The 144179-nt window shown below is 39.6% G+C and overlaps 6 protein-coding genes across 6 annotated transcripts in view; 3 read left to right on the top strand and 3 right to left on the bottom strand.

The window, feature by feature from the left end:
* Positions 1-12495: 12495 nt before the first annotated feature.
* On the top strand, positions 12496-78180 carry LOC135476969 (uncharacterized). Its single transcript, XM_064757116.1, has 16 exons — positions 12496-12898; positions 59682-59782; positions 60041-60186; positions 62269-62371; positions 63790-63893; positions 64474-64583; positions 65385-65416; positions 66088-66420; positions 67374-67553; positions 68629-68756; positions 70096-70235; positions 71089-71153; positions 71681-71807; positions 72845-73138; positions 75015-75179; positions 76029-78180. The coding sequence occupies exons 1-16, from the start codon at positions 12601-12603 to the stop codon at positions 76112-76114; spliced, it is 2412 nt and encodes an 803-aa protein (XP_064613186.1). The 5' UTR covers positions 12496-12600; the 3' UTR covers positions 76115-78180.
* Positions 78181-89967: 11787 nt separating this feature from the next.
* LOC135476971 (leucine-rich repeat neuronal protein 1-like) lies at positions 89968-91369 on the bottom strand. Its single transcript, XM_064757117.1, has one exon. The coding sequence runs from the start codon at positions 91367-91369 to the stop codon at positions 90341-90343; it is 1029 nt and encodes a 342-aa protein (XP_064613187.1). The 3' UTR covers positions 89968-90340.
* An 11820-nt stretch (positions 91370-103189) lies between these two features.
* On the bottom strand, positions 103190-108506 carry LOC135477205 (indolethylamine N-methyltransferase-like). The gene is made up of 3 exons (XM_064757361.1): positions 108233-108506; positions 105689-105893; positions 103190-103667 (listed from the first exon to the last, which is right to left on the bottom strand). Exons 1-3 carry the CDS (start codon positions 108369-108371, stop codon positions 103226-103228), a joined length of 786 nt encoding a protein of 261 aa, XP_064613431.1. The 5' UTR covers positions 108372-108506; the 3' UTR covers positions 103190-103225.
* A 3513-nt stretch (positions 108507-112019) lies between these two features.
* Positions 112020-115564, bottom strand: LOC135476795 (uncharacterized). The gene is made up of 3 exons (XM_064756925.1): positions 115457-115564; positions 114729-114780; positions 112020-113646 (listed from the first exon to the last, which is right to left on the bottom strand). The coding sequence occupies exons 1-3, from the start codon at positions 115555-115557 to the stop codon at positions 113254-113256; spliced, it is 546 nt and encodes a 181-aa protein (XP_064612995.1). The 5' UTR covers positions 115558-115564; the 3' UTR covers positions 112020-113253.
* Positions 115565-115806: 242 nt separating this feature from the next.
* On the top strand, positions 115807-120548 carry LOC135476815 (uncharacterized). Its single transcript, XM_064756945.1, has 4 exons — positions 115807-115993; positions 118094-118151; positions 118744-118849; positions 119432-120548. The coding sequence occupies exons 1-4, from the start codon at positions 115941-115943 to the stop codon at positions 119722-119724; spliced, it is 510 nt and encodes a 169-aa protein (XP_064613015.1). The 5' UTR covers positions 115807-115940; the 3' UTR covers positions 119725-120548.
* Positions 120549-122318: 1770 nt separating this feature from the next.
* LOC135476972 (trafficking protein particle complex subunit 11-like) overlaps positions 122319-144179 on the top strand; it is a 29204-nt gene continuing 7343 nt past the window's right edge. The window contains exons 1-24 of the mRNA XM_064757118.1: positions 122319-122389; positions 123245-123460; positions 123815-123984; positions 124383-124453; positions 126426-126540; positions 127522-127621; positions 128406-128479; positions 129383-129479; positions 130143-130276; positions 130675-130816; positions 131644-131734; positions 132126-132205; positions 133202-133280; positions 134980-135034; positions 136803-136948; positions 137891-137952; positions 138348-138474; positions 138748-138820; positions 139491-139548; positions 140009-140167; positions 142113-142288; positions 142841-142966; positions 143466-143515; positions 144012-144103. Coding sequence (XP_064613188.1) covers positions 123260-123460; positions 123815-123984; positions 124383-124453; positions 126426-126540; positions 127522-127621; positions 128406-128479; positions 129383-129479; positions 130143-130276; positions 130675-130816; positions 131644-131734; positions 132126-132205; positions 133202-133280; positions 134980-135034; positions 136803-136948; positions 137891-137952; positions 138348-138474; positions 138748-138820; positions 139491-139548; positions 140009-140167; positions 142113-142288; positions 142841-142966; positions 143466-143515; positions 144012-144103 — 2478 coding nt within the window. The 5' untranslated portion in view covers positions 122319-122389; positions 123245-123259. The remainder of the gene's footprint in view (positions 122390-123244; positions 123461-123814; positions 123985-124382; positions 124454-126425; positions 126541-127521; positions 127622-128405; positions 128480-129382; positions 129480-130142; positions 130277-130674; positions 130817-131643; positions 131735-132125; positions 132206-133201; positions 133281-134979; positions 135035-136802; positions 136949-137890; positions 137953-138347; positions 138475-138747; positions 138821-139490; positions 139549-140008; positions 140168-142112; positions 142289-142840; positions 142967-143465; positions 143516-144011; positions 144104-144179) is intronic.

Consider the following 144179-nt stretch of genomic DNA (forward strand, 5'->3'; position numbering starts at 1 on the left):
AAATACGTTCTCATTACTACAAGGCGATATTGTCGTGATACATGTGTAGCCCATGCATGTATAAGTAATGTTGAGTCCGATCCACCTAAAACCTCAAGGAACCAAACAAACTGCTACTATATACGCATATATTTTATATGACATTATTAGCCACCGCTGTTTTCAGTGGAAAAATAAAATAGGTGACTTTGAGAATTAGACCTGTTGATTTTGATGAGGCAGTAAGTCAGGTGACATTATGAATTAGCCAGCACTATTTTCATGAGGCACTAAAAGAGACGACAATATGAATTATCCAGCACCATTTTCACGAGGCACTAAAAGGGGTGACATCATGAATTAACCAGCACTATTTTCACGAGGCATTAAAGGAGGTGACATGAATTATTCAGCACCATTTTCACGAGGCACTAAAAGAGATGACATTATGAATTAGCCAGCACCATTTTCATGAGGCACCAGCACCATTTTCATGAGGCACTAAAAGAGATGACATTATGAATGAGCCAGCTCCATTTTCACGAGGCACTAAAAGAAATGACATTATGAATGAGCCAGCATCATTTTCACGAGGCACTAAAAGAGGTGACATTATAAATTAGCGAGCACCATTTTCATGAGGCACATTTCCATCACAGCGGATTACTTAAAACTAGACAGAAAAGTGTACTCTGTGTTAATCTTGCTCTGGGTCTTGATATGGAATATCTCTGGACTGCAATGTCAGTATGGAAAAGGTCACTCTTCCAGACGAAATCGACATGGTCTACCACTCGAATGAAACGGAATATTCACAGGATACTATCTAAGTGTCAATAAATTCACCTTCAGCTCAACACAACTGTATGTCTTTGTGTTATCGTTAATTACATCAGTGAGTCATTTAGTACAGAGCCCATTCCTTTTTGTTTCTTCTCGTTGTGTTCTGTTGCTATTATTATTCTACCTTCACAAGGTAAGCTGTCCAGTTTTTGTTCACACACAGTTTTATTATCCCACATCACCCAGGTCCTTGGTTCGTTTGATGGAAAGTTGTTTACACCAAGTGACAGCTTCGCACGAGAGTCGTTTCACGGCATGGAACTGTACACATGACATAAGTCTGAAATCTGCTTCTCGTGAATCGCCAATTCAGTCAAAAGTTCAACATTCCAACCTAGTCACGGCACCAAAGGTTCACCCTCCCTTGAGTCTTGATAGGGAATAACATCCCACGTTTTCAAACTGTAACGAGAGGTTTATTCAAATAAACAGTGTGTAGACATCCACATGCATCAGCTGTCGGCACTACCCGTGACGTCACAACTGCGGGTTACAACAGGTTCAGCTACATTTCAATGTATGCGTTACATTACTCTTGTGTGCACCTAGCCATCTGAAATTTCAACAAAACCAAAGTTAAATGCATCTCAGCTTAATGTAGTTTAACACAAATTAAAGACGTTCAACTGCTCAGCTATGAAATTATATTCGTACATAAACCACATAAACGTGTAGTACGTGAACTCATATGACCTCGTTACGACATACCCGGTCGTGTCTATTGATACGATAAATTCACATAGCGTCAAAATACTCTATTAATCCTGAGGTGATCGTTTAACAGCAATGAAAGTAACATTTCCTCTGCATATTTAACTCATCAAATCATAGCTGACATACCTGTAACGAGAGGTTTACTCAAATAAACAATGTGTACACATCGCCATGCATCGGCTGTCTGCACAAGCCGTGACGTCACAACTGCGGGCTACATCTAAAACCTGCGGCGTCACACGACTCATTAATAAACCACAAAACGAACACGGACGTTACAGCGAAATACTGGTGCTTGTATGTTAACTTCTACAAAAATACGCTCTATACGATAGAGGTCATTATTATGCGTCTATTTCATACTAACACTGTCCTTCACTTCTGCAGAGCAGTGGATTTGGTCTTTGTAGCTCACATTCACTTGTCTAGATAGAACAGAGAAGGGGAAGAAAACCACCATAAATCTTTCAGGAATTGAACGGGTGAAGGTAAGTATACATTGCCGGGATTTGGCCGAAGTTCTAGGTCAAAACATGACGTGTGTTGGTTTCGCTTGATCGACATTGGTATATGTGCATTTCGGATAACTTAGTGAATTAGTGCATGCCAAAGTGGAAGGACGGTTTCGAGGTAGCTGTTATTTTAAGTGAAATCATCCCCGCTGAAGTGAGTTAGTCCCGGTATGGACTATTTACCTGGGGTCTGGGGTCGGTTTCATGAAGCTTACTTAGCTAAGTTTGCCCGTAACTATCATGGCAATGTATGTTGTAGAGAAATGAAGTGCACTTAACACTAAGTATGCTTCATGAAATCGAACCCAGATTACACCGAAACTGGATGTCACGTTATAGCAGAGTCCCGGTTAGCTGTGGTTTTTATCGCCAACCTCCCACATCCAAGGTGAACTGACTGCAAACTCTAGCTGGTTTGACTGCAGCTGTAAGGTATAAGGTCAGGTGCCTGGTCAGGAAGGTACATGCATGGTTAACCAAGGGGTGTACGGTTTATTCTAGTTATTGATATACTTGACCGTTACAGGTTGAATCCAAGTCCGGGACAGGGAATTCCCAACTAGGTTTCTACGATCTGTGGCTTGTTAGACGTTGGTGACTGACGTTAACAGCGCTTGACGGACAGCTTGGGAAGTTTTTAGTTGTATTCTAAAATATTGATGTACATACTGCCTCCGTTGAGATTACATCTCTATCAGACTCGGGGAGTCATACTTTATACAACAGTGACGCCGAAAGGGAGGCTTGCGCATTTACGTCACCTGATCTGACATGACTATTTTCGCCTTAGGTAAACAACTGCACGTGATGTCGAACGTATCGAACTGTTTAACAGTGCTCTATTTACTGGGCTCGTGGGTATTATTGTTGTCTCCTTCCGTACTCAAGCTGAATCATGGCGATATAAATATATTTACACACTTACCACTTGGTTTTGCATAACAGAATTCACAGGCAATACAACAATAATTATGGTGAGTTCTTTACTGTGTTCTCGACGCTGAATGACACAAGGTATAAGCTGATATACAAGACTTTAACCATACTCAGTCGATTACACTGCAATGACATTTCTTTTCTCACATGCCACACGAAGAGCGGTGATCTGCTTTGCCTTTAGCTCTACAGAAAAGCCACCGCTTGCCTTAGCATACGCGATTAGTTCTCCGAACTCGCTTTTCATGCCGTCTTTCGAGGGCGCCGCCATTTTGAATAACTTAATATTCATTAGCTAATACGTGAGTAAATAGCTCATTTTTATTTTGGATGTTTTTGATTAATTCTGATTCAGATAGTTGCTTGATTTTATACCACTTATATAGATTTAGATTTATGGAATCTGAAAATACTTATTAAATATCTGATATTCCTCTATTCAACAATTATTCCGAAATTTGGGGGGAAATCACTGCGTTGATGACGTCCATCTATAGGCCTACACGAGCCTTGTTTCGATACCGTAGGAAAGGCGCGTGATCTCGAATGTAAGATGCTATGAAACTAACATTGCAATGAGAGTTAGCCTACAGCCCTTGATTCTAGTATTCCGACAAAAGTAGTCGCGTGTGTTGTATAGTACACCAACACGAGTACTGTTCCTTGTTTAAAACGATTCAGGCTATCGCACTACGGAAAACTTCCGACTATGAAATATATACCAAAATAACACTATACGCCGCTGACGCTTGCTCACTTAGTCTACAACAGTATACTTTCAAAAACTACATGCATATACAGGGAACTTTAGTTGGCTACAGCATGGTGATTAGCAGAGCGATCATCAGTGCGCCATCCCACAATGCTCTGCGCGCGTAGTGTCGCTGTCCAACACTCGTATCCTTACTACCAGGCTATGATGGTGATCAGCAGAGCGATCGTCAGTGCGCGATCCCACAATGCTCTGTGCGCGTTGTGCCGCTGTCCAACGCTAGTACCCTTACTATCAGGCTATGACAACAAAATAACAAGAAAATTCCACCCCCAATGTTAGCTACGAGAACAAATAAAATGGTTTATGTGGCACATGTACAATTGTTTAGGGGCCTCACAGGTAGCGGGCCACAGACCCCCATTAGTTTTCCATAAGCGACAATGTTAACGTTTAGCGCTGTAGCTCAGTCCCAAACATTCCGAGGCCAATAAGCTTTGGTGCATACCTGGCCCAGCCTGTGAGAAAGAAGCCATAAAAATCTTGACGTAGGTTGACCGTCAAAATCTGGACCTTTCCATGCCGGCAGCTGGGAGGGGTGCCTAGCAACGCCAAGGGGAAGTCACTCGCAGCCTCATCACCACCTGTCACCTTGTGTCCTCTCGCCCAGAATTCTAAACTTTCACCATTAAAACTCATACCTGCCCAAAGCTTAGACAATTTCCATCATTTTGATACCAAGCATGCACCTGTACACCAAAAACGGCAGGCTGGCAGCAAAAAAAGACTTTACACCCTAAAATACACAGAACTACAATCGTCCCTACTGAAAAACGCAAGTTGTAATGGGGGTCTGTGTCCAGCGGAGAGCTTTCCCGAGGCTGCCTTCCTTGTGGGCCCATCTTGTGAGCAGAGCTATGGTCTTGTGATGATGACCTTCGCTGTCAAGGAGCTGGTCGATGGGTTCGTCTCTATGACACCTGAACTCATGCCTCTCTGCTTTCAGGACGAGGGTTTGTGCTTTAAGAGGCTCCGTCTTGGTCTTATATTCCACGAGGGAATTCATAATGGATGTAGCAAAATGAAAATTATCTGACAACCATAATTTTTTTTAGTAATTAGTAATTTTTAAATTATTTAGACAAGCTGCTAAATTCAAATTTAAACCAATATGGCTTTTGTATATGCTACCCCATACGGGTGAAAATGAAATTTTTGGCAGGGCCGTCGATCCCGCTGTGACCGTCTGGCTTGTTCCTGGCTGGAGGCTTCTTCATCCTCAAGAGAGTTCACATCTTCCTTATTTATCGTCACGATAAATTTGACTGCTGTTGTTGCAATACAGGGGATGAATCTTCTGGCTTCTCGTCAACACAAATAGTGTGCCCAGTCTCTTCATGAACTCTATTAGTCCCCAGTGAAGCATCCAGAAGAGATGAAGAGAGTAGCGGCTGGGAAGATGAGTATAAGACCTCTGGTGTGTGTGCCTCAGAAAGGAGATGCTGATAACATCCACCATCATCCTCTGAATCCTCAAATGTAACCCTTTCTTTGACCCGTGTCCTTGATTTTGTATTAGACCAACGAGGCAATAATACATTGTCAGGCTATTCTGATGAGGTATCCAATTGTAATGAAACAATTGGCATCAGGAGGTTGCGATGTTATATCTTAATGGGTACATTCTCCTTTTTCGGGTTTGGCCACATAGATACGGGGATCGGATTGTTGTCTGAAACAACATCCCTGGCCTCCATCTATCAGCCAACTTGTGCTTACCACGTACTCCTACATTCTTGATCAAAATCCTGTCACCTGGCTCAAGCTGTGAGGCATGAGCTTTCTTGTCATAGTAATCCACAGACATGAAAGCATTCTCTTGAGCAATAGATAATACAAAACGCTACTTTATACGCAGGTCTGCTACATACTTCTGAGGAGAAGACGGGTTACGCTTGTCAGAGCCCGTACTAAAGAGGAGATCAATAGGCAGGCGGGCATGACGTCCAAAAATGAGGTAATATGGGGAGTAACCTGAAGTGTCATGCACAATACACTTGTATGCATGAGCAAGTGGACCAAACAACTTACGCCAGTCTGTTTTTTGGCCATTTGTTAGTGTTTCCAGCATGTCTGATAGTGTCCGATGTAACCTCCCTGGTTACATCGGGGATTATATGGTGAGGTTATGATCTTCCTTATCCTATCGGTATTGACCAAAATTTTGATGGCTTTGAATTCAAAGTCCTGACCCTCATCAATCAATAGATATTTGGGGTAACCATAATGGCGAATAAGGTCTCCCTATAGAGCCTTGGCAACTGCGTTGGCCTTCTGGTCTTTCTGGGACAGCGGTTGAATATTTGGTGAAATGATCTGTGATGACCAAAATGTGTTGAATACCACCCTGATCTGGTTCCACAGAAAAATAATCCATTTAGACCAGCTCGAGTGGTGCAGATGGCAAAATGGATTCCAGAGGAGCCTTTTTTGCCTTTGACTTTCAACGTATCCCGGCCTTGGGTCATCAGTGAGGCCATAATGGATTTCTTGGTTGGTTTTCCCTGCTGTTGTGGGGAGAACCTTCTGGCCATGGGCATAATCCCATGACTTTGCTTCACAGCACCAACTGTCTGGCCATGGGTATGATCCCATGACTTTGCATCACAGCACCAACTGTCTGGCCATGGGCATGATCCCATGACTTTGTATCACAGCACCAACTGTCTGGTCATGGGCATGATCCCATGACTTTGCATCACAGCACCAACTGTCTGGCCATGGGCATGATCCCATGACTTTGTATCACAGCCCCAACTGTCTGGTCATGGGCATGATCCCATGACTTTGTATCACAGCCCCAACTGTCTGGTCATGGGCATGATCCCATGACTTTGCATCACAGCACCAACTGTCTGGCCATGGGCATGATCCCATGACTTTGTATCACAGCACCAACTGTCTGGTCATGGGCATGATCCCATGACTTTGCATCACAGCACCAACTGTCTGGCCATGGGCATGATCCCATGACTTTGTATCTCAGCCCCAACTGTCTGGTCATGGGCATGATCCCATGACTTTGTATCACAGCCCCAACTGTCTGGTCATGGGCATGATCCCATGACTTTGCATCACAGCACCAACTGTCTGGCCATGGGCATGATCCCATGACTTTGCATCACAGCACCAACTGTTTCAACCGTCGCTACCTGTTCAGAACTCCCACCATCGTGGGGTCTGCTCCGATCAAGTTGCTAGTCAATGCGTTCCATGTCGCATCTGTACTCTCTGGCATCGAATCCCTTGGTAACCGGCTTAGTGCTTTAGCATCAGTCATGTTCACACTGTACTTCACGCTAAATCTATGCGTCGAAATATTCGTATAAAAGTTCCCAATAATATTAACATGCAATAATCGCAAGGTCAGTTCCCCCCAAAAGGCGCATAACACAAACCACCAAAGACCTAATAAAGTACATAAAGTAAGAAAATAGGACAGAATCATACAAAGAGAAGCAGCCAACAGCTTTCATTGATGTTGGAAAGACACAAGGTGTGTTCTTGGCGACTGAGTGAAATCAGTATTCAAATCGCTGAAATCCTTCACCAAGCGTCTGTAATACCCGGCAAATCCCAGGAAGCTCTTGAGGTCACCCAAATTCACAGGGACTCACCATTACAGCATTAATTTTGTTTGGATCGGTTGGTATGCCGTCTTTCGCGCACACATGGACCTAAATGGGTGACAGTCGTTTGAAAGAACTTGAATTTGGTGGGATCCAGCTTCATTCCAAACTCACGCAGTCTTTGCAAACATCGAAACAGTCTCTCTTTATGTTGTTCAATTGACGATAAACAAAACATCAGGTTTTCACTTCCTCCACATTGACGAAGCCTTTGAAAAAAGTGCCACAGGCATATTGTGAACACTTAGCCATTTATTTGGCCCACGAACTGGTGTAAACGAGTCTTGTGCACATCACTCTGGAGTATTCCATTTCTCTAACTCACCTTACACAGTTCCAACTCAAATCTGATTAGACTGATTACTCCAATGGCTTTACTTTCGACTGGGGTGTATTCAGAAAGAAGTCATGGAGGGAGACAACTCCGTCACTAGCTGCTAAGTCATGTCAAAAGTTTTGGCTTAGGTGTTCTATCATGGTCTCTGCAGATGCTTCAGGACCAAGGCACAGTGCCATGTTAAGAGCTGAGAAATCAAGACTCCCCAGCAATCTCTGACGTTTGCCAAGAGAAGAGAGAGATTTGTCTTATAGCCAACTGCATCTGCGTAGACCATTCGGCAAAACTAGCTTCCCCTATTTAACAGGGAATCCTACAGAAAATGGCTTGTTTATCAAAAAGAGGATCAAAGAATTTCGGTTCGTCGTTCAAGAAGCTTATAATCACTTTTACCAACTGACTGCAAAAGCTCGAGCATCATCTCTTGCATCATCTGCATCATTTGATCAAGTCGCCTCTGCGCTGACTCCTCGTGATTCTGTTGTCGTTCAGCAATTCCCTCTTTGCTGCGCTGAAACTTTTCTAGGTGATATTTAGCCGTTCCCTCAGTCATCTCCAACACTTCGATGTTCATAGAACTAGAAGCCACGGTAAATGCAGAATAGAGATATGTAGAGAATAGAGAACAGCAAAGTGCACAGAGGAAAGAATAAATAAGAAGCCGATGAGAGCTGGAGGAAAAGATAACAGCGTGCAGAATTCAGAGCCCAGCGAGGGTTCTGGAGACTTTACGATCAGTATAGGGAGACCAAGAGAGACCACCTTACAGGTGAACTATAAATCAAAATGAGCCAACACAAACGCACCACGTTCGGCACCAATGTAAGACGTGCTTGTTCCTCGCTTTAATATCATTTGAGACAGTCTCACAGTAAGGAGTGGGCAAGTGGGCAGGGATCTATAGATCTGATAATTCGTCACCAGGTCAAAATGAGTAGACACAAATACTTGGCATAAGGTCCACAGATATAGTAGTAACAAGGGTTTAATGGAACATCAAGAGAAAACAGAATAGTATTAGAGAGAAAGAAATAACATCAACTGCCGTATGGCTTGTCTTCTTCAAGTGTATGACTCCGGCGAGCATGTCACTTAACTGTAATGTAGCCTGGGATGGCATACTTGTAAACGCAAGCTACCTGTAGGTACACTGTACAACCAACCGCTTGAGAAGCAGGAAACAACAGAGGCCCGCCACTGGCTTTGGCCATCTCTATGTCCTCCTCAGGTCATATAACCTTGGGGACTCAACTGGGTGCCAGCACCATCTTGGCAGCCCCCTGTGTAAAGCCAGCGAGGCTCCATAGGGGCTACTCAAGGGGTTTACATGTGCATATTAAGTACTGAAAATGACTGACTTCCTGGCTTAGTGTATTCATTTCAAAATCAATATTGAACAAAGTGTTAGGGGTGGTTTCTCAATAAGTACTGTATGCATTGAGCTGAGAGTTTGCACACATGTAGAGCAGAATAGCACGGGGGGTGGGGATGGAATGTTCCATCGTTGATTCCGTGAGTACATATTAAGCACCGTAGATTACTGAATTCTTGACTTAGTCTATTGTGTATTAAAGTCAATGTTAAAGTGTTAGGGGTGGTGTCTTCAAAAAAAGAAAACTGCATGTATTTAGCCCAGATTTGCCCACATGTAGAGCAGAATAGCACGAGGTTCGGTTTGTATATATTAAGTTCAGTAAATGACTGAATTCCTGGCATAATGTATTATGTGTTACTGTCAATGTTGAACAAAATGTTAGGGGTGGTATCTCAAAAAAAACAAACAGTATGTATTGAGCTCAGGGTTTGCTCACATGTAGAGCACAGTAGCTCCAGGGAGATATTCCATCGTTGATATTTTGTGTGCATATTAAATACTGTAAATTATTGATTCCCGACTTAGTGTATTGTGTATTAAAATCAATATTAGACAAAATGTTAGGGGTGGTATCGTAAAAAAGTATTGTATGTACTGACGTGAAGTTTTACATGCATATAAAGCACATTGACGCAATGGGGTCGGGGTGAGTGTTCCATCGTTGATGCTCTGTGAGTATATTAATTACCGTAAATTACCAAATTCACTATTTCAGTTATTTATGCATTAAGCTGAAGTTTTGCACTCATACTTTTCATACAGACGAGCCCTTTGGTAGCCATGCTACCAATTCTAAGTTTTCCCTATACCACTTTAATCATTTTCCTCCTTTACCCTTTCAAGCAGTTTCTCCCTACACCCTTCGATCAGGTTCTCCCTATACTCTTCAATCAGTTTCTCCCCATACCCATTCAATCAGTTTCTCCTTACCCTTTAATCTTTTCCTCCATATATATTTTTGATCACTTTCTCCCTATACCCCTTCACTCAGTTCCTCCCTAGCTACAGCTAGGGAGGAACCCTTCAATCATTTTCTCCCTATACCCTTCAGTCATTTTCTCTCTATACCCTTCACTCAGTTTCTCCCTCGCTGTAACCCTTCAATCATTTTCGCCCTATACCCTTCAGTCATTTTCTCCCTATACCCTTCACTCAGTTTCTCCCTAGCTGTAACCCTTCAATCATTTTCGCCCTATACCCTTCAGTCATTTTCTCTCTATACCCTTCACTCAGTTTCTCCCTCGCTGTAACCCTTCAATCAGTTTCTCCCGATACCCATTCACTCAGTTTCTCCTTACCCGTTAATTTTTTCTCCATATACATCTTCGATCACTTTCTCCCTATACCCCTTCAGTAAGTTTTTCCCTGTAACCCTTTAGTCATTTTCTCCCTAAACTCCTTCAGTCAGTTCCTCCCTATAACCTTTAGCCTTTTTCTCCCTATACATCTGCAACCATATTCTCTCTGTAAACATTTTAATTATTTCTCCCTATACATCTTCAGTCAAGTTCTCTCTGTACACCTTTTAATGATTTCTCCCTATATATCTTCAGTCAAGTTCTCTCTGTACACCTTTTAATGATTTCTTCCTATATATCTTCAGTCAAGTTCTCTCTGTACACCTTTTAATGATTTCTTCCTATATATCTTCAGTCAAGTTCTCTCTGTACACCTTTTAATGATTTCTCCCTATATATCTTCAGTTAAGTTCTCTCTGTACACCTTTTAATGATTTCTCCCTATATATCTTAAGTAATTTTCTCCCTTTGTTCGTTCAACCTTTTTTTGTTTTGTACATTTTTCAATCATTTTCTTTTTATACTCCTTTATATTTTGTTGTACAGCTACTTGGTCCTGGCTCTGCTAATTTGCACCTATTTAGAACCTCTGCCCCTTGAAATGCTTATATAAGAAATATATAGAAAAATCTAACAGAGAGTAGCAGTCAACAATACTATATAGGCCTGGTGAAGCTACTTCTTGTTATTTTAAATGACGTTAGCGCATCATATTGTGTGTCACACAGTATTCAGAAAAAGCGGATCCAGTAATCCACACCTATAGTTTAACTGGGGCAGATTCAGACTCGACACTGTCTAGTACAGCTAGCTGTGTAAACAGTACATGACTAAGACAGCTCGTATATAAGTGAATAAAAGCAAAAGGGCTGGACACTGCTAAGCAGTTTATCGGAAACCCCTCTCGTATATCTCTGACGGAGGACGATATTCTTCTCCTATCTAAAGGACTTCATTTTGTCCCAACCCCATATATTGGTCCTCTAGATCTTATGTCGGATTTTAGGACAGATTGAAAAACACATGAGAACTAGATTCCACTTATACAGTGCTAAGAGAGATATTAAGCAAAGGGACACTCCTTTTAAATGCAAATATCCAGTTGCCCTGTCTCTAGCTAATGACTGTGGCGAACTATCTGCACCTAACCAAACTACTCATATCCAATGTGAGCCCTGCACTCAACGGCATGAACAATCTTTCGAAGGGTAAAAAGAAGTCTTTAATTTTTAAAAAAAGTTTTTTTTAATTCTGTAATACAGAATGTCTCATCTAATGATCTAATGATTACATTAAGGAAGTAAATAGGCAGGTCTTTGATGGTATTGACTACCAGGAAATTGGAATGATCGACCTCAATAACACGAAAGCCAAAATACATCAGGTTGTATGTGAAATATTCAACACAAAACAAATTGATAAATGGTGTCAGGAATACTCTCTGATAATTCCTGCCGCATGCCAATACTATATTTCCTACCCAAAATCCACAAAATCAAAGAGGTGCTTGTTGAACTTGACCCTACTAGCCCGATGCTCCATACGGAGCTTAGTATCCCTGGCCGACCTATCATTTCCCAGTGTGACGCACCAACGGAAAGACTTGGGCGTTTTCTTGACTGTTTCCTCTTATTTATCGTTCGGAAACAGGACACATACCTATCGGATACGAGTGATCTTATCAATCTAATTGAAGGACTCTGCGTCCCGGATAACGCGCTTCTAATTGCGTAGAAGTCCCAGGGTGCAGTCCCCTCCCCTGAGCTTTGTGACATTGCCATTTTCAGGCTCATCAATTGCGGCTGAACATCTCTTTGTACTTGCGAACCACAAACACTCACTCTTTAAATTGATTTACTAGATTTCAAATTCAGAGATGAACTTTCTGGACATTTCTATTTTTAAGGGAGAGAGATCCGTTTCGACTAAATGCCAGTAATAAGAAAACAAACCGTTGTAGTTTCATTTTCGATCTGAGCAACGCGTTACCATATAGGGAGCGGACTACTGCTTTACTCGTCCAATAGAGCATGCCAGGTAGCCTATGTATACGCCCCACATATGATCTACATAACTGATAAGTTTGGTGTTAGTCGGAAATCTCAATACACAAGGCCTAAAGAAAAGACGGTATTGGGTAAACGTGGTTTCAGGTCATTGCCACAGCAAGTCTGAGTTTTGCCGACTTTTTGACTGACGAACAAGATGTCCATACGCGTGAACATAATCATGCTGGGATCACAGAGTATTAAGGTGACTTTCCTCGTCTTAGTCAGCTTAGCTGGCGGTCTTGGTCAGTTCACGAACGAAGTAGTCCCACCGACCAGCGGCAAGATCAAAGAATATACGTTTACCATCCAGCACCGTCTTGGGATGGTGTTATACAACGATGAAAGAGAAACAGGCACCCCCGTGATAATCAACTCCGAGGGAGCCTTTAAGAGAAATGGCACTTCAACTGTACTCCAGGAGTGCGATAAAACTGAGAGATTGACAGATGAAGGTAAGTTCATTGAGCAGAAAAAGAGTGGTATAAAAAAAAGTATAATGAGTGGTAGCTAACTGGCTAGGTTTAGTAAGAGTGCCGTCTATTTATGGGTCTATTGGTAAGAATCGCACGAGGGCCAAAATAAAAGCCTGAAAAAATGTGAAGAAATTCCCGGATGTTGTTTCACATAAATACACAGTGTCAGTGTGCTTAACGAAATACACCGTATGTTTTGGTAAAATTATTAGCTTCCTTTCCCGATGTTTTCTTGTTTGTTTTGTTGGGATTTACATGTTATGATTATGTATTAAATTAAAAATGTTAATTATGTTTGGAGTCGTACTTTTATTTATTATCCTTCTCGAAAGATTATCAAATGCGCATGCGCTGTTTTGAGGGTCGTGAGGGTAAATGTGAAATACTAGTCGGTACCGTCATTACCTAAGGTAGCGTATGTAGAGAAAAGGCTTGCGTTAGGTAATGTAACTGCGTCCTTGTATCATTTGATGAACATTTCAAAATAGTGATGTGCAAATTGCCATAGCCACATGTGACAGCCACTATTGCCTCAATTCGCAAAATACATCATAGCAGCCAGCATGTAGCCTTGTGGTACACAAACAAATGAACATTTCAAAGTAGAGATGTACAAATTGCCATAGCCACATGTGACAGCCACTATAGCCTCAATTCGCAAAATACACCATAGCAGCCAGCATGTAGCCTTGTGGTACACAAACAAATGAACATTTCAAAGTAGTGATGTACAAATTGCCATAGCCACATGTGACAGCCACTATTGCCTCAATTCCCAAAATACACCATAGCGGCCTGCATGTAGCCTTGTGGTACACAAACAAATGAACATTTCAAAGTAGTGATGTACAAATTGCCACAGCCACATGTGACAGCCACTATTGCCTCAATTCGCAAAATACACCATAGCAGCCAGCATGTAGCCTTGTGGTACACAAACAAATGAACATTTCAAAGTAGTGATGTACAAATTGCCACAGCCACATGTGACAGCCACTATTGCCTCAATTCGCAAAATACACCATAGCAGCCAGCATGTAGCCTTGTGGTACACAAACAAATGAACATTTCAAAGTAGAGATGTACAAATTGCCATAGCCACATGTGACAGCCACTATAGCCTCAATTCGCAAAATACACCATAGCAGCCAGCATGTAGCCTTGTGGTACACAAACAAATGAACATTTCAAAGTAGAGATGTACAAATTGCCATAGCCACATGTGACAGCCACTATTGCCTCAATTCGCAAAATACACCATAGCAGCCAGCATGTAGCCTAGTGGTACACAAACAAATGAACATTTCAAAGTAGAGATGTACAAATTGCCATAGCCACATGTGACAGCCACTATTGCCTCAATTCCCAAAATACATCATAGCAGCCAGCATGTAGCCTTGTGGTACACAAACAAATGAACATTTCAAAGTAGAGATGTACAAATTGCCATAGCCACATGTGACAGCCACTATAGCCTCAATTCGCAAAATACACCATAGCAGCCAGCATGTAGCCTTGTGGTACACAAACAAATGAACATTTCAAAGTAGTGAAGTACAAGTTGCCACAGCCACATGTGACAACCACTATTGCCTCAATTCCCAAAATACACCATAACAGCCAGCATGTAGCCTTGTGGTACACAAACAAATGAACATTTCAAAGTAGTGATGTACAAATTGCCACAGCCACATGTGACAACCACTATAGCCTCAATTCGCAAAATACACCATAGCAGACAGCATGTAGCCTTGTGGTACACAAACAAGTAAGCAATTTAAAGTCGTCAAGTATAAAGTGCCATAGCCACATGTGATAGCCCCTGTAGCCTCGATTCGCAAAATACACCATAGCAGCCAGCATGTAGCCTTGTGGTACACAAACATATAAACATTTCAAAGTAGTCAAGCACAAAATGCCATAGCCACATGTGACAGCCACTATTGCCTCATTTTGCAAAATACACCATAGCAGCCAGCATGTAGCCCTGTGGTACACAAACATATAAACATTTCAAAGTAGTGATGTACAAATTGCCATAGCCACATAAGACAGCAACTATTGCCTCAATTCCCAAAATACACCATAGCAGCCTGTATTTAGCCGTAGAAATTGTAGAAATGGTATTAACTATTTTTGAAACATGGTTTTGTTTTACTTTTTGTCCGAGCCATTGTCCAAAATATATTTGTGTTGCATTTGTTTTTGTAAATAACTTTATTTGTAATCTATATATATATAATTGAGTTTGTGGCAGCTATTTTGAAACAGTTAAGTTTCTGTCGGTGTTTTTCCTCGTTTTTATATACCTGTACACTGTAGTATGAGTCTATTTGTTGGACAGTTGTCTTTTTTTGTCGTGATTAATTTTGTTATCACAGCAATAAATCTGCATATGGCTCATTTAAATATTGAAGTCGGTGTCAACTACATATTTGACCGATTATTTTTATACCATGAAATAGTTTTCTTATCACAGTAATAAATGTTCTGCACGCTTTATTGATTGATTGATTGATTGATTGATTGATTGATTGATTGATTGATTGATTGATTGATTGATTGATTGATTATTTATTCATTTATTTATTTATTTATTTATTTATTTATTTATTTGATTGGTGTTTTACGCAGTACTCAAGAATATTTCACTTATATGACGGTGGCCAGCATTATGGTTGGAGGAAACCGGGCAGCGCCCAGGGGAAACTCACGACCATCCGCAGGTTGCTGGCAAACCTTCCCACGTACGGCTTCCCACTTCCCACGTAACAACATACAGTTAAACTGGCGTTAATGTTAACCAGTTAATAGATTCATGAAGGTAGAATAGAAGGACGCATTACTTGGCCTGGTCACGGTTGACTGACCCGCCTACTGCATGCTGGCCTATTGAGTTACGGAAAGGCTCCATGCAGTCTTGTTCCGCTTTGATGCACACTGTACGTTACCGACGATCATATAGGGCTGCCCAGAACAGGAGCTTCTCCAAAGAACACATAAATTGCCCCTTTGTGTAGCATTTTTCCCTGTAAGTATAGTAACAAGTGGATCACATGTTATTTATTTCTTACGATGGCTGCTAACTGTGCCGTTGAGCCGAAAAGCATGTTATGCAAAATATATATTCGACCTAGCAATTATACTCTAAGTCGAGCATTTTAGGCACGTTAAATTAGGATAGCCCCCACATTGTCCCGTCCACGTCTGCCTGAACTGGCGAGATTCCTGAATTCCTGACTCGACTTCCAGCGCGAACTTCAGAGTATATACATTACATGGCTCCATGCACCAGCGACTTTTTATATCTGGTATATGGGAGGTTATTACGTTGAACACAATGTGAAAAAACGACACATAAGTTCAAGCCATTGTAGTATTTATACACGTATGTTCTTGGGTACTATTCTTGTCTTTCTAACTTGACCCAAAATGTGACAAACTATTTAAAACGTAAGTATAGTTCAATATAATATATAGCTCACCGTTGGTATGTTCTTGGTAACTGCTCTTATCTTTATTGTTTGGCCCAAAATGTGACAAGTAATTGAAAAAAGGAAAGTGTATGGTAGCAATGACCGTTAGTAAATTCGTATTGATGGTAGCCATGACTGTTTCTAGGGTATTTAGGGCAAAAGTTAATGTTAATATATTCCAGATTAGAGTACAAATGACTCTGGTAGAGAGTTGATGACAAAGATGACGTGTACAGAAGTGTGTGTAAAAAATAAAGTCACTGTACCATAAAAAGGCAATAATCTGGTGTGAGGAAAACGTAATGTGTCCAATCAGCTAATATTTGGAACAAGCCGTTTTAAGAAACAAGATAATATTCAGAACAATTGGCATCAGAGCCGAATTATCGCTGACGCGTGGAACAAGCGTACAGTAATCTTATCAGCACAAACATATATGCCGAATTGGCTGACGCGTGGAACAAGCGGGAATAATCTTATCAGCACAAACATATGTGCCGAATTAGCTGACGCGTGGAACAAGCGTGGAATAATCTTATCAGCACAAACATATGTGCCGAATTAGCTGACGCGTGGAACAAGGGTGGAATAATCATATCAGCACAAACATATGTGCCGAATTAGCTGACGCGTGGAACAAGGGTGGAATAATCTTATCAGCACAAACATATGTGCCGAATTAGCTGACGCGTGGAACAAGCGGGAATAACCTTATCAGCACAAACATATATGCCGAATTAGCTGACGCGTGGAACAAGCGGGAATAATTTTAACAGCACAAACATATGTGCTGAATTAGCTGACGCGTGAAATTACGCGGGAATAATCTTATCAGCACAAACATATATGCCGAATTAGCTGACGCGTGGAACAAGCGGGAATAATCGTAACAGCACAAACATATGTGCTGAATTAGCTGACGCGTGGAACAAGGGTGGAATAATCTTAACAGTACAAACATATGTGCTGAATTAGCTGACGCGTGGAACAAGGGTGGAATAATCTTATCAGCACAAACATATGTGCCGAATTAGGTGACGCGTGGAATAAGCTAATGTTCCCAAAAATGTTTTAAGCACAAACAGAAGTGCCGATTTAGCTGACGTGTGGAGCAAGCTGACATTCCAAAACTCTTATGAGCACAAACATATGTCGAATTCGCTGACGATTGGAAAAAGCTAATGTTTCTAAAAAGTTTCTGTCACATTAAGTATAAGTTCCAAATTAGCTGACGTGTGAATTTTCTTTCGGCGCATTGATAAATTCGGGTGCTCAAAAAGTTTTATTGCATGACAGGACGTTCTAATTTTATTGCGTGACGAGACGTTCTAATCATATTGCATGACGGGACGTTCTGATCGTTTAGCACGACGGGACGATGTAATCGTATTGTATGACGGGACGTTGTAATCGTATTGCATAACAGGATGTTGTAATCGTATTTTATGACGGGACAATCCATTCGTATTGCATGACGGGACTTGCATAACGCGACGTTCTAATCCTATTGCATGACGGGACTTGCATGACGGGACATGCTAATCGTATTGCATGACAGGACTTTTTGCATGACGAGACGTTCTAACAATATTGCTTGACGGGACGTTCTGATCTTTTAGCATGAGGGGACGTTGTAATCACATTGCATAACAGGACGTTGTAATCGTACTGCATGACGTGACATTCCAATCGTGATTTTCAATTGCATGACGGGACTTGCATGACGGGACTTGCATGACGGGACGTTCTAATCCTTTTGCATGAAGGGACTTGCATGACGGGACATTCTAATCATATTGCATGACAGGAGTTGCATAAAGGGGCTCGCATGACGGGACGTTCTCATCTTATTGCATGACGGGACATTCTAATCGTATACATTCTATTGCATGCCGGGGCGTTCTAATCGTACACATTCTATTGCACGACGGTGCGTTCTAATCGTATACATTCTATTGCACGACGGGGCGTTCTAATCGTATACATTCTATTGCATGACGGGACGTCTAAACAAATTCATTCTATTGCATTACAGGACGTTCTAATCGTATACAATCTATTGCATGATGGGACGTTCTAATCGTATCCACTCTGTTGCATGACGGGACGTTCTAATCGTATATATTGTCTTGCATGACAGGACGCTCTAATAGTATACATTGTGTTGCACGACGGGGAGTTCTTATAGTTTACATTCTATCGCATGACGTGACGTTCTAATCGTATACATTCTATTGATTGACGGTGCGTTTTAATTGTCCACACTCCATTGCATGGCGGGACGTTCTAATCGCATAAATTCTATTGCATGCCGGGACGTTCTAATGGTATACATTCTCTTACATGAAGGGACGATCTAATCGTATCCATTCTCTTGCATGACGGGACATTCTAATCGTATACAATCTATTGCATGACGGGACGTTCTAATCGCATTCATTCTATTGCATGACGGGACGTTCTAATCGTTTACATTGTAATACATTACGGGATATTCTAATGGTATACATTGTTTTGCATATCGGGAAGTTCTAATCGTATACATTCTCTTGCATGACAGGACGTTCTAATCATAAACATTCTATCGCATGACAGGGCATTTTAATCGTGTACATTCTATACATTGTATTGCATGACGAGACGTTCTAATCGTATATATTCTATTGCATGACGGGACGTTGTAATCGTATACATTATATTGCATGACGAAGCGTTCTAATCGTATACAATCCATTGCATGACGGGACGTTCTAATCTTTTTGCATGACGAGACGTTCTAATAATATTGCTTGACGGGACGTTCTGATCGTTTAGCATGAGGGGACGTTGTAATCACATTGCATAACAGGACGTTGTAATCCTACTGGATGACGTGACATTCCAATCGTATTCCATGACGGGACTTGCATGACGGGACTTGCATGACGGGATGTTCTAATCCTTTTGCATGACGGGATTTGCATGACGGGACAATCTAATCAGATTGCATGACGGGACTTGCAAAACGGGGCTCGCATGACGGGACGTTCTCATCTTATTGCATGACTTGGCATTCTAATCGTATACATTGTATTACATGACGCGGAGTTCTGATAACACACATTCTATTGCATAATGGGGCTTTCTAATCGTAAATATTCTATTGCATGACGGCACGTTCTAATCGTATACATTCTATTGCATAATAAGGCGTTCTAATCGTATACATTCTATTACATGACGGAACGTTCTTATCGTATACGTTCTATTGCATCAAGGGACCTTCTTATCGTATACAATCTATAGCATGACGGGACGTTCTAATTGTATCTATTCTGTTGCACGACGAGAGGTTCTAATCGTGTACATTCTATAGCATGATGTGACGTTCTGATCGTATACATTCTATTGCATGATGGGACGTTGTAATCGTATACATTCTATTGAATGACGGGCCGTTCTAATCGTATTTATTCTATTCCACGAAGGGACGTTCTAATCGTATACATTCTATTGCGAGACGGCACGTTCTAATCTTATTTCATCACATGACATTCTAATCGTATACATTTTATTACATGACGGGACGCTCTAATCGCACACATTCTATTGCATAATGGGGCTTTCTACTCGTATACATTCTTTTGCATAATAAGACGTTCTAATCGTATACATTCTACTGCATGACGGAACGTTCTTATCGTATACATTCTATTGCATGACGGGTCGTTCTAATCGTATACATTCTATTGCATGACGGAATGTTCTAATCGTATACAATCTATTGCATGACGGGACGTTCTAATTGTATCTATTCTGTTGCACGACGAGAGGTTCTAATCGTATACATTCTATTGCATGATGGGACGTTGTAATCGTATACATTCTATTGCATGACGGGACGTTCTAATTGTATTCATTCTATTCCACAAAGGGACGTTCTAATCGTATACATTCTATTGCATGACGGGACGTTCTAATTGTATTCATTCTATTCCACAAAGGGACGTTCTAATCGTATACATTCTATTGCAAGACGGCACGTTCTACTCTTATTTCATCACATGACAATCTAATCGTATACATTTTATTACATGACGGGACACTCTAATCGCATACATTCTATTTCATAATGGGGCTTTCTACTCGTATACATTCTATATCATGACGAGACGTTCTAATCGAATACATTTTATTCCACGACGTGACGTTCAAATCGTATACATTTTATTGCATAATGGGACGTTCTAATCGTATACATTCTATTGCATGATGGAACGTTCTAATCGTATACGTTCTCTTCCATGACGGGACGTTCTTATCGTATACATTCTATTGCATGACGGGTCGTTGTAATCGTATACATTCTATTCCATGACGGAATGTTCTAATCGTATACAATCTATTGCATGAGGGGACGTTCTAATTGTATCTATTCTGTTACACGATGAGAGGTTCTAATCTTGTACATTCTATTGCATGATGGGACGTTCTAATCGTATACATTCTATTGCATAATGGGACGCTCTAATCGTATTCATTGTATTCCATGACAAGATGTTCTAATCATATACATTCTATGGCATGACAAGGCGTTTTAATCGTGTAGACTATGTTGCATGGCGGGACGTTCTAATCGCACATACATTCTATTGTATAACGGGACGTTCTAATCGTATACATTCTATTGCATGACGGGACATTCTAAATGTATCCATTCTATTGCATGACGGGACGTTCTAATCGTATACATTCTTTTGCAGGACTGGACGTTCTAATCGAATACATTGTATTACATTACGGGACGTTCTAATCGTACGCAATCTATTGCATGACGGGACGTTCTAATCGTATACATTCTCTTGCATGACAGGACGTTCTAATTGTATACATTGTATTGCACGACGGGGCGTTCTAATAGTTTACACTCTGTCGCATGACGGGACGTTCTAATCGTATACATTCTATTGATTGATGGTGCGTTTTAATCGTCCACACTCTATTGCATGACAAGACGTTCTAATCACATACATTCTATTCCATGACGGAATGTTCTAATCGTATACAATCTATTGCATGAGGGGACGTTCTAATTGTATCTATTCTGTTGCACGATGAGAGGTTCTAATCTTGTACATTCTATTCCATGATGGGACGTTCTAATCGTATACATTCTATTGCATAATGGGACGCTCTAATCGTATTCATTGTATTCCATGACAAGATGTTCTAATCATATACATTCTATGGCATGACAAGGCGTTTTAATCGTGTACACTATGTTGCATGGCGGGACGTTCTAATCGCACATACATTCTATTGTATAACGGGACGTTCTAATCGTATACATTCTATTGCATGACGGGACATTCTAATTGTATCCATTCTGTTGCACGACGGGACGTTCTAATCGTATACATTCTTTTGCAGGACTGGACGTTCTAATCGAATACATTGTATTACATTACGGGACGTTCTAATCGTACGCAATCTATTGCATGACGGGACGTTCTAATCGTATACATTCTCTTGCATGACAGGACGTTCTAATTGTATACATTGTATTGCACGACGGGGCGTTCTAATAGTTTACACTCTCTCGCATGACGGGACGTTCTAATCGTATACATTCTATTGATTGATGGTGCGTTTTAATCGTCCACACTCTATTGCATGACAAGACGTTCTAATCACATACATTCTATTCCATGACGACATGTTCTAATCGTATACATTCTCTTGCATGACGGGACGTTCTAATCATATACATTGTATTACACTACGGAACATTCTAATCGTATACAATGTCTTGCATGACGGGACGTTCTAATCGTATACATCGTATTACATTACAGGACGTTCTAATCGTATACATTCTTTTGCATGACAGGACGTTCTAATCCTTTACGTTGTATTGCCTAACGGGACGTTCTAATCATAATCATTCTATCGCATGACAGGGCGTTTTAATCGTGTACATTCTATACATTGTATTGCATGACGAGACGTTCTAATCGTATATATTGTATTGCATGAAGGGACGTTGTAATCGTATACATTATATTGCATGACAAAGCGTTCTAATCGTATACAATCCATTGCATGACAGGGCGTTCTAATCTTTTTGCACGACGAAACGTTCTAATAATATTGCTTGACGGGACGTTCTAATCGTTTAGCATGAGGGGACGTTGTAATCACATTGCATAACAGGACGTTGCAATCGTACTGCATGGCGTGACATTCCAATCGTATTGCATGACGGGACTTGCATGACGAGACTTGCATGGCGGAACGTTCTAATCCTTTTGAATGAAGGGAGTTGTATGACGGGACATTCTAATCATATTGCATGATGGGACTTGCATAACGGGGCTTGCATGACGGGGCGTTGTAATCTTATTGTATGACGGGACATTCTAATCGTATACATTCTATTGCACGACGGGGCGTTCCAATCGTATACATTCTATTGCACGACGGGGCGTTCTAATCGTATACATTGTATTTCATGACGGGGCGTTCTAATGGTATACATTGTATTGTATTACAGGACGTTCTAATCGTATACAATCTATTGCATGACGGGACGTTCTAATCGTATCCACTCTGTTGTATAACGGGACGTTCTAAACGTATACATTCTATTTCATGACGGGACGTTCTAATCGTATATATTGTCTTGCATGACAGGACGCTCTAATAGTATACATTGTGTTGCACGACGGGGAGTTCTAATAGTTTACATTCTATCGCATGACGGGACGTTCTAACCATATACATTCTATTGGTTGACGGTGCGTTTTGATTGTCCACATTCCATTGCATGGCGGGACGTTCTAATCGCATACATTATATTGCATGCCGGTACCTTCTAATCGTACACATTCTATTGCACGATGGAGCGTTCTAATCGTATACATTCTATTGCACGATGGGGCGTTCTAATCGTATACATTCTATTGCATGATGGGACGTTCTAATCGTATATATTGTCTTGCATGACAGGACGCTCTAATAGTATACATTGTGTTGCACGACGGGGAGTTCTTATAGTTTACATTCTATCGCATGACGTGACGTTCTAATCGTATACATTCTATTGATTGACAGTGCGTTTTAATTGTCCACACTCCATTGCATGGCGGGACGTTCTAATCGCATACATTCTATTGCATGACGGCACGTTCTAATGGTATACATTCTCTTGCATGACGGGACGTTCTTATCGTAACCATTCTTTTGCATGACGGGACGTTCTAATCGTTTACAATCTGTTGAATGACGGGACGTTCTAATCGCATTCATTCTATTGCATGACGGGACGTTCTAATCGTATACATTGTAATACATTACGGGATATTGTAATGGTATACATTGTTTTGCATATCGGGAAGTTCTAATCGTATGCATTCTATTGCATGACAGGACGTTCTAAGGATAAACATTCCATCGCATGACAGGGCATTTTAATAGTGTACATTCTATACATTGTATTGCATGACGAGACGTTCTAATCGTACATATTGCATTGCATGACGGAACGTATTAATCGCTTACATTCTATTGCATGAAGGAACGTTGTAATGGTATAAATTATATGGCATGACGAAGCGTTCTAATCGTATATAATCCATTGCATGACGGGACGTTCTAATCTTTTTGCATGACGAGACGTTCTAATAATATTGCTTGACCGGACGTTCTGATCGTTTAGCATGAGGGGACGTTGTAATCACATTGCATAACAGGACGTTGTAATCGTACTGCATGACGTGACATTCCAATCGTATTGCATGACGGAACTTGCATGACGGGACTTGCATGACGGGACGTTCTAATCCTTTTGCATGACAGGACTTGCATGACGGGACAATCTAATCATATTGCATGACGGGAGTTGCAAAACGGGGCTCGCATGACGGGAAGTTCTCATCTTATTGCATGACTTGGCATTCTAATCGTATACATTGTATTACATGACGCGGAGTTCTGATCGCACACATTCTATTGCATAATGAGGCTATCTAATCGTATATATTCTATTGCATGACGGAACGTTTTTATCGTATACGTTCTATTGCATCACGGTACCTTCTTATCGTATACATTCTATGCCACGACGTTCAAATCTTATACATTCTATTGCATAATGAGACGTTCTAATCGTATACATTCTATTGCATGACGGAACGTTTTTATCGTATACGTTCTATTGCATCACGGTACCTTCTTATCGTATACATTCTATTGCATGACGGGACGTTCTAATTGTATCTATTCTGTTGCACGACGAGAGGTTCTAATCGTGTACATTCTATAGCATGAAAGGACATTGTAATCGTATACATTCTATTGCATGATGGGACGTTGTAATCGTATACATTCTATTGCATGACGGGACGTTCTAATCGTATTCATTCTATTCCACGAAGGGACGTTCTAATCGTATACATTCTATTGCGAGACGGCACGTTCTAATCTTATTTCATGACATGACATTCTAATTGTATACATTTTATTACATGACGGGACGCTCTAATCGCACACATTCTATAGCATAATGGGGCTTTCTACTCGTATACATTCTATTGCATAATAAGACGTTCTAATCGTATACATTATGTGGCATGACGGAACGTTCTTATCGTATACGTTCTATTGCATCACGGTACCTTCTTACCGTATACAATCTGTTGCATGACGGGACGTTCTAATTGTATCTATTCTGTTGCACGACGAGAGGTTCTAATCGTGTACATTTTATAGCATGATGGGACGTTCTAATCGTATACATTCTATTGCATGATGGGACGTTGTAATCGTATACATTCTATTGCATGACGGGCCGTTCTAATCGTATACATTCTATTGCGAGACGGCACGTTCTAAACTTATTGCATGCCATGACATTCTAATAGTATACATTTTATTACATGACGGGACGCTCTAATCGCACACATTCTATAGCATAATGGGGCTTTCTACTCGTATACATTCTATTGCATAATAAGACGTTCTAATCGTATACATTATGTTGCATGACGGGACGTTCTGATCGTATTCATTTTATTCCACGAAGGGACGTTCTAATTGTATACATTCTATTGCCATACGGCACGTTCTAATCTTATTTCATCACATGACATTCTAATCGTATACATTTTATTACATGACGGGACCCTCTAATCGCACACATTCTATTCCATAATGGGGCTTTCTACTGGTATACATTCTATTGCATGACGTGACGTTCAAATCGTATACATTTTATTGCATAATGGGACGTTCTAATCGTATACATTCTATTGCATGACGGGACGTTCTAATCGTATACGTTCTCTTGCATGCCGAAATGTTCTAATCGTATACATTATATTGCAAGACGGCACGTTCTATTCTTATTTCATCACATGACATTCTAATCGTATACATTTTATTACATGACGGGACGCTCTAATCGCACACATTCTATTCCATAATGGGGCTTTCTACTCGTATACATTCTATTGCATGACGAGACGTTCTAATCGAGTACATTTTATTGCATAATGGGACGTTCTAATCGTATACATTCTATTGCATGATGGAACGTTCTAATCGTATACGTTCTCTTGCATGAAGGTACGTTCTTATTGTATACATTCTATTGCATGACGGGTCGTTCTAATCGTATACATTCTATTGCATGACGAAATGTTCTAATCGTATACAATCTATTGCATGACAGGACGTTCTAATTGTTTCTATTCTGTTACACGATGAGAGGATCTAATCGTGGACATTCTATTGCATGATGGAACGTTCTAATCGTATACGTTCTCTTGCATGAAGGTACGTTCTTATTGTATACATTCTATTGCATGACGGGTCGTTCTAATCGTATACATTCTATTCCATGACGAAATGTTCTAATCGTATACAATCTATTGCATGACAGGACGTTCTAATTGTTTCCATTCTGTTACACGATGAGAGGATCTAATCGTGGACATTCTATTGCATGATCGGACGTTCTAATCGTATACATTCTATTGCATAATGGGACGTTCTAATCGTATACATTGTATTCCATGACAATACGTTCTAATCATATACATTCTATGGCATGACAAGGCGTTTTCATCGTGTACACTAGGTTGCATGGCGCGAAGTTCTAATCGCGCATACATTCTATTGTATAACGGGACGTTCTAATTGTATACATTCTATTGCCTGACGGGACATTCTAATTGTATTCATTCTGTTGCATGACGGGACGTTCTAATCGTATACATTCTTTTGCAGGACGGGACGTTGTAATTGAATACATTGTATTACATTACGGGACATTCTAATCGTACGCAATCTATTGCATGACGGGACGTTTTAATCCTATACATTATCTTGCATGACAGGACGTTCTAATCGTATACATTGTATTGCTCGACGGGGCGTTCTAATAGTTTACATTCTGTCGCATGACGGGACGTTCTAATCGTATGCATTCTATTGACTGACGGTACGTTTTAATCGTCCACACTCTATTGCATGACGGGATGTTCTAATCACATACATTCTATTCCATGACGACATGTTCTAATCGTATACATTGTTTTGCATGACGGGCCGTTCTAATCATATACATTGTATCACATTACGGGACATTCTCATCGTATACAATGTCTTGCATGACGGGACGTTCTAATCGTATACATCGTATTACATTACGGGACATTCTAATCGTATACATTGTTTTGCATGACGGGACGTTCTAATCGTATACATTCTCTTGCATGACAGGGCGTTCTAATCCTTTACGTTGTATTGCCTGACGTGACGTTCTAATTATAAACATTCTATCGCATGACAGGGCGTTTTAATCGTGTACATTCTATACATTGTATTGCACGACGAGACGTTCTAATCGTATATATTGTATTGCATGACGGAACGTTCTAATCGCTTACATCCTATTGCATGAAGGGACGTTGTAATCGTATACATTATATTGCATGACAAAGCGTTCTAATCGTATACAATCAATTGCACGACGGGACGTTCTAATCTTTTTGCATGACGAGACTTTCTAATAATATTGCTTGACGGGACGTTCTGATCGTTTAGCATGAGGGGACGTTGTAATCACATTGCATAACAGGACGTTGTAATCGTACTGCATGGCGTGACATTCCAATCGTATTGCATAACGGGACTTGCATAACGGGATTTGCATGGCGGAACGTTCTAATCCTTTTGAATAAAGGGACTTGTACGACGGGACATTCTAATCATATTGCATGATGGGACTTGCATAACGGGGCTTGCATGACGGGACGTTCTAATCTTATTGCATGAATGGACATTCTAATCGTATACATTCTATTGCATGACCGGGCGTTCTAATCGTATACATTCTATTGCACGACGGGGCGTTCTAATCGTATACATTCTATTGCACGACGGAACGTTCTCATCGCATACATTCTATTGCATGACGGGACGTTTTAATGGTATCCATTCTCTTGCATGACGGGACGTTCTCATCGCATACAATCTATTGCATGACGGGACGTTCTAATGGTATTCATTCTATTTCATGACGGGACGTTCTAATCGTATACATTGTATTACATTACGGGACATTCTAATCCTATACATTTTTTTGCATTACGGGACGTTCTACTCGTATACATTCTCTTGCATGACAGGAAGTTCTAATCTTATACATTGCGTTGCAGGACGGGGCGTTCTAATCGTATACATTGTATTTCATGACAAGACGTTCTAATCACATACACTCTATCGCATGACAAGGCGTTTTAATCGTGTACACTCTATTTCATGGCGGGACATTCTTATCGTATACGTTCTTTTGCATGACGGGACGTTTTTATCGTATACATTCTATTGCATAACGGCACGTTCTAATCGCATACATTCTATTCCACGAAGGGACGTTCTTATCGTACACATTCTATTGCATAATGGGATGTTCTAATCGTTTTCTTTCTATTGCATGAGGGAACGCTCTAATCGTATACATTCTATTGCATGACGGGACGTTCTAATTGTATTTATTCTATTCCACGACGGGACGTTCTAATCGTATACATTCTATTGCATAATGGGACGTTCTAATCCTATGCATTTTACTGCATGACGGAACAATCTAATCGTATACATTGTATTGCATGACGCGACGTTCTAATCCTATGCATTTTATTGCATGAAGGAGATTCTAATTGTATACATTCTATTGCATGACGGGTCTTTCTAATCATATACATTCTACTGCATGACGGGACGTTCTTATCGTATACATTCTTTTGCATAATGGGATGTTCTAATCGTTTAATTTCTATTGCATCACGGAACGTTCTAATCGTATAAAATCTATTGCATGACAGGACGTTCTAATTGTATCTATTTTGTTGCACGACGAGAGATTCTAATCGTATACATTCTTTTGCATGATTGGACGTTCTTATCGTATACATTCTATTGCATAATTGGATGTTCTAATCGTTCATTTTCTATTGCATGACGGAACGTTCTAATCGTATACATTCTAATGCTGGACGGGACATTCTAATTATATTCATTCTATTCCACTACGGGACGTTCTTATCGTATACATTCTTTTGCATAATGGGAAGTTCTAATCCTATTCATTTTATTGCATGACGGAACATTCTAATCGTATACATTGTATTGCTTGACGGGACGTTCTAATCGTATTTATTCCATTGCATTACATGACATTCTAATCGTATACAATTTATTGAGGGACGGGACGTGTTTATCATATCTATTCTGTTGCATGACGGGACGTTCTAATCGTAAGCATTCTATTGACTGACGGTGCCTTTTAACCGTTAACATTCTATTGCATTACGGGACATTCCAATCGTATACATTCTATTGCATTAGGGGATATTCTAATAGTATACATTCCATTGCATGACGTGGCGTTCTAATCATAGACGTTCTATTGCATGACGGGGTGTTCTAATCGTATACAGTCCACTGCATGACGGGAAGATCTAATCGTATACATTCTATTTTATGACAGGACGTTCTAATGGTATACATTCCCTTAATTCTACTGAATGAGGGTACGTTCTAATCGTGTGCGTTCTATTGCATGACGAGACGTTCTAATCGTCTACATTCTATTGTATGGTGGGGCCTTCTAATGGTATACATTCTTTTGCATGACGGGGCGTTCTATTCGCACACAGTCTAATGACAAACGGGGCGTTCTAATCGTATAAATTTTATTGCTTGACGGGACGTTCTAATTATATGCATTCCAATGCATGACGGTACGTTCTAATCGTATACTTTCTATTGCATGACAGGGGGTTCTAATGGTATACGTTCTACTGTATGACGGGGCGTTCTAATCAAATATATTTTACGGCATGACGGGGCGTTCTAATCGTTTACATTCTATTGCATGACGGGGCGTTATAACTGTTTACATCCTACTAAATGACGGAACGTTCTAATCGTTTATATTCTGTTGCATGACGGGACATTCTAATCGTATACATTCTGTTGCATGACTGGTGGTTCTAATCGTGTATATTCTATTGCATGACGGAACTATCTTATTGTATACATTCTATTGCATGACGGGACGTTGAAATCGTATGCATTCTATCGCATGACAGGACGTTCTAATGGTAGACAGTCTTTTGCATGACGGGGCCTACTAATCGTATAGAATCTATTGCATGACGGGGCGGTCTGTTCGTATACATTTAATTGCCTTACTGGGCACTCTAATCGTATAAATTCGCTTGCTCGACGGGACGTTCTAATTATATGCATTTTATTGAATGACTTGACGTTCTAATCGTATAAATTGTATGGCATGACAGGACGATCTAATCGTATACATTCTATTGCATGACGGGACATTCTAATCGTATCCATTCTCTTGCATGACAGGATGTTCTAATCCTATTCATTATATTGCATGACGGGACATTCTAATCGTATACATTGTATTACATTACGGGACATTCTAATGGCATACATTGTTTTGAATTACGGGACGTTCCAATCGTATACATTCTCTTGCATGACAGGACGTTCTAATCGTATACATTGCATTGCAGGACTGGGCGTTCTTATCGTATACATTGTATTCCATGACAAGACCTTCTAATCATATACATTCTATCGCATGACAAGGCGTTTTAATCGTGTGCACTGTATTGCATGGCGGGACGTTCTAATCGCGCATACATTCTATTGCATAACGGGACGTTCTAATCGTATACATTCTTTTGCAGGACGGGACGTTATAATCGAATACATTGTATTACATTACGGGACATTCTAATCGTACGCAATCTATTGCATGACGGGACGTTCTAATCGTATACATTCTCTTGCATGACAGGACGTTCTAATCGTATACATTGTATTGCACGACGGGGCGTTCTAATACTTTACATTCTGTCACATGACGGGACATTCTAATCGTATACATTGTATTGATTGACGGTGCGTTTTAATCGTCCACACTCTGTTGGATGACAGGACGTTCCAATCACATACATTCTATTCCATGACGAGATGTTCTAATCGTATACATTCTCTTGCATGACGGGACGTTCTAATAATATACATTGTATTACATTACGGGACATTCTAATCGTATACAATGTCTTGCATGACGGGACGTTCTAATCGTATACATTGTATTACATTACGGGACATTCTAATCGTATACATTGTTTTGCATGACAGGACGTTCTAATCGTATACATTCTCTTGCATGACAGGACGTTCTAATCCTTTACTTTGTATTGCCTGACGGGACGTTCTGATCGCACACATTCTATTAGATATTGGGGCTTTCTAATCGTATACATTCTATTGCATGTCGGCACGTTCTGATCGTATACATTCTATTGCATGACGGAACGTTCTAATTATATCTATTCTGATGCACGACGAGAGGTTCTAATCGTGTACATTCTATTGCATAATGGGACGTTCTAATCGTATACATTCTATTCCATGATGGGACGTTATAATCTTATACATCCTATTGCATGACGGGACGTTCTAATCGTATTCATTCTATTCCACGACGGGACGTTCTAATCATATACATTCTATTGCATGACGGCACGTTCTAATCTTATTTCATGAGATGACATTTTAATCGTATACATTTTATTACATGATGGGACGTTCTAATCGTATGCATTCTATTGCATGACGGGACCTTCTAATCGTATTCTTTCTATTCCACGACGAGACGTTCTAATTGTATACACTACATTGCATGACAACACGTTCTAAACTTATTGCATGCCATGACATTCTAATAGTATACATTTTATTACATGACGGGAAGCTCTAATTGCACATGTTCTATTGCATAATGGGGCTTTCTACTCGTATACATTCTATTGCATGACGACACGTTCTAATCGTATACATTCTATTCCACGACGGGGCGTTCAAATCCTATACATTCTATTGCATAATGGGACGTTCTAATTGTATACATTCTATTGCATGACGAAATGTTGTAATCGTATACGTTCTCTTGCATGACGGGACGTTCTTATCGTATACATTCTTTTGCATGACGGGACGTTCTAATCGTATACATTCTATTGCATGACGGAATCTTCTAATCGTATACAATCTATTGCACAACGGGACGTTCTAATTGTATCTATTCTGCTACACGACGAGAGGTTCTAATGGTGTATATTTTATTGCCTGAAGGGACGTTCTAATCGCATACATTCTATTGCATAAAGGGACATTCTAATCGTATACTTTCCATTGCATGACGGAACGTTCTAATCGTATACATTCTATCGCATGACGGCACCTTCTAATCGTATTCATTCAATTCCACGACGGGACGTTGTAATCGTATACATTCTATTGCATAATGGGACGTTCTAATCGTATGCATTCTATTGCATGACGGGACGTTCTAATCGTATACATTCCATTGCATGACAGCACGTTCTAATCTTATTGCATGATTTGACATTTTAATCGTATTCCTTTTTTTATACATGAAGGGACGTTCTAATCGCACACATTCTATTGCATAATGATGCTTTTTACTCTTATATATTCTATTGCATGACAGCACGTTCTAATCGTATTCATTTTATTCCACGACGGGACGTTCAAATCGTATACATTCTATTACATAATTTGACGTTCTAATCGTATACATCCTATTGCATGACGGCACGTTCTAATCGTATACATTCTATTTTACGACGGGAAGCTCAAATCGTATACATTCTATTGCCTAATGGGACGTTCCAATCGTTTACATTCTATTGCATAACTGAACGTTCTAATCGTATACGTTCTATTGCATGACGGGACTTTCTTATCGTATACATTCTATTGCATGACGGAATGTTCTAATCGTATACAATCTATGGCGTGATGGGACGTTCTAATTGTATTCATTCTATTCCACGACGGGACGTTCTGATCGTATACAAACTATTTGCATAATGGGACGTTCTAATCGTATGCATTTTATTCCGTTACGGGAAACATTCTAATCGTATACAATCTATTGTATGACGGACGTTGTAATCGTATTGCATAACAGGACGTTGTAATCGTAATGTATGACGGGACAATCCATTCGTATTGCATGACTGGACTTGCATGACGGGACATTCTAATTGTATTGCATGACAAGACTTTTTGCATAACGAGACGTTCTAATCGTTTAGCATGAGGGGACGTTGTAATCACATTGAATAACAGGACGTTGTAATCGTACTGCATAACGTGACCATTCCAATCGTATTGCATGACGGGACTTGCATGACGGGACTTGCATGACGGGACATTCTAATCATATTGCATGACGGGACTTGCATAACGGGGCTCGCATGACGGGACGTTCTAATCTTATTGCATGACGGGACATTTTAATCGTATACATTCTAATGCATGACGGGGCCTTCTAATCGGATACATTATATTGCCCGACGGGGCGTTCTAATAGTACAACATTCTATTGCACGACGGGACGTTTTAATCGTATACATTGTATTGCATGACGGGACGTTCTAATCATATCCATTCTATTGCATAATTGGACGTTTCTAATAGTACACCATTCTATTGCATGACGGAATGTTCTAATCGTATGCATTCCATTGCATGGACGGGACATCTAATTGTATTCATTCTATTGCATTACAGGACGTTCTAATCGTATACATTGTATTGCTTGACGGGACGTTCTAATCGTATTTATTCCATTGCATTACATGACATTCTAATCGTATACAATTTATTGAGGGACGGGACGTGTTTATCATATCTATTCTGTTGCATGACGGGACGTTCTAATAGTAAGCATTCTATTGACTGACGGTGCCTTTTAACCGTTAACATTCTATTGCATTACGGGACATTCCAATCGTATACATTCTATTGCATTAGGGGATATTCTAATAGTATACATTCCATTGCATGACGTGGCGTTCTAATCATAGACGTTCTATTGCATGACGGGGTGTTCTAATCGTATACAGTCCACTGCATGACGGGAAGATCTAATCGTATACATTCTATTTTATGACAGGACGTTCTAATGGTATACATTCCCTTAATTCTACTGAATGAGGGTACGTTTCTAATCGTGTGCGTTCTATTTGCATGACGAGACGTTCTAATCGTCTACATTCTATTGTATGGTGGGGCCTTCTAATGGGTATACATTCTTTTGCATGACGGGGCGTTCTATTCGCACACAGTCTAATGACAAACGGGGGCGTTCTAATCGTATAAATTTTATATTGCTTGACGGGACGTTCTAATTATATGCATTCCAATGCATGACGGTACGTTTCTAATCGTATACTTTCTATTGCATGACAGGGGGTTCTAATGGTATACGTTCTACTGTATGACGGGGCGTTCTAATCAAATATATTGTACGGCATGACGGGGCGTTCTAATCGTTTACATTCTATTGCATGACGGGGCGTTATAACTGTTTACATCCTACTAAATGACGGAACGTTCTAATCGTTTATATTCTGTTGCATGACGGGACATTCTAATCGTATACATTCTGTTGCATGACTGGTGGTTCTAATCGTGTATATTCTATTGCATGACGGGACTATCTTATTGTAGTATACATTCTATTGCATGACGGGACGTTGAAATCGTATGCATTCTATCGCATGACAGGACGTTCTAATGGTAGACAGTCTTTTGCATGACGGGGCCTACTAATCGTATAGAATCTATTGCATGACGGGGCGGTCTGTTCGTATACATTTAATTGCCTTACTGGGCACTCTAATCGTATAAATTCGCTTGCTCGACGGGACGTTCTAATTATATGCATTTTATTGAATGACTTGACGTTCTAATCGTATAAATTGTATGGCATGACAGGACGATCTAATCGTATACATTCTATTGCATGACGGGACATTCTAATCGTATCCATTCTCTTGCATGACAGGATGTTCTAATCCTATTCATTATATTGCATGACGGGACATTCTAATCGGTATACATTGTATTACATTACGGGACATTCTAATGGCATACATTGTTTTGAATTACGGGACGTTCCAATCGTATACATTCTCTTGCATGACAGGACGTTCTAATCGTTATACATTGCATTGCAGGACTGGGCGGTTCTTATCGTATACATTGTATTCCATGACAAGACCTTCTAATCATATACATTCTATCGCATGACAAGGCGTTTTAATCGTGTGCACTGTATTGCATGGCGGGACGTTCTAATCGCGCATACATTCTATTGCATAACGGGACGTTCTAATCGTATACATTCTTTTGCAGGACGGGACGTTATAATCGAATACATTGTATTACATTACGGGACATTCTAATCGTACGCAATCTATTGCATGACGGGACGTTCTAATCGTATACATTCTCTTGCATGACAGGACGTTCTAATCGTATACATTGTATTGCACGACGGGGCGTTCTAATACTTTACATTCTGTCACATGACGGGACATTCTAATCGTATACATTGTATTGATTGACGGTGCGTTTTAATCGTCCACACTCTGTTGGATGACAGGGACGTTCCAATCACATACATTCTATTCCATGACGAGATGTTCTAATCGTATACATTCTCTGCAATGACGGGACGTTCTAATAATATACATTGTATTACATTACGGGACATTCTAATCGTATACATTGTTTTGCATGACGGGACGTTCTAATCGTATACATTGTATTACATTACGGGACATTCTAATCGTATACATGTTTTGCATGACAGGACGTTCTAATCGTATACATTCTCTTGCATGACAGGGACGTTCTAATCCTTTACTTTGTATTGCCTGACGGGACGTTCTGATCGCACACATTCTATTAGATATTGGGGCTTTCTAATCGTATACATTCTATTGCATGTCGGCACGTTCTGATCGTATACATTCTATTGCATGACGGAACGTTCTAATTATATCTATTCTGATGCACGACGAGAGGTTCTAATCGTGTACATTCTATTGCATAATGGGACGTTCTAATCGTATACATTCTATTCCATGATGGGACGTTATAATCTTATACATCCTATTGCATGACGGGACGTTCTAATCGTATTCATTCTATTCCACGACGGGACGTTCTAATCATATACATTCTATTGCATGACGGCACGTTCTAATCTTATTTCATGAGATGACATTTTAATCGTATACATTTTATTACATGATGGGACGTTCTAATCGTATGCATTCTATTGCATGACGGGACCTTCTAATCGTATTCTTTCTATTCCACGACGAGACGTTCTAATTGTATACACTACATTGCATGACAACACGTTTCTAAACTTATTGCATGCCATGACATTCTAATAGTATACATTTTATTACATGACGGGAAGCTCTAATTGCACATGTTCTATTGCATAATGGGGCTTTCTACTCGTATACATTCTATTGCATGACGACACGTTCTAATCGTATACATTCTATTCCACGACGGGGCGTTCAAATCCTATACATTCTATTGCATAATGGGACGTTCTAATTGTATACATTCTATTGCATGACGGAAATGTTGTAATCGTATACGTTCTCTTGCATGACGGGACGTTCTTATCGTATACATTCTTTTGCATGACGGGACGTTCTAATCGTATACATTCTATTGCATGACGGAATCTTCTAATCGTATACAATCTATTGCACGACGGGACGTTCTAATTGTATCTATTCTGCTACACGACGAGAGGTTCTAATGGTGTATATTTTTATTGCCTGAAGGGACGTTCTAATCGCATACATTCTATTGCATAAAGGGACATTCTAATCGTATACTTTCCATTGCATGACGGAACGTTCTAATCGTATACATTCTATCGCATGACGGCCACCTTCTAATCGTATTCATTCAATTCCACGACGGGACGTTGTAATCGTATACATTCTATTGCATAATGGGACGTTCTAATCGTATGCATTCTATTGCATGACGGGACGTTCTAATCGTATACATTCCATTGCATGACAGCACGTTCTAATCTTATTGCATGACTTGACATTTTAATCGTATTCCTTTTTTATACATGAAGGGGACGTTCTAATCGCACACATTCTATTGCATAATGATGCTTTTTACTCTTATATATTCTATTGCATGACAGCACGTTCTAATCGTATTCATTTTATTCCACGACGGGACGTTTCAAATCGTATACATTCTATTACATAATTTGACGTTCTAATCGTATACATCCTATTGCATGACGGCACGTTCTAATCGTATACATTCTATTTTACGACGGGAAGCTCAAATCGTATACATTCTATTGCCTAATGGGACGTTCCAATCGTTTACATTCTATTGCATAACTGAACGTTCTAATCGTATACGTTCTATTGCATGACGGGACTTTCTTATCGTATACATTCTATTGCATGACGGAATGTTCTAATCGTATACAATCTATGGCGTGATGGGACGTTCTAATTGTATTCATTCTATTCCACGACGGGACGTTCTGATCGTATACAAACTATTGCATAATGGGACGTTCTAATCGTATGCATTTTATTCCGTTACGGAACATTCTAATCGTATACAATCTATTGTATGACGGGACGTTGTAATCGTATTGCATAACAGGACGTTGTAATCGTAATGTATGACGGGACAATCCATTCGTATTGCATGACTGGACTTGCATGACGGGACATTCTAATTGTATTGCATGACAAGACTTTTTGCATAACGAGACGTTCTAATCGTTTAGCATGAGGGGACGTTGTAATCACATTGAATAACAGGACGTTGTAATCGTACTGCATAACGTGACATTCCAATCGTATTGCATGACGGGACTTGCATGACGGGACTTGCATGACGGGACATTCTAATCATATTGCATGACGGGACTTGCATAACGGGGGCTCGCATGACGGGACGTTCTAATATTATTGCATGACGGGACATTTTAATCGTATACATTCTAATGCATGACGGGGCCTTCTAATCGGATACATGATATTGCCGACGGGGCGTTCTAATAGTACACATTCTATTGCACGACGGGACGTTTTAATCGTATACATTGTATTGCATGACGGGACGTTCTAATCATATCCATTCTATTGCATAATTGGACGTTCTAAGAGTATATATTCTATTGCATGACGGAATGTTCTAATCGTATGCATTCCATTGCATGACGGGACATCTAATTGTATTCATTCTATTGCATTACAGGACGTTCTAATCGTATACATTGTATTGCTTGACGGGACGTTCTAATCGTATTTATTCCATTGCATTACATGACATTCTAATCGTATACAATTTATTGAGGGACGGACGTGTTTATCATATCTATTCTGTTGCATGACGGGACGTTCTAATCGTAAGCATTCTATTGACTGACGGTGCCTTTTAACCGTTAACATTCTATTGCATTACGGGACATTCCAATCGTATACATTCTATTGCATTAGGGGATATTCTAATAGTATACATTCCATTGCATGACGTGGCGTTTCTAATCATAGACGTTCTATTGCATGACGGGGTGTTCTAATCGTATACAGTCCACTGCATGACGGGAAGATCTAATCGTATACATTCTATTTTATGACAGGACGTTCTAATGGTATACATTCCCTTAATTCTACTGAATGAGGGTACGTTCTAATCGTGTGCGTTCTATTGCATGACGAGACGTTCTAATCGTCTACATTCTATTGTATGGTGGGGCCTTCTAATGGTATACATTCTTTTGCATGACGGGGCGTTCTATTCGCACACAGTCTAATGGACAAACGGGGCGTTCTAATCGTATAAATTTTATTGCTTGACGGGACGTTCTAATTATATGCATTCCAATGCATGACGGTACGTTCTAATCGTATACTTTCTATTGCATGACAGGGGGTTCTAATGGTATACGTTCTACTGTATGACGGGGCGTTCTAATCAAATATATTGTACGGCATGACGGGGCCGTTCTAATCGTTTACATTCTATTGCATGACGGGGCGTTATAACTGTTTACATCCTACTAAATGACGGAACGTTCTAATCGTTTATATTCTGTTGCATGACGGGACATTCTAATCGTATACATTCTGTTGCATGACTGGTGGTTCTAATCGTGTATATTCTATTGCATGACGGAACTATCTTATTGTATACATTCTATTGCATGACGGGACGTTGAAATCGTATGCATTCTATCGCATGACAGGACGTTCTAATGGTAGACAGTCTTTTGCATGACGGGGCCTACTAATCGTATAGAATCTATTGCATGACGGGGCGGTCTGTTCGTATACATTTAATTGCCTTACTGGGCACTCTAATCGTATAAATTCGCTTGCTCGACGGACGTTCTAATTATATGCATTTTTATTGAATGACTTGACGTTCTAATCGTATAAATTGTATGGCATGACAGGACGATCTAATCGTATACATTCTATTGCATGACGGGACATTTCTAATCGTATCCATTCTCTTGCATGACAGGATGTTCTAATCCTATTCATTATATTGCATGACGGGACATTCTAATCGTATACATTGTATTACATTACGGGACATTCTAATGGCATACATTGTTTTGAATTACGGGGACGTTCCAATCGTATACATTCTCTTGCATGACAGGACGTTCTAATCGTATACATTGCATTGCAGGACTGGGCGTTCTTATCGTATACATTGTATTCCATGACAAGACCTTCTAATCATATACATTCTATCGCATGACAAGGCGTTTTAATCGTGTGCACTGTATTGCATGGCGGGACGTTCTAATCGCGCATACATTCTATTGCATAACGGGACGTTCTAATCGTATACATTCTTTTGCAGGACGGGACGTTATAATCGAATACATTGTATTACATTACGGGACATTCTAATCGTACGCAATCTATTGCATGACGGGACGTTCTAATCGTATACATTCTCTTGCATGACAGGACGTTCTAATCGTATACATTGTATTGCACGACGGGGCGTTCTAATACTTTACATTCTGTCACATGACGGGACATTCTAATCGTATACATTGTATTGATTGACGGTGCGTTTTAATCGTCCACACTCTGTTGGATGACAGGACGTTCCAATCACATACATTCTATTCCATGACGAGATGTTCTAATCGTATACATTCTCTTGCATGACGGGACGTTCTAATAATATACATTGTATTACATTACGGGACATTCTAATCGTATACAATGTCTTGCATGACGGGACGTTCTAATCGTATACATTGTATTACATTACGGGACATTCTAATCGTATACATTGTTTTGCATGACAGGACGTTCTAATCGTATACATTCTCTTGCATGACAGGACGTTCTAATCCTTTACTTTGTATTGCCTGACGGGACGTTCTGATCGCACACATTCTATTAGATATTGGGGCTTTCTAATCGTATACATTCTATTGCATGTCGGCACGTTCTGATCGTATACATTCTATTGCATGACGGAACGTTCTAATTATATCTATTCTGATGCACGACGAGAGGTTCTAATCGTGTACATTCTATTGCATAATGGGACGTTCTAATCGTATACATTCTATTCCATGATGGGACGTTATAATCTTATACATCCTATTGCATGACGGGACGTTCTAATCGTATTCATTCTATTCCACGACGGGACGTTCTAATCATATACATTCTATTGCATGACGGCACGTTCTAATCTTATTTCATGAGATGACATTTTAATCGTATACATTTTATTACATGATGGGACGTTCTAATCGTATGCATTCTATTGCATGACGGGACCTTCTAATCGTATTCTTTCTATTCCACGACGAGACGTTCTAATTGTATACACTACATTGCATGACAACACGTTCTAAACTTATTGCATGCCATGACATTCTAATAGTATACATTTTATTACATGACGGGAAGCTCTAATTGCACATGTTCTATTGCATAATGGGGCTTTCTACTCGTATACATTCTATTGCATGACGACACGTTCTAATCGTATACATTCTATTCCACGACGGGGCGTTCAAATCCTATACATTCTATTGCATAATGGGACGTTCTAATTGTATACATTCTATTGCATGACGAAATGTTGTAATCGTATACGTTCTCTTGCATGACGGGACGTTCTTATCGTATACATTCTTTTGCATGACGGGACGTTCTAATCGTATACATTCTATTGCATGACGGAATCTTCTAATCGTATACAATCTATTGCACGACGGGACGTTCTAATTGTATCTATTCTGCTACACGACGAGAGGTTCTAATGGTGTATATTTTATTGCCTGAAGGGACGTTCTAATCGCATACATTCTATTGCATAAAGGGACATTCTAATCGTATACTTTCCATTGCATGACGGAACGTTCTAATCGTATACATTCTATCGCATGACGGCACCTTCTAATCGTATTCATTCAATTCCACGACGGGACGTTGTAATCGTATACATTCTATTGCATAATGGGACGTTCTAATCGTATGCATTCTATTGCATGACGGGACGTTCTAATCGTATACATTCCATTGCATGACAGCACGTTCTAGTCTTATTGCATGACTTGACATTTTAATCGTATTCCTTTTTTATACATGAAGGGACGTTCTAATCGCACACATTCTATTGCATAATGATGCTTTTTACTCTTATATATTCTATTGCATGACAGCACGTTCTAATCGTATTCATTTTATTCCACGACGGGACGTTCAAATCGTATACATTCTATTACATAATTTGACGTTCTAATCGTATACATCCTATTGCATGACGGCACGTTCTAATCGTATACATTCTATTTTACGACGGGAAGTTCAAATCGTATACATTCTATTGCCTAATGGGACGTTCCAATTGTTTACATTCTATTGCATAACTGAACGTTCTAATCGTATACGTTCTATTGCATGACGGGACTTTCTTATCGTATACATTCTATTGCATGACGGAATGTTCTAATCGTATACAATCTATGGCGTGATGGGACGTTCTAATTGTATTCATTCTATTCCACGACGGGACGTTCTGATCGTATACAAACTATTGCATAATGGGACGTTCTAATCGTATGCATTTTATTCCGTTACGGAACATTCTAATCGTATACAATCTATTGTATGACGGGACGTTGTAATCGTATTGCATAACAGGACGTTGTAATCGTAATGTATGACGGGACAATCCATTCGTATTGCATGACTGGACTTGCATGACGGGACATTCTAATTGTATTGCATGACAAGACTTTTTGCATAACGAGACGTTCTAATCGTTTAGCATGAGGGGACGTTGTAATCACATTGAATAACAGGACGTTGTAATTGTACTGCATAACGTGACATTCCAATCGTATTGCATGACGGGACTTGCATGACGGGACTTGCATGACGGGACATTCTAATCATATTGCATGACGGGACTTGAATAACGGGGCTCGCATGACGGGACGTTCTAATCTTATTGCATGACGGGACATTTTAATCGTATACATTCTAATGCATGACGGGGCCTTCTAATCGGATACATTATATTGCCCGACGGGGCGTTCTAATAGTACACATTCTATTGCACGACGGGACGTTTTAATCGTATACATTGTATTGCATGACGGGACGTTCTAATCATATCCATTCTATTGCATAATTGGACGTTCTAAGAGTATATATTCTATTGCATGACGGAATGTTCTAATTGTATGCATTCCATTGCATGACGGGACATCTAATTGTATTCATTCTATTGCATTACAGGACGTTCTAATCGTATACAATCTATTGCATAACGGGACGTTCTAATCGTATCCACTCTGTTGTATGACGGGACGTTCTAATCCTATACATTTTAATGCATGACGGGACGTTCTACTCGTATATATTCTCTTGCATGACAGGTCGCTGTAATAGTATACATTGTGTTGCACGACGGGGCGTTGTAATAGTTTACATTCTATCGCAGGAAGGGACGTTCTAATCGTATACATTCTATTGACTGACGGTGCGTTTGAATTGTCTACACTCCATTGCATGGCGGGACGTTCTAAACGTATACATTCTATTGCATGACGGGACGTTCTAATCGCATTCATTCTCTTGCATGACGGAACGTTCTAATCGTATGCATTCTTTTGCATGACGGCACGTTCTAATCGTATACATTGTATTACATTACGGAACATTCTAATCGTATACAATGTCTTGCATGACAGGGCGATCTAATCTTATACATCGTATTACATTACGGGACATTCAAATCGTATACATTGTTTTCCAAGACGGAAATTTCTAATCGTATACATTCTCTTGCATGATAGGACGTTCTAATCATTTACATTGTATTGCATGACGGGACGTTCTGATCGCACACATTCAATTGCATCATGGGGATTTCTAATCGTATAAATTCTATTGCATGACGGCACGTTCTAATCGTATACATTCTATTCCACGACGTTCAAATCTTATACATTCTATTGCATAATTGGACGTTCTAATCGAGTACATTCTATTGCATGACGGAACGTTCTTATCGTATACGTTCTTTTGCATCATGGGACCTTCTTATCGTATACAATCTAATGCATGACGGGACGTTCTAATTATATCTATTCTGTTTCACGACAAGAGGTTCTAATCGAGTCCATTCTATTGCATGATGGGACGTTCTAATCGTATACATTCTATTGCATGATGGGATTTTCTAATTGTATACATTCTATTGCATTACGGGACATTCCAATCGTATTCATTCTATTCCAAGAAGGGACGTTCTAATCGTATACATTCTATTGCATGACGGCACGTTCTAATCTTATTTCATGACATGACATTCTAATCGTATACATTTTATTACATGACGGGACGCTTTAATCGCATACATCCATTTGCATAATGGGACGTTCTATTTGAATACATTCTATTCCATTACGGAACGTTCTAATCGTATACGTTCTAGTGCATGACGGGACGTTCTAATCGTATACATTCTTTTCCATGACGGGATGTTCTAATTGTATACATTCTATTGCATAATGAAACATTCTTATCGGATACATTCAATCGCATGACGGCACGTTCTAATGATCTTCATTCTTTTCCACAACGGAACGTTCTAACCGTATACATTCTATTCCATAATGGGACGTTCTAATCGTATGCATTTTAATCCATGACGGAACATTCTATTCTTATACATTCCATTGCATGATGGGACGTTCTAGTCGTATACATTATATTGCATGACGGTACGTTCTAATCTTATATCATGACATGACATTCAAATCGTATACATTTTTTTAGATGACGGAACGTTCTCATCGCACACATTCTATTGCATAATGGGGCTTTCTAATCGTATATATTCTAATGCATGACGGCACGTTCTAATCGTATACATTCTATGCCACGACGGGATGTTCAATCGTATACATTCTGTTGCATAATGGGACGTTCTAATCGTATACATTCTATGGCATGACGGGACGTTCTAATCGTAAACGTTCTACTGCATGAGGGGACGTTCTTATCGTGTACATTGTGTTGCATGACTTAATGTTCTAATTGTATATAATCTATTGCATGACGGGACGTTCTAATTGTATCTATTCTGTTGCACGACAAGAGGTTCCAATCGAGTACATTTTTTTGCATAATTGGATGTTCTAATCGTTTACTTTCTATTGCATGACGGAACGTTCTAATCGTATACATTATAATGCATGACGGGACGTTCTAATCGTATACATTCTATTGCAAAATATGACGTTCTAATTTTATGCATTTTATTGCATGACGGAACATTTTAATCGTATACATTTTATTGCATGACGGGACGTTCTAATCGTATGCATTTTAGTGCATGATGGAACATTCTAATCGTATACATTCTACTGCATGACGGGTCTTTCTAATCGTAATCATTCCATTGCATGACAGGACGTTCTAATCGTATACAATTTATTGAGGGACGGGACGTGCTAATCATATCTATTCTGTTGCATGATGGGACGTTCTAATCGTAAGCATTCTATTGACTGACGGTGCCTTTTAATCGTTTACATTCTACTGCATGACGACACGTTCTAATCGTATACATTCCATTCCACGACGGGACGTTCAAATCGTATACATTCTATTGCATAATGGGACGTTCTAATCGTATACATTCTATTGCATGACGGAATGTTGTAATCGTGTAGGTTCTCTTGCATGACGTGACATTCTTATCGTATACATTCTTTTGCATGACGGGAATTTCTTATCGTATACATTCTATTGCATGACGAAATGTTCTAATAGTATACATTCTATTGCATGACGGGACGTTCGAATTGTATCTATTCTGTTGCACGACTAGAGGTTCTAATCGTGTACATTCTTTTGCATGATGGGACGTTCTTATCGCATACATTCTATGGCATAATGGGACGTTCTAATCGTATACATTCCATTAAATGACGAAACGTTTTAATCGTATACATTCTATCGCATGACGGCACGTTCTAATCGTATTCATTCAATTCCACGACGGGGCGTTCTAATCGTATACATTCTATTGCATAATGGGATTTTCTAATCGTATGCATTTTATTCCATGACGGAACATTCTAATCGTATACATTCCATTTCATGACGGCTCGTTCTTATCTTATTGCATGACATGACATTCTAATCGTATACATTTTTTTACATGAAGGGAGGTTCTAATCGCACACATTCTATTGCATACTGGGGCTTTCTACTCATATACATTCTATTGCATGACAGCACGTTCTAATCGTATACATTTTATTCCACGACGGGACGTTCAAATCGCATACATTCTATTGCATAATGGGACGTTCTAATCGTATACATTCTTTTGCATGACGGTACGTTCTAATCGTATACATTCTATTCCACGACGGGACGTTCAAATCGTATACATTCTATTGCATAATGGGACGTTCTAATCGTTTACATTCTATTGCATAACGGGACTTTCTTATCGTATACATTCTATTGCATGACGGAATGTTCTAATCGTATACAATCTATGGCACGACAGGGCCTCCGTGGCCCAGTCGGTTAGCGCGCTAGCGCAACGTAATGACCCAGGAGCCTCTCACCAATGCGGTCGCTATGAGTTCAAGTCCAGCTCATGCTGGCTTCCTCTCCGGCCGTAAGTGGGAATTTCTGCCAGCAACCTGCGGATGGTCGTGGGTTTCCCCCGGACTCTGCCTGGTTTCCACCCACCATAATGCTGGCCGCCGTCGTATAAGTGAAATATTCTTGAGTACGGCGTAAAACACCAATCAAAAAAAAAAAAATAATAATCTATGGCATGACTGGACGTTGTGATCGTATACAATCTATTGCATAATGGGACGTTCTAATCGTATGCATTTTATTCCATTACGGAACATTCTAATCGTATACATTCTATTCTATGACGGGACGTTGTAATCGTATTGTATGACGGGACAGTCCATTCGTTATGCATGACGGGACTTGCATAACGGGACGTTCTAATCCTTTTGCATGACGGGACTTGCATGACGGGACATTCTAAACGTATTGCATGACAGGACTTTTTGCATAACGACACGTTCTAATAATATTGCTTGACGGTACGTTCTGATCGTTTAGCTTGAAGGGACGTTGTAATCACATTGCATAACAGAATGTTGTAATCGTACTGCATGACGTGACAGTCCAGTCGTATTGCATGACGGGACTTGCATGACGGGACTTGCATGACGGGACATTCTAATCATATTGCATGACGGGCCTTCCATAACGGGGCTCGCATGACGGGACGTTCTAATCTTATTGCATGACGGGACATTCTAATCGTATACATTCTGTTGCATGACGGGGCCTTCTAATCGTATACATTCTATTGCCCGACGGGGCGTTCTAATCGTATACATTCTATTGCACGACGGGGCGTTCTAATCGTATACATTGTATTGCATGACGGGACGTTCTAATCGTATATATTATCATGCATGACAGGACTCTCTAATAGTATACATTGTGTTGCACGACGGGACGTTCTAATAGTTTACATTCTATCGCATGACGTGACGTTCTAATCGTATACATTCTATTGATTGACGGTGCTTTTTAATTGTCCACACTCCATTAAATGGCGGGACGTTCTAATCGCATACATTCTATTGCATGACGGGACGTTCTAATGGTATATATTCTCTTGCATGAGAGGACGGTCTAATCGTATACAATCTATTGCATGATGGGACGTTCTAATCGCATTCATTCTATTGCATGATGGGACGTTCTAATTGTATACATTGTATTACATTACGGGATATTCTAATGATATACATTGTTTTGCATATCTGGAAGTTCTAATCGTATACATTCTCTTGGATGAGAGGACGTTCTAATCATAAACATTCTATCGCATGACAGGGCATTTTAATCGTGTACATTCTATACATTGTATTGCATGACGGAACGTTCTAATCGTATGCATTCTATTGCATGACGGCACGTTCTAATCGTATACATTGTATTACATTACGGGACATTCTAATCGTATACAATGTCTTGCATGACAGGGCGTTCTAACCGTATACATCGTATTACATTACGGGACATTCTAATCGTACACATTGTTTTGCATGACTGAACGTTCTAATCTTATACATTCTATTGCATGACGGGACGTTCTAATCGTATACATTCTATTGTATGACGGGACGTTTTAATCGTATTGTATGACGGGACAATCCATTCGTTAAGCATGACGGGACTTGCATAACGGGACGTTCTAATCCTATTGCATGACGGGACTTGCATGACGGGACATTCTAATCGTATTGCATGACAGGATCTTTTGCATAACGACACGTTCTAATAATATTGCTTGACGGTACGTTCTGATCGTTTAGCATGAAGGGACGTTGTAATCACATTGAATAACAGAACGTTGTAATCGTACTGCATGACGTGACAGTCCAATCGTATTGCATGACGGGACTTGCATGACGGGACTTGTATGACGGGACATTCTAATCATATTGCATGACGGGACTTGCCTATCGTCGCTCGCATGGCGGGACGTTCTAATCTTACTGCATGACGGGACATTCTAATCGTATACATTCTATTGCATGACGGGGCCTTCTAATCGTATACATTCTATTGCCCGACGGGGCGATCTAATCGTATACATTCTATTGCACGACGGGGCGTTCTAATCGTATACATTGTATTGCATGACGGGACGTTCTTATCGTATATATTGTCATGCATGACAGGACGCTCTAATAGTATACATTGTGTTGCACGCCGGGGCGTTCTAATAGTTTACATTCTATCGCATGACGTGACGTTCTAATCGTATACATTTTATTGATTGACGGTGCTTTTTACTTGTCCACACTCCATTAAATGGCGGGACGTTCTAATTGCATACATTCTATTGCATGACGGAACGTTCTAATGGTATATATTCTCTTCCATGACGGGACGTTCTAATCGTATGCAATCTATTGAGTGATTGGACGTTCTAATCGCATTCATTCTATTGCATGACGGGACGTTCTAATCGTATACATTGTATTACATTACGGGATATTCTAATGATATGCATTGTTTTGCATATCGGGAAGTTCTAATCGTATACATTTTCTTGCATGAGAGGACGTTCTAATCATAAACATTCTATCGCATGACAGGGCATTTTAATCGTGTACATTCTATACATTGTATTGCATGACGGAACGTTCTAATCGTATGCATTCTATTGCATGACGGCACGTTCTAATCGTATACATTGTATTACATTACGGGACATTCTAATCGTATACAATGTCTTGCATAACGGGGCGTTCTAATCGTATACATCGTATTACATTACGGGACATTCTAATCGTCTACATTGTTTTGCATGACGGGACGTTCTAATCGTATACAATCTATTGCATGACGGGACGTTCTAATCGTATACATTCTCTTGCATGACGGAACGCTCTAATCGTATGCACTCTTTTGCATGACGGCACGTTCTTATCGTAAACATTGTATTACATTACGGGACATTCTAATCGTATACAATGTCTTGCATGACAGGGCGTTGTAATCGTATACATCGTATTACATTACGGGACATTCTAATCGTTTACATTGTTTTGCATGACGGGACGTTCTAATCTTATACATTCTCTTGCTTGACAGGACGTTCTAATCATTTACATTGTATTACCTGACGGGACGTTCTGATCGCTCACAGTCTATTGCATCATGGGGCTTTCTAATCGTATACATTCTACTGCATGACAGCACGTTCTAATCGTATACATTCTATTCCACGACGTTCAAATCTTATACATTCTATTGCATAATTGGACGTTCTAATCGAGTACATTCTATTGCATGACGGAACGTTCTTATCGTATACGTTCTATTACCTCACGGGACCTTCTTATCGTATACAATCTATTGCATCACGGGACGTTCTAATTATATCTATTCTGTTTCACGAAGAGAGGTTCTAATCGAGTAAATTCTATTCCATGAAGGGACGTTCTAATCGTATACATTCTATTGCATTATGGGATTTTCTAATCGTATACATTCTATTGCATGACGGGAAATTCCAATCGTATTCATTCTATTCCACGAAGGGACGTTCTAATCGTATACATTCTATTGCATGACGCCACGTTCTAATCTTATTTCATGACATGACATTCTAATCGTATAGATTTTATTACATGACGGGACGCTCTAATCGCATACATCCACTTGCATAATGGGACGTTCTATTTGTATACATTCTATTGCATTACAAAACGTTCTAATCGTATACGTTCTAGTGCATGACGGGACGTTCTAATCATATACATTCTTTTGCATGACGAGACGTTCCAATTGCATCTATTCTGTTGCACAACGAAAGGTTCTAATCGTGTACATTATATTGCATTATGGGACGTTCTAATTGTATACATTCTATAGCATAATTGGACATTCTAATCGTATACATTCCTTCGCATGACTGCACGTTCTAATCATCTTCATTCTACTCCACAACTGAATTCTAATCGCATACATTCTATTGCATAATGGGACGTTCTATTCGTATACAATCTATTGCATGACCGAACGTTCTAATCGTATACATTCTATCCCATGACGGCACGTTATAATCGTATTCATTCAATTCCACGACGGGGCGTTCTAATCGTATACATTCTATTGCATAATGGGATTTTCTAATCGTATGCATTTTATTCCTTGACGGAACATTCTAATCGTATACATTCCATTTCATGACGGCACGTTCTAATCTTATTGCATGACATGACATTCTAATCATATACATTTTTTTACATGAAGGGACGTTCTAATCGCACACATTCTATTGCATACTGGGGCTTTCTACTCGTATACATTCTATTGCATGACAGCACGTTCTAATCGTATACATTTTTTTCCTCGACGGGACGTTCAAATTGTATACATTCTATTGCATAATGGGACGTTCTAATCGTATACATTCTTTTGCATGACGGCACGTTCTAATCGTATACATTCTATTCCACGACGAGACGTTCAAATCGTATACATTCCATTGCATAATGGGACGTTCTAATCGTTTACATTCTATTGCATGACTGAACGTTTTAATCGTATACGTTCTATTGCATAGCGGGACTTTCTTATCGTATACATTCTATTGCATGACGGAATGTTCTAATCGTATACAATCTATGGCATGACAGGACGTTCTAATTGTATTAACTCTATGCCACGACGGGACGTTGTCATCGTATACATTCTATTGCATAATGGGACGTCCTAATCGTATGCATTTTATTTCATTACCGAACATTCTAATCGTATACATTCTATTGTATGACAGGACGTTGTAATCGTATTGTATGACGGGACAATCCATTCGTTATGCATGACGGGACTTGCATAACGGGACGTTCTAATCTTATTGCATGACGGGACATTCTAATCGTATACATTCTATTGCATGACGGGACGTTCTAATCGTATATATTGTCATGCATGACAGGACTCTCTAATAGTATACATTGTGTTGCACGACGGGGCGTTCTAATAGTTTACATTCTATCGCATGACGTGACGTTCTAATCATATACATTCTATTGATTGACGGTGCGTTTTAAATGTCCACACTCCATTAAATGGTGGGACGTTTTAATAGCATACATTCTGTTGCATGACGGGACGTTCTAATGGTATATATTCTCTTGCATGACGGGACGTTCTAATCGTATACAATCTATTGCATAATGGGACGTTCTAATCGCATTCATTCTATTGCATGCCGGGACGTTCTAATCGTATACATTGTATTACATTACGGGATATTCTAATGGTATACATTGTTTTGCATATCGGGAAGTTCTAATCGTATACATTCTCTTGCAGGAGAGGACGTTCTAATCATAAACTATTCTATTCTATTGCATAACGGCACGTTCTAATCGTATACATTGTATTACATTACGGGACATTCTAATCGTATACAATGTCTTGCATGACGGGGCGTTCTAATCGTATACATCGTATTACATAACGGGATATTCTAATCGTATACATTGTTTTGCATGACGGGACGTTCTAATCGTATACATTCTCTTGCATGACAGGACGTTTTAATCCTATGCTTTCTATTGCATGACGGGACCTTCTAATCGTATACATTCCATTTCATGACGGCACGTTCTAATCTTATTTGCATGACATGACATTCTAATCGTATACATTTTTTTACACAAAGGGACGTTCTAATCGCACACATTCTATTGCATACTGGGGCTTTCTTCTCGTATACATTTTATTGCATGACAGCACGTTCTATTCGTATACATTCTTTTGCAGGACGGGACGTTCTAATCGAATACATTGTATTACATTACGGGATATTCTAACCGTACGCAATCTATTGCATGACGGGACGTTCTAATCGTATACATTCTCTTGCATGACAGGACGTTCTAATCATAAACATTCTATCGCATGACAAGGCATTATAATCATGCACATTCTATACATTGTATTGCATGACGAGACGTTCTAATCGTATATATTGTATTGCATGACGGAACGTTCTAATCGCTTACATTCTATTGCATGACGGGACGTTGTAATCGTATACATTATATTCCATGACGAAGCGTTCTAATCCTATACAATCCATTGCATGACGGGACGTTCTAATCTTTTTGAATGACGAGACGTTCTAATAATATTGCTTGACGGGTCGTTCTGATCGTTTAGCATAAGAGGACGTTGTAATCACATTGCATAACAGGACGTTGTAATCGTACTGGATGACGTGACATTCTAATCGTATTGCATGACGGGACGTTCTAATCCTATGCATTTTATTGCATGACGGAACATTCTAATCATATACATTCTATTGCATGACGGGACGTTCTAATCGTAATCATTCCAATGCATGACAGGACCTTCTAATCGTATACAATTTATTGAGGGACGGGACGTGTTAATCATATCTATTCTGTTGCATGACAGGACGTTCTAATCGTAAGCATTCTATTGACTGACGGTGCCTTTTAATCGTTTACATTCTATTGCATGACTACACGTTGTAATCGTTTACATTCTATTCCTCGACGGGACGTTCAAATCTTATACATTCTATTGCATAATGGGACGTTCTAATCGTATACATTCTTTTGCATGACAGAACGTTCTAATCGTATACGTTGTATTGCATGACAGGACGTTCTTATCGTATACATTCTATTGCATGACGGGACGTTCTAATCGTATACATTCTATTGCATAATGGGACGTTCTAATCTTATACATTCTTTTGCATGAAGGGACGTTCTAATCGTATACATTCTATTGCATGACGGGGCGTTCTAATCGTATACAATGTATTGCATGACGGGACCTTCTAATCGTATACATCGTATTACGTTACGGGACATTCTAATCGTATACATTTTATTACATGACGTGACGTTCTAATCGTATACATTCTCTTGCATGACAGGACGTTCTAATCCTTTACATTGTATTGCCCGACGGGACCTTCTGATCGCACACATTCTATTGCATCATGGGGATTTCTAATCGTATACATTCTTTTGCATGACGGGACGTTCTAATCGTATACATTCTATTGCATGACAGGACGTTCTAATCGTATACATTCCATTTCATGACGGCACGTTCTTATCTTTTTGCATGACATGACATTCTAATCGTGTACATTTTTTTACATAAAGGGACGTTTTAATCGCACAAATTCTATTGCATAATGGGGCTTTCTAATCGTATATATTCTATTGGGGGACGGCACGTTCAAATCGTATACAATCTATTGCATAATGGGACGTTCTAATCGTTTACATTCTATTGCATGACTGAACGTTCTAATCGTATACGTTCTATTGCATGACGGCACGTTCTAATCGTATACGTTCTCGTGCATGACGGGACGTTCTTATCGTATACATTCTATTGCATAATGGGATGTTCTAATCGTATGCATTTTATTTCATGACGGAACATTCTAATCGTATACATTCTACTGCATGACGGGACGTTCTAATCGTATACATTCTATTCCACGAGGTGACGTTCAAATCGTATACATTCTATTACATAATGGGACGTTCTAATCGTTTACATTCTATTGCATGACTGAACGTTCTAATCGTATACGTTCCATTGCATGACGGGACTTTCTTATCGTATACATTTTATTGCATGACGGAATGTTCTAATCGTATACAATCTATGGCATGACGGCACGTTCTAATTGTATTCATTCTATTCCACGACGGGACGTTGTAATCGTATACAATCTATTGCATAATGAGACGTTCTAATCGTATGCATTTTATTCCATTACGCAACATTCTAATCGTATACATTCTATTGTATGACGAGACGTTGTAATCGTATTGCATAACTGGACGTTGTAATCGTATTGTATGACGGGACAATCCATTCGTTATGCATGACGGGACTTGCATAACGGGATGTTCAAATCCTATTGCATGACGGGATTTGCATGACGGGACATTCTAATCGTATTGCATGACAGGACTTTTTGCTTAACGAGACGTTCTAAAAATATTGCTTGACGGGACGTTCTGATCGTTTAGCATGAGGGGACGTTGTAATCACATTGCATAACAGAACGTTGTAATCGTACTGCATGAGGTGACATTCCAGTCGTATTGCATGACGGGACTTGCATGACGGGACTTCCATGACGGGACAATCTAATCATATTGCATGACGGGACTTGCATAACGGGGCTCGCATGACTGGACGTTCTAATCTTATTGCATGACGGGACATTCTAATCGTATACATTCTATTGCATGACGGGGCCTTCTAATCGTACACAGTCTATTGCCCGACGGCGCGTTCTAATCGTATACATTCTATTGTACGACGGGGCGTTCTAATCGTATACATTGTATTCCACGACGGGACGTTCAAATCGTATACATTCTATTGCATAATGGCACGTTCTAATCGTATACATTCTTTTCCATGACGGAACGTTCTACTCGTATACGTTCTATTTCATGACAGGACGTTCTAATTGTATACATTCTATTGCATGACGGGACGTTCTAATCGTATACTTTCTATTGCATGAAGGGACGTTCTAATCGTATACATTCTATTGCATGATGGGACGTTCTAATGGTATACATTCTATTGCATGCCGGGGCGTTCTAATCGTATACATTGTATTGCAAGACGGGACCTTCTAATCGTATTCATTCTATTCCACCACGGGACATTCTAATCGTATACATTCTATTGCATGACGGCACGTTCTAATCGTATACATTGTATTACATTACGGGACATTCAAATCGTATACAATGTCTTGCATGACGGGGCGTTCTAATCTTATACATCGTATTACATTACGGGACATTCTAATCGTATACATTGTTTTGCATGACGGGACGTTCTAATCGTATTTATTCTATTCCACCACGGGACGTTCTAATCGTATACATTCTGTTGCATGACGGCACGTTCTAATCGTATACATTGTATTACATTACGGGACATTCAAATCGTATACAATGTCTTGCATAACGGGGCGTTCTAATCCTATACATCGTATTACATTACGGGACATTCTCATCGTATACATTGTTTTGCATGACGGGACGTTCTAATCGTATACATCGTATTACATTACGGGACATTCTAATCGTTTACATTGTTTTGCATGACGGGACGTTCTAATCTTATACATTCTCTTGCATGACAGGACGTTCTAATCATTTACATTGTATTGCCTGACGGGACGTTCTGATCGCACACATTCTATTGCATCATGGGGACTTCTAATCGTATACATTCCAGTGCATGACGGCACGTTCTAATCGTATATATTCTATTCCACCACGGGACGTTCTAATCGTATACATTCTGTTGCATGACGGCACGTTCTAATCGTATACATTGTATTACATTACGGGACATTCAAATCGTATACAATGTCTTGCATAACGGGGCGTTCTAATCGTATACATCGTATTACATTACGGGACATTCTCATCGTATACATTGTTTTGCATGACGGGACGTTCTAATCGTATACATCGTATTACATTACGGGACATTCTAATCGTTTACATTGTTTTGCATGACGGGACGTTCTAATCTTATACATTCTCTTGCATGACAGGACGTTCTAATCATTTACATTGTATTGCCTGACGGGACGTTCTGATCGCACACATTCTGTTGCATCATGGGGACGTTCTAATCGTATACATTCCATTGCATGACGGCACGTTCTAATCGTATATATTCTATTCCACGACGTTCAAATCTTATACATTCTATTGCATAATAGGACGTTCTAATCGAGTACATTCTATTGCATGACGGAACCTCCTCATCGTATACGTTCTGTTGCATCACGGGACCTTCTTATCGTATACAATCTATTGCATGACGGGACGTTCTAATTATATCTATTCTGTTGCACGACGAGAGGTTCTAATCGAGTACATTCTATTGCATGATGGGACGTTCTAATCGAGTACATTCTATTGCATGATGGGATTTTCTAATCGAATACATTCTATTGCATGACGGGACATTCCAATCGTATACATTTTATTCCACGAAGGAATGTTCTAATCGTATACATTCTATTGCATGACGGGCCGTTCTAATCGTATTCATTTTATTCCACGAAGGGACGTTCTAATTCTATACATTCTATTGCATGACGGCACGTTCTAATCTTATTTCATGACATGACATTCTAATCGTATGCATTTTATTACATGACGGGACGCTCTAATCGCACACATTCTATTGCATAATTGGATTTTCTACTCGTATACATTCTATTGCCTGACGGGACGTTCTAATCGTATACATTTTATTCTACGACGTTCAAATCTTATACATTCTATTGCATAAAGGGGCGTTCTAGTCGTGTACATTCTCTTGCATGACGGAACGTTCTTATCGTAAACAATCTATTGCATGACGGGACGTTCTAATTGTATCTATTCTGTTGCACGACGAGAGGTTCTAATCGAGTACATTCTATTGCATGATGGGACGTTCTAATCGTATACATTCTATTGCATGATGGGACGTTCTAATCGTATACATTCTATTGCATTACGGGACGTTCTAATGGTATTCAGTCTATTCCACGAAAGGACGTTCTAATCGTATACATTCTATTGCATGAGGACACGTTCTAATCTTATTTCATGACATGACATTCTAAACGTATACATTTTATTACATGACAAGACGCTCAAATCGCACACATTCTATTGCATAACGGGACTTTCTACTCGTATACATTCTATTGCATGACGGGACGTTCTAATCGTATACATTCTATTCCACGACGGGACGTTCAAATCGTATACATTCTATTGCATTATGGGACGTTCTAATCGTATACATTCTTTTGCATGACGGGACGTTCTACTCGTATACGTTCTATTTCATGACAGGACGTACTAATTGTATATTTTCTATTGCATGACGGGACGTTCTAATCGTATACATTGTATTACATTACGGGACATTCTAATCGTATACAGTGTTTTGCATGACGGGACGTTTTAATCGTATACATTCTCTTGCATGACAGGACGTTCTAATCATTTACATTGTATTAACTGACGGGACGTTCTGATCGCACACATTCTATTGCATCATGGGGCTTTCTAATCGTATACATTCTATTGCATGACGGCACGTTCTAATCGTATATATTCTATTCCACGACGTTCCAATCTTATACATTCTATTGCATAATGGGAGGTTCTAATCGAGTACATTCTATTGCATGATGGGATTTTCTAATCGTATACTTTCTATTGCATGACGGGGCATTCTAATCGTATACATTCTATTCCACGAAGGAACGTTCTAATCGTATACATTCTATTGCATGATGGGACGTTCTAATTGTATGTATTCTATTGCATAATGGTACGTTCAAATTGGATACATTCTATTGCAAAATGGGACATTCTAATCGTATACATTCATTTGCATGACGGCACGTTCTAATGGTCTTCATTCTATTCCACAACGGAACGTTCTAATCGTATACATTCTATTGCATATATGGACGTTCTAATCGTATACATTCTCTTGCATGACAGGACGTTCTAATCCTTTACATTGTATTGCCTGACGGGACGTTCTGATCGCACACATTCTATTGCATGATGGGGCTTTCTAATCGTATACATTTTATTGCATGACGGCACATTCTAATCGTATACATTCTATTCCACGACGTTCAAATTGTATACATTCTATTGCATAATGGGACGTTCTAATCGTTTACATTTTATTGCATGACGGGGCATTATAACTGTTTACCTTCTATTGAATGACGGAACGTTCTAATCGTTTACATTCTGTTGCATGACGGGACATTCTAATCGTATACATTCTATTACATGACTGGGGGTTCTAATCGTGTATATTCTATAGCATGACGGGACTATCTAATTGTATACATTCTATTGCATGACGGGACGTTGAAATCGTATGCATTCTATCGCCTGACAGGACGTTCTAATGGTAGACAGTCTATTGCCTAACGGGGCCTACTAATCGTATACAATCTATTGCATGACGGGGCGGTCTGTTCGTATACATTTAATTGCTTAACGGGGAGCTCTAATTGTATAAATTTTATTGCTCGACGGGACGTTATAATTATATGCCTTTTATTGCATGACGGAACGTTCTAATCGTATAGATTGTATGGCATGACAGGACAATCTAATCGTATACATTCTATTGCATGACGGGATGTTCTAATCGTATATATTGTATGGCATAACGGGGCGTTCTAATTGCTTACACTGTATTGCATGACGGGTCGTTCTAATTGTTTACATTCTATTTCATGACGGAACGTTCTGATCGTTTACATTCTATCGCATAACGGGGCGTTCTAATCTTATACATTCTTTTGCATGACTGGGCGTTCTAATCGTGTATATTCTATTGCAAGACGGGACGTCCTAATCGTATACATTCTATTGCATGACGGGACGTTCTAATCGTATACATTCTAATGCATGACGGGACGTTCTAAACTTATACATTCTCTTGCATGACGGGACGACTAATCGTACACGTTCTGTTGCATGACGGGACGTTCTAATGGTATTCATTTTATTGCATGACGGAATGTTGTAATTGGATACATTCTGTTGCATGACGGGGCGTTCTAATCGTATACATTTTATTGCATGAAAGGAAGTACTAATCGCATGCAGTTTATTGCATGTCAGGGCGTTCTAATCGTATACATTGCACTGTATGTCAGGCGTTTTAATTGTATACATTCTTTTGCATGGCAGTACGTTCTAACTGTATAAATTCTATTGCATGACAGGGCGTTCTAATCGCACACATTCTATTGCATGACAGGGCGTTCTAATCGTGTACATACTAACCTACGACTGGTTTCATTTCGTTGATCGTTACATATTGACAGCGAAGGTTTGGCAAAAACCCGTAATCCCCCCCAAAAAATAAAGTTTTATGTATTTACCAAAAAACGAAAAATAACTATTGCCTTTTAATAAATATGAGACTCGTGCCGGTACAATCAAAACATGAATGTGTTAATTTTAACAGAAAACCTGTTGTCTGAGAGATGCTAGAATGTATTTTGTTTTTGCAACGGATTATTCTGTTAAATATAACACCAATATTCTAGCAACTGAGCATAAAAATTTCATTAAACTAACATAATGTTATGTTGAATATGACACAGTATTATGTTATATTAACAGAACACTGTCCAGTATCACCCAGACAACTGATTTATGTTAAAATTAACGGCTTAAGTGTACTATAAAGAGTTTCAACAGAGTAGGCCGATTTTCGGTGAAATGTAATTATGTAATGAAAATTCGATTCCGTTTGCGCTGAAACGACACCCGGGTTGTCGTTCGGAAGTGAAGGAAGTTTCCAGCCAAGTTTTTCAAATGAGGGACAGTTCTTGAAAAATGACACAATTTGAGAGTCAAAACAGACATTCGTATACCAGCCGTCAACCATAATGGACGCTCCAGGTCAATAATCATAAGGCTACTCTCTAAAACAGCGTTCAATCCAAACGACTAAAAATGATATAAACTACGAAATTAAGACGGGTTTATACAAAGTAATAGCCATTTAAGAACTTCATTTCGTCAGTTAAAGGCTCATGTAACCTTTCTGTATTTCTTTTTCTTTCAGAAAAGAAGAAGGTCATCACTGGCGACGGATCCTACAAAAAACTTTTCACAATCAACCGTCGAATACCAGGACCGTCCATTGTTGTCAATGAAGGAACACAGGTTTGTTTCAAACGTGCATTTCATTTTATGCGACTCCACCTTAAAATACGTGTATAAATCGATTCGTATCATATGACCATATTTATTTTTATTGTCTGCCCATCCGCATACTCTGCTTACTAAAGTTCACAGCTATACACTTATATACACATATACTTTCCTAATAAGCACCCTAGCCACCAGGCCAGGGATGCCCCGAGACAATGCCCTGGCGTTGAGGAAAAATTATATTAAACGTCGGTGTTATTGTGAAAACAGGTTGTGGTTAAAGTGGAGAACAGGTTAATCCAAGAGGCGGTAACTCTGCACTGGCATGGCATGGTCCAGCAGAAAACCCCCTACATGGACGGAGTCGGCTCTGTATCTCAGTGTCCAATCACCCCAGGGGAAACGTTCACATACAGGTAAGGCAATACTTCATTAAAGAATAAATGAAAGTAACTCTGAAACAAGGATTACGGTTTTAAGGGGAAATAAAAAAGTTTAATTTATCACTCGAGATCACGCGCCTTTCTACGTGATCTTACGGTACCGAGACAAGGCTCGTGTATAGATGGGCGCCATCAGAGCAGGGATTTTCCCTAAAATTTGTGGATAATTGTTGATAGCGGAGCATCAGATATTTAATAAGTGTTTTCAGATTCTTTGAGTCTAAATCTGTATCAGTGGTATAAAATCAAGTAACTACCTGCATCTGAATTAATCAAAAACATACAAAATAAAATGAACTATTTACTCGCGTATTAGCTAATGAATATTAAGTTACTCAACATGGCGGCGCCCACGAAAGACGGCGTGAAAAGAGCGTTCGAAGAAGTACTCACGTATGCCAAGGCAAGCGGTGGCGTCTCTGTAGAGTTAAAGGCAAAGCAGGTCACCGCTCTCCGTGTGGCATGTAAGAAATAAGACGTCACAGCAGGCTAATCCACTGGGTATGGTAAAAGTCTTGTATATCGGCTTATGCCTTGGGTCATCCAGCGTCGAGAACACAGCGAAGAACTCACGATAACTATTGTTGTATCCCCTGTTAAATTCTGTTATGCAAACTAGTAAGTGGGTAAATATATTTAAATTGCCATGGTTCAGATTGAGCACGGACGAAGACGATAATAGTACTCTCCAACGCCTGTAACTAGCGCACTGCTCAACAGTTCGGTACGTTCTCATCGCGTGTAGTTGTTTCCATAAGGTGAAAATAGTCATCTCAGATCAGGTGACGTAATGAGTGAGCCTTGCTTTCGACATCGCTGTTGTAAAAAATATGGCGCGAAAGTCTATTTAAGATGTAATTTCAACGGAGGCAGTAGGTAATGTCTATTTTAGAATGTAAATTTCAAAACCTGCATATTTGAGGTGTGTACTATATCTCGTAATTTAGCCTCTATTATATGCATAGTTTCCGTCAATGGCGGGTAATGTCCGAAAATGACGTCATTGATGTAGTTACTGGCGCAGCACATCGAACTTAGTTCTCGCCGTTGACGTAATGACTGTATAAGCTACTTCGGAAGACTATTTCCCGATAGTCCGCTCGGACCTGTAAAAAACTGTAGATTAAAGCCATTTTATGCTTTTTTGTATCTTTATGTAGGGCACATCCTAAAATGCACATTAAGAAATGAAAACCAAACGTTTTATTCTTCCGTTAAACGTTCTCCTCTGACCTCAAGCCACTTGACACTGCTATCTGCTCCATAGACACAGTGAAGTTTTAACATCTCTGCAGTGTGTATCATACGAGTAGTCGTAATAAAAGCTGAAGTAAGATACTTCAGATTTGTTTTCCCTTGCTTCACAACTCGAAATTACAACCTTGCTATGTTTACATAAATACTGTCCTGGCCCATGAAACGGACTGTGACACACTAAAAGTTTCTGGTACTTCTATATAGCTAACTTTTCGTTCAAATAAAATGTGCATGTTCTAGAAAGTTGTGACACTATTGATGTTAATCAAAGAAATATTCATAAAATTTTTACCTTGATAGTTGACAGCAAGGAATAGCGGCCAGCAAATATATTAAAGGCGAAAACATAGAAGATCAGATGGACCATGAACATTCTTTCCAAGGCTCTTTTTTAACCGAGAAAATCGCAGGCAGATGTTTAAAGTGTGAGGTTAGCTTTAGGGGCCATAGATTGGTATAATGATATCATGGTATTTTTTAACAAAAAATTACATTTTCTGAATTCAGTTAATGTAGTATTATACATATACAGTTCGTAACTAAACTTACTACCAAGTTATCTGATATTACACACAGATCAGAAGAGGAAATGAAAACTCGTTGTACAAAAATATGTCCCACAAACTTAACATTTCACTGCATATTTTTAGTAAAACAAATCTGAAAAAAATGAATCTACAGATAGATACAGTTTTGATATTTTTTTGTGGTGATCATCATTTTTGTTTTCTCCTCCTGCATACTGACTCCCGCTTTCCAGGCACACCTGGTTTACAACGCGTCGTTTTCTCGCCTCAGGTTTATGGCGTATCCAGCTGGTACGCACTGGTATCACTCCCACCTGGGTACCACTCGGTCAGATGGGCTGTTCGGGGCACTCATAGTTCTTCCAACTGAAGAGGTAACAGACACATTAATTGTGGTTGCCTGGGCTCTTATTTGTCAAGCAACTTGAGACGTTTAATCTTAAGAGGTTTGATAAATACGGACCCTGGTATTGTTGTGGTATCCTGTTAACAAATATGGCGTCCCTCACTCAGAATATAAATCGATTATTATAATTGTAATCTGGTGCAGAACCATATTTATTTATTTATTTGATTGGTGTTTTACGCCGTACTCAAGAATATTTCACTTATACGACGGCGGCCAGAATTATGGTGGGAAGAAACCGGACAGAGCCCGGGGGAAACCCACGACCATCCGCAGCTTGCTGTCAGACCTTCCCACATACGGCCGGAGAGGAAGCCAGCATGAGCTGGACTTGAACTCACAGCGACCGCATTGGTGAGGGACTCCTGGGTCATTACGCTGCGCTAGCGCGCTAACAAACAGCAGAACTATAGCAAGCCGTTTTGATGTGCCGGTCCCAGCATGAATGCGCTGATTGATCCTACTCGTATTGCTCTCATGAGGAGACAACCTTAGTCTTGATTCAGATAGCGGTCATTCAACATATGTACAATTCTTTAATAATAAATAAACAAATAGAATTGCACATATTTTTCAGTCATATGACGACGAGGGGTCATATATATTCCATGCCTTGTTGTAACAGGGCGAGACCATGCCGCGAAAGTTCTGCCGCCACTGAAGTATCATGTCAAAGACACCAGACACAACACCAAGCCCCTTCATATTATACGGACACCCGGCCAACCAGTCCTTTTTCAGCGCCAATCGAGGCAGCAACAAGCGTAACATTTTAAAGTCTTTGGTATGATTTGACCCGGGTTTGATCCCTGGTTTCCCGGCTTCGATGCGAACTCTTTAACTATTTGGGCACCGAAGCGGTCATGATGATACAGTAAACAGAACCCTCATTCATGACTCCGTAATGGGACAGTCTTTAAGCTTCATAGTTCATTGAATATATAGCCCTTTTTGATACAATAAGTATAGTCATCTTTCCTGATACAGTAAACAGAACCTTGTCTTCTGGTACACTGATATTGAATGACAGTCAGTAACAGTGATTACATCAATGATTTTGTCCACAACCTGCGGATGGTCGTGAGTTTTCCCGGGCTCTTCAGGCTCTCCTCCCACCATAATGCTGGTCGCCGTCGTATAAGTGAAATATTCTTGAATGCGGCGTAAAACATCAGTCAAATAAATAAATAAATAAATCGATGATCTTTTCTACCAATGTTAATCATTGCCGTTATCTTTACAGCCATTTAAATGATCGCGGCAGTCACTGTCATTGCCTTCACCGCCATTTCCATCATTATTATCATCAGTGCCATGTGACTTCACATTCATTCCCAATGAGATCGTTGATTGTTGATCGCTTCATTGTTTTATGCGTTACTGTAGACAACCAGTGGCGAATTTGACAAAGAATTCATCATGACTGTACAAGACTGGACGAGAGAAGATTCCAAAGATGTGGTCAACGAGGTTTATTGGGAATTAGAAAGGTCTGCGCTTTGGTTGTCTTTGATGTCATTTTAATTAAGAGTCACATTGCTGAAAATGAGTTTAATATACCACACGCAACAATCGAAAAAATGGTTTGCTTTGTTACACACATCAAAAAGTTTGCCGTCTAACTGCAACTTTTGGAAGTTCTCTTATGAAAACACTGCTGTATAAGGATGCAACGTAAACGTTACGTTTGTTTGTTGAACACTTATCTCTCATCTATATGACGCTATAGTCACGTAACGCACGTAAAAGTTCGTCAGTAGCTTGTGAAAGGTCAGTGGTTTACGCCTGGTACTGCGGTCTCCCCACCAATTAATCCGATCACGGTGATATGATTAAAAAAATTACGTAGTCTAACAATCAAATAAATAAACAAACAAAAAATGGATTAATAATGGCAGTTTAACATCTAACAGCCGTGAACGTTATATTCAGTTTAGCAGAGATGTTTACAGTGTACTAAATATTTTCTTTCACTAACTGAATAATGTGCCACGTAAGTGAGCCAAATTGACTGATGTCAGGAGCGTCATTCATGAATCGATCAACAAAACCTCTCGGGACTGTTGTCAGGTATAACCCAGGCTATGGAGACGTTAAAAAGTGCTACTACCAGAGCAAGCAGTTTGATGGGACTGAGGTTGGTCCCTCTCCATCCGTGTCTTTACTGTGTGAACGTAAAGGTAAGACTTGACCCTAGAAACAGCCCTATCTTCTTTATATCTAATATTAGTGATAACCTCCAGGCCAGATTTACATTAAAAATAGTGACATTTTCAATAACATAGCGCGTAGGAAATTAGGTTTTGATGTCTCTCGATTCACCAAGCCCATTCAAGCCACATTTTGGACGTGATAAATCTAAGCATGGTATGCATTCGGATACCTGCATAACACCGTAAACATAAATAAAGGCTCCAGGTCAGTAAATATCAACACTAATTTCCAAACAACGTTCAACACAAACAACTATAAAAAAAGAATTTAATAAAAATATGGCGGTATAGCGAGTAAAACTTGGAAAGCGACGACATGGAGGTAGTTGTCAAATGGTCTCACGAAAACCCCTGAATTACGGCCTATGTCAATTTACCTCCGTCAGGATTATATTTGAAATGTCAGTGTACATTCTTAAAAAATATTTGTCAATCTTTCCTCGTAGAGTATTTTACTTTTTATTGGTCCATCTTTCCACTTACATGATTCCACTTTTTATGTATCCATCTTTCCACTTGCAGGATTCCACTTTTATTTGTCCATCTTTCCACATACAGGATTCCACTTTTTATTTGTCTATCTTTCCACTTACATGATTCCACTTTTTATTTGTCCATCTTTCCACTTACAGGATTCCACTTTTCATTCCACTTGCATTCTCTTATTCCTTTTGGTCAGTCATTCCACTTACAGGATTCCACTTTTTATTTGTCAATCTTTCCACTTACAGTATTCTACTTTTTATTTGTCAATCATTCCACTTACAGGATTTGGTTTTCTGACTGGTCGAAATTTGCACGTAGAGTCTTCTACTTTTAATTGGTCAATCATTCCACTTACAGGTTTCCACTTTCCATTGGTCCATCTTTCCACTTACAGTATTCTACTTCTTATTGGTCTATCATTCCACTTACAAGATTCAGCTTTCTTATTGGTCGATCTTTCCACTTACAGTACTTTACTTTTTATTGGTCAATCATTCCACTTACAGGATTAAGCTTTCTTATTATTCCGTTTTTCCACTTACAGATTCTACTTTTTATTGGTCCCTCTTTCCACTTACAGTATTCTACTTTTATTGGTCAATCATTCCATTTACAGTATTCTACTTTTTATTGGTCCGTCTTTCCACTTACAGTATTCTACTTTTATTGGTCCCTCTTCCCACTTACAGTATTCTACTTTTTATTGGTCCCTCTTTCCACTTACAATATTCTACTTTTTATTGGTCCCTCTTTCCACTTACAGTATTCTACTTTTTATTGGTCCCTCTTTCCACTTACAGTATTCTACGTTTTATTGGTCAATCTTTCCACTTACAGTATTCTACTTTTTATTGGTCCCTCTTTCCACTTACAGTATTCTACTTTTTATTGGTCCGTCTTTCCACTTATAGTATTCTACTTTTTATTGGTCCCTCTTTCCACTTACAGTATTCTACTTTTTATTGGTCAATCATTCCATTTACAGTATTCTACTTTTTATTGGTCCCCCTTTCCACTTACAGGTTTCCACTTTTTATTGGTCCATCTTTCCACTTACAGTATTCCACTATTTATTGGTCCCTCTTTCCACTTACAGTATTTTACTTTTTATTGGTCAATCATTCCACTTACAGGATTCCACTTTCCTCGAAACGCAGATTTTTTACCAATTTCTGTGTATAACCTGACGAGTCCGCAAGTATTTGCGGAGAATCCCAATGTTCCATTAGAGCGCTTCATCGTGAAACCCCAAGGAAATTACCGATTTAGAGTGATCGGTACGGCCATGCTGTACGCCATCAAGATATCCATAGATCAGGTAAGGACGGCCATGCTGTACCACATCAAGATATTTATAAATCAGACAATAATGGCCATGCTATACATCATGAAAATATCCATAAATCAGGAAACGATGGTCATGGTGTACTCTATCAGGATGTTCATAGGTCAGTTAAGGACGGCCATGCTGTACCGCATCAAGATATCCATAGATCATGCAATGATGGCCATGGTTTACACCATTAAAATATCCATAAATCAGGTTTTGATGGCCATGGTGCACGCTATCAAGTCATCCATAGGTCAGTTAGGGACGGCCATGCTGTACTGCATCAAGATATCTAGATATCCATAGATCAGGTAATAATGGCCAAGATGTACTGTATTAAGATAGCCATAGATCAGTTAAGGGCGGCCAGGCTGTACGTCATCAAGATATCCATAGATCAGGTAAGGATGAATATCAAGATATCCGTGAGGACGGCTATCGAGGTATCCAGAGGTCAGGTAAGGGCTAGCTGTCGGCTGAAATTAGGCAAGGAGCTCTGGAAGAGGTGGGTGGGTTAGGCCTTGTTGTTATTAGGAAACTGGGGTGCTATTCGTTTTGATCATTTGCCGCATTTATAAACTGCGCGGGGGTGGCAGCTTGTACATAAATCATTGTTCCCCCTGTACTGGTGTTTTAATGTCATCAGCTAAGAATGAATATCAAGATATCCAGACGTCTGATGAGGACAGCCGTTAAGATATCCAGAGGTCAGGGAAGGACTAGCTGTCTGCTGAGATTAGACAAGCAACTCTGGAAGCGGGTGGGTGGGTTAGGTCTTGTTGTTATCGGGGACCGAGGAAGATAGTCGTCTTCATCATTTGCTGCATTTCTAACTTGCTCGTGACAGGCAGCTTGCACATCTGTCATTGTTTCCCATGCACTGGTGTTTTCTCACAAAAGCACCACAAAGTTCCTTTTTGCGTTTCCTTTAACTATACCAGCACAACCTGGTGGTCATCTCTACGGACGGAAATGACGTCAAGGAAAGGCGGGTTTCCCAATTGATAATTAACACCGGAGAGCGGTATGACTTCAGCCTGGATACTTTCGGCGACATCGGGAACTACTGGATACGGCTGGAGACTCTGGAAACGTCTGACGTCAGAATGCCCTCGGTTGCGGTAAGTACCGATGTTCTCATTTGTTCTGTCATTTGTTCTCTTTGTTTTCTATGTTGGTGTATATACGTTGATGTTATATTGAGGAGATCCCTTCGTGGCTATAGAGCTGTGGGAAATCCTCAATAAACAAATAAAGAATTACAATTACCGATATGTGTGCAAAGTACAACTCATTCCAACACTGGAATTCCTTTACCATTACCAGTAAAAACAACTTGTAGGATTTTGGGGGTTTGGGAGTGAAGTGGTAAGAGTTCTATTAGGGCATTTCTGAGGTGGTGAAAATTTTCACCAGTTACCGGAGTACTTCCAGTTTTAGAGTGTACTGTTATCACCTGCGTAAGGTTTTCTTTTATTTAGGTAAGTAAACCGACATAGAGCATATGAAGCACAATTCTTAGTTCATAAAAATATCGATCAAAACATGTTTTTTTACAATAAAAAGATTGTGTTGTCTGTTCGCACTCTTTAGCTGCAAGATATAAAATGGTCGCATTTCCAGTGATTCGCTTAGGCCATGAAAAAAATGTTTATTACGAGTAAAGTGACCGAGTCGCCAAATACGGGCCAACTCCTTTTTTTTTCGGGAAATGTGAGAACTTCTTTCTTCAGGAGACAAACATTGTCATACACCAACCACTGCACTGCTACAATTTATCGATATTTAGGTGTCGGTATTGCCGTTTGGCATCGTTTAACAGTTAATGTTTTGAAGGCCATAGTCATAGATCCGTTGGACCTACTGTTTACTCAGTAGGGCTCAATAGACCTAGCTACTGGTCGGTTCGTCAGTGCATCGTCAGATCAGTTTACCTACATTCGTGCTGCTAATATCTTATAATCGCACAATTGTATTGTACCATATGAATCCCCCTTTAAAACCCATGATCCCATGAATCTCCCTAAATCCAAATCCTTCTAATTTTTTTTCCACTTCATGGCATTGTGTTTGTTACATTACGATATCCACAAACGGACGCGATTTACGAAAAAAAGGTACCTAAAAGGAAGTATTGTAAACGTGATCCCATGTCGTATTCGAAACTCTCTTTCTTTCTTTGCTCCCATGTGACAGGGTACGTATTCGCCGACGCTCGGGTTTGCTGTGTTGCACTATGAGGGAGCAGATGACAAATTTCCGAATTCCTCACCAACTCCGTGCACCAAATCCAAAATTTGCACAGTCATGAACTGCCCCTACAGGTAATTCTTATTTCCTTTGAATGTAACTGTCACAGTCATTGTCAGAACAGGTTAAAATATTAGGCACTGTTTACCTCCGATCTGGTGCGACAGTCGGTTTAAAGCTAAGTCGCTCTAGAGCTACGACTACCTAAGTCCTCTGCGATTCGTCACCAATTTTTTTGATTTTGGTCAGTCGTAACCCAGAATTACGACTGAAACGCAAAACCTTCCCTGCAGTCACACCTAAACTTGCCATCCGGTCCATGGAGTACACCTAAATCGAAGGCACATGTGACAAAATCGTGCAAACGAGTTCACACGACAAAGCCCGATCGATTAAGATTAGCTTGGGTAGCTTATATCGGCGGCCATGATGCTTTGGGGAATTCTGTGTATGTTTGACTTGCCTTTGTTCAGAAATCCCGAGGACGTGACTTGATGTGAAAGTTGAGCGTAAAAGTAACAGGGTTAAATATAAACACTATCTATCACTAGTCTAGAGTTGAAGGCGTGGGCTAGAAATCCGGATATTGCAAGTTCAAATCCCCAGCAGTGCTATGCTGTGTTAAGTGATAGTAATTGCCATACGCATCAGTGTATAATGTAGGGTTTATATGAAATGCGTTTTTGCCAGTTTGAACATGCGCATTGAGTAGTGTTTGCCATGCTCGGGACATGTAATACATGGACGGTGAACCTGACATGTCAAGATGTTTTGTTATCCAGATACGAAGTTACTGCCCATCCACTAAGTCCTCTAACATAACCGCGTGGTTCAAACTTTTTAGTTGAGTCCATCCGACTTCTTCCAAAGATATGAAAACAACAACAATCTGTTCCGGCTTACAGTTAGTAGGTTCGTTTACATTAGTTAATCTGGATTAGCGGTTCGTACTGTATCCTCATACAAGGATTTGCAGGATGTTCCGGCAGAGGTTGGTAGACTATATGGTATATAAATGAATATGGATCATTTGGAAAGTGTACGACTGGAGAGCAGTTATACAAGCTGTGAAATCACTATGATTTATTTTATTTATTTATTTGATTAGTGTTTTAAGCCGTACTGTATCGTATGATTTTGTAACGGCATCGTATATTTCTGTTCAGCAATTCACATGATCGCTCAACATTTCTCCACCTGCACAAACCGGTTACAAGCTGTGTAAAAATACATCATTGTCCGCTGTTAAGCTGGAGTACTTGTGATCAATCCTACCTCGTTTCAACCGTCTTGTTCCAGGTGTGCAGTTCCTTAATTTACAGGTGATGGCTTCCAAACCCAAACGTTAATGCTTTATTTATAATTTACACAATTACGTACAAACAACAACTTACTATATACTATTAACTCCAGGTATCTTGGCGAGGAAATTTACAAGTGTATTCACGTGACCAATCTGACAGGGGACCCCATCCTCCTCAGGCGATTCCCGGTTCCAGAGATTGGAAAAGACGGAGATCTATATGAGCAGTTTATCAACTTTCATTTCTCAGGTGATCCTTTGTTTGATTTTGCATGTCTGTAATTCAAGACTTATTTTCCCATTTGCTCGCTTCGACTGAGGGCACGTGTGCGAATTCAGCTCTGGCTGTTGTAGCTGCCGCTTAAATAAATAAATGTATTTTTATTTCAAAAATGCTATATCACTAGTTCAATTACTCCTGTTCAATTAAAAACCAAACCATTGACGAATTATACCTTGACGATAATAAATAAATAAACAAAGAAGTCAAGGTATAATTCGTCGTTGCTCGGGTTTATAAATGACCAGGACTGTCAGCTAGAATAGCGATATGGCATCTCGAATAAAAATACATTTATTTATTTATTTATTTATTTATTTATTTATTTATTTATTTATTTGCTTGGTGTTTTACGCCGAACTCAAGAATATTTCACATACGACGGTGGTCAGCTTTATGGTGGGAAGAAATCGGCCAGGGCTCATGGGAGATCCACCTACCTTGATTAACAAAGCCAATCTGACTGTCAGTCCTATTCTGGTCGACTCTGATTTATAATCCTACATTGGCTGATTGAGCTTTACTGACCTTCTTTGGCTTACTATCAACTTTTTATGAATGACCTTTTTAGTCTAACTGTCTGACTTACCTACTTTGATTCCTCTACCCTGACCTACTCAGTCACTAAACAGATTGACCTGTTGTATACAACACATATGACGCAGCTTTTTGGATTTATTTGCTTTATTTATTTGATTGATGTTTTTCGCTGTACTCAAGAATATTTCATCTATACGATGGCGGCCAGCCTTATGGCGGGAGAAAACCATAGCACATTTGACTTAGGAGTAGTTTCTGTAACCCGCGATGTAACTGTTTGCAGGCACAGTTGCTCAGAGATCGTCAGTGAATGGTCACCAAATGGTCCTACCCTCAGCTCCCCCTCAGGTAAATAACTATATGGTCACAGTTCACAATTAATTTTCCATTTAATTACATGCTAACGTTTGTCTTCACAGCACTCTCAGTAAATCTCCCAGCCCAGAAAGCTCCAGGCTTCCTGAGACAAGTCCAATCAAATTGCCCATAGGGCTTGACCGATGAGAAACAGCTGTTTTGGCTGAAAGCTACCGAGTTTTTTCCACAAATCAGAAAACAAATTTTCTTTCTGTCAGGAAAAAAACAGACGTTTGCCTGCTTATCATCATCTCAATTAACTATTGTATGGTACTGTAAATGACACCAACTGTAAATCCCGTCTCCGGTGACGTCTGATTTATTTTTATGAAAAGTGTGAGACTATGTTCATTAAATATATATATGCATTGCACACTATATCCATAGTTCTACATATACTATAGTCATTGAGCAGTATGTTATGTTCATTTATTTATTTTATAATTATATAATTATATATTTATGTTAAGCCTGCATATAAAGTAATATAATAGAGAAAGGGAAATTCTTTTTTTCAGATCTATCCATCGTATGACCCGTTGACTAAATGTCCGACAAACTGCAGACAACATTGTGTATGTACCTATATTGTGGATCTCCCTTTAGGCAGAGTAGTACAGATGACCCTCCTCAACATGGGTGTGGGTAAGTGTGTGTGTACCTTCATTGTGATGTGGTTGTCTTGTAAGCTGCGGGAGTTGTGACGTGCTGTGTTTGTTTGGCGATGTGATGTTGTTGTCTGGCACGCGCTGTGGTTATCTGGCACCTGCGGTAGTTGTTTTGACGACGTGCTGTGGATGTCTGACGACGTTCTGTGGATGCCTGGCAACGTTCGGCGGATGTCTGGCGACATTCGGCGGGTGTCTGGTGACGTACTGTGGATCTCTGACGACGTGCTGTGGTTGTTTGGCGATGTACTGTAAATGTTTGACGACGTATTGTGGTTGTTTGGCAATGTGCTGTTGTTTGTCTGGCAACCTGTTGTAATTGTCTGACGACGTCCTGCTGAAATTTCTCGCCGTGCTGTGATTGTATAACAACGTGCTGTGTTGTCTGGCGACGTGATGTGGTTGTGTGGCGGCGTGCTGTGGTTGTCTGGTGGTGTGCTGTGTTTGTCTTTACCACTTGCCTGCTACCAATTTGACATGTGTCACGGATGATACATTTTTCCAGTAACTCGCCAAAAGTCATTAATGGACTCAGGCACTCCAGCTTCGCCCCCCAAAGAAAATGGACTCCAGTGTACAAGTGAAAATGTTTGAAAGGCGTTAAGCAATTATGAAAAGACCAAATAGATATGATAAATGCTAGAAAAGTCAATTATTCTTTTGAAATTCATTTGTATAGGAACTAATCAATAAATGATTCATAAATTCAAATAAATTATTCATTTGATGTTTGAAGTGTTCAACAATGAGAAATGTTAAAGCTGTTTTTAATTTGACTGTGTATGGTTTGATCTCACCCTTTAATTGTTATACATTGAAGGATAAAAACAGCAACTTGAGATGCCATTAAGGAACTTCAGTAAGTCTGTTTTAGATATTTTGTAAAAATAACGCATACATTCCGCGTGAAACAAAGGTTGTGGCTGAGTCTTCCGGTTGACGGCTGGTATACGCATGTCTGTTTCGACGCATAGATTCCACATTTGTGTCCAATCCTGTAGTTTGCATTTCCAGGCGCCGGCATCACCGGAACAGCCCACCCTGTTCATCTTCATGGTCACCATTTTTACGTACTGAAGACCGGCTTTCCAACCTACGACGAAAATGGCACTTACCTAAGAGACAACGAAGACATTATGTGCGCTAATACCGAAATGGGGATCAACAGGTGCAACATCGTTAGGTGGAACGACGCCACCTGGAAGGGAGACACAGTTCCAGGGTTATCCACAAAGCCAGTAATAAAAGACACAGTTATCGTTCCTGTTGGTGGTTACGTCGTTCTCCGATTCAAGGCCGATAACCCAGGTTAGTACAGGTACATGTTAGGCATACTTCCTATAGCGCATGCACCGCTCTCTAGCGCTCGCTTTACAATGACTGGTGTCAAGATGATTGGTGAGACAGAAAGTGATGTCAGCAAAACATTATCAATCTTTGTTTTCATTAATGCTTGATAGGTAACCTTTCTTTCCATCTAAGATATATACAACATCATTTCAGTGGATACCTAAGACAGATCTGGGGGCCTCCGTGGCTCAGTTGGTTAGCGCGCTAGCACGGCATAATGACCCAGGAGTCTCTCACCAATGCGGTCGCTGTTAGTTCACGTCCAGCTCATGCTGGCTTCCTCTCCGGCCGTAAGTGGGAAGGTCTGGCATCAACCTGCGGATGGTCGTGGGTTTCCCCCGGGCTGTGGCCGGTTTCTTCCCACCATAATGTTGGCCTCCGTCGTATAAGTGAAATATTCTTGAGTACGACGTAAAACGCCAATCAAATAAATAAATAAAACAGATTTATTGACAAATATTGATTATGGATCCACACAAAGACATCAGTAGTGAGACTAATCCCAGACAAGTCGCTCATGTTCCAAAGGTCAAGCTTATCTAATTGTGGCAGTGATGTAAAGAGAGCGGTAAATGTAGATGTATAGGCATTGTAAGGAAAATGTCCCGCAGGGAGAGAATGGTAGGAGGTTGGGTGTGAGAGTAGAATGCTAACCAATCCAGAAACTTTATGCAGACAAGAGTCGATTAACAGTTTATCAGGCCCTGTTCACGATATTTGCGCATTTCTACTAACCTGCAGCTTCCTTCTGTTGAGTTAAAACAGGTGTCATTTTCATGAAGAATATGTGTACCTAGTGTTAACAGAAAAGACAACAAATAATATAACTTGTGAGTTATTCTGGAAGAGGTCGAAGACAGGCCTAAACGACCACAGCCATTTTCTTCTGATATGCTGGGTAACTCAGTAAACTAATTTCTAATCTGGAATTCTTGCAAGGCCATGGGATGCGCCATGTTATAGCAACTGGAACACGATGTTGCTCTACTTGTCCCTCTCGTACATACGATTAAGAGGAATGTCGGGGACTGGGTGACGTAATCAGAAAAAGCAGCATTCTTGAGTTATAGAGATAAATCGCACCTGCTTGATTAAAACTGATAAGATGTCGGCGCTTTTGATTTTCTCAAAGTGTACGATTTTGCTCTCTTTGAACTTCGATATATCAGCTTTGTAAAATGTTATGCTTTATAAACTGCATTTGAAATAGTTTATCGGCGCATATATACATTTAGTCTGGTGTTGTCTTTCATTTTAGACAGCCCACTTCTTACACTACAGGGGCCTCCGTGGCTCAGTCGGTTAAAGCGCTAGCGCAGCGTAATGACCCAGGAGTCTCTCACCAATGCGGTCGCTGTGAGTTCAAGTCCAGCTCATGCTGGCTTCCTCTCCGGCCGTACGTGAGAAGGTCTGCCAGCAACCTGCGGATGGTCGTGGGTTTCCTCCGGGCTCTGCCCGGTTTCCACCCACCATAATGCTGGCCGCCGTCGTATAAGTGAAATATTCTTGAGTACGGCGTAAAACACCAATCAAAAAAAAAAAAAAAATCTTACACTACAAGAGCCATGGTAGTTAGCGGCTTACTTAGCTAAGGGCGTTTCGTGAAACCACGGATAAAAGCAGGGAGTGAAATAGAACAAATTCCTAGCGTGCCAGTGCCTTGTGTGAGACAGAAAGATGATCAACACGGTTATTTGATGTATTGCCTTAAGTGATTTGTTTACACGCGACTGAAAATGAAGCTTATTGAATCTTGAGTGTTAGCGATCTGTACAAAGAAAAACCTTCACCTTTCGACAAAAGCCAATCAATAATTCTTGACCTTGTTGGCTAGGATACTGGTTCGCTCACTGCCACATCGAGATCCATCAGGTGGAAGGAATGTCATTTATCATGAAGGAGGGCAAGGACAGCGAGATGCCACCATTACCCGAAGGGTTCCCAACTTGTGGAAATTTCGACTGGAGCGCTGAAGACTTTGACAAAGCCATAAATGCTGGTAAGCTAGTCCGCCCGATATGCAGTGATCATTTCACGGTAAACTGTTTCTAGGCAAGCATAAGTAAAGCCGTGATTTGAATTGAAATGCTGAGTGGTGGTCCGCATATTTATAAATAATTTTAATCATCACTCGGATTTGAATTCCGGTTTCCATGGTAATTTTTTCCTGATCTCACGATAAGCATCACCATAACGCGGTCATTTTACACACTTCCAAGCAGGCTTTGTTGTTAAGATCTAGACGAAATGGCACTGAATCGGGAATATTAGCCATCTGAAACAAGTTATTCCAAGCGGTGCACTCTTTTGTTCCATAATAGGTCGCTGTTTTTGTGTGCTCATAAAACAAAGAGTACTAAAGCGTGTGTAAGAGCAAGAATAAGCCACATTTGCATTTCCGGTGTCCGCCATATTTTTTTACTCGAAGTGTCGCGGGATCTCGCAGTGTACTCTGCTTTAACCTAGACTGAACTTCTAAATTGGCAATCGTACTATTCCCAGTAACTTGTAGAAAAATAATGGAGAAACTGAAAATGTCACGTAGAAAGTGTTACTTTGAAATGTTGCCGTTTTATTGGCCGTGGACAACAACGTCAGCCTTAAACTTCAAAGACCACTGTGCGTGACTGGGCGCTAATTTGACCGCGTCTGCTCTGTTGTGGCGAGTGTAGTAGTGCGCACCTTGGGATACGAATGTGGCTTCAGATGAGTTTTTACAAAATAGAACAGACTTGTTTAGGGTGATCACCATTGTGTGAGCGTAAAGGCATTTGATGTTTGATGTGGATTTGACTGTTTATTCTGCAAAATGAATAATTGTTTTTGTATGTTGTGTTCTTGTTCACAGGTTCATCCACCGGACGTTTTACTCGCACGTGGTTTGCTTTTTTTGTGTTTCCCCTATTGACTTTCTGCTGGACATTTCTGATATAATCCTCTTGGGGTTTTTGTTAAGTGCTGATAGTATTTAAGTTTTGTGAACTATATAAGTTTTTGTAACGACTTTGCTATGTTGGATAGTTTGGGTCTAAAGTGAGCTTTAAAAACTTGTTATATTCACTGACACGTTATATCAATTTGAAATGAAACTGAGTGTAAAGGAATTTGTTTATACGATCTTAAAAGTTGTATGTGAGACGTTTAACCCTGACCTCCGGTATCGTTGTAAGTTGTATGTTTGACGTTATTTTTCTCCGAATGTTTGTGCCACGTCTGCAGCAAAAAGGACAATAACACAACTCCTGAAACAGTGACAGTAACATGTGATCTAATTTTCAGCCGAAAATTGCATACTTCTTGTACGAAGTTCAAACCTTATAACAGTTCAGAATCTGAAAAATGGCACATTTCTTTTGAGCTTTATACAGTGTTTAATGTGCATATAACCGTCCTGGTGTGAAACAGAATTAATTTAGCTTTCTACAATACTGCTCAGTGGCCACATAATATTGCAGTGGTTAGAGTGATATGGTTCCAACTCTTGGTATATAACCGTGGTTTTGGAGAAATATACTTTTACCAACTCCAAACAAATGTCATCCAGCAGGCTGCTGTCATACAGTCATTTGTCTGGATCGGACGTCTGTTTCATTCTTCCCAACTTAGCTTTCGGAAATACAGATCTGTACTTTTCCATACACTGACCTGTAACTCGGCCTTTTCGAGTGTTCATTCTTCCATATGTTTTAAGCTGTATGCTACCAAAACAGATTCGGTTCATCTTACAGTCATTTTTACTTTATAAAATCGATTCATTCGTGAATAATAAAGACCATAACGTCACAATCAACGCGAATTTACCTGGCGCATGGACAGCAACCCAAACTTCACTAAGTCGGCCGAACTCAGCATCTTCCGGAGACAGATAAAGATGTGGAACGACTGGAATGAAACCAAAAAGATGTACACCAGTAAAAGAGCGGCTGACAACTTGTTTGAGTGTTAACTTTAACTTGTGTTTTAATAAGGAACTATAAGTAACTATTGTGAAAAAGAAGATCTTAAATTTTGGGAAAATCGACCATGCCTACCCAACCATCGTACTCATGTGATTCAAAAACGACGGTTTAGGAAGCCCTGCCTCTGTCCAAGTGGAAGGGTCTGTTACACTAGTGTTCATGGTCTTTCCTATTCCCGCAAAATTAGGTGATATAAATTCAGAATTACTTTAAGGTCACGAAAAACCTGTTTTGGTGGCGCACAGCTTTGACACTTTGAGCAGAGACGACAATACCGACTTCCAGTTTGGTTAATGAATTGAACGTTTTAGAGCGGTTTATGTTGAGATGAGAACATGGCAATGCGATCTCAACGCTGCTTTCTGTCACCCCAACAAAGCTGGAACCATGACTGTTACGTTGTCAAGTTCGGAAACAAATTTATTCCGAAGGAGATGCTAACATCCGTGTGTGCAGACCGCTTGGAAGATATACGCATTGATGCACACGATTTGTAATATGCAAACAAACCTTTTACACTGTGTACATAGAAACAGTTTTGAGAGTTGCATAACGTTTTTTGCATTTTATAATGAATTTTTTTAATGAATTGTATCCTTAAAATATATCTGTGTAGCAGCATTCACTATTGTCCGGACCACGATCTGCTGCCAACGGCGTTCATGTGGCGGTTTTAGATGGCATGTCTTTCATGACATTGCGATTTTATAGATCACGTGTTCTTCAGCACTAGGCCTATGGCATACATCTTCAACTCGCATGTGGGAGAGTTTATCAAATGTCACTTGTTTTACTTCAAGCATTCCGGTTTGATCGCCCCATAAAACACATTCCTGAGTATGCCATTATGCAATAAATATAACGCTGTTGAATTATAGTATTTATTTATATGCTTGAAAATGCTGATATATATATCATCCAACATAGTTAAATCTGTTTGCATACGTATTCAAGTAGACTTGCATTAAGTTTTCAGATTGTACTGTAATGTATAATGAGAGATTGACCATCATATTCTCTGCCTCGGCAATGATAATTGTTTGGAAATGTAACTGTGTTTACCTATCTCAAAGATAAATGTACGAAATCTCACACTCACTAATACTTGCTCTACGGCACCTAAATGTAATATGGACCCTATATGTAAACACCCATGAACCCTGTATGTAAACACCAACGTTAAAAGGAAATTCATCCAAGGCTAGATGTAAATGCTAAAACTAAAATCTTGAACCCATGATGTAAAAGTGTCCTTCTTATGACAAAAGTAAATCCGTTAACGGTAAACGTACAGCAAAACTTTAATGCTGCATGATGATGTCAGATTTGTAAGTTTGTAACAGAAAATTTCAATGTTTCTACCAGGAAGTATTTTATCATCTTAATATCTTGGTGGGGCCTCCGTGGCTCAGTTGGTTAGAGCGCTAGCATAGCGTAATGACCCAGGAGTCCCTCACCAATGCGGTTGCTGTGAGTTCAAGTCCAGCTCATGCTGGCTTCCTCTCCGGCCGTATGTGGGAAGGTCTGGCATCAACCTGCGGATGGTCGTGGGTTTCCCCCGGGCTGTGCCCGGTTTCCACCCACCATAATGCTGTCCGCCATCGTATAAGTGAAATATTCTTGAGTACGATGTAAAACACCAATCAAATAAATAAATAAATAAATATCTTGGTTTCACTTTATTATATTATGCTTTTTATCATTCTTTATTATCGTCCAGAGTAGCATGTAATAAAAGATCAACATTCGATTTTGCTGATTTTTAAAGAAAGATGAAAAAAATTAGAAAGGCTCACCAGAGAGACAGCTTAAAAGTGTGCATACAAATACTTTCATTTATATTTTAGTTTTTTTTTTTAAAAACAGTTAAGTGCATTGAAATGTTTGAATTCTATGGTGGGTTTTGTGAACCACATAGTTGGTCTTTAGGTATTCTGAGTGCCACTGACAGTAGGGTCCATAAACCATACAATTTGAACATTTAATTCGGTGAAAAAAATTGAAAAATTGAGTGGAGCATATATTCAGAGACAGTTTCAAATGGCCTTTCTACTGATAATTCACTTCATTTTTCATGCGGTCTTTTCCTGTAAAAATTTACATTTCCTTTAAAAATTTGACATTTAGCGTTAACGTTTTATTTTATGTTTACGATTCTTTCAAACGTTCATGTTTTTCCTCAAGTGCCTGATTTCAGACTCTTTTTATCAAGAAGAAATACGGGGATTTCCTTCACTGACTTTTTTTTACCATCTGAAATATACATGTAACATTTGAAAAACACTTTTGGTATTACTGTTTGTACTACACTTCTGGTATTACTGTTTGTACTACACTTCTGGTATTACTGTTTGTACTACACTTCTGGTGTTACTGTTTGTACTACAACTCTGGTGTTACTGTTTGTACTACACTTCTGGTATTACTGTTTGTACTACACTTCTGATATTGCTATTTGTACTACACTTCACGTATTACTGTTTGTACTACACTTGTAGTATTATATTTCTGGTGTTACATTTTTGAGGGAAACTAGCAGTTTATGTTTCAATATTATAAACTTATTTTATATTTAAATTTGTATTAAGACAAATATGTGGGGTCCTCTTTTGTGGATATTGTGTGATTTGTGTATACTGATGTAGTGGATTATATTTTTTCTCATTTCTCTTATCTGTTTTTGTGTTTTGTTTTGTTTTGTTTTGTTTTCATTTTTGTTGTCCAGATGCTTTACAATGTACATAAAGTCTTTTTTGAGTACAAAAACTGTATGTGAGGATCCACGAAGCCAAAAAATACAAGCTTTCAACACAACTAAATTCTATTTCCTGGAAGTGGGATTATTTCTGGAACTTTCCACAGCTCTTGGACAAGCCAAATCAAGATGGTGTCGAGGTCTGTCGAAAATCAGAAAGCTGTCTGTCTCTCGAAATATAATTCTAAGCGTTGAATATTCCATTCTAACACTATGGGGATATTAGTGTTTATTTGTATCATTAAACAGTTCTAAAGCGATACAGAGTCTATAAACAATAAATCAATAAACAAATAAATAAGTAGACTTTGTTCCACTAAAGAATTTGATTAACGGATAGGAATGGGTTTGTCGGAAAAATCCAGCCGTCAAGATTGGTATTCATCATTTCATTGCTTAAATGATAACAACGAATATTCTACAATGAAAAGTTACGTTAATGGTGTTTGTCGGCTGTTGATCGCACACTAATGGTGAATCAAACTGGTGTTTTGTCGGGTGTTTGTTGCCCGCTAAAGGAGAATAGGTGCTTGCCGAGTGTTGATTGCACAATGGAGAGGAACCTTCTGCTTGTCGGGTGTTGCTTGAATGTACACTGAAGAACAGCTAACCGCTTCGATTTCTTATTAGAAGAGATACAGTTGCCCTCACTTGGGTAGGCCTACACTAAGATCGTACAGTTTCCGATTGCCAGGTGCGAACCTTGAACATTAAATGCGGAATTCCGGGAGCGCCATGGAGTTCCAACTCTCCCCAAAACTATCTTTGTGGCTGGGATTTATCTTGAGTCTCGTCTGTGTTCTCATCTGTGGCCTGGACCTCTCGTTTAACGTCTACGCTTTGCCCCTGAAGGAGACTTTTAATTACACACAGACACAAGGTTGATCTAAGTTTCTCTGTCAGTTGAAGACAAGCGATATGTTATGTGTATTTCGATTCATAGGATGTTCAGTAATTGCTGGCTCAGTTGGTTAGCGCGCCAGCGCATCGTAATGACCCAGGAGTCTCTCTCCAGTGCGGTCGCTGTGAGTTCAAGTCCAGCTCATGCTGGCTTCCTCTCCGGCTGTACGTGGCAAGGTCTGTCAGCAACCTGCGGATGGTCGTGGGTTTCCCCGTACTGTGCCCGGTTTCCTCTCACCATAATGCTGGCCGTCGTCGTATAAGTGAGATATTCCTGAGTACGGCGTAAAACACCAATCAAATAAATAAATAAATAAGTAATTGCTGATGCTATGATGGATAACACAACACCTTAACATATCAGGTTCAGCAATAATGCGATACTTTCTAGCATAACACTACTCAATTTGCTTATGTAAACTACATTTACCACATTGGTAATAAATCTTAAAAAGACTATACCGAAGACTTTTTGCAAAAATCGATCAGAACAAATCCCATCGAAATTTTGTTATTACTTCGGAATGACCCAAACAGTTAATTTTTACAAAACAATCATGGTACAACTTACTTTGCACACCTCCGATTCTGGCCACCTGGGTCAAGCATCGCCTGATTCATTTGATGGAGGGCGGTACGGGATACAACATAGAAAGACTACTGTGTTTTAACGTAAATTCAAAGCAGCGACGATAGTGTGATAGCTGGCAAATGCTCGCTCGTATCCGGTGAAATACGGCCACTTGTCAATTTACCGCGGTTAGTGCTTTTCAAACTGTTCATGTAGATGCTTATATAGTAGCAGTTTATAAAAAGCGCCCTCCAAAACATGGTTGGGAAAAAAACATGCAAGTATATATAACCATGCTCTTGTTTACCCTCTACCCTTTATATATACCAAACTTTTAATGTGAGTTCTCCGTACTACATTCATATGTATATTTTGTTTTTCTTGACAGTGGAAGTAGTTGCGTGTATGGCTACATTGGGAATGGCACTGACATTCCTGGAACCACTCTGCACCTAGCTCTTTGGATTCAAAGCCACCTGCCTGGTCATCACTCTCGGTGTGCCCATTTTAAGTGGTCTCTTCTCTCTAGCGGCCTACTACAACCAGTTCTTCCACTCTTGGCCAAGTTTGATATGTTTCATTCAGCTAATACTCGGTATGCTCCTACACTTTGTCGGAGAACTCTGCTTACATTGTGAAAACAAATGTGGTAAATTTAACATAATATTAAATGTTTTCTAAGTGCCGGTAGAATAGATCACGTTACTGCAACATAATAACGCTGTACAACATAATTAGCCTCTTATAAAATATTAGAGGTATTCTGATGAAATGACAGTAAGTCTGTCAAATATAACATAATCGTTTGTAGCAATAACACGATCTATCCTCCCATCACTCAGACTACAGCACATGGTATCCATTCAATCAACACTCTAGTTATCGTACCATATTATCGTATTCATATCGCCTTATCGGCTCAAAATAGGATGTATATAAAAATATTAAAGTGAATATGAACAGCGGGACAAAATCAGTTCCGTTCAAGGAGCTATTGCCCAAACTACATGTGTTTTCATTTACTTTTTCAGAACTTTTGGTCAGCCAAAAACAGCCAAAAATGTGACCTCCCTCTCTGCATACCTTGAAGAAGGGTTATTTCTGTCAAACATTTCTTTCCTCTTTGACAACGGGCATTGAACTTATCGTCAGTCACAAATAAGGCACAAACGCTTTTCTAAATTTATTTATTTATTTGATTGGTGGTTTTACGACGTACTCAAAATTATTTCACTTATACGACGGGAACCAGCATGGCAGGAAACGAGGCAGAGCCCAGGGGAAACCCATGACCATCCGTAGGTTGCTGGAAACCTTCCCATTTACTGCTGGAGAGGAAGACTTGAACTCACAGCGATCGCATTTGTGAGATCGTGAAAACAACTGTGATGATAACGTGGCTCCTGGCTCATTGCGCTTTGTTAGCGTGCTACTCCATTCCCCCCCCCCTCCCCCCAGCCCATCAACTTTTTTTATTTTTTATTTCTTTTTTTTTATTATACCTCCTGCAAGAATTATTGAGCGGAAAAAGTTATGGACGTATCTAGATGAAACTCTGCGAAAAAACAGTCATCCCTTTAATTTTGGTTGTGATCTGTTTGCAGGATTTTATTTTCAGCGATTCTTTACTATAGCGACATACGATATACAAATGCAAGGACATGTTCCTTCATCTGCAATGTTATGTTTATACATTTTGTTCCTTTTCTTTCTTTTTGGTCGTTTTTAGGCACTATCAACTGCAATGCTTACATAGCTTTCACCAGGGTTTGTGTGGAGTTGCTCCCAAAACATTACACCGGGACGCTGGTGTCTTCATACATGGCCGTGGAGTGTTGCGGCAAAATTTATTTCGGTGCTCATGGAACTTGTCGTTCACAACGACTTGGTGGTATTCTTCTTGTTCGCGTCTGTCGTGTCCATGGTATTTTACAGCGCATGCTTCACCTTCCTGTATCCCTTAGAGACTGACCAGGAACTGCGAGGCGAGCTGGAACCTGAGACTCGAGACAAAAACAGCGGTGCAGCAAATGACCCGGTTACAACATCAAGTAAAGACATATTACGTTCGCCATTTTTTCACATCATGTTTTGCTGCTCGACGATAAATTACGGCGGCAGCTACACCTATTTGAACAACATCACAGGGATTGCCCAGTCTGTAGGCCTGACGAATCCCATATTATCTACATTCTGTGGGTTCACTGGCGCCTATCAAGTTCTGTTACAGGTTCTTCTAGGTTTCTTCTACGACTCAGAGATCAGCACGCGTGGAGACACCGGTACAATCTGTTACGGCAGGGAATGTTTCTTCTGGAGCAGCTCTATCATGTTGACGATCTCGCTAACTGTCTCAGTTTTACGAATCATCAACTTCGCCATCTTCGGCCGCTCGAATAAAACATAATGGTGACGACAAACTCGACTCCTTAAACTCCTGACTCACATTTGTTGTTTCTTGTCATGATGACGTTTTGCGGTGAAATACCATAACATTTCTCGTGAAGTGTTTGTCTTCCTCCACAATAATAACTTCTGAGTGCAAAACACATTTCCATTATTTGCATTGAATGAATTTAAATTGAGTTCAACGTAAAGGCTTCGTCGATATCAGCTACTCGGCGTTGATCAGTCAGAGATCCGGGACCTGTTTTACGAAGCAGTGGCAAAATGCGCCAGGCGTAATTTCCACGACAACATACAGTGAAGGGATACACCACCATGGTAAATGTGCTTGGCGTATTGTTGCGACAGCTGGGTGAAACGAGCTCCAGGGGCTTGCTTTAACTGACGTATTATTGCGACAGCTAGGTGAAACGAGCTCTAGGAGGCTTGGTGATATCGGTACCGTCTATTAATATAGTTCAACCAGAAACGGATGAACCTTTGAGCGAAATTTATAACTGAGTAGTACACTGTATTGGATACATTGATTCGAGAGTTTAATTTTAGGCCAGTGATGCCGAAGGATTTAAACCCGCGTTGGAGCAGACCATATATCGATATGTACAAAGTAGATATGTTAAGGTAAGCGTAGAACCGACGGCAACGAAAGCCATATTGATGTGAATTTCTAGAAAGTTCGTTATATAATTTCTCAAGTGGAAGTGGCAGAGATTGATCAATGTCGGATGACGTTGTGGCCGCTGATTGGTTCGAATTATAGCCAACTGAGGCGTAGATTTGAACATGTGAGACCGGTGAACGTTCAGGTCATTGCTTATTTTAGCTATTTGGACAACCTATGTTAGAGTTATAAAGTCTTTTTGTGCGTTTTTCAAATTCTAAAGATGTGAAGATTTTCTAACTGATTACTCTTCAACCCTTGTAGACAAAATTCTATGAGTATAACTCCAACAGGAACAGTAAAAACAGTGGCCATCACGCTGTGTTGAGTTTTTACTTTGTTGTAGGCAAAAATGCACAGTTCACGTGGTTGAAAATGACACGTATTTTTTTTTTTAGTTGAAGTTGACAAAAGTACTGTATGTACTGTATGTAAATAGTAACGAACAGTTTTCGCTCTGTCAACCTTCCGTTACGACGAAGACATGAGCACTCAACTAAAACGACCAATAAACGCTCCTGATGATACTGAGATGCTGTTCCAACATGTTGACAGTGCAAATTGTAAACTCTTCAGCTCACCCTTAACATCATAACTAGAATCAGACGAATTCTTTAAACTTCTTATGATGTTTTGATGTTGTCTCCTTTACTTGAGAATATTTTACATAATAGACGATTTAGGTCATCTGGATTCGAATAAGGAGGAAATCAATAAATGTACTTATCTGGTTGTTGTTTTATCCCATACTCAAGAATTTTTTACTTATACATTGGCGATTGACTGAATGTGTATAGAAATCCAGTGTATAAGGCGTAAAACACCGATCACAAGTTAACGACGAACTTTCCGACGTGTAACATACAGGTATGCGCTCCATACCAGTATAACTATAGACAGAGAACTAAGAAATAAGACGTAGTTTGCCATCTTCAAATCACCTATATGCTCAGCAGACAGGAGATGTTCACTGTTTGAGAAGAAGGGTCTGTAGATTCAGTTAAGCTGAAATGGAAGGTACCTCCTGAGTTAGTAACATTGCCGAGAATTCAGTTACCATGTGAAGCCGATTTCGGCAGTCATGACATACGTCCCAATGCGGCACTATCGTTCAAACAAAGATCCAGTGAAATAGCCGCTTCCATTCAATGTACCGATTTAAGCTTACGGTTTCCCTCTGTACCTCATTTTCCGCCATGGAATTTGGCCTCCCTGCATGTATCCACCGATTTCCAAGTCTGATAACAAGTCTGATAATCCTGCTATATCCTTACTATGTGCTAAAGACCTTATCCAGTTTCATTGGTCGGAATATTTGTAAATCTATACTGATGCATCTAAATGCCCTGGCACTTGTGTAGTGGGAGCGTCATTTTGTGTGCCAGAAATTAAGTGGAGTACAATTAGCGGCCTTGGTTTCGTGGCATGTTTTAGGAATAATTGCGTTGCCAGGAAAGCAGTCTAAAAGCACGCAATATTGTTCCACATTCAACATAATATCCTGTTAGTCTAACAGCATGGTTATGTTGAATTAATAGAATATATTATAATATATTATATCATGTTATATATTTAGAATAATCTTCTCAATAACGGAATACATTCGGGCATCACAGGAATGAGGTCACGTGACGGCGAACACTGGTTCATGAGTTCAGTCCAGTTTATCAAAATGCGTGCATTTTCCGCAGCTCGAGGAATCAGTATTGACGTAATGTGAATGAAAGGCTCATCAGTCCGCTTGATTTATTTTTATTTGATTGGTGTTTTACATCGTACTCAAGAATATTTCACTTATACAACGGCGGCCAGGAGGAAACCGGGCACAGCCCGGAAACCCACGACCATCCGCAGGTTGCTGAAAGACTTTCCCTCGTATGCCGGGAGAGGGCCAGCATGAGCTCACAGTGAGAGCTCCTGGGTCATTACGCTGCGCTGGCACGCTAACCAACAGAGACACAGAGGCCCCTCAGTATGTTTGAGATTAGACAGGTAATGTTATACTGTTCACAGGCTGTGCAGGTTCACATCGGCAATGAAAACACGGGATCGGGGTTTTCTCAATCACTCTCATGACCCATCAGCGCAGTCTTGGTTCTCAAGTAACTTTTGAGTAATGTCGAACGGAAAACAATTAACAGTGGTCCTTTAACAAGACAAGACCTGCTGGTATCTCCTGTCGGCTTTACCGAGGGAGTTCAGCTCCCTTTACAGAAGCAACTACGCTGAGCTGTCACACTATTCTTTCGTCCTATTACCGACAAAACTCTTACGGCCTGCAAACTATCTCCGCCGTTTATTTTTTTGTCTGTCTCTGTGTTAGCAAATGAATGTGAGAAAGGACGCGTCTGTTGTTTCAGGTTGATAAGGGCCAATTTACTATGAATTGATGATAATCCGGCGTTTACCTGTCTGTCTGTCCGTCTGTCAAGATTTCTTCCCGTTTGTCAGCAACTGTATTGAAAAATTTAAGGGCAGATTTCGAAGAAACTTGGACAGTTTGGCCATAAGCCAAACTCCTTTAAATTTGGCCGATAATCAAGCCTTTGTCGTTCCGTTTACCTGTCAGCAACGTTACTCAGTTTAAGGCTGATATTTCGTTTACCTGTCAGCAACGTTACTCAGTTTAAGGCTGATATTTCGTTTACCTGTCAGCAACGTTACTCATTTCAAGGCTGATATTTCGTTTACCTGTCAGCAACGTTGCTCAGTTTCAGGCTGATATTTTATTAAATCGTGGGAAAATGTTGGCCTTGGGCATTAGGTCTTTTGGACTTTGGGTGATGTTCTGAACTTTTTTGCTTGTCTGCTTTTCTGCTCCGCCGTTAGTCAGCAATTTTTACGGGAAAGGTTTGCGCGGAAGTCGGCGAAATCTTGTGTTGGCCTTGGTCCAAGGACTAATCCATTAGATTTCAGGGAAGGGGTGGGGGGGGGGGGCAGTGTGGCATTTACTTGTCTGTGGTTATTCGGTTTTCTATCAGGAAACGCAAGACGTTTTCGGACAGACGCCTTTTCACTTGTCAACAAATACAATTGTTGGCAAGGTATCTAGACAAGATACATGCATATGTCCAGATGTCCACAAACTTTGTGTAGTGATAGCTGTGAGTAAAAGAACAAGCCACCCTCCTTTCCGGAAGTCTCCACTCTCTGAGTGCCTTCTATTTTTTTTGTAACGTAGTGTCTTAGTATCCATCCTGGACACATTAAAGCGTGAAGTCGACCGTATAGGTGTCGACACTGCGATCCGACAAGCCGACAAGGCGACCAAAAAAGGGAATTGTTATTTTTTCTCGCATTGCAATCTAACTCTGTTTTGAGATGTGCTAATTATCCTGTGATATATTTACCTAATAGAAACTTTTACATATAGTAATACTTTGCCAGGCTTTTGTTGTGGAATACAAGTGTTCGCTGAAAATATTTAGCACATTATTAACTATGTAAACATCTCTTTAATTCATCTCTTTCAAAGTGCGTATGAATAAACACGAGAATGTAAATGTGTTCTGCACTCGATACACTCTCCATCTGGCATTCTCAGTCCTCAAACTCCCCCGGAGGGGTTGTATCTCATTTTGAATCACGTGATTGGATCAAACGAGCTTCAAATTCATTGGACGAGTGCCCGAAAATGTTCGGTACTGAACAATTCCGATAATACTCTAATGAACATTTATAGTATTCGCCAGGTCCAGTAACAAAGGTTGTGTTAAAGAAATATTGAATGTGAAACCATTTACAGTCGTACTACCATTTAGCCTAAAATACCACAAATATTTTTTAATTCCCCCCATTGTGCCTATTGTTTATGTTTGCCTCATATTAAATACACGTCGCACGACGCTCAACGCTTCTTCTACTAAATAAAGAAGCTATATACGGTAAAATTCATATTAAAGGATCAATGCACGGTGTGCCTTAAATCTGTATTTTACGGTACTAACTTTCTCACTGTACACAGCACCTTTGCCACCTTGGTATCAAGCCAAAGTATCGACAAAATAACCATTAGCCGACAGGTTTCACTTAATTAGCTACGAAGACAACAACTTCCTTGCACGACAGTGGTTTTGTCGCATAAGTATTCGGTACAGACCTCAATAATACGACACAGCTGTTCTATGGCTTATTTGGAAGTAAGTTTGAATTCTAGTAAACGTGACTCAGTTCTGACTTATTGTCGGGATACCGAGTCATCTGAAAGACTATAAATGCAATTTTTGATGGAAGATAAACAAATTATATCTGCGGTTGCTTAAAAGGAGCACATATGAATTATATGGTGCTACAAAACACAATTCAGTAGGGTTTACGTTATTACCATTAGGAAATGCATATAAAACCATTTTACTGGAATGAATAAATCCACAGGCTTTGAGAATAATACGCAACTAATTGGCTAAAACATGAAAAATCCACTAGGTTTTTTTTTTTAATGCTGTAACAAAAAACAATAAAAAATATGTTGGGACGCGAAATTTGCTAATATATGAGCAATAAAACTAAACGAAGCTAAACGGGAAAAGACGGAATGAACCATTATTCTCATACCTCATGGCAGACCAACAACTTTAAACTCAACTGTCTGATGAATATGCACATCCATTTTGCCTTTGTAATGGGAAAATGTAAGTTGTTAAGTTTTTAAGCTTTTGAAGAAAACAGACGTTCTGACGGCAAAATCCAACATCCCCCTATTTTATTAGCGAAATGGAAACGTCCCAGCGTCCATGACGTGCACTGCAACTGTGTATTGATTATAGTTTGAGCACGCTTCGCTCACAATTGCGTTAAATGTTAAGGGTTTTGGAGATATGTTAGAACTATACAAAACTTTAAATTCTTATGATATATTCATGTCTGCTGTACTTACCATTATTTTACTTATATGACATGTATGAACTGGATTCAAAAACACCACCAAAACACCGAAGCAAATTAATTAATTAATCATTTAATCTGCCTTCTGACAGACAATTTCCGTGACTCCATTGTCTCCACTGTTTTCACATCTTTAGCAAACAGTGGTCTCACAGCGCTTGCATGGCGCTTTTGATGGAGATCACTTACCGTTCTCCAATATCAAATAGACAGTGAGATTGTCAAGCGGGAGAAAGTTGTTGCGCCGTATGTGGCAAAGTTTGTCAGTACCTTGCCAACGGACGACGGTTTACTCGGGAACTCTGAATGTCGTCGTCTGAAGGACAACTTTTGAGTACGACGTCAAACACCAATTTTTGGTCAGTCTGACAAATGACATAGGACAAACACTTAAACCATGAGATTTTGTTCGATTGCATATATGTATAACGCTTTCCCAAACTGAAAGTTAATACTAAGTCGACAAAAGATGAATTGTGCAACAGATAATAGCGTATAAATATCTGCCTGTTTGATAACAGAATTTGAAGCATATTTTCATGAATACATACATATCCTACTTTTTTCACAACGAAGTCTCAGTCATTCCTAGGAACGCATTTATTTTTTAAAAGAAGAACTAAAGAATATTTTTCGAAATTATAGCCCTTGACAATGGACAAATTCTCTTTTATCTAGGCATGCCATTTTCGTCAACCCGTATATATAGCAACATCCAGTCATTTTCGTGTGGGTTTTGATGTCTTCTGTTACATGTATGTAGCTTTATTCTATAAAGTAAATATAATCCTTATAATTTATTTTAATCTTCTCACATTTTTCAACAGAATCACACCAAAACAATTTCAGTTAAAATTCCATACATTAAATTAATGCAAATTAAAATTAAGTAAAGATCCAGATTTGGCTTTGTAAAACGGAGATTCGGTATACGCATATTAAATGTTCGCTTTAGAACAGAATTCGTTCCAGAAGACGGGAGATAATTTTAATCTGCATGTCTGCGCATGTAGAAACATGAATATTAGCCAATAGCTGGGTTTTCTCCGCAAGATACGATGCTGCGATGGAAAAAGTCTGATATTTTGTCCGAGGAATTAGGACAGTTTCCCCGAATTCCTGGACGCTGCTTTAAAATCCAGACGATACGGCAGTCACACTTGACAGGCGCACCGGAGAAGTCCAGCAGATTGAGTTTCGGCAGATACGTCATGGCCTCCGGCACGTTTACCAGCATGGTAGAGGCCAGGCTCAGCTTCTGTACACGAGGGCAGTTCTGGAAGGCCGCCCTAGCGATAAACGTGATAGGGTTGTAGTCTAAGAAAACCGTGTTCAGCTCTAACAAGTTCTGGAAGTCGCCGTCTTTAAGAGCAATGATCTGATTGTGGGACATGTCTAAGTACCGCAGCAGTTTCATCTTCTTTAAGGCGTCTGGAACCGCTATAAGGCTATTTCCGGACATGCGTAGTTCTTCCACCTCGTTGTTGGCAGGCACCATGGAGGAGTCGATGTCTGTGATGTTATTCTGGTTCAGACTTAAGTCATGCAGATTGGGGAACGTGAGTAAAGCCGCAGGGAAGCTCTCTAACTGGCTCTGAGTGACATCGAGGCGTTCAGAAGAGTAGACCGGTGTAGGACATATAGGGACAGGAGGGATATCTGGAGCAAATTCAACGTGAGATACGTAGATCCTTTTCAAAGACTTTAAGTCACAGAGCAGCGTAAAGTTACCAAGAATAACGTTCTGGCTAAGATGAAGGTAGTGTAATGTCTTGGCTATTGAACTGAACGCTCTGTCTGGTATTTCCTCCAGCCTTACTTTCATAATGGACAGGTCTTCCAAATGGCTCAGATACTGCATTGCCGCCAGAGATGTGGACTCGTCTAACGTTGTTCCGTAAAGAGTGAAGCCACGTAACGTGCGATTCACATGCTGCATGACGTCACTGTCCTCGTCACTCAGTCCGTCAACGGTCAGAGTTGTGACGTCATTCAGATGCAATAGTGCTTTAGGCAGTGACGTCAGCTGGTTTCCATCCAGGGTTATGGACATGGCGGTGTTTTTTGAAAGGATCGAAGGCATTTTCAGAAATGAAGTCGATCTTGTTTTCAGCAAACGACAAAAACATCGACCCACCAATGTTTAAGTTGGCAAATGTGTTGTTTTCTATCCGGGTGATGTTGTTTCTTTCCAGTCTTATGGAAGCGTATACTTTGGACGAAGGATGAAATTTCGGTACTTCTGTTAGACCTTTATTGTCGCAGTGGATCGTGGGATCTAATGCATGTACAGGGTGGGTCTACAGGGCATGCTGAGAAAGCCCCTGAAACCATCAGGGTGATGATGGAGAGAGAGAAAACCATCTGCAAAACCAAGAAAATACGGAATATGAAGAGCACCAGGAGCATGTAGGGAGAACTGACAAATACAGGGAACTTTTTTTGCGTAAAGTAATTCGGGTCTACACACAAAAAATACTTGTATTAAAATCTAACACAAAGGTGTGTGTGGTTATCATTCAACACAGAAATATGTTACCATATTACCAACTTGTGTTAAGCAAATATGTACATGTTTGTGTAACAAAATAATAAAACACAAACTTGTGTTGAACCAAAATGAGGTAATTTATGCATATCAGCCAAACTTGTGTTTGTTAAATTCTTTCAACACAAGACCCTGTGTTAATTCAACACAAGACAAAGTTGTTCAAATACAACCAAAGGCCTTTATCGAAAAGAACACAAATTTGTGTCCTTGCAACACCAGTGCTTCTTGTGTGTAAGCTGTGTCGTCTATCATACATTTTTTGCATGTCGCAAGATGAAACATCGCGATACGACTGTCCCGAAAGATGTCCTTATTACAAAGTTGATTTATAGACTTACCTCTTCCGAAATAACTCAAATTATATTATTTCTTGTCTTTTATTTTAACATAAATCAGTGTGTGATTTATAAATTATCGTCGTGGTATAAGTGAAATGTTCTTAAGTACGGAGTAAAACACCAATCAAATAAATAATTTGGGCCCTAATTAATGTATGACTCCAGGGAAGGTTTCCTAAATGACTTCGCTCGCTTAACTGTTTGCGGTTATATGTCGAATTCAACGTTAGTACCCTAGTAGATTCAGGGTCAATCCTGGGTCGGGTTACGCCTATGACCTTAAAAGAGGAAACTGTGGTTTCCTCGGTTAGTGTTCAGTATAAGCGGATAGTGCCACGACTGGCTGACCCGTATCAGTATAGCGGTTTGGAGTGAGTGAGTGAGTGCTTGGGGTTTAACTTGCCTTCGGTAAGTTGTGTCAGTGAAGCAGCACTAGATAAAAGAGCTATGGAAATCCGTCCTGCAACAGGGCGGCACCTTACATGCACTCTAAGGATTCCTTCGTCGTCATATGACTGAGAAATTGTTCAGTACGACGTTAAACCCCATAAGCACTCACTCACTAACTCATGGAATATATGTTTAAAGTGCCATTCAAAAATACTCTGCCATTAATAATTTTCGCCAAAGCAAAACACGCCAAAACAAAACACCATTCATTCGTTGAACGGACGGATTGCGTCAGTCGAAGAGCATGACTTACCTTGATGTGACGTCTCGGACAAATGGTTGAAATTTGGTCATTATTTAACAAATTATAACAAATATAATCTAATCTAGATGACAACAGCTGTTGGATGTCTCATACATAGACGTGGGTCCATTATCTCGGCTACACAGGTAGCTGCACAGGTAGGTACACACAAACCGCAAACATGTGAATCATATATGTGCCACATGAAATATACGTATGTGCCACATGAATTTCTTACCTATCATCAGTTACACATTGAGTGGTACTTAATACATTTACACAGGTAATAATTTTTTTCAAACATTTGTAATAATATTTTGGATAAAGTTATCCTCTAGTGTTATATTATCAGAATATAATCGAGCAAGGCATGAACGGTGAAGGAATACTGAGACGCGGTTTGTTCGCTGTTTTTAGGCACTCGCTGTTCTTGAAATGTCGGATACATAGGCTACATTACTTGAATAAGCCTATCTAAATTTACAGGCTTGTGCATGCGGCTAACGAGCCTTCTAATGTGGGCCAATGTACTTCGAGCCGACACATTTTTCTGTTATAAAACAAACGGTTTTGAGTTTCAAAAACTAAAACCTGCCAGAGTTTTTCATCATCGGATATACCTAGACTTGTTCAGAAAATTCACAAAATCAAACTGCGCATTTGTTAATTTATTTATTTACTTTATTTTATTTTTTTCCGCTTCCCCAATGTCGACAACAATTATATTTTGTGTTTTACGTGCATGTCGACATTCCCCCCACCCACCCACCCCCAAAAAACAATACAAAAGCGGAATAAAATATAAAACTGTAAATCCACCCTTTTAAAGTTTTCCTGTTTTCAAGACTCTCCTATCATGTAGCCTAAACATGTCTTCTGAAATAATTCACTAATTAGATAATTTTCAAGTTTCATTTTATTTTCATACCGTCCTCTAACAGCGAGAAAAGTCACAGGCTACATCAAAATATGTGTATAATAAATTCAACCTAAATATAAGCCTTCATTTATATACACGCTTTTATATAATGTGTGAAGTACAGACAAATTACTCTGGAAGAAATTTCTACACCTGTGTTACGTGTGTGAATTACACATGTATCACGTACACTGCAATGAGCGTGCGTTTTACATAAGTGAAATACATGTGTATCACATATATGGTTATTTTCACAAATGTCACGTATGTGAAAACCCACACATGATAATCTTGCGCTAACCACGTGCGTGACACATGCGCGAATCACATACCATTCACGTGCGAGGACAGCTCATGTACGTGACATATACATGAATCACATACCATTCACGTACGTTGACAGTTTACATGCGTTACACAGACGTGAATCACATACCATTCACGTACGTTGACAGCTCACATGCGTGACACAGACGTGAATCACATACCATTCACGTACGTGGACAGTTCACGTACTTGTCACGTATGAAACACGTATGTGTCAATTTATGATTAACATAAATTGCAATTTTGCCTGTGTAGTAGTGACATCTATAGATTTTGACACCGCATAAACTCGCCTCACCGCATGAGGGTTGCCAGTTTCTATATGTTTTACACTAGGGTTTAAATAAAAACTTTCTTGCTATACTCTTGCTACGTGCTGAAGACCATATCCAGTCTAATTGGTAGAAATATCTGCACTTGTGTAGTGGCAGCGTCATTTTGTGTTCCAGAAATTAAGTATAGCAAGTCCTATAGACTGACAAACCTGCTGTCTGTGTTCACTGACGAACTCACTGCAATTTTTACCCCCCCCCCCCCCACTCCCCCAGTTTTTATGGAACTGAGACCAATCCATGCTATTATTTTCATGGACTCTCTTGTCTTCTTTACAAGCTCTTTTAATATTTTGTGGAACAAGTCACAGGCACTAATATTCGAAATAATTTGTCGATGTACCACACATACTTACCGTGGAATGTCAGTGGTCGTTTGACAGGGTGCCAGTTCATGTCGGTATACCTGGCACTGAGTTGGCTGACAAGTTGGCCAAACAAGTTCTTCTGTTACATGGTGTAACCCTCACTGTCCCCTATCGTTGAAACATTCAATTAATTCAACAAAGCAGAAGTTCACAGATATCTGGCAAAACGAATGGGATAATGTCGGCAAAGGTTTTTTTTTTCCATGAACGTAACGCAGTGGTGACTTAATGTTATGACCCGTCTCTTAATCGACTTCTATGTGGTCATCTACCGACCAACCTATATTTATTCAAATTTGATCTCCACGACACAGGGCTTTGAGAGGAGTCTTTTGTAGAGGACACTATCCCCTATCTTATTGTTCGTTGCCTACGTCACAGTACCCTCGGCATTTGTTGTACACAGAATTACACCCACTCGGCATCCGTCGTTTTAATGAAGTTACAGTATTGAGCCCTTTGAAATATCATAATGAGGTGTTTCAGGCTGTTGCCAAGTTTCTAACTCGATGCCATAGATTGTAACTGACACCTATAGATTTTGTTTGTTTGTTTGGGTTTTTTTATGTATATATTTGAATTGAAGGTAAAGAAATCCAAGCGCTGCACGGCTGACGTGCATTGGCGGAAGGAGGGGGGGGGGAGGTGTTGGAAAACGCCATTACAAATCAACAAGGACCCTAACACTACCCTTCGTGACGGTGTTACATGAACTTTTAGTGCAACAACGTCAGAGCTTTTAGCCAGTGTCAGTCCAGTCGGTTTCACTGTATATGGCTTATTACATGAGCGTACACTGGGTGTGTAAGATGATCTTGGTCTATGATTGGTTATGCGGGAAAGTAAATCTGAGTTGATTGAGGCTTACATATAATTTGGGGAAGTCTAATAGCAGATTATACAATTTCTGTCACATTGATGAAACCAGGCCTCCAGATATACAAGATGGTCGTAATCAGAATGCCACAAATTAGACCCACCAGTTCTCCTTAATACAATATTGTTCGTATTTGTAAGTAATGACATCACCCTGCTTTTCTCACACTGGCAACATTTAGTGTATCTGAAACGAAGGCGAAAAACGAAACCGTTAGAAAATAATTTCACAGACAAAAGGATTGGCGTCACAATAAACGTTTAAAGTCGTCTAAAAGGAAAAGGTTGTATGGCGTTCCCGGATAGATCAGTGGGTTTTAGAGCCTTGTGTCCGTGGGTTCGAATGCCGCTCAACCTTGCACCAAATGAAGGCGCACTCCAAGTTGTCACCCTTCACCACTCAAACCAATAACTCCCAAGTGTGGATTCTTGACACATAATCAACTGCGTAGACAGTGATGTGGCGTCACGGCAAACTTTTAAAGTAAACAGAATAATTTTTTGCAATAGCAGAATACATTCTAGCATCATTCAGACAACAGACTTTCTGTTTAAAATTTAAAAAAAAAATTTTTGAGTGTAGCAGAGTTACACAATTACGCAGAGCTGAACGTTTGAGATGCCAGTTTTAGTGAGAAAGAAAATTTCATTTAGTTCAATTCTCGTGTCAATTCAAGCTGTATTTTGTATATTTTATTTTTTTTAAATGCAGTAAAATTATACCTGTGGGGTATACAGCTAGACGGAGCCTATGGTACCTTTTAGCAGGTCATTTGAGGAAGACAGTGACTGGTTCATACCGGTACTTCGATTTCGGGAGGGTACATTTCTTTTCCAAACAGGCTGAAATAACCCGGAGGAGAATTGCACAATCACCGTAAAAGGCTTTAATTGAGTCCATATACGTTATTGAATAGGCATAGGGTCGCATAACTACTTCCGTGCAATACTGATGTGGTCGCCTGCAAGGCATCGACAAAATCTGTGAATAACTTCGCATTTTTCTTATGTGTGAGCCCGGCCTTGTGTGTGATGGATACCAGTGTGCGGTAGACCAATTTCAAACCAGTGGGCTCAGTTTTGAAAAACTATTTTACTCCGTCGTTTTTATTATTTTTTTTTCCCGGCACGTATCTACATGTCCTGCACTGTTCTGGGCTTTGGGGCAAAGACCACAAACTGACAGAAAACAGTTTAAAAAAAAACGCCCAGAACATCCACTTCACGTTGAAAACCGTATGTCTCACCTTCATTTATAATAACATTTAAATTTCCAGGGAGTATAGGATAGTAAAGCTTTCCTCTCACCTCGTCCGACAGGTCTGTAGTTAACTCGAGGCTAGGATTCGTGTAGGTATCCATGTTTAGTACATCATCATGATGCTTTTATTACTACTTCCAATCAAATCTTGACTGGGATATCAATGTTGTATTCACTCGGTGAGCGACGTTCCGATATAGGTACTAATACCGTTATCAAACATAATTATGTTTGATTCAGGGAGCGACGTTTCGGTATAGGTACTAATATAGTACCTATACCGAAACCTATTATTTCGTACCTATACCGAAACGTCGGTAGTACCTATTAGTACCTATACCGAAACGTCGCTCACTGAATAAATAGACGTTATTCATTCGTTTTGTTGTCCAACTCAGCTTCTAAATGACATTGCAAGAGTGTTTGTATTCCACCTGGAAATTATCCACGAACTAAACGAGTCTGAAACTGGAATTCGAAGTGGTGCCTGGAATATTGACTGTCTTTCATACATCGCTGAAAACTGATGACTGCTTTTCTTTCGCGTGTTTCCTGCTTTATTTACATATTCCTTTGGGAACTGGTGTTTTATGTTGTTTGAGAAATTGGCAAATTAACAAAAGATCGGATTTCATCAATTACGTTTACTTTTCAATGTGTAGTGTTATCTATTGGCACTATCGCAATCAGGTTGCTGTGAGTTCAAGTCCAGCTCATGCTGACTTCCATTCCGGCCGTATGTATAAATATCTGCAGCAACCTGCGGATGGTCGTGGGTTTCCCCCGGGCTCTACCCAGTTTCCTCCCACCATAATGCTGGCCGCATTATAAATGAAATATTCTTGAGTACGGCGTAAAACACCAATGAAATAAATAAATTAATAGGATTTGTCGACATGGAACGTCTTTTCATGGTTTACGAGTGGTATAACAAAGTTGGACATCGCGCTTTAGCCTAACCAGTGAGGTCACAGGCTGCATGTTTTATGCGTGGGGGTTTGTCAGGTACATTTCTGGTGAAGGGTGGCTGCTTAAGTCATCAAAGTAAAAAATATCGTTTGAGGGTCTACATACGAAACAAATAAATAAATAATTCTAACTTATATTTTCTCATGAACATGTGTAACGAGGTAGGCCAATACATAAGTATACTGAGCCGTAAAGGGACAAGCATAAACTAGCTCAACTAAAAATTAAACTTCAGCAATATCATAATACACTCGGGGTTTATCTCACGGTGAGTAACAGTTACGTAGCAATCCGACCTGAATCTCCACCTGTTTTCCCTTCACCTACCGTGCCTAGTGGACTAGTGACAAAGCGGTTTGGTTCTTGTAAACCAACATTTGTTAAATATGACGGGATTGATGACTGTATAACACAGCCACTGGTTGGCTGATTATGAGAAAGTATGGGATACCTCCACCAACAGAAAGCTCGCACACATCTGCTTTATTCTGCAGCTTGAAAGCAAACCCCTTTGCCATTCACAGATATATGTTCAGAATTGGTCTCGCATAGTTCACATGTGCAGAGTTATGTTTATATTAAACCTGCAAATCGTGTATTGACACCGATAATGACGTTTAGCGTTCTTCGTATAAATAAAAACAGGAAACCGAATTAAGACTGTACATCATTATTTACAATTAAACACGTTCATTAAACTGTGGCTTACCTAAATGTTTTCTCTGGAAGAAGTAGACCTCTGTGATGCATGCAAAAATTGCGTTTTTCATTTCAGAACAACAGTTGCAGAAGACACATCCTTGTTTAGTGAATACAAAAGACATGGAGCGAGAAAGGTAAAACGTTTCACATCAGTTAGGGGTTTATTCTAAATGTCCATGATAAGTGAAATATTCTTGAGTACGTCGTAAAACACCAATCAAATAAATAAATAAATGTCCATGTAAATGCTTAAATAGTAAGAGCCTACAAACCCCATAGAATTATGGCTTGAATTAGGCTTATGGATGAGATGTACAAAACTTGCATGTTTTACAGGAAGTAATGCTTTTCTTGATATATTTGTAGTTTCCTTTGCTGACGTCGAGTCGAAAAATTTTTAGTAACAAAGATGCGCATTTGCATGATTGTTTGGGTTGTGAAAAACTAGGGAAAATAGGTATCCTGAACAGATTCTACATTTGCCCGGTGTGTTGTACAGTGCAGCTGTAGTGGACTTAAGCCAGCAAACTCCGCCAGAGAAAATCCTGTTTCTGAAGTGAAAATTGAATTAAATTTCACAGATGTTTATTGTAAACACTGGCATAGTAGCCCATACAATGTCTTTAGTCCATTGGAGGCAAATAAATTCATATGATATTATATTTGGTGCTGAAACTTACATTTTTCCAGTAGGACATCACCATACGTACTACATAAACCTAAAAGCACCTCTTTAAGATGAACAGAACGCTCATTATCAGGCAAAATTGTAACTTCGACATAGAGAAAAATTTTAAATCATATGCAACATGTTACACTCCCTCTCGTTGGACTCTGCTCATCCAAAAGACTTACTTACACCCATGAGGTCTCCCAGAAGTTTTCTACAATATATTCTCGCTGATTGGTGTTTTTGACAACATTCCGTTTTACTTTTATGGGCACACTAAAATCAATTGAAGTACAGTAGAGTAAAATGTCCAGGGCGCATGCAAGACCAGATTTCTTTTATTTTCGTCACACCCTGCTGGGATTAACGTCTTATTAAACTGTATATTGTTAAACCTCATAACTATAATAAACACTGGGAAATGTTTTACATGCAGCAATGCCAAATCGTAGCGGCACACAATGCTCTATGTAACATACCGATACTGAGGCTTACAACATTTGCATAAACCATAATAAATTTTAATACTATATGTGTACATAATACTTTATATGTATAAGTATATATGTACTTTGACGTGTGTGCGTTCTATCCCGTGTCCATATGGCACATATATTTGCATTGATGGTAATATAGATATTTAAGATGTGAACCGTGAAAAACAATTGGGCGATTGCAGTCATTATCGAATGCAAATATAGTAGTTGTTCCCTAGAATATGTCTATCTGTATTTGATAATCGAGCATTCGACATGTATGGTTATAAAAAAATAGACAATACATATATAATGATATTTATATTTTCGCTGGTCACGGGTAGGTTGAAACACTGAAATTAAATACAAAGCGTATCAAAAAGATTTGTTGGTGGACCCACATATCTGGAAGCACCTTCTCCCACTCCCCCACTCCCCACCAACTATGTAAAAGCCATCAGCTTCATGGTGTTGACACTCATGCCGAGGCAGTAAACGGAAGCAGCCGAGGACGTATGGATGTCGGCCTCAGTAGCGCACGCCGCGTACGGCTAGGGCCGTGTTCACATAACAAGCCGTGAACACATGCACGCCGATTCCTACGGAGGATAAGTGCTTTTAGGGCCTACAAGTAATACAGTGCTGGTATACCTTTATATTTTATGAATACCTGTATACAATGGGGCATGACCGTCCCAAATGGTCCTTCACGCTTTAGTATATTTCAAGACGCACTCTTTCAGAAAACGCTAATCACCGACCAAACATCACAGGTTTTTTTTTTCCTTTTTTTTTCATTTTCTTCAGTATTTAATCAGTCAAGCGCACTGATGGCCGTTTTATTAGTAAACATACCGCGAATGATTTAGTGGGGCGAAGAATAGGATCTATCAAAGTAATCACCGTAGCGTGGTATTCGACCCTGTTTGTTCACCAGAGACAGAGGTATTCTCAATGAGACCTGTTTACCGTATCGTGAAACGCCACCTCAAGTAGCTCCCTTTGCATTGTTTTAACGTATTTGTGTTTTAAATGTAATGGCAATATTGTATTCTGAGTAATTCTAGACCGGTGACGTCCGATATATTGCAATTAACATCACTGTATATTTCTATTTTTACCTAATCCTGCTTAAACCATGGTGCTAGGGGCGTGTAATTTGTATTTATATGAACAGTTATAATAAAGCTCTGATCTGAGGTAAAAGGACAATTTGTATATGCTTTAATAGTTCTTTGGTGGTTTGGTAGTTTTTATACGTCGTTTTGGGAATTGGCCTTGCGATTGTTGACCTAGAACGTCCATATTGGTTGATGGCTGGTATACGAATGTCTGTTTAGACGAACAGTTGCAGGATACGTGTAACCATTTGCCAAACGTCGCACTGTTATCGCTGGTCAGGTTGTACAGGTGCTTTTTATTCCTTAGTATTTTTATGTCACATTTGTATTATGTGATTGAAAGTTGCAAAGTTGCCGAACCTTTGTATTCTTATACTTTTAGTATAAAACCGTAACTGCCAAACTGTTTAAGTGAATTGTTTAGGTGTTTAAAAGACTTACAGAACAGAGAGTACATTGTAAAACCAGACCAACGACCACAATGTGACATCACACGTACTCGGTGAAATTCTGCCTTTTTTGTTTATCTCGTTTAGGGTCTTGCTTTTACTGTTCATGTAAATGCTAAAATGGTGACAAACAACTTATGTCACATTTTGCATAAGAACAGTTATAGAAGAAGCTGGACAATTATGATCCCAGTACAAAAGTATGTCATCATGCATTTATTTATTTATTTAACTGGTGCTTTACGCCGTACTCAAGAATATTTCACTTATACGACTGCGACCAGTATTATGGTGGGAGGAAACCGGTCAGACCCCACAGGAAACCCACCACCACCCGTAGGTTGCTGAAAGACCATCATCATGCATAAAACTCCGCAAAACTTCAAAAATGACTTTTAGGAAAGTAACTACTCCTGACATCAGACAAAAAAGCACTCAGATGAACTTCAGAAAGTAACTGCTCCTGACATCAGACAGAAAAGCACTCAAATGAACTTCAGGAAGTAACTGCTCCTGACATCAGACAAAAAAGCATTTAAATGAATTTCGGAAAGTTACTGCTCCTGACATCAGACAAAAAAAGCACTCAAATGAACTTCAGAAAGTAAATGCTCCTGACATCAGACAGAAAAGCACTTAAATGAACTTCAGAAAGTAACTGCTCCTGACATCAGACAGAAAAGCACTTAAATGAACTTCAGAAAGTAACTGCTCCTGACATCAGACAAAAAAGCACTCAAATGAACTTCAGGAAGTAAATGCTCCTGACATCAGACAGAAAAGCACTCAAATGAACTTCAGAAAGTAACTGCTCCTGACATCAGACAAAAAAGCACTCAAATGAACTTCAGGAAGTAAATGCTCCTGACATCAGACAGAAAAGCACTCAAATGAACTTCAGAAAGTAACTGCTCCTGACATCAGACAGAAAAGCACTTAAATGAACTTCAGGAAGTAAATGCTCCTGACATCAGACAGAAAAGCACTTAAATGAACTTCAAAAAGTAACTGCTCCTGACATCAGACAAAAAAGCACTCAAATGAACTTCAGGAAGTAACTGCTCCTGACATCAGACAGAAAAGCACTTAAATGAACTTCAGAAAGTAACTGGTTCTAACATCAGATAAAATTAACCACACCTAATAAATTAAATTTATTTATTGCCGTTCTCAAGAATATTTTGCTAATGTGAGAGCGGTCAGGTTTATGGTTGGAAGAAACTAGAGAGAGCCAAGAGGAACCACGCCTTTCAAAAGGCGAAACCCCTCCTGACTTTAACAGTTTAACCAACTTGAGCTGGATTTGAGCCCGACTGGTACACGGTGAATCGGCTGCGAACGAGACAGATACTTCATACCACTGAGCCAGCGATTCATTTGTTTCGTCGTGTCCAGAATTTGAGGTATCCTGCCTCATAATTGTGATTATTTTCGCTTTACCCGTATAGTTACACATTGTTGCTTACGGAAAACTTATAAATTAGTCGTGGGTAGGTTTCTTAGCAACCTGCTGATGGTCGTGGATTTCCCATGGGCTCTGTTGGGTTTCTCAAAAAATTATAAACTATACAACTAGCAAGGTACGCGACTTGGATATGGGTTAATTTCTTGTAGTCCTCTAACACACTTCGAATCTCAGGCCTCATTGAAAACTGTTGATTGTTTCTCTTTAGCCTACACGATTCGGTCAAAATTTCTTACTCTCTTTATTCCTTGGGAGTTTCTTTTGAACGGCATTTGGGAATTGAACCAAACAGACGGAGCATGATTATTATATGATGTCTGTTTTGACACTTTGCTGTCTAGTCCAGAATGTGTACTTTTATTCAGAAAATGATATATTTATTTATTACATGTTATTTTTCTGACGGATTCTTTTTCTTAGCCACCATACAGAATATACTCTTCCAGTCGGTGTATGTCTTTCTCTCTTGAGACACGGGTGTGTATTCCTTCCAGTTGTGAATGGTAAAGCCTTCCTCGGTCCAGATCTTGCACACGTCTTTCTTGTTCATGTAGAGCACGTTGTAGCGGGTATCCTTGACGGTGTAGTAAGTCTCCTCCAAGTGTCCCATTTCTACCATCCACCCCCCGGGCTTCAGCAGGCTAGAGACGTTCCTCACGATCGCCCGGTACTCGCCCAGCGTCTCCGGAACGGCGTGAAGGCAGAACGTCGACGTCACGGCATCAAACTGAGGGAAGAAACTAGGCTTCAGCGGACTGGCCGAGCGCACGTCACAGAACAGAATTCCACTCAGCTTTTGGGCCACCTCGTCACGAATGTCTTCCCATGTCCGTCTGAAATGAACCGACAAATTCGTAGAATTATGAAAATTGCACAAAATGGTGGAGCAGTTATTGTTTGGTAACCATCGACCAAGAAGAATCCCGGAATTCAATGCAAAATGTGCAAAAATTGTGCATGGGTAAGGCATGTTTTTTAAAACTTGATTTAAAGTTCCTATGCATAACCTGCACGCAAAACGTCAAAAAAAATTAGACATTATTTGGAGCAGTTTAAGTACATGTACGACAACCAATTCGTGGTGGACGGAAACATAGATGGAATAGATAGAAGGGGGGACCCAACTTGGTAGCCCTTGCTTTTCGCGCAATCGTAGAACAGACAAAAGACGTTCATTCATTCGCATCATCAGCCCTAAAAGCATCTGATATCTTATTTAGAATCTCACACACACCTAACACCTGGACAAAAACATTGGTTTCATTATTAAATGGTTAACGAAATCCCTACAAAATCTGTGGAAGCCAATAGCGTCACTTCTATTTATGGGATTTCAATCTCCAATGCGATCGACGTGAGTTCAAGTCCAGCTCCTGATCACTTCCACTCTGGTCGTAAGTGGAAAGGTCTGTCAGCAAACGACGGATGGTCGATCGAGGGTTTCCTCAGGGTTCTGTCAGGTTTCCGCCTACAATAATGCTGGTTGCCATAGTATTAGTGAAATATACTTGAGTACGGGGTAAAACTCTAATCAAATAAATAAATAAGTAAATAATCAACTACATGTATAAGACAGAAAGATGGCACGTGAACTCTACATCAAAAGCTGTGTACTGAACAAGAAAACGAAGTGCCAAAACTATACAACGTTACTTGGAATCACTACGTCCTTCTACCATGATCTTTCGAACGATGTAAATGGTTACTGACATCACATTCAATTTTTTTTGGGATTGGATGCGATTACAGCACACCTGCTGCATTTTTTTTCCACATCAGTGGAAACTACGGAATACCCCTACTTCCAGGTAACTATCTTCCGTAAGAATTTCATGTAGTTTTTTTTTCATTCTAAATGTAAATTCATTAATGAAACTGGTTCCTCGGTATTTGACTTTGGACAAATTGTTTAACCATCTAAAGGCTTGAACTGTGATTTGAATACTTCGCTTGGTAATGCGTTCAACTCGCGGTTCACAATATTATCTACCCATCTGGTACGAAAGAAATTTTACATTAAGATACAGCCAACAGAACAACATATCGCAAATCGGAAATATTAGTGCTATGTCACTGAAACAAATATAAAAGTTCATACGGTTCTTGTACTATGACTATCTAAAGCCACGTTCACAGAGTACGGTTGTGGAGTCGACCCGTTGAATTCGACTGGGCTAATGAAAGCAGGACATGCGCTATTTCGTGTGATAGTAGCATTCGACAAGTCCCATAGTTTGAACACAGATTATGAAATAGGCTCGTCCTGATTTGACAAGTCGCATCGTGCAAAGGCGACTGTATGCAGAAAAAAAGCAAATCAGGAAGCAAACGATAATGGCAGCGCAGAAACTTGTGGAAATCATTGCAAAATTTTGAAGCATCCATCGTTGCATATGTATAGGGATCGAGAAGGGGACGTCTCTCCATAACCAGTTAATAGCCTGGCAAAAACTGTCCCTCTTTGTCCGAAGAAGAAACACAGTGGGGTGTAACGCATTTCATTGGGTAATGGCGATTCTGGTCCAAGCTGGACTGACCACTGCTCTCTTACAATGCATGAGTAATACATTATCAGTTTTCCCACACAACACTATCCCACTGGCTGGGATGATCAACTTAGGCTCGAATTATTTTAGGCAGGAAAGGCTGCTCTCGACTGTATTGTATGTGTCAAAAGGCTAGTGTGAGTTGACAAAGAACGAATGCCGATAAAATTGTTGATGAAATGTTAATGTGTGATGACAAAGAACGAATGCCAGTAAAATAGTTGACGAAATCTTAATGTGTTGCATAAAGAACCAAAGCCAATAAAACTGCTCATCTTCCAAAAAAGCCTAAAAAAACAGAAGCTTACTCGTCTGAGAATTTCTTGGCTAAGTGCTTGAAGAAGGGGCTGTAATCGTGGAAGTTGTGGTTGGAGAGCCACTGGTGTAAGGCCCGGCGGTTCGACTCGGGGAAGTCGCTCAGGTACACCTGATCAAACCTCAGGCATTGCTCTATGACGTAACAGATGGCTGGGCCCGTCCCGATGTCCAGTAACCTCTTCCCGGTTATCTCCCCTGAAAAGTATAGTTAGTTTCATTCTAAAAGAATTTTTAGCTGCGACAAGCCGATATATAAGTCACCGTGTCTCTCTGGAGGTCGGTCGGTTTGTTTGTCTGTCTGTCGGTCTGTCAAAGGTTTACCATCTTAACGTTTTGCATGGGGAATTCACATTAGCAGGGTCTCAAAGTAGGGATTTTCTATGAAAGCAAAAACTGAACTTTTGCCGCAAGTCACCACCGCTCATTGCCAAGGTACCGTGATGACAGCCAGGTGTGTTGTCGCTCCTTATTAATTGTGCTCTACCGTTTCGTTGGGTTTATGGTTAGAGCGTCCGCCTAAAAGCCGGAAGACCTTGGATCAAACTTGGATTGGGTCATACCAAACGTTTTAAATATGGTATGAGCAGGTTAGGGCAAGGAAACAGCACTAGTCACCCGGTGTCAGTATAATGGGGGCGTGTCATGTCTGCTGTCTTCGGGACTTTGGTTACATGGATTCGCCAAAAAGTACACACATCTTATGACTCATGATCCCCATTTGACTTAGCAATTGTTACGTACTATATAAAAACCGAAGCACACATACATACCTATGGTGTTCAGAGTGTAATGTACATATGTGACAATTTCTACTCACTCAGCCACTCAACCATGACAAAGGCTTTGTGAACCCCAAATGTCATCGATTTTTCCTATCGAATACATCTGACTTCCCAGCATCGTAGTTTCAATCTTGCTGATTGCTTCATACAGATTTCAGATTAAGCCGCGTTGACACAATGGGATTTGGTGGACAGATTATAGACCTAAGCGTATTTCTATAAGCCGCGTTCAGACGATTTGATTTGTTGAATTCTACAATCACCTGAAATAGTGATATATATCCTATTTTTACTTGTCCAGTCCAATTCGTCGGACCCATTCAACAATCGCGCCATTTAAAACCGACTTTTTCTAGATTCTTTGCAAAGAACATATATTTTGAAGAATCGTTTATTTTATTTCAATAATGTATAACGCGGCACTCAAAAACTGTTTTCACTGATACAAATTTTGTTTTGGAAATTCATCTTGCGATAACTGACCCTTAACGCCTACTATGGCCGTGGTCTGGTATACGATATCTGACGCTTAAAGTCCATTATGGCTGTTGTCTGGTATACCATAACATAAGATAACATATTATATTTATTTATTTATTTGATTGGTGTTTTCGGCTGTGCTCAAGAATATTTCACTTATACGACGACGGCCACCATTATGGTTAGAGGAAACCGGGCAGAGCCCGGAGGAAACCCACGACCATCTGCAGGCTGCTGGCAGACCTTCCCACTTACGGCTGGAGAGGAAGCCAGCATGAACTGGACTTGAACTCACAGCGACCGCATTGATGAGAGGCTCCTGGGTCATTACGCTGCGCTGGCGCGGTAAACTGAGCCGCGGAGGCCCCTGACATTTTATAATGCATGTATATACAACAAGGTTGCAGGTTTAACAACAAGCACAGATTGATGATATAAGATCCATCGACACATAGTCCTCGTAAGATTTTTGCCTAACTTACGTTGTTCCACAATATAATTTGATTGGTGTTTTATGCAGTACTCAAGAATATTTCACTTATACGACGGCGGCCAGCATTATGGTGGTAGGAAACCGGGCAGAGCCAGGGGGAAACCCACGACCATCCGCAGGCTGCTGCAGACCTTCCCAGCTACCGCACTGGTGAGAGGCTCCTGTTCAACAATATAAAAATGTACTCTTACAGTAAGGAATATGTAGATATGTACTTGATGTCTGTTTTGCACGGTCCTTCGAGATAGCACTGACATAACAGTATAATGCACGAACTACTCGGTGACGACCAATAAACAATCACCTGACCAAAGCCATATTTTAACAGAAACAATTTGGTCAACAGAAAATGTAATATGATGAAAAGTTAATGACACACCATGCAATATTCATTCTAAAGATAACAGACAAGATATCTCGTAACAGGCCACCACTCGATCTTCATCAAAAAATAATGTACCTTAAACTTACCCACAACTCACAACACGACAGTGACAATTCGCTCACGATGATTTGCTGAAGGCGACAAAATGCGTTAGGTGGAATTTTCTTAGGCCTTAGAGCCTCACCCCACCTTCAAAATGCAATTTTTTTTCATGCTGATATCTGATAATTATAGCTTCTGCTGTAAAAAAAAAAAAACAATGCCAAAGGTCGGTGGTTCTGACCGCCATCGTATAAGTAAAATATTCGGCGAGTATGGCGTTGTGGGAATCAGGTAAATTCATAAATAAAAATGGTGACGATATACTGTTACATCGACGCTCCAGCGGAAATACCTGTTTGAAAGATGTCATGATAGTGACTCAGCATAAACTCGGTCGTTCCATCCACGGACTTCACGCTGCTGTAGTAAGTCTTCAGGTAGAATTCGGCATCAAAAGAATCTTTGTAATCGTCCTCTTTGGACGCCGCCATGACATATATCTCTGTATACACTACTGCAAACGAGTGCTGAAAAATACTACCAATACCCTACGACTCAATGTTATTAGCCGATTATTACAATCCCGTTAAATCTGTGCACTATATATGAATTATCTCGGACTTCGATCTGGTATTGACAGCTTTGAAACCGACTCTGATTTAAAATCTTTTAAACTATTTAGCATGCATGTGATATATCTTGTGAGAGGTCCTCACGAGTTTGCCTTCACCTACGAGACGGTTACATAAGATTGTGATACTAAAGGCCACTCACGTGCAAGGTAATTTTATGTAACTTTGATATGATGTATGCGCTCACCGGTGTATATGAGGAACTAATCCGACTGCTCTAAGCGTGTTTAATTAATTACTTTATTTATCTGATTGGTTTATTTATTTGTTTATTTGATTAGCGTTTTACAACGTGCTCAAGAATATTTCACGTATTCGACGGTGGTCAGCATTATGGTGGGAGGAAACCGAACAGCGCCCGAGGGAAACCCCAAAGGTGTGCTTAACCCTGCAAAATTCATTTATTAAGGGTACCGTATAACGGCAAAACCGATGTGGATTTTGACCTATCACGACACTACAGGCTATCTTACCAAATGACGACTATACCGATATTTAAAAAAAGCCAGGAAACTATATTTCCAATGTGTATATACTTCACAACCCAGAAAAGATTGGCCTACCGCCATGGTTGCCTGGCACTAACACAGAAGTACATGTATGGACTCATCTGTATTACTTCAGTTGAAGGCACCCTCGTCACATTTGTTTCTTCTTCACATCTATATCAATATTTCCTTTCAACTAGATATGAACAGGCCTGCGCGTGCTAGCCTGTTACGAATTAATGTCACGCGGATTTACCAAGTATTTTGGGTCAAAGGACACCTCCCCACTCCCGATCACACACCCCTGCAAAAGAATGAATGGAAGTGAGACATCATACACCACGTGGTTTAAGTCTCACCAACCCCGTGATCTCTCACAATCTTTGGCCACCTGATAAATTAGCGACCCGATATCACCATAGACATTTGATAACCCCGTTGATCCTCGATCATTACCTGTAAAAACTCTCAATAACTCGAAGTCATCGTTCAAGGCCATAAATACTTAGATATATAGCTTCCCATTTTCTTAACTTGCATCGGCGCCTTTCAAGTGAGAGATATCCAGCGCTTGCTGTTTTTACTTGCACACCTCACCACACCTCTCGGGATTGCACATAAAACCGTTCTTGAACCATTAAAACTAATAGGTCTACCTTACTTGAACCATTAAAACCTCCTAACTTGGCTTGCACCTAATAGGCCTACTTTACCTGAACCATTAAAAACCTCCTCACCTGGGATGCACCTACCACCTTCCTTGAACCATTAAAACCTCTTCACTCGCGGGGTGTACCTAAACCTTCATTGAACAGTAAAATCCTCCTAGCTCGGGATGGACCTAAATTCTTCCTTGAACCATTAAAACATCCTCACACGGTTTGCACGTAAAATATTCCTTGAACCATTAAAAACCTCCTCGCCTGGGATGCACCTAACACCTTCATTGAACCATTAAAAACCCCTCCCTCGGCTTGCACCTAACACCTTCGATGAACCATTGAAACTTCCTCATTCGTGTTTCACGTAAAAGTTTCCTGGAATAATTAAAACCTCATCATTCTGACTGAGCACACAAAACACTCCTTTACCCCGGAATCATTAATTCGTCTTAAGATTTAAGCCATACTCATATAGTCTTAGCTTAAAAACAGCTCTTTGTGACTTTAAGTCATAATCAAAACATGTTTTTACCAACATTGTGACTAACCATAGAAATTTTTGTTTGATCTTGGGTTTTCATGACAAAACTGAAAATTAAATTAAAATCAAAGTTCAGGGCTAATATTTCAATACGTCTTGTAAGGCAGGTTTGTAAACAATGAAGTGGCAAAATATAAAACCCTAAACAGGTCATCACCAAAAGATGTGTCATATCGCCGTTAAATAACAGGTCATCCCTTGAAAAGGAAACCAGGTCCATACTATCACGAAACAATAGGTCGCCTCAAGGGGGTGGGGGGGGGAAGGCTCTGTGCAGATGGAAACCTATTCGCCCAGGTGGAAACCTGACAACCCAGGTGGAAACCTATTCCCTCAGGTGAAAATCTTTTCACCCAGGCGGAAACTCACGCGATAAAAGAGGACCCAGCTTGAATGTTGTTTGCATTTATCAATAAAATAAACAAATCAGCAGCATCGGTCGGTTTTAGGACCGTAGTTAAGGAGATACTCTATTGGTAAACATAGATCTTTTCTTCCTCACACCTCCCTCTGTCATCTTCAGTCAAAACTTCCCCACCCCTCTGTGGAAACATTTTACTTAGGTGCACATCTTTTCATCACCCAGTTGGGAAACGTGACATGAAAACGTAATAAGAACTTATACAAAAATTGAGTATCCGGCCGTACGTGGGAAGGTCTTCCAGCAAGGTGCAGATGGTCGTGGGTTTCCCTCGGGCTCTGCGCGGTTTTCTCCCACCATAATGCTGGCCGCCGCCGTATAAATGAAATATTCTTGAGTACGGCGTAAAACACCAAAGAAATAAATAAAAATTGAGTAAATATGAAATAACTTACATGGGAGACCGCACAGTTGTAATATTTTTCAGTTTAGTTAACGCCTGACCTGGAGTTTGGTTTGGTTTATTTATTTATTTATTTATTTACTTTTTGTTACATTGATTTCCTGTGATGGTAAAATAAATAGTGGATATATTACATATTACATCTGCTAACAAGCAACACACGAGCACTACGCTACCCGTAGCAGTTGGCCCACATGACTCCATCGCAAAGGCCGGATGATGACTACACAGCTTGGACCCATATTACTTTAAATGTATAGGCGAGAAATTCTCCGCTGCTGAGACAGCATGGTAGACTTATCCTGGCAGAGTCGTTGGTAGGCCATACCTTCGGGTGACGATTTGGGCATCACGTCAGGGTAAGTTCACCAGAGACTTGCCAGTGAACCGTGGTTTACTCCAGCCTGTTCAATTTCCTCCACCCCTGACATAATTGAATCTATGGCATAGATGTATATCCAGTGCAATATAAAACCGTAAGTTAGATTTCTTTTGCGGTATGGTCTTCGAAGAGGGTTTTTCCAGCCTGTTACTTCCAGTATTCGAAAACCTGATAGAAAGCTCCTCAGTTCAAATTGGAACTAATGTCAGCGCAATATGAACCGACAACGCGAAATCTGTCTGAAGTGGTTTTAGTAACGTTGCATTGACATCATCCAGATGGACAAATGGACGCACATAAATGTTTGGTAAAATAGCCTGAGTGTTGCTTAATGCCCTACTCAAAAAAATAGTTCATTCATACAACGGGGTCAGATGAATGGGTGAAGGAAACGGGGGGGTGTATGGGGTAAACCAGCGACATTTGGCACGCTTCTGACAAACTTTCCCACGTGTGACATGTAACGACTTGCACCCCATATTAGTCAAGTGGAAGGCAAGTAGTTTTCAGCAAGTCTTCCTCTCCCATAACACATGAAGTACTAGTCCAGAACACAACAAATACCAGGTACAAATCAAACAACAAATGTGAACAACTGGTATCTGTATTTACAAACCAAATTAGGTGTTTTCTTTTGAAAGTTTATTGCAGGTCGTGTTATTTCAAACCCTGTTTAATAGGCTATGAATGTTCAAATGAAGCATGAATTGAACATAAGGTGTATATGTTTACAGCATAATTATGTAAGATGTTTTCAAAGAATGTTTGATCTTCAAATGACACATGCACATATGCTACTCTCGGCAAAACATCACTTTTCCAAATTTACGCGAAACGTTCTCGAAATTCTAAATATAAGAGTAGATATAATCATATAAGGAATTGAGTATGTTATTGCTTAATCCCATGACAGAAATTCCTCTTTCATAGTAAAAACACAGGGATTGTGAGAAACACAGGGATTGTGAGAAACACAGGGATTGTGAGAAACATACTGGAACATACAAACACATAAATAACATAATATAATGAGATTATCACAAGGGGAAATGTACAACACTGTTGTATAGCAATATACACCAAAAAATAAAAAAAAATAATAATAATGAACAAACATAAATTTAGGTATTTTATATCACAGCAAATATTATCAAAGAAAAATTAATTAGGTGTAAAATTTAAAGAATATCTCTTTATAGATTGAATATTGCATTTGTTATGTTGGATAAAATAACTGTTACAAAAACCACAATTTTGCACAAATTGCCACAAAGGATAAATATTGCAAAGACAAAGAAAGTTAAAGTATAAATAGGGCTTTACTCCTATGTTTAAAATTATTGCAGAGTGTCAACCTTTCAGACAGAAGGACCTGCTTCATACCCACTTAGATCAGAGATTATTGATCACAACTGTAAATAACTGAGGTCTGATTTGAAGGTTGATATAAACATTGCTACTATTATCATTTAAATTCTCATCATTTATTGCAAAACAAAATAGAACATTTTGAAATACAAAGTGAAATATACAGTTAGGCTGGAATTGTATTTACTTATCACAGTCATGTATGAGTCTTTTCATTAATAGTGCAGGTTTAGTAACGATTTTGTTTTCATTTGATTTTATTTCAAGAATACACGTTCTACTTAAAACACCCAGTATAAAAGAAAATAAAGGGTATCAAACATAACAATTTTAGAGTAAATATTTAACAAAACCAAGTAGACAGAACCTCCCTCCCAACCTGATTCCTCTCCATAAAACCATAAGACAGATCTCTTATTTGTTTACCTCCCCAACCCCGCAACCCGCTCAGTTCCCACCCCACTCACTCTACACAATCAGTAGTAGTCTTCAAATGGCATGAAACCATGGCGATTATGTTGATGAGTAAGTCCATACACCTTTTCTCTCTGCAGAGGTCCAAAGATGGAGTACACCGGCTTTCTGTATGTAGATGTCATGTAGTTTGACCTGGCATAGAGGTTTGGTTCTACCTGAGAAATGCGGTTCAAACCACGCGCCCTCATGGTTTCAGCAGGTGGGGTGCCACTCGTGTAAAAGCGTGATGACACTGGCCAGTCTTTGTTTTCTCGGCTCCACTTTGGTTCGGCTGAAGTCCCGGGGTTATACTGCCAGTCCTGGGAGCAGGGCTCACGGCGGTCCACGTAGCGGGGGAGTTCTGATCTCCTTATAACAGGTAAGCCAGAGTCATACCACTTGTCTGTCCAGTGCTGAGGATCAAGCAGTACTCAAATTGTTGACAATATCACAAAATGATTTTGACAATGTATGTAAACTATAAAATGTTGATCTGTTTTAGTCATTTTCCGTTCCACAAAAACAAAACACTGTTATTACACTTGCATCACTTGCTAAATGACATCACACAATTTTGATCATGGGATGTCTATATCTCTTCATCCTTAGCATTTGTGCACGTATCTGATTGCTGTTTAATACCATACTCAAAAGTTTATACTTATATGATGACAGTAAGTTAATCAGTGGAGGAAATCGGCATAATTCAACCACATTTGGCAAGATATTAGGTAACTTTCCTACATATGATGTACAGATATAGGTGGAGGGTAACTGGTCATCAACAAACTGTTATGCTACTTAAACAACCACACAAGCACCGTCAACCACTCACTGTCAGCAAGGCCCCCCATAAACAGTTAGAATAGAGAAAAAGCCAATTCCCTGTCCAACATGTCCAAGGCCAGGATTCAACCTGCACCTTGTTGTCCTTGCAACTGAAAGGCAAGCACTCTGACTGCACCCTCCACCATTAGTATGACAAAATGAAATACATGTCTACACTATATTTGTTAGAAGAAATGATCATGGTTTAGCGCCACGCCGGCAAATTTTTCGGTCATATCATGGCAAGTCCTTTGATAGAGTGAGTGAGTGCGAGCTTGGAGTTTAACATCTTACTTAACAATTTTTTCAGTCATATGATGATGAAGGAACCCTTAGAGTGCATGTAATTTGCCTCCTTCTTGCACGATGGATTTCCACTGCTCTTTTATCTAGTGCTGCTTCACTGAGACGACAAGTAAGCTACCCGACCCTTGCCATTATACTGGTACAGGTCAACCGGTCCTTGCACTTCCCCTTAGTACTGAACGCCACGTTACCCAACCCAGGATTGACCCTGAATCTCCCTCCCTGAAGTGGACACTCTAGCTTCTGAGCCATCAGGGCTCATTCCTTTGTTAGAAGTAACGTGTCTGTATTATCATTGGGGCATTCACATGCATGTGCTGAACACTTTGAGCACACACCACTGATTATCACAAATTCATACCTGGTATGACTGCCGCCCTTCCCTCTGAGTAAATTTCTCTGGGGCATACCTCCTATTTAAACAGAAAAAAATGGAGATGACATATTCACAAAAATTACATAATTCTCCAGGACAGAACAATATACAGCGCTTGGCCTAGTATGGGTGAAGATCAAAATCTTGCTATCCACATAATCTGTTCCATTTTTGAAACTATCGACACTGGCTCTGTATATTTAAATCCATGTGATTCAGATTAATACACTGGTCAGTAGCCTACTATTCAGGTCTCTATGTATGATTTGATGTTAAAAACACCAAAAAAGGAGTAGAAAGGAACCTAAAAAAAAACGCAATATATTACATGCTGTAACTTGTAGTAAAAAATGAATTAGTCATAATAATGCACGTTTTTCAGCTGATTCAATGCGCTCGATATTAACGTTCAGTGTTTGGAATACACATGAATGTCACATCTAAACTTTTAGCCTGATGCTAGTTTAGTTCAACTTCTTATTTCAGTTCTTCACTTTAGAATATAATCTTGGCTAAAATGTAAGGTTAAAGTCACAAAAACACAAAGCTTGAGAAACGTGAATAGGCCTATGGCCCTTAGACTGTCTATTGTTTACTAAGGCCATAAGGGAAGGCAGACGGTGGTGAAGCTTTGTTCATCATAACTGCTAATGATAACAGTGTCAACTGTCAATATTTAAGTGTCATATGGATGAACTTGGGATATACTTTACTTGAACATTTCCTGTGAGCTGGGGTATTTGGGCACATTTGGAGGGACATTTGTCCAGTACGGATATCGACTCCCACTCCCGTTGAACAGTGTTGCTGCCATGTTTACGTCTCTCTCTCTCTGGTTGTGTGGCCCCCTTATACGCTCAACAAATACCCCATGAAGTCGAATTCCACATGCAAAGATCTTGTCTCTCTAAAGATAGCAAGCTTCAATAATGTAAAATAATTCGGTACGGAAGAATTTCGGCGTAAGCTGCTCTGAGGCTGCAGATTGTGCAGCCACTGAGTATTTTTTAACGCCATTGGCGGCCCGTAACTAGGAAACACGCGTGCCTGGATACGTAGACAATTGCACGTGTATACAAACAAAGGGGGCGGGGTCGTCAGGTTTGTGTCTCACATCTTGTGCGTTTACCTTTTCCATGGTTTACCTGTGACACGACAAGAAATCATAATCCAATCCTACTCTTGGATTAGTTCAAAATGGCGGCTGCTCATCAGTTTTTATCCACGCCGGTTAAACTTCCAAAGCAATGGTGAGTTTATACGTATTGACATGAACGACCCGATAACCGGTCTCTCTGCAGTTAAACGCCTATATGGCTGTCGGCTGATAATATATCTAACGATGTAATGTTTTTGACCGTAAGTCTAAAGTATATGTTAACTACACACACGAACACATGTGTAAGGATGCAAATTTTACGTTAGCCTTCAGTAATTAACAGCCTTCGTATATGACGGCCTCTCCCATAAAATGTGCTTTTTTATATAGTCTCGAGTAACAGACTGAGGCACCATCGAAATTATAATGCTCCTGTAAAGATGAAACAGATACAAGTTGTCCGTCTATATAGATACTTAACACTGTACCACTGTCGATTTTCAATTTAACTATTTCCATTCTTTTATTTTTTGTGTCTTTTTTTTGTTTGTTTTTTTGGGGTTTTTTGTGTTTTTTTTTGTTTTTTGAGGTAATCAAATTGCTACATAATTAACCAGAATCTTAACTGGCTTAAATGACATCTAGAACCCTTAACCTATGAAGGCATGAGATCGAATCGATCTATCTGATAATATTGTGTTGCGTCAAAAGTGTGCCAAGTGTACCAGGATTTCTGAAGGTGTATATGCCGATTGTCATGTAATTATGGTACTATGGTAACAGTGTACTAGTGTAACATTCTTTATGATAAATAAATAATTCAGAAAATAATTTTTAATATTCCAAAATTAAATACTCGAATTTTTAAGCTACTGTAACGTTGCTATACACGGCGAAAAAGGAAGAAAAAAACAGCTCATGGAAAAGCGCTGCATATTGTGTTAATGTTGAGTTTCTGGTCACGTCATTAGGACACAAGAACGTTCCAGTACAGAATGACGTCATCGCTTTACGTCAGGGTAGGGCTATTTACTTATCTTTTAGCACGGCAGTATTCATATAGCTCTCGGTGTCTTGCTAGAAATAGGCGGTAAACAGCAGTTGTTAGATATTCTGACGTGAAGTTCTAGGAGATCACTTGCCTTCCAGGGTACTTGAGCTCATCTTGTGGGTGAGAACTAACGAGCCTTATACGTAGAAAAGTTCGTCAGATATTGGTGGTTTACTCAAGACTATATGATGTTCTTCCACCCATGAATAAAAATATGGTCGATTTTCTCTTCCCGTTGTTGTTAACCCGATTACTGACGCAAAAAATAAAAATTCATTGAACACCAATGAAATCAATGAAGTCAATCAATGAAATCAATCAAGGAAATCAATCAATGAATCTATCAATGAATGAATCAATCAATGAAATCAATCAATGAATGAATCAATCAATGAAATCAATCAATGAATCAATGAATCAATGAATCAATGAATCCATCAATCAATCAATCAATCAATCAATCAAATTAAGGCACTACATAGTTTCTTCAGGCTCCATTATAAAACGAGGTTAGTATACTGATAATCGTTAAAGGTGGAGAAAACATAAAAATTTCATAAAGAACAGACGAAAGAGTGTGAAAAGGTAGTTGTAAATGTGGTCTTCATTATTTATTTTTTCGATTTTTCTTTAAAGAGAAAAAGACGCTTGAAAAAAAATTTCCATGGTGGGTCTTTGAGACCATCTTTGGTATATATTGTGTTTACGTAGTAATGTTATAAATGTGAATATAACACATGTTATATTTACATATTGGATCATATTTATATTTTTAATGTATTCATAAATATTTCCGATTAAATGCATGTGTTTGGATATAAAGGACAAACTTACATTCAAATAAATTCTCATTTAGAATATTATTATGCAAAGACTGTAATATACCAAAAGGTGGTCCCAAATACCCGCCACACAAAAATGTATGTATTTTCAAATACCTTTCTCTCTTGATTGAAAAAATCTAAAAAAAATTTTAAAGACCATATTTTCAAATAAGTTTCCACGGTCTTTTCGTCTGATTTTGACAGCATGTTGATGTTCTCTTCTTCTTTAATAACAGTGCGGTGTTCTGTACATGTTACTATCGCCACAATATGGCTGAAAGACTGCTGATGTGAAGTACAGGTACAATCATTTAATCTTTTTGACGTATTTTCGTTCCAGTGACATAACTTTTATTTATCCGCTTTTTATTTACAGGCAGCCGCGTCTAAATGAGTGGAGTGTATACCATTGCAGTCACCCGGATGTAGCCCAGGTACAAAACAATTAAACTTATACCTATACTTTGATTACATTAAGAGGATTTCGGTCAAAATTTCGATGACAATGGGTATCATTTTCCTATGCAATGGCTGCTGGGGTCCAAACTGCATAGAGTATTGTTCTCTTGGCGTCGCCAGTCTACCCACAAACGTCATAGCAAAGGCGGGAATGAAAAATTAATAGACTGCATAGGCCCGAATAGTTTTATGCAGGAAACCTTCCTCATTACGCACGGTATTTAATTTACTGCAACACTACCAGGACTTAATATATCATTTTGTACACACAGCGACACTCTCATATAAATTAGTTACAGTAGTGTCAAAGTATGATTGTTTTTTGTGGCTCACTGAGTTCTTGATTGTTTCAGTGGCGGTAACTTTCAATATTTATTTATTTATTTATTTATTTTTATTCAAGAATATCAATATTTAAAGGTAACGATATTAGTCTACTCTTAAAAGTATTTCATCTCACGTTTGCTTTATTTAGGGTTTTCCTCGTCTCTGAGAATATACGAATTTCGTTGCCTTCTTAACCAATGACACGCTGTTTCTGTACGACAAATAAATGTTCTGTTGCAGGCTGGATGGCGGAAGTGGTCTGCTGAGCACCCTGACTGGTATGCCCGAAAGTCCTCTTCTACCACACCGGACTGGTTCCGACGAAGAGTGAACACTATCAGGAGAGGTGGGTGCTGGGCTAGGCTGGGAAGGGGCAACGTGATCCTGCCACACCCCCAGAACAAGAGGTGTTGGGTTGTGACAGAGCGAACGGCTCAAGCATGTAGATCCAAAAACCGATATACGTGTTAGTCTTGGGAATCAGATGGAGTTAGGCTGGCAACACAGCACTTCGGGTTGTAGACTGAAACAGAGCGTACGTAGCCCACTCAGATATTACGAGTGTTACATGTAGATAGGTCAGGCGTTGGAAACGATGGTTTAGACCAGTACAGAGTGCAGAGGAATAAAAATCAATGGCGTATCTTTCCCGCTGGTAACTGGATTGGCCCCAAGCTGAAATGAAGATTGCACTGAATTCTCTTGAAATACTTGTATAATACGTTCACAGTCCCATAAAACGTCATCACCAAGTACAAAGGCAGAAGTGAAGAATTATAGACTACACCCACGGGTTAATTGTTCTCGAATGATTTTAGGGCGGTAAGGTTCCCCATTGTCCCGGCGTAAGGGAATGAGAACAATTCTTGTGACAACTTTTGAGTATGGCGCTAAACAACAATCAATCAATCTTGTCTTTCTGTTTTAGCCGACTACAAGAACGTGAACTGGCACTACGACTTGGCGTCCAAACCCAACAGCAGAAACCACGACATCTTCGTGTCCAATACCAACGAGGTTCTTCAGAAGGACACCGCCAAGGCCATGCCCCCGAACAGAGCGTATCGAGGCAGTGTAGAGTACCCCAAGCCCTTCCCCGCGGAAATTCCCGCCCCCAGATGGGGTCTGTACAACCCTCACCATTATGAGGAACCCACACGCTTTACCCACTTTCCACCAATCAAACACACGGGACTAGATACGACGATTGTGCACATGTAAACCTCTTATATATACACCGTAGTGATTGCACCATTGAAGTCTCAAGTTGTAGGCCTATTCGTTTCGCCGTTGGTGATTGACACGTCTTTGTACGTCTTGGTACTCTCTTTTAGGCAGTTGACGTTTGTTTAGTCTTTGTGCCTTTGCCACTGAATTTTATTAAATCTCTGTACGTCTTTCGCTGGTGACGTTTGTTAAGGCTTTGTACTCTTTTCACCATTGACGTTTGTTAAGTCTTTGTACGTCTTTGTACTCTTTTTTGACTATTGCATGGCGTTTGTTAAACGTCTTTCTACGTCTTTCGCCGGTGACGTTTGTTAACTCTTTGTACGTCTTGGTACTCCCCTGTCGTCATGCATTGACCTTTTGTTAAGTCCTTGTACGTTTTGGTACTCCCCTTTCGCCGTTGAGGTTTGTTAAGTCTTTGAACGCCTTGGTACTCCTGTTTCGTCATAAACATTTGTTAAGTCTTAGTACGGCTTTGTACGCCTTTATTCGAAAGGCGGCCTGATAAAAGGAAGGAGCAGAAGTTACCCACGGGCTAAATAAGGCTTGGATGTACATTTATACTCACATTGTATATCATAGGCGAAGGGAGTTGATTCCGGAGATGCTGTTAAATGGAAATATGTAAAAGTGATAAACTGTACTGGGCAGATTGAAAATGCTCGTTTTAGTTGACAATGTATGTGAAATTACAGATGGTTGTGTCATTTGAGTTACAGCCCTAATAAAACGTGAATAATTTTAACACGCTGGTATAAAGGGCGTGAAGACCTAGGCGTATATTCAAGTACAACGGGTCTACGAGATCCCCAATATGAACGGGAAATGAATATGTATGTTTATTGATTATGTATTTATTTATTTAGTGTACATGGAAAATAAAAAAGGTAGGAAAAAACAAAAGGTACTGATGTGTTGTTGCATGCTATGTGAAGATCGATATAATGTCTTCTGCATCGTAAGTGCCAGTACATAAAACCTTCGTTAATTTTGAGAAGTTGTCAGGTATGAGAGCAAACCCAGGTGGACTCATGCCCAATACTTTAAAAATGGTACTTCTTGCTGCCGCGCTTGGCGTTCATCACTGAGAGTTTTTTGCAAGTAAACAGGACTGGTTGACCCGGTGTCCGTATAATGCGAATGGGTGTGTGTGTCATGTCTGGTGTCACCGGCTTCTGTACTGTACGGTGTGGCCCACAACCGCACAGTACCAATCCGATGTGGCAAAGTGTGGCAGAATTTGGCTAGTGTGTAGTTCCGCAAAGTTCGCGTCTATACCGTGCGACCATTTTAATGTGCAGTACCCATATGGAACTGCCCTGAGAAGCGCGCGCAAAGTGAAGTATACGGCTTTGCACAAGAATCACTGCGTAAATTCTATACATGTTTCTGTCATCAAATGTTTCGCTTTGCAGTATTTCAAAATAAAGTCTTGATGTTTTTAAATACCTTTGTGGCTGTGATTCAAGGAAAATCTTCTTTACGGGCTTGCAAGCTCTAAAAGACGTGTGGGAAGCCTCGTGAAGTTGACCACATGTGTAACTCTACTTCAGTCTGACCTAGAGGCAAGCTAGGCTAATTAATATTACAACTGTCAACCAGATTTATGCATGCGTGGTAGAAACCAGAAAGCCCGAACCTAATTAAATCATCGCCCTTCGCCAAGTACGTGACAAACCATATGGCTTACGACTGCTACAAAACCAACGATAACTGGAATCGAACCTGTGACCTGGTGGTTTGCGGGCCATGCTATATGGACGGATCGAATGCGTGCAACGGAATGAGTCAGCGAGAGGTGCTCAATTACTAATGCAGTTTGGAATAAACTTTCCTTACTTTGTGTGATGGTGGGCCGGGGTGAGAAGCATTTCTCAGAGTATTTATTTTATTTCGAAATATTCAAGAAAATCATCTTCAGAAACAAATTGTGCCTTTCCTCCGTTTATGACACTACCGATCTTGTTTTCATTAAAACACCAAAGCAAACAGATATGGCTGAAGTTAATAATTTTGATATATATAATCAGACATGAAGATGAATGAAGGAAGAACGATTGGTAGATAATAAGCATATTAATAGATCGAGACATCGAATACACCACATACGGTACATCTAGGAGATTAAGATATAGTCTATCTTAATCCCAGCGTACTTTCACATGGTATTATTGTTGCTTTGATGGTCAACGAGACCGGCGTATTGACCATTATGTGTTCTTGCACGAAGTTCGATTGTTGGAGTTCTCTTACCATCCACCAAGTACACACACTAAGCTTAAGCCTCTGTGTAACAGGTACTGATGCTCGTCAGTTACTTGTTAAGGGCGGACATTCTTGTTTTAAGAGATAAAATCTTGGGTATGGCTTAAAACAAACAAATAAATAAATAAATATAGACCCATTTAATCCATAGTCACGCTGTTAGAGCGTCGATATGAAAGGAAGGAAAACGGAAAGGTCTATCACTTCTATGCACATTGTCCCAGTAACGTCTGGCGCAATAAGGGAAATAGCTCTGAGGTAAATATTATTTCGATTTTTACCACAAAGTTATCGTTCGTGAAATTATCAAGGGGAGACAAATATGTAAAGACCTGCCCACCTGTCATATTTTATGCGTTGAACGCCTGGAAATTTTGCAGTAGTGAAAGCCGTGGTAAGAGCGTTTGCGAGTTGTGTGTTGGCCTGCCTCTTGAACGAGTAACGGTTGGTTGTCTTACTTATATCGCTGGCAAAGGTTGCACGCATTGCCGTAGTATCTTAAAATGTCAGAATGCGATGTAACGAAAACTGGGTTCTCAGTAACAATGAATTCAGTAAGAAATAAAAAAGGACAGGGTGCAAAGGTACGTTTCTCAAAAAAAAGGGGCAGGGTAGCAATTTCCACTGCATATTAATTAACAGGGTGCCAGAAAACAAAGGAAAAATATTTAGGGGCAGGGTGTAGTGCTCTGTTAAAAAACAAGACTGGGAAAGAGTACCGTTCGTAATAAGCCACCCTGAATACATGTCCTAAACTGATCATTTTCGACTTTAGTGTTTTAAGATGCCCATACATATCACTCACATTTCAGAGATCGTACGGTTCTTCACTTATTTTACCACATTTCAGGTACAGGATTCTTGTGAAATTACAGACCTACTCAAATATGTGCTACAACTAACCCTGGATGACTACACCACGCTCTGTTATATAGCCTTAGTACAAATATAGTGTGGCGTAGTCCTCCAGGTCTAGCTACAACTTGGGTGGGCTCACCGTTATTCCTTAGAAGTCTGTCTGCCTGCCTCAAAGATCGTTGCCATACAGTAAAACGAGGGCAATCTGTCATGGCGATCACATCCCATTTATAAACCATGTCAAGTGTTTCACTCTCATGACATTTGGCCCCATCTAGAATTATGCAAGAAATGTGTTCACAGTTCAGTGTTGACAGTTTGATGGACAGTTGTACATAGTGTTGAGATTGGTAGAATTGAGTTCTGTTGACAATTCAGTGTTGATTGACAGGCGGTGGGGTCTGTGATGGCCTGGAGCTGTGAGTTACCCCCAGAGCTTGTCTGCCGCCCCACGGGACTGGTCGTCCTGACAGGTCTAGACGTCACCTATAACGCCATCCACAAATCCATCTGGGACTCATTCTACAACAACCGACGCCCAGACCGCGTTCCGCTCCAGTTCCAAGTCTGTGATGGTGACCATGAGTACCCAAAGTGTAGGACTAAGGTACTGGAACAATTAGGGCATCTGTGTACAGAAGTGGTATTGCAAAAACAGAGTTCAGCCTTGTCATGTCTATTCTTATCTTCATCAGAAGAAGTTATTGTTTATTTGTAATGTCAGCTTAAGTTTTTGTTTTTCTGAATAAAGAATAAGGCCTTTTGAAGGATAGGGATGTTTTGTAATGCAAAAGGCGCCTGGCTGCCTGACAGAGACATCATTTCTTTGTCAAACATGTATATGTAAATTTATCCATCAGTCAAAATTAAATCACCTGTCAATTGGGTTCTGGGCATAGAAGTGAACTCCCATACCCCATCTCTATTCGCCACACCCTACCCCGCTATTTTCCCCCCGCAGAGAACGTCCTATGAATGGTACATTCCTAAGGGCATCCTAAAAACATCCTGGATGAACAAACACCTGACACAGGTACCTGCTGTTGTTGTTGTCTTCTTTGACCTGGACTGGGATGAGACCATGTGGAAGGAGAGGCAGATGGAATGTGCCACGCGCATAGAGATCGTACGGTGAGTTGGCAGATAGAATTGATTTATTTCACATTGGAAAATTCAGACTGCATTATGCATTGTTGACGTTTTGTCATCACCACATTTCATATTATCTCTTGAACAAAGACTGTTGATATAAATATTACATATACAAGAGTTTGCACAGTGAAATTTGAATACCGTAATAACGCGCCATATAGCTTTGAAGCTTGCTTTATTTTTTTTTTAAATTTAATTATTTCATTTAACATGCATTTATTACACTTAGTTGCTTTGTAGCGGTATACTAATTCCACAGTGATGGTTGAAAGATTTACATTTCCTTTAGCTGCAGCTAGTATAGCATGTCCGATTACATTGTTAAAAATGAACAAGTGGTGTTTCATATCACTGAATGATTTGTGTGTTTCGAGTAGGAACAGTCTCCATGGGCGTGGCACACGTGTTGCCGTGGTTCTCATACAGAAGAATGCCCCTCTTCCTCCAGGTGAGTGGTTAATTGAAAAAAGTTAAAAGTTATTATTGTGAACATTTGTTAGTTGAAGTGAATCTTAGATGAATTAAATACTGGCTACCTACATGTAGAAGATTTGCAAAAAAAAAGGATTAACTTGAAGCTATGTTATGAGGGCCTCCATGGCCGAGTGATTAGCAAGCTAGCGCAACACACAGTGGCTTAGAAGCCTCTCAGCAATGCAACTCCTAAGAGTTGGTTTCCTCTCCGGCCGTACATGGTAAGGTCTTCCAACAACCTGCCTATAGACATGTGTTTCTGCCCCCCATGATGCTGGCCACTGTCATACATAAAAAGAAATATTCTTGAATGTGCTGTGAAACAAGAAGCAAACAGATAAATCAATCAGATAAATCAATCAAACCATGTAGTATAAAAAAAATAATCATCCACTATTATAACTCATTGCGATGCTATTGTTGGAAATTACATAATCTACCAGGAGTGTTTGGTGTTGGAATTATTTTGGAACATAGTCTATAAACTATACTTGTTTTGTACACGTGTTTGAAATATCTGCTGAGTGCATGTACATGTTCATCAGCATCTACCTGTCTGGCAGTCAGCGTGTCCATCCTAACTGTCTGTTCATCTGTTCATCTGTTCCACTCTGTGCCTCTTCATTTGTTTGCGTATCCTTGTATCAGTCTCTCCATTCATTTATCTTTCCTGTTTATGTGGCCATGATACATCTACCCAGTTGTCTGTCCATCTCTGTCTTTTCCTACATTTGTCTTTCAGTCCATTCCTTTCTATGTTGGCCTGTCTTTATTTTTATCCATTTGTTCATCAGTTTGTTAATTTGTTTACCCATCTTTTCCTTCCTCTTTTTATTTCTCTCTTTGCCCTTCTGTTCTTTACTCTGTGTGTCTGTTCATTTGTTTATCTTTCTGTCCATTGTTCATTTCATTGTTTATCCCTCTGTATTATTATTTATGTGTCGATCTGCCACCCGTTGATTTGTCTGTGTATGTATGTATCTGTCTGTTGATTTGTCTGTGTATGTATGTATCTGTCTGTTGATTTGTCTGTATATGCATGTATCTGTCTGTTGATTTGTCTGTATATGCATGTACCTGTCTGTTGATTTGTCTGTGTATGTATGTATCTATCTGTTGATTTGTCTGTGTATGTATGTATGTCTCTGTATATATGTATCTGTCTGTTCATTTGTCTGTATGTATGTATCTGTCTGTTCATTTGTCTGTGTATGTATGTATCTGTCTGTTGATTTGTTTGTGTATGTATGTATCTGTCTGTTGATTTGTCTGTATATGCATGTACCTGTCTGTTGATTTGTCTGTGTATGTATGTATCTATCTGTTGATTTGTCTGTGTATGTATGTATGTCTCTGTATGTATGTATCTGTCTGTTCATTTGTCTGTGTATCTATGTATCTGTCTGTTGATTTTTCTGTGTATCTATGTATCTGTCTGTTGATTTGTCTATGTATAGATGTATCTCTTTATCTGTCTGTTGATTTATCTGTGTGTGTATGTATCTGTCTGTTCATTTGTCTGTGTGTGTATGTATGTGTCTTTCTGTTCATTTGTCTGTGTATGTATGTATCTGTCCGTTCATTTGTCTATGTATCCATGTATATGCCTGTTGATTTGTGTGTGTATCTATGTATATGCTTGTTGATTTGTCTGTGTATCTATGTATCTGTCTGTTGATTTGTCTGTGTATCTATGTACCGGTCTGTGGATTTGTCGGTGTATGTATCTATCTGTTGATTTGTTTCTGTATGTATGTATATGTCTGTTGATTTGTTTGTGTATGTATGTATGTACCTGTCTGTTGATTTGTCTGTGTGTGTATGTATATGTCTGTTGATTTTTCTGTGTATGTATGTATCTGTCTGTTGATTTGTCCGTATCTCTGTATCGGTTAATTTGTCTGTGTATCTGTTGTTACTCTGTTATCTGTCCCTCTGTCTGTCAGGTGAGGATGTAATGGCCGCCGAGAGAGCTGCCTCTTTCTGCAGTGCCTGTGACCTATCAGCGAAGTCCTTGTTTGTCCTGCCTCATACGGATCATTTGATTGGATACACCATTCGGTATGATATTGTTCCTATAATACAGGTCAAGGGTCAGTTTCATGAAGCCTGCTTAGTGTTAGGTAGCCCTTACTTAAGTTCACTTCATATGTGTACCACACACCATATGTTGTCATGCAAGTTAAGACTTTCTTCGTTGGATTTGCTTCATGTCTGTTTGATTATAACTTAATTTATAAAATTTATATTTTAATTGTCATGCTGGCTTCCTCTCCGGCCGTAAGTGGGAAGGTCTGCCAGCAACCTTCGGATAATCGTGGGTTTCCCCCGGGCTGTGCCCGGTTCCCACCCACCATAATGATGGCTGCCGTCGTATAAGTGAAATATTCTTGAGTACAGCGTTAAACACCAATCAAATAAATAAATAAATAAATATTTTAATTGCAAGGTGCTCAATTTGAATTTTCACCGTTTAACATTTGCTTGAAACTGACTTTTTTCACTCCTACATGATTTTATTATTATATTTTTGTTCAGTCTCGAAATATCATCAGGTGTACTGTCTAAGCACTTAAAAACAACTGCAATATTTTATTGAACTCTAGTCTATATATGAACTGACAGCATTTATGCTCAGGAAATCAATAAATTCATTTTTAATCAGAAATTCTTACTATGCCTGGACTGCGCTGTGTTAAATCAAGCAGAAACCCGATGTTATGTCACTTCTGACGCACGCAGATATGGTTGATACATGTAGGCAAAGCAAGGTTCAGAGGGCATGAGCAGAAACAGCTGTGTTCTTGAGTTATAGAGATAACTCACACCTGATTGGACCAAAACTGACCAATGGCAGCGCTTTCTATTCTATTTTTTCATGGTGTGCAATTTTGCTTACTTTGAACTGTGATATCCATTTGTGTAACATCACAAAGAGAGGAAGTTATGCTTTTTAAAGTTCATGTTGGATACTTTTTGGTTACATATATACATTTAGTCTAGTCTTGTTTTTTCTTTTAAAATAGCTTTGATGTGTTTCAGGCTGGAGAATGCATTTTATGAACTGGCACAGGGCTATTACCACTCTGAGGCTCGCAAAGTCAAAGCTCACAAGGACTTCCTCAACAAGACCAACCATCAGGTAAAGCAATACCTCAAAGAAATAGTCCAGCTGACTCATCTTAAAAGTGCTCATTTGAAAGTGAAAGTGAAACTAAATCTAAATCTCTGGCCTGTTCAGATTCTACTTTGGAAGGCAACAAGTGTAGAGGAATCACAGGTTTGAGCTGAGTTGGCTGTGGTTTTAAGACATTTCATTAGTCAGGCACCTTGTAAAGGCTGTTGGTTTACTCTGGGCACTCTGGTTGGCCCCTCACATATAAAGTCTTTCAGACTGCTGCCTTATAAGTGAAGGATGGTGGTTTACTCCGTTCTCTTGACTTTTTCTCCAATCAGTTACTGGTTTTGCCTGTTATGTTTTCAGCTCGTATTTTTCTCTCCCCAGTTACTGTTTGTCTGTCATCAGTTTAAGGTGGCCTTCTTCAGCTCATATTTTTCTCTCCTCAGTTACTGTTCATCTGTCATCAGATTATAGTGGCCTTCTTCAGCTCATATTTTTCTCTCCTAAGTTACTGTTCGTCTGTCATCAGATTAAGGTGGCCTTCTTCAGCTCATATTTTTCTCTCCTCAGTTACTGTTCGTCTGTCATCAGATTAAGGTGGCCTTCTTCAGCTCATATTTTTCTCTCCTCAATTACTGTTTGTCTGTCATCAGTTTAAGGTAGCCTTCTTCAGCTTGTAATTTCCTCCCCTTAGTCACTGTTCATCCCTCATTAGTTTTTATCTCATATTTTTCTCTCCCCAGTTACTGTTTATCCGTTGTCAATATAAAGTGGCCTACCCCATCTCGTATTTTTCTCTCCTCAGTTACTGTTTGTGCGTCATCAGTTTAAGGTGGCCTTCTTCAGCGAGCTGAAGCAAGACACACACACAGCTATCAAGTAAGTTTAGCATGAGAACTTAAAAATGAATTGCCTTTCCACCACCACCACCACAACCACAGAGGATACTGGATCCAGTTGTTCAAAACTTTACATGTACACAGTTGTATTATAGAAACTCTACATGTACACAGTTGTATTGTAGAAACTTTACATGTACACGGTTGTATTATAGAAACTCTACATGTACACAGTTGTATTATAGAAACTTTACATGTACACAGTTGTATTATATAAACTCTACATGTACACGTTTGTATTATAGAAACTCTATGCGTACACGGCTATATTATAGAAACTCTACATGTACACAGTTGTATTATAGAAACTCTACATGTACACGGTTGTATTATAGAAACTCTACATGTACACGGTTGTATTATAGAAACTCTACATGCATGTACATACATGTACCCGGTTGTATTGTAGAAATTTTACATGTACACAGTTGTATTATAGAAACTATACATGTACACGGTTGTATTGTAGAAACTCTACATGTACACAGTTGTATTGTAGAAACTATACATGTACACGGCTGTATTATGGAAACTCTACATGTACACGGTTGTATTATACAAACTCTACATGTACACGGTTGTATTGTAGAAACTCTACATGTACACGGTTGTATTATACAAACTCTACATGTACACGGTTGTATTGTAGAAACTCTACATGTACACAGTTGTATTGTAGAAACTATACATGTACACGGCTGTATTATGGAAACTCTACATGTACACGGTTGTATTATACAAACTCTACATGTACACGGTTGTATTATAGAAACTCTACATGTACACAGTTGTATTATAGAAACTTTACATGTACACGGCTGTATTATGGAAACTCTACATGTACACGGTTGTATTATTAACTGTGAATCCTTTCTCTCCACAGACATTATAAACAAGCCTATGGGCACATCTTGGAGTTGAGAATGCACGACAACAACTTGCTGGAGATTAAAACAATAGCTGGCTTCATTAATTACAAGGTAAGAGTCAAGATTTACACTAATCAGGACATAGTTTGTGTCAAACCCTGATCGAATGATGCACTTTTTGCGCATTTGCTGGCTCAGATGATTAAGGCAAGGGCATTATCAGGTACTTAAAACAAAAGAAAGCTAAAAGTTGATCTAAGGTGCATCTGACAGGCAGCTGAAAACTAAATGCACTAAAAATACTTCCATATACATGTATGTTTTTAGATTTTATTTGAAGAGCTTTGTAGGCATTCTAATGTTTGAATGGTTTGATGGGTTTTATGGGCCATACTAATGATGTTTAGGTATTCTGACATCAGGAGGAAGAATTTTTTAAAATATTATTTTAGTAATATTTTACTTATGGGTAAAAATGGCAATCATCCAGTGCCATGTTTAGAATAGAAAAAATGTTTTGTAATGGCAGAGTTCGTAAAGCCTGGGAGTATGACCCAAACAACCCCATTGCATATTGGTCTAGGGAGATCATTTGATCCAGTCCATTTGGCAGGGATAGCGTTACTTAATCAGTATGACTCTGAAGTTTGGTCAGGTACCATGGAAGGTGGTGTACAACCAAATGTATCATCCAGGGGAAAATTTTGTGAGTAGAGAGTTAGGCATCAGTCAGGTAACTAAGTATTAATTTGTATAAACTTGTCTTTTTTGCAGATATGTCGTTTATCCTTCCAACACAACGCTCCGCTAGATGCCATCGCCCAGTTCCGTAAACACATAGATTTCTTCAAGAACAAAACTGGTACCCCGGAACTGGCGTTTGAGCACAGTGCTTGGATGTCCAAACAGTAAGTGGCGTTTTGTGGCATTTTGTATGATTAACAACATAAAACAGGACACCATTTTTTGATCTACCATTATTACAGCTGACAGTGTCTAAGTGAAGTTGTTCCCCTTTGCTGCCACTTTAGGTTAGACTTTGTTTGAAGACTACCGTTTTTTTTTGGCACCAGTGTGGTGTGTATATCTGTATGTCAAATTTTGGAGAGTTTGTCAGTAACATGCCAAGGTTAAGTGGTTTAATCCAGGCATTCCTCCATCCATAAAACTCACTGCCGTTGCATAAATCAAAAATTCTTGAGTATGCTGTTGAACATATGCTGTTATCATAAAATGATAATTTAAGTAATCATGTTTGCTGAGTAAAACTCAATTTTGGTGTCCCTAAGCTCCAGTTTTTAATCAGATTTCAGGTATTTGGGGATTTGTTTGACGAAGCCATCAAGCTGGGGCTGACTGCTATCCAGACACAACATCCTGGCTTCTACTACCAACAGGCTGGGAATCACGCTATAGCCCGCAAACAGCTGTGTAGAGGGTTATGCCATGTAAGTCAACGTGGTTTGAAAACAACTTTGTAAAATTTCATTGATAATTTGTATAATGACCCACAAGGTAATGACAGAGCCTTTATGTTAAAAGCAAGGTTAAATGATAAGAATCCAGATAGTTTGAATTACTTTTTTAAAATTTAAAATGCCATATAATGAAACTGTCGTTTCCACATTTGCCTCGTATAATGTCACGCATGAACAGTTGGTGTTGCCCACCCATGAAGTATAGGCACAAAATTTATGGAAAATACATGTACTGTATTTTATTTTTTATTTTTGAGTGGTTAAATAGTGTTATTCAGGGTAAATCCAATTGAACCATAGTTTTAGCTCTGTTTCCATAGGATTTCTTTCATGTCATTTAAATGTTTCCACATACTTTATCTTAGGACTGGAGTAGCACTGTAAGCAAGAGACACAGGTTCAATCCTGAGCTGGGTAAAGTTTGAAATTTTAAACCTGACAATCTTGGTGCATATGCTTCTTTGATTGGTGCTCACTTTATTATTTTTTTTTTTTTCACTGAGTTATTGTGTTGTCAAGTCTCTGGGTTATGATGCTGATCAACTTGCATATATCAGGCAAAATTGCCCTGCAGCTAAACTGAAAGAATTTCAGGTTGACCTGCTGGCAGTTATTTCTATTTCTACATCTTCTCTTCAGTGGGATGGTAAGTTTAGATCTCAAAAGACATATCCATTTGACATATCCAGTATCATTTTGTTTAACACCTGTATTAGATCATTGTTCACTTTTTCATACTTTTTTCCCTTTTTGTTTTTTCTTTACTCTTTTCAAGTATGATGTGTATTAATTTCCAGCCACTGACTAAGCCCCTCTCTCCGGACCCTCTGGAAAACCTGAACAACCTGGATTATTATGGACAGAGGCCTTGGCGACAAGGACATCAAAGTAACCCTGGAAACTGTCTTAAAGCTGTATAAATTTTGCTTAACTTAACGTAGGTCCAGTAATCATTAAGTGCAAGATGTTAATGTTTAAAACTTACTTCATTGCTTGGCTTTGGCCTGTAATGTCATAGTGCACATGTGTGCAACCACACGTGTAGAATGCAGTATCCAAAACTGTACACTGCGCATCACACGTGGGTAAAAATAACCTTGAGTATTATGTTGAACGACCATTAAATAAATAAATAAATAAATAAATTGTTCAGTTAAAGAAGAAATGACAGCCTTGATAAAAATTGGAAATGTTCAGTAGAGCTGTTGTGTTACGTTGCATGAACCTTCCTTTTGTTTGATCTGTTAGTCAATCAGTCCGTGTCTCAATGTTCTTACAGGTATTGAGCCTCCGGACTCCCAGACTGAGAGGGATGGTGTGTTAGCTCTGCAGCATCTAGAGACACAGGTCGACCATTCTGTGAGTCAGACTGGTTCTTGTCCGAACATACAAAATGTTGAAATTGTCCTCGAAATTGCTCGGATATTCATAGTTACATTTACATCTACATATCTATGTTGATCTGTAAGTTTGTAGAGGGGGGCCTCTGTGGCTCAGTTGGTTAGCGCGCTAGCGCAGCCTAATAACCCAGGAGTCTCTCAACAATGCGGTTGCTGTGAGTTCAAGTCTAGCTTATGCTGGGTTCCTCTCCAGCCGTACGTGGGAAGGTCTTCCAGCAACCTGCGGATGTGCGTGGGTTTCCCCGGGCTCTGCCTGGTTTCCACCCAACATAATGCTGGCCGCTGTCACATAAGTGAAATATTCTTGAGTACGGCGTAAAACACCCATCAAATAAATAAATAAATAAATAAATAATACTGTAAGTTTGTAGAAGACACATGTACTTGTTGTTGCAAATCCAGTTATGATCTAAAATATTGTTCCTTTAATATCAATCCAGCAAGTTGGCATCCATACCAATTTTGCAATAAAGTGGTGTTTTCATTTAATACCAGCCCAGTTATAAAGGGAAGACCTATTTTTTCTATAATACAAAGTAAGTGAAAAAAGGAGGTATTTGTTGTTAAAACACAAACCCCTTTACGACTGATTCCTTCTGGGATATCAGTGATACTGTGTTATAATGGTACATGTACGTCCTGGTGATAATGTGTTATAATGGTACATGTACGTCCCGGTGATAATGTGTTATAATGGTACATGTACGTCTCAGTGATAATGTGTTATAATGGTACATATACGTCCCATTGATAATGTGTTATAATGGTACATATACGTCCCAGTGATAATGTGTTATAATGGCACATGTACGTCCCAGTGATAATGTGTTATAATGGTACATGTACGTCCCGGTGATAATGTGTTATAATGGTACATGTACGTCCCAGTGATAATGTGTTATAATGGTACATGTACGTCCCAGTGATAATGTCTGAGCTTGTTTTATTTCCCCAGTGGCTGATCATCCCCCTCCTTAGCAGTGCTGTGGCTCAGTTCAAGAAGTACAAGTCTGCTCGCATGAAGAGATACCTCAGTGAGTAGTAACTCAATAATCTGAGTATGAACTCAATAATCTGAGTATTGACTTAAGAATCTCAAGAATAGAACACTTAGCTGACCATTTTAGTCGCTAGTACGCAGAAGCTGTGGGGTAAAGTCCAACCTTGCTCAGGGGATTTGTTGATTCACCCCGTGACTGTTTGAGTTATTCATTTATTTGATTGGTGTTTTACGCTGTACTGAAGAATATTTCACGTGAATGACGGTGACCACCAGCATTATTGTGGGAGGAAACCAGGCAGAGCTCGGAGGAAACCCAAGACCATCCGCAGGCTGCTGGCAGACTTATGGCGCGAGAGGAAGCCAGAATGCGCTGAACCTCTGACTGTTTGTGGAGCTTTGGTGACAATAAGCAGTCTGTGACTCTCATGTGGCCTTCTGCACAGTGTAAAGTTCATAGAAAAATTTTTTTTCTAGTTATACAAGTTTACCTTATTTTTGTTTTTGTTTTTATTTTGTGTTTTTTTTTTGGTAAGTTTAATTAATTAGTTAACTCAAAAACTTAAGGCATAAAAATTGCATGTTTACATACCAAACTTTAGGTGAAGTGCATGTTTACATACCAAACTGTAGGTGAAGTGCATGTTTATATACCAAATTTAGGTGAATTGTATGTTTATATACCAAACTTGAGGTGAAGTGCCTGTTTACATACCAAACTGTAGGTGAAGTGCATGTTTATATACCAGATTTAGGTGAAGTGTATGTTTATATACCAAACTTGAGGTGAAGTGCCTGTTTACATACCAAACTGTAGGTGAAGTGCATGTTTATTTACCAAATTTAGGTGAATTGTATGTTTATATACCAAACTTTAGGTGAAGTGCCTGTTTACATACCAAACTGTAGGTGAAGTGCATGTTTATATACCAGATTTAGGTGAAGTGTATGTTTATATACCAAACTTGAGGTGAAGTGCCTGTTTACATACCAAACTGTAGGTGAAGTGCATGTTTATATACCAGATTTAGGTGAAGTGTATGTTTATATACCAAACTTGAGGTGAAGTGCATGTTTACATACCAAACTGTAGGTGAAGTGCATGTTTATATACCAAATTTAGGTGAATTGTATGTTTATATACCAAACTTTAGGTGAAGTGCCTGTTTACATACCAAACTTGAGGTGAAGTGCATGTTTATATACCAAATTTAGGTAAAGTGTATGTTTATATACCAAACTTTAGGTGAAGTGCATGTTTATATACCAAACTTTAGGTGAAGTGCATGTTTACATACCAAACTGTAGGTAAAGTGCATGTTTATATACCAAACTTGAGGTGAAGTGCATGTTTACATACCAAACTTGAGGTGAAGTGCATGTTTATATACCAAACTTGAGGTGAAGTGCATGTTTATATACCAAACTTGAGGTGAAGTGCATGTTTATATACTAAACTTTAGTATGGTACCCTAATTCTTTGACGTTTTCAACGGCCTCTGCAACCAATATTTTGAAACATTCTGAGAGCTACATATGATGTGTAGAGAAATAATCTGCACAGTTTTATTAAGCTTGCATCCTAAGTGACTCAAGCAGATTAATTTGAGAGTCATTTTCGTAATAATTGTATGCATAAATTCGACTTTAGTGCTTCAGTTGTTGAAAAGGTTGAAGATTTACAGTAAGTGTTAGGTTAATCTACATGGAGCATGTATGTATGTGTTTTGCAGTGGTGCAGATGGGGGAGGAGTATTATCATGCAAGAGACTACACCAAGGCCCTCACGTGAGTACATAAACAATGTGGGCATCACCAAAGCCCTCACATGAGTACATAAACAATGTGGGCATCACCAAAGCCCTCATGTGAGTACATAAACAATGTGGGCATCACCTACGCCAAATCCCTCACATGAGTACATAAACAATGTGGGCATCACCAAAGCCCTCACATGAGTACATAAACAATGTGGGCATCACCAAAGCCCTCGTGCGAGTACATAAACAATGTGGGCATCACCTACGCCAAAGCTGTCACGTGAGTACATAAACAATGTGGGCATCCCCTATGCCAAAGCCCTCACATAAGTACATAAACAGTGTAGGCATCACCTATGCCAAATCCCTCACATGAGTACATAAACAATGTGGACATCACCTACACCAAAGCCCTCACGTGAGTACATGAACAGTGTGGGCATCCCCTATGCCAAAGCCCTCACGTGAGTACATTAACAATGTGGGCATCCCCTATGCCAAAACCCTCACGTGAGTACATGAACAATGTGGGCATCCCCTACACCAAAGCCCTCACATGAGTACACAAACAATGTGGGCATCCCCTATGCCAAAGCCCTCACGTGAGCACATGAACAATGTGGGCATCCCCTACACCAAAGCCCTCACATGAGTACACAAACAATGTGGGCATCACCTACACCAAAGCCCTCACGTGAGTACATGAACAATGTGGGCATCCCCTACACCAAAGCCCTCACTTGAGTACATAAACAATGTTGGCATCACCTACACGAAAGACTTCACGCGAGTACATAAACAATGTTGGCATCACCTACACCAAAGCCCTCACATGAGTACATAAACAATGTGGGGATCACCAAAGCCCTCACCTGAGTACATAAACAAAGTGGGCATCACCTACACCAAAGTACATAGACAATGTGGGCATCACCTACAAATTTGTGTGTACCTGTAAAATTTTGCCTTTGAATGGGTTGTACTTTTTGCCTGATACTGAGAGTTCTAATGATCCTGGGAAAGTGTTTTTAGGTTTATTTTGAAGGTAGGATTAGATCCAATTTGGAAAATGTATTAACCAAGAGTAGTATTTTGTGACATTCTAAAAATGTACTTTTTTAGGGTGGGAACTTCAGGTCATTTACTGTGTGTAAATAACAAAGTAACCAAAAGTAACACAAAATATATTCAGCAAACGAAGAGCTTTCTTTTCACCTTTGCCGTCTTCAGTGGCTGAGAAAACTTGAGAAAACTGGTTTCTGCTTGAAATACCCTAGCTCTTGACCAATGAGGGTGGAGGTTCAAATCCAGCTCTTTGTGCTTCAACTTCAGGTCATAGAGTGAGTGAGTGCTTGGGGTTTAACGTCGTACTCAACAATTTTTCAGTCATATCACGACGATTCAGGTCATAGAGCTTTGTATCGTAACTGGACAGTCTTGATGGCAAATAGTCCATTCTCAGTGAACAATCGGGCCACATATTGGAATCCATCTCCCCACCTTCCCAGTGCTCCCAATGCTCCCCACCTTGCATTGACGTAAAAAGCTTTCAGTTTTGCAATAAAACACCAATGAAGTTCATCAATCTAACATGCTTGGTTGTTTGGATTACACTGTAGACCTACTTATGTGTTCATACATACCTTATACAGTGAAACCATTTGCATAAAATTAGGCCAGCATGTGAGACATGTCTGTTTTAGGCAGATCATGATATAGCCAGACAAATTATCAACAGAACAATGTAGGTGATGAAAATTTTCATTGACCAGTTTTTCCCGTTGTTGTTGTTGTAGCCTACTGGGTAAGGTGACATGGGACTATCGTCAGGAGCGATGGTGGCTTCTTCTCACCTCCATCCTGGAAGTCTCCCTCAAGTGTGCGTATCTCATCGCTAAGGTCCAGGACTATGTCACAGTCTGCCTGGAGCTCATTGGGCAATGTATCCTTTTTGCCTAGATTGCGATTCCTTCTTAACATTACCATGGATGTCAAATTCAAAATCACTGTTACTCGGCAGACGTAGTCTGACAAGAACACAAACATTTCATGAAACAAGACTGAAAATAATAGTTCTTGGTACAGATGACAATATCAAATTGGTAGTTCTTATAAATTTCTTACATGTACATATAATGTTATAAGTAAATAAACCCAATTAAAACCAGTGTAATTCCTAGTGGAATTTACACTCTTCTGAAAAATGTAAGCTTTCGCCTGTGTACATTTGAATCATGCATACTGTGTTTGTATCTGTAGTTAGTTTTATTTTTATGTTCATTAACATTGAAGATTAACATGTAGCTTCCAGTTTGAGACAAAATCTTTGTTCCTACATTGTATCTACATGACCTTGTGACTGAGAAGATGTAACAAAATAAAAATGTTGAATATTGTTTAAAAATTCATGATAAGGCATTAAATTCAAACATTGCCCTCTGGCAAAAAAAATATGCATATTGTATGTCGTACAAAAGCTGACAGTTAATATTTTTTAGTGTCTTACAGTCATTAGATTTTCACATCTGTTTGTTTGATTGGTGTTTTACGCCGTACTCCAGAATATTTCACTTATACAATGGCAGCCAGCATTGTGGTGGGAGGAAACTGGGCAGAGCCCGGGGGAAGCCCACAACCATCTGCAGGTTGCTGGCAAACCTTCCCATGTACGGCTGGAGAGTCATTAGAATTCAATTAGAATTTAGTTAACGTGTACATATACCTCATAGGTTTGTATTTTCATTAAACTTAAATAATTAAATAATTAAATAATTTTGAATAAATGACCATGTTTGTTAAAATTAATAAGCTGTTGGTAGAGCAGCAGGGAGTTATCAGCTGTTGGACTGTGCTATGAGGGTAAAAACCTTGACACCTGTGTCAGACTCAACCTGTGCTGTGGAGGAGAAGACTCGGGTGCAGATGAACCTAATCAGAGTGATGTCTGTGAGTTCTTTAAACCAAATTTGCTCTTCCCTTTGACGATTTTCCATTTGTTCATCTAGATAAATTTTTTATTTGCATTTTATCTGACTACTGTAGTGTTTGGGGAAACTTTCTTGAGAATAGTGTATTACACTAACTAAATTGTCAGTAACCCTTATAATGTATTGGCATATCATTTCAGCATAGTTGTTCTTGTTCAAACCGAACATAGAGAGATAACCTAGTCAACAGATGCATATGGTATTGGCTGCAGGATACAGAAATATACACATTCCCCATGTAAATGTTGCTGTCCAATGAAAACCAGAGAATTTTGTCAGAGAGGGACGGATAAATGTATATATGTGAATGACTGACAAGATGTGCAGTAGTTATCTTATGTGTGTGTTTTGTAGGGGGCGACCCCTGAGCCAGAGCCTGGTCTGGAGGCTGGCTGTGTGGAGGCAGCTCGTAGTGCCTGGGGGGCACAGACCAATAAGCAGGACCTATTCTCTGTGGACATGCAGAACATTATCCCATTTGGTGAGAATCAGAGTGGTTTAAGACTTAGTACCAGATTTAACTTTAAACCAAGTCTTCAATTTTGTACTCAGCCGAAAAAAAAAATGGTTTTTTGCAGAATCCTGTAAAAATGCAGAATTTGCACTTACATGAAATCTCGGAAAACACAAGCAATCATTTTAAATATCTTTACTGTCTTACTTTAATTTTCTTTTTTGCTATATCACCTGAAGTATTTACATATACTCTGTCAACTGATTGAATTTTTTCTTTTTTTTTTTTTTCTTTACACAGTTGAGTGTAAGTCAAGATTTACAGCGGAATCATTTGCTGCGGATGGAGAGATCAGTATTGAGGTGTATCTGAGGTTTGTACTAATATATAATACATCATAATCAAATCATTCGCACCAGCTTCTGCATGGACAGACTGTCTGATGTTAGGAACATCAGCATAGAAAGTCTGGACTAGATTGTACTGTAGTTCAGCCTGTTTCTCACTGAAAATGGATGAGTCCAAACCTTCTTTCATGGTTCCAGGGGTGATCATAAGGTGTTCTTTTATGTGGTCCTGCATGAAATTTTGCTGGCCTTTCCTTCCACCAATATCACAGACTGTGTTTGCCCAAAAAATGTGCCCAAAAAACTCTTAAATAAAGGTCATAAAGTACTACTTTTGGCAAAGAAACTTACATTTTGCCAGTAGGATGTGATCGTACATGTATGTTCCAGACAAATGTCAAAACACTCTCAGAATGAGATAAAGTGAGTAAGTGAGTCATATAAGTCTTGGATGAAAATTTAGGTAAAATACAGTATGTGACATGTGGGAAGAGTTTTATCAGTAACTCCACATTGCAGTTTTGTTGCCTGGAAATCAGTCAAATCCTTACAGTATTGAAAAGATCATTAAAGATCATTTTGCATTTTCTCTGCTTGCTGTAATGTTCCGTCACTATGTTAATAGGCCTGCCTGTAAATTAAGCTGGAGCTCTGTCATCTTGTTGATCTAATCCCTAACTGCCTCTCGGCTTTCAGGACCAGTTGTCAGTTTCCTCTGCGATTTGCCAGGCTCTCTGTCAACTTTAACAACCAGGTAGGTCCTCACCCCAAACTCTCATATTCTCTTCTTCTGTGGTTTGCTCATTTGAAAGTAAAATTAGAAGTTCTAGAGTAATATCAAATTAGAATGTAAGTTTATTCTTTATGAACCAGCTATAAAACATCAGCACAAATAGGCAATCACTTACACTTTATAGTCTGTAGCTGGAATTACGATAATGCTGGCTGCCTTTGTATAAGTGAAATATTCTTAAGTACACCAATCAAATAAATAATTAAAACACCAATCAAATAAAGAAATAAATACATGATAAGTGGTACTTATTTATCATTAAGAGAGACACAGTATAAATTATATTTGCTTGTAATATGTTGACTGCAGTCCCGTTTTCTGCGCACCATAGAATATAATTTCTTTTTTTTCTGTTTTCTTGAGTGCAAAAAAACATGAGATTCTGATACATGTTGTTCTTGTTTATTCCTTTATTTAATAGCTGTATAACCAGTACTGTGTGGTGACGGATGGTCAGGGCATCTCTGCGGCCTCTGAGGGGGAGGGTGGGAGTGCTGACCTCTACCTGATCCCCGGCCAAACTAAGCTGTACACATTCACCTTCCTCCCCGTGAAGGAGGATGTCGGTGGACAAGTGGAGGTAACTCTTGCTGCTTTCATCATGTCCCATGCACCACCAAAAGCTTAGTGTGTACTAATACAGCATGTGGGCTGTAATGTGAGAGGAAAATGAAAAGAGAAAATAAACATACATGCCAGAAAAAAACTTCTGTAAGGGAATGTATTTAATTGAGATAAAGTTAAGCACTCTCAATCTCCACAGACTAAATTCACCCATCTCTCCTTAGTTCAATCTGACGAGATTGAATGTAGTTGTTTCCCATTCTTTCTTCATTCAGTCAGTTATTCCCTCTCTTTAGATTGAATGTAGTCGCCATCTTTGTTTTGTTTTTTGTTGTTTTTTTTTTCATTTGCATGCTTTTATTCTCACTCTTTGCATTGAATGCAGTCCCCATTTCTCTTTTCTGCATAATTAAATTATTACGTCTGTCCTTTCTTCAGTTTGATCACTGTTAGTCTTCAGATTGAATGTAATAGATTGTTTCTCCTTTTTACAGTCATTGCCTCACTTAAGATTTGATTTAATTATCTCTCCTTTTTTCAGTTTGACGACTGTTATCTACCCTCTTCTCTTTTTTTCACTTTGACCCCAGCTATGTTCAAATTTAATTAGTAATTTCAGCTTTCTTTAACTATCATAGTTATTCTCTCTCTTCACACTGAATGCAGTCAGTTGTTCCTCTTTCTTTCAGTTTGATCGCCTTTATTCACCCGCTTCACACTGAATGCAGTCAGTTGTTCCTCTTTCTTTCAGTTTGATCACCTTTATTCACCCGCTTCATATTGAATGCAGTCAGTTGTTCCTCTTTCTTTCAGTTTGATCGCAGTTATTCACCCTCTTTACACTGAATGCAGTCAGTTGTTCCTCTTTCTTTCAGTTTGATCGCCTTTATTCACCCGCTTCACACTGAATGCAGTCAGTTGTTCCTCTTTCTTTCAGTTTGATCACCTTTATTCACCCTCTTCACACTGAATGCAGTCAGGTGTTCCTCTGTCTTTCAGTTTGATCGCCTTTATTCACCCGCTTCATATTGAATGCAGTCAGTTGTTCCTCTTTCTTTCAGTTTGATCGCCTTTATTCACCCTCTTCACACTGAATGCAGTCAGTTGTTCCTCTTTCTTTCAGTTTGATCGCAGTTATTCACCCTCTTTACACTGAATGCAGTCAGTTGTTCCTCTTTCTTTCAGTTTGATCGCCTTTATTCACCCGCTTCACACTGAATGCAGTCAGATGTTCCTCTTTCTTTCAGTTTGATCACCTTTATTCACCCTCTTCACACTGAATGCAGTCAGGTGTTCCTCTGTCTTTCAGTTTGATCGCCTTTATTCACCCGCTTCATATTGAATGCAGTCAGTTGTTCCTCTTTCTTTCAGTTTGATCGCCTTTATTCACCCTCTTCACACTGAATGCAGTCAGTTGTTCCTCTTTCTTTCAGTTTGATCGCAGTTATTCACCCTCTTCACACTGAATGCAGTCAGTTGTTCCTCTTTCTTTCAGTTTGATCGCCTTTATTCACCCTCTTCACACTGAATGCAGTCAGTTGTTCCTCTTACTTTCAGTTTGATCGCAGTTATTCACCCTCTTCACACTGAATGCAGTCAGTTGTTCCTCTTTCTTTCAGTTTGATCGCCTTTATTCACCCTCTTCACACTGAATGCAGTCAGTTGTTCCTCTTTCTTTCAGTTTGATCGCCTTTATTCACCCTCTTCACACTGAATGCAGTCAGTTGTTCCTCTTACTTTCAGTTTGATCGCCTTTATTCACCCTCTTCACACTGAATGCAGTCAGTTGTTCCTCTTACTTTCAGTTTGATCGCAGTTATTCACCCTCTTCACACTGAATGCAGTCAGTTGTTCCTCTTACTTTCAGTTTGATCGCCTTTATTCACCCTCTTCACACTGAATGCAACTGTTGTCTCCCCTTTTCTCAGATTGAACATCATTATTTTCTCTGCCCTTTGCAGATAGTAGCCGTTGCGTTGGAGTTAGGCTCGGAGTCGCACAGACGGGCAGTGTTACGCTGGCAGGGGGCGGGAGGAGAGTCTGTGACATCATACATTGCCCAGCCCCACCCATCACCCAAGAACAACAGCCAGGCCCTGCCCAGCTGGGAGGTGATCAAACCCTCATCTCTGGCCAGGTATTACTGGGGATGTATTGCAGATTTCAGTGATGAAAAATATATTGTCATGAAAATGTAGGGTGTTTTTGTATTGCATAGGATCTGATGGCTGATATGTAGGGCTGATGATTCATGCATCCCTCTCTTTACATGTATGTGGCTGTTTTTACAAAATATAGATGTGTTTGTAAGTGAGCAGGTTTTATAATATCAGCTAGCTGGCTGGCAAAGAGCGATGTTGTACCCCATACACTCTGGTTTCTTCCACACACTAAACCTTACAGCTGACTGAGTGCCTTGAGTACAGTGTTAAACATCATGGTACACCTGACATGTGAATGCTTTTTTTTGTGTCTTTTCTTATTATTTTTTTTTATTTATTTATGTATTTTTTTTTCATCCTGGGTAGAATATCTGGAGGAAACCAATCTTCTGAACTGTTAGATTCTAAGGATGTATGAGATTGAAATAGACTAAGAAATATGTAATAATAATATTTACCATAGTGTAAAATAATCCCATCTTCTCTGACCCTGCCATTCACTTATCATTTTCTGTTGGCATTTTTAGAATTGTCCCAAGAGGATCCAAGATGTTGGTGGAGTTAAAACACCAGGCCCCAAGTTTGCTGAATGAGTTCTACCCAGTGCAAGTGGTTCTCACCAATCAGGAAACCCTCTCTATTTCTGATATCAGGTATAGTAACTTGTTGAGAACCTGGTGTCCTGCTGCAGTCCAGAAACCCTCCCCATTTCTGATACCAGGCATAGTAACTGTGAATGGAACTTGGTGTTCTGCTGCAGTCAGGAAACCCTCTCCGTTTCTGATATCAGGTATAGTAACTTGTTGAGAACCTGGTGTCCTGCTGCAGTCTGGAAACCCTCCCCATTTCTGATACCAGGCATAGTAACTGTGAATGGAACTTGGTGTCCTACTGTAGTCAGGAAACCCTCTTCGTTTCTGATGTCAGGCATAGTAACTTTGACCAGAACCTGGTGTCCTGCTGCAGTCGGTTAATCATGAAGCTGAGGCACCAGCTTGTGCTCAGTCCTCTTCAGCAGTGAATCAGTGGGGTTAGTGAAAAATCCTTGAATATTAAAGTTACAAAGAATCCAATTTAAGAAATGCACTCTTTGATGGACGAGAAGAAGTTTGGAGAAACAGGGATTACGTGTGAAAATTTTGTTCATTTCAGGTTGACTTTTGGAGTTCTTGAAAGCACAGACAGTGCTATTGATCAGACAAGTAAGTGAAGATACAAGTAGTGTTGTTGATCAGGCAAGTCGTGTAAAACTATTCTGTTGATCAGACAAGTAAGTAGATGGATGTGGATGTTGTCTGTGACAACAAAACAATGGTGATATGGCAGAAATAATGTTTAATAATAAGGTGACTATATTTCACCTAAAGCTTAGCATTTTCAAGGGTCACATTTTGCTTCATTCTAATAAATTCATCCACTTTTTAATAATAGGGCCAGTTAAGAGCTTATTGTAATGTTTGATTAATTTTTCTAGCAGAAATACTTTAGTGTTTGCATCAAAAGTATCATTTTAAGGCTTTTACAAGCATCTTCTTCTGAAAGTTTAATTTTTACATACTAAACTCCAGGTGAAACACAGAGCTCTTTCAATGTTTGGAAAAAAACCTGCTGTCCTGAGTTTTGGATATTCATGTGTATATCTGTGTAAATTATAGTCTGCATATAATACAGGCTTATTATTGTGTATGATGTTTTCAGCTCACATATGTGAAGACTCTGCTGATTTTGATGGGACTGTGGTATCCAGGAGATGTGGACTCTCCCTAGGAGCCTTACAACCTGGGGAACAGGTAAGGAGAATCTCACAGCTACACATGTGCACACATATGTGGCAGTCAGGTTCACTCACAGATTTTCTCCACACAT

Source organism: Liolophura sinensis, chromosome 10 (assembly GCF_032854445.1).
Source record: "Liolophura sinensis isolate JHLJ2023 chromosome 10, CUHK_Ljap_v2, whole genome shotgun sequence".
In the NCBI taxonomy this organism is placed as follows: Eukaryota; Metazoa; Mollusca; class Polyplacophora; order Chitonida; family Chitonidae; genus Liolophura; species Liolophura sinensis.

Excerpts from the sequence above, each read along its gene's own strand:
- LOC135476795 (XM_064756925.1), bottom strand. The coding sequence starts at position 115,557 with ATGGCAGCAACACTGTTCAACGGGAGTGGGAGTCGATATCCGTACTGG. Across the intron at positions 114,781-115,456 it reads AGCTCACAGGAAATGTTCAA|GAGGTATGCCCCAGAGAAAT; the intron begins GTAAAGTATATC and ends CTGTTTAAATAG. Across the intron at positions 113,647-114,728 it reads AAGGGCGGCAGTCATACCAG|CACTGGACAGACAAGTGGTA; the intron begins GTATGAATTTGT and ends CTTGATCCTCAG.
- LOC135477205 (XM_064757361.1), bottom strand. The coding sequence starts at position 108,371 with ATGGCGGCGTCCAAAGAGGACGATTACAAAGATTCTTTTGATGCCGAA. Across the intron at positions 105,894-108,232 it reads TCATGACATCTTTCAAACAG|GGGAGATAACCGGGAAGAGG; the intron begins GTATTTCCGCTG and ends TATACTTTTCAG. Across the intron at positions 103,668-105,688 it reads GCCAAGAAATTCTCAGACGA|ACGGACATGGGAAGACATTC; the intron begins GTAAGCTTCTGT and ends GGTTCATTTCAG.
- LOC135476969 (XM_064757116.1), top strand. The coding sequence starts at position 12,601 with ATGTCCATACGCGTGAACATAATCATGCTGGGATCACAGAGTATTAAG. Across the intron at positions 12,899-59,681 it reads TGAGAGATTGACAGATGAAG|AAAAGAAGAAGGTCATCACT; the intron begins GTAAGTTCATTG and ends TTTTTCTTTCAG. Across the intron at positions 60,187-62,268 it reads GGGGAAACGTTCACATACAG|GTTTATGGCGTATCCAGCTG; the intron begins GTAAGGCAATAC and ends TTCTCGCCTCAG.
- LOC135476971 (XM_064757117.1), bottom strand. The coding sequence starts at position 91,369 with ATGTCCATAACCCTGGATGGAAACCAGCTGACGTCACTGCCTAAAGCA.
- LOC135476815 (XM_064756945.1), top strand. The coding sequence starts at position 115,941 with ATGGCGGCTGCTCATCAGTTTTTATCCACGCCGGTTAAACTTCCAAAG. Across the intron at positions 115,994-118,093 it reads GTTAAACTTCCAAAGCAATG|GCAGCCGCGTCTAAATGAGT; the intron begins GTGAGTTTATAC and ends TTTTATTTACAG. Across the intron at positions 118,850-119,431 it reads AGTGAACACTATCAGGAGAG|CCGACTACAAGAACGTGAAC; the intron begins GTGGGTGCTGGG and ends TTTCTGTTTTAG.